At 40.5% G+C, this 144179-nt stretch overlaps 1 protein-coding gene and 1 non-coding gene across 2 annotated transcripts; one reads left to right on the top strand and one right to left on the bottom strand.

The window, feature by feature from the left end:
* Positions 1-90963: 90963 nt before the first annotated feature.
* On the top strand, positions 90964-140258 carry HAAO (3-hydroxyanthranilate 3,4-dioxygenase; the record flags this gene model as incomplete). Its single annotated transcript, XM_068405625.1, has 10 exons — positions 90964-91166; positions 103968-104046; positions 112561-112644; positions 114282-114388; positions 117279-117368; positions 118075-118118; positions 135106-135251; positions 136410-136478; positions 137666-137748; positions 139133-140258. Coding segments are annotated over 10 exons (984 nt in total), but the record flags the coding sequence as incomplete, so codon positions are not given.
* TRNAI-UAU (transfer RNA isoleucine (anticodon UAU)) lies at positions 91159-91252 on the bottom strand. Its single transcript has 2 exons — positions 91215-91252; positions 91159-91194 (listed from the first exon to the last, which is right to left on the bottom strand). It is a non-coding gene; the product is annotated as a tRNA-Ile (tRNA).
* Positions 140259-144179: the final 3921 nt, after the last annotated feature.

Below are 144179 nucleotides of genomic sequence, written 5' to 3'. Positions count from 1 at the left end.
CAGTTCCCTAGTTTTGAACACAGTGCAAACTTCATGGGCTTTTAATGAAGTAAGCATTTGTATGTATGCTTACATTCAAAAGTACAAATAAAAGAAGTCAAAGTTTTATAGAAATAGGAGTCACAAAGATAAGATGTAGGGGGAAGAAAAAGGGGGAGAAAAATTAATAACTTCAAGGCAACTTCTAACATACAGTTATAAAAATTCTTTGTAGTTTTATTAATTCCACTACTTAAAGATCCTCAGCCTGTTTTCTGTAAAAGCTGTATGGCATTTAACAATATATCAGGCAGCAATTAAGTCAGCAAATGTGCCTACAGCATTTTGCTTTGGAAACACGTTATGAGAACTGTAACATGCCAGGTGAACACATAGCAGTAGACAAACCAGTCTCATCTAACATGCTTGGTCTCACCTATTATGCTTGAAATGCTTTTTCAGAGTAAACAATACCTTTAGGAGGAGGATTCTTAAAGCCTAAACAAAAACCTTATGAACACGTAAGACTTGGTCACATACCAAATAAACGGCAATACTCAAACAGCACTGAGATCAAGACAAGTCTTCTCTTTAGCCACTATGGCACACAATGAATGTTATCCTCTAAATTAAGAGCTCTCTGTTTTAATACAGAAATTACTGCACTTAACACGGTTTTAAACCGGAGTTCAGGTTGCAAGGCAGAGGTGCAGAAAGAAAGAGGAGAACTACCTCCTGCCATTAGAAACAATGGACACATATGGACGTTTCTTTCGCAGCCATTAATATAGCAGCTATTTACGAAGAGAGAGCAAACACACCACCTAGGCAGGAAAATGTTTGTTTTCACTACATGACAGATGTGGAAAGTTTCATTTGTCCATTTTTACATGAATGTGCTTGCAAATACAGCTTTAATACCAATTTGAGAAACCAGGCCAAAAAAATAAGGATGACCAGCATCATGACAAAAATTAACAAGCACTGTGTATAGATCTATTATATAAATGGAAATAAACTGGCTGATTTCCAGAGAATCAAGAGGTGATTGTAAAGCAAAAAAGACTTTCAAGAGGACAAATGCAAGACAAATGTGTAGAAAATTCAGAAGCAAAATTTGTCAGAAAAAAATTGCCAAAGTGAACTTTTTAGAAGAAAGGTGACATTGAACACTATCAGAGTTAGAACTTACAATTAACACCCTAAGAAAATACCACCTTTTACATTTTTTTCATAGCCCACTTTTATAATGAGACTCCTAAAGTAGCATGTATGCTGTAAGTATTTAGTTTATAACCAACCATAATACTATTATTACACGCAAAGGATTTTGAAACACCTGAAACTCCTCCAAATAACACTTATTGTTAAAACCACATGTAGCTGTTTCTGTTAAATTACTGCACCTTAATTGCTTCCAGTTCTAGTAAAGTAAACTCAGTAGAAGAAAGCCTACACGCTTCAACTTAAAGAGGGCTTTGAAGTGATCAAGGAATTTCCTCACGTTCCTGCAGGGTATTTCAAACAAAACAACAAAAATCCCCATATGTTTCAATTCCAATCTCTTTAGCAGTCACACAAGTATGTGCAAACTGTAGTGGGCAAGACATGAAATTATTTCGATGACAAAACCCCAAACATTCTCTAAACAAAAGTTACGATTACAAAGAGAAAAAGAGTTTAGTAACTATATTCAGTCTTACGCAAAGTGATAATTTACATGCAAGCCTGTATGCTTCAGAAATCAGTATATAACAGCAATGATTTTGATTTATGAAACAGTTCTCTGCCAGTATACATGGCACAGATTGATTATGGCTATCTTGCAAGAACACCCAACGATCATATCTAGAGCTTTAGCACATAGGTGCAACAGGTGAATTCTCAGGGTTCCACACATGGGGTTTTTAATATCCATCCGACTGGAGGACATCAAATCTTCCCCATCAACAAATCAAAAGCTTTCTTAAAATTCCACTTAGTGAACCTGTTTAATAAACAGGTAAAAAAAACCTGTATGTCAAAGCACATCCAACATCTGCAGGTTCAGAAACGCAAAGTGAAAACCTAATCCGATTGTGTATCGTGCATTAAGGATACAATGGCAAAAAAAACAAAATGGTAGAGGCACAAATAACAGACATTTAGGCTACACAAATAACACATTTTATTAACTAATCACATAGATGTTATATGCTTAGGCATATCTAAATACTCATTTTATGCATTAGAAGGAAGCCTGAATCATTGAAAGTATTAGCCAGACATCAAAAATGATCGAGGAACTCTGTTTTTAAAGATCAAAAGATTAAATTAGACTGGAGAATTAGTGCTGGAACAAAACAGCCAGATTTTAAGAAGCACCTAGATATCAGCTGTCACAAATTAAGATCTTCTCTCACATGCTTGGGCAGCCTAACAAGGGCACACTGCTGAAGCTACATGTAACAACAGTTTCTTAGGGCTACTCCTCAAACACTATCACTTCAGGCATTTAAATGTTCTGATCGCTGCTTTTCAACACTGTTAGCACAGAATTCAATTGCTCCGACCACTATCACTTCAGGCATTTAAATGTTCTGATCGCTGCTTTTCAACACTGTTAGCACAGAATTCAATTGCTCCTACCACAAATACGGAGTCAAAAAACCCAGAAGTGCAGTACTGTTCTCGAGCACAGAGGAGCTGAGTCCCATTCCTTAGACATGTTCTGGACATGTGTGTCAGCTCTTGCAAGGAAGGGCCAGAGGCAGACCACCTATATTGAGAGGGACCACACAAAGACATCAAGAGTTGTGTGGCATAAGCACAGACATCTCCATTAGGGTGTTTTAAGTTCTCAGGATCTGGAAGATTGAAAACAAAGCTGCAAAACAGTAACTACTTTACAGATTTTTGCTTCCAATGAAGGAAATGCATTAACCTTTCTACTGCCTAAGAGGTTCTTGGACCCTCAGCCAGAGGGCAACCAAGAAGAGCTGAGATGGTGGAAGCCTATAACAAGTAGAGTAAAACAGTCTAGATCTGTCTAAGGAAGGTGGCACAAGCAGCTCCCATTCAGCAGGCTGGCTTCTTGGATGCCAGATTCTCCCCATGCTTTGCATGGGGAACACTGGTACCTAATTAGAGATGAGCATCCACAGCCTCCACTAGCCAGCAGCAGGAATCTCCCAACATCACCCTCTTCATTGAGCTGGGTTTGAGAGCTCCAAAAGTTTCTGACAACTTCTATCTACTTTTTCCAGTCTTTGAAATGCAGTAACATTTGCTTTTTGATTTCCAAGTTACCCATCAGAAGCACAAAAGAAACTTTCCTCCTCTCCTCCTGAAGTTCTTACGTTTGAGTCTGGCAGACCACAACATATTTGATGAGATGTTTTTTATAGCCAGTAATGCAATAGGATATCCATTTTCGAAGACATCACGTTACAGCAGATTCTGACAAAGATGCCATCTCTAGATATTATCACTGATGTAAAATAGGATCCGATGGCAAAAATCATTATCTTTGGTCTCACCATAGCTGGCATTATTAAAATATTCCTCAAAAATTAGGCATTTCTGAGCAACTTGGGAGTTAATTCTGAAGGCTAGTTAATGACGGACACTTCACATCAAAAATCTGTGATCCTAGAATTAAACGGACAAGGCAGAAATAAACAAGACCTCCTTTATAACTGAGATTTTGTATTCCTTAGAAGTTCTTCCATATTCTTAACCATAATTAAGAAAAACAACTCTTTGGATACGTAAACAACAAGCTGTGTAAATGCAGTCATGGAAATTGGACAGTATAGATTTTAAAAATGTGAAAATCTCTTAAAATGTCAACATTTGGGCTAGGTTTGTTAGGAAATTTCTGCATAGATTGGGAGTTGTTTATGCTTTAAATACTCCATCTTTTAACAATGTTTTTAAAAAAAAAAAACAACACTTTCAGAGATGTCTTTACACTACAGAAGGGTAAATAATCATCTTAACTACCAGTCACATGATTTACATAAACAGATGCCTCAGATGTAGTTTTAAAAGTCCAGGATTCATAATTTTGCAAGAAGTAGTGGGAAAGGGATGTAAGACTTGCAGCTGAATTCTAAAGAGTGTGGATTAGAAAGGGAGCTTTTGAGTGTTTTGGGGTTTCTTTTTTTTGTCTACAAAAGATTTATTCTGAGATCTTCCATTTCTGTATGCATGTTCCCTTGAAGAACTTAATGCACTGGTATTTGAATGCATAATGAATGAGTATAAAAACTCATAGTCACTTGTCTGGGAACTTCATCACAGAGGATGACAATCAGGAAAAATAATTCTCTAAATACAGAGGTGCTACAGTACTGAATTAAATTTAAACCAAAAGTAAATTAAATTAAAAAAACATTTCCGGGATCCTTATGTGAATTTGCTCTGCATGTGCAAATTACTGTTACTTTAGTAAGGAAAAAAATTTAAATTTACTCAAACCACTTAGCTTCCATTTCCTGATAAAATTTCAGGGGAAAAAAAAAAGTCTTTAAGAGGGCTATTATTTGAAATGCAGTACAAATTTTTTTCTTTCTCTATAATTTAATGATCACCATTAAATATCAAATAATAATCAAATTTCATCACCTCTCCTAAATTTTTGCTGCAAGAGAACGACTATAAGAATCTGTATACTGGATTTCAGGTTCTTCCTGTTGTCCATTTACCACATCTTCAGTCATTCATCTAACACATTTCACACACTTTTTTCTGTTACTACAACTGTTTTCCACAATGCTTGGCAAACAGATGAATTCTCACGCAGCTCTCAACCACACACACCTTGGGAACTAGAGCTACACTTCTGCTGCAGCTCACTGATGTGGTATTTATTCTAAGAGCTAAACCCCAGCAAAATTACATTCCAGGAACATTTCAGGAAATCCCTACCCCAGTGTACAAAAATAGTCCATCCTTGTCTTAGAATACGAATGTTACTAATACTTCCACATACTTCTGTTTAGTAGTTTTAAAATATTTCTGCATTTTACACAATTTCTGCACTATTTTTACACATTCTCAGTGTATCAATAAAAGCAGTAAGTTCCTTAAACAGGAAAGTCAAAAGAAGACTTCTTATGTATGGTCCAAAAGAACAGTAGGAGTCTATCCCCAGCCAAGGAAAAAACAAATTAAAAAAGAAAAAACCCTCATTCTCAATTTTGCATATTTCAATTAATTCTATTTCTATTCTAAATACAATAATGTGCAACAGTGCTGGATTTAGAAGTCTCTTTTTTCTTTTTAAAGCTTTTTTTTTAATTTCAAATTGTATCAGGAACAATTACAGAAATCTCTTTGATAGAAACCTCTGCACCTGGACAAACTTCATTCTTCCCTTTTTGCTGTTATCAAAAAAGCCTATATGTTACCTCAAAAGACAAGGAACAAAATATTCTCCCAAGACTTTGCTTCACATTTTTATTCCAACAGTAGGAATTCACACACTTGAACAGACTGCTTGCATGGCACCATCTAGAATTACATCCTGTACGTGGGGCATTCCAAAATTGCTGCGGGCAGAACCAAGCGGGTGGTGGAGGAAACCAACACTAGCAGCCAGTTTTTCAGGGGGTTCCTGCACAGTGTGGTTGTGTTTTCAAGTTGCCATTTTTTGTAACAACTACAATATCTAATAGACACAGCATTACCATTGGTTTGGAGACTCTTTCAGTAGCTGAGAAGAAAAATGAGTTTCATATTCACTTCTTATTCAAGGTCATGTAGCAAAATCAGTGGTGATTACTTTGCCTTTACTTCTCCTCTCTCTTTTTGCATAGTCACTCATTCTGTTCAAGTAGCTACTGCCATAAGGGTATGGCTATTGCTGAATCCAAAACCACCGCTATTGGAATGCTAGACTAAAAAGAACCTCAAGAAACCATCTGCCTCTGCTCTTCCTCTTTAGCAGAATGCTAATCCATCCCTGACAATTTGTTTAGTCTTGATCTTTTCTAAGTTTCAGTCTTTCCTCATAGCTCATGTTTTCCAATGTGTTCATTACTGAAGTTCCTCTCTGGACTCCTGCCAATTGGTCTACATTTCTTAAAATACGATTTTCAGCTGAGGCTTCATAGTCACCATGAGAAGAGGGAGGATAATCAGTTCCTCATCTCACATATGGCAGCCTTTTAATTCTTCTGTCATGTGTATTTGTCATGTCTTAACATCTAGCATAAGCCCCAGATCCTTTTTGCAATATTGTTGTTTCATATTACTATTATTACTGGAAGAACTAATTATTCTGCATCTTCTATTTCTTTTCTACTTCCCCTCATTGTAAGTGGAAATCTTTCTGTCTGTATTTCAGCTTCGTATTCTGATTTCAGATCACCACTCTGATTTGTCTAGACCATTCTCATTCTGTCTTCCCAAGAGCTGCAGCTCCTCCCAAATAAAGCTATCAAGTCTGATAGCATCTTCTCTGTTCAAGCAGAGAGTTCAGAATGCAGCCAGATACAACCTCACCTAACATCCTCTATTGGGCTGATGTCTTAATCACTAAAGCTATTTTGAGGACCAATTTTTTCCAGTCAAAAGTACACCACCATCCACATTTCCTTAATTTGGTTAGGAGAACGCTGTCTTGTAGGAAAGTATTAAAAGCCTTGTCAAATTCACAATGGTGTTTCACAATGGCTTTACTTTGTCCATTAGACAGGCTATTCTGGCAAAAAAAAAAAAAAAAGATGCTATCAGATTTGTTAAAAACTTATTAGGTCAAACCAGTGTCAGCTATTTTTTAATGTTGTTATTCTCCAAATACAAATAATTTGTTCCTGTATGCATTTGTAAATCACAATTGCATTGATCTGCCTTACTTTCTTCTTTCTTTCCCCATATTCAATGCTACTACAGCTGCTTCTTTGAGAAAAAAAAAACTTTAAAAAAATTGACCTTTGACTTCATCCAGTTCTTTGGACTGTCCACGCTCCGTGTGTCCCCACTACCACCCACCACCATTCAGAGATTGCTTCACATACTGAGCACTTAGCTACTTGTAAGCAGCTCATTCTTCTGGCCCTAATGAAATTAAGTGATAGAAGTTAAGTGTCATCTCTCATTTAGCCTTTTATAAGGCCACAATGAAAACAAAAATCAAATGCTTTGGCAGTCTTCTCTTCATATGCTTACACTCTCTTGCCTTCCTTCCAGAAAAGCTTCAAGTTGTGAAACCTACTGTGAATTTTTTTTTTTTTTTTTTTTTAACTCTACAAGTTTGGACTACTATAGTCATATGCCAATCTTGACGATTTTTTTGTATAACTGCTATTGCAATGTCACTACACTTCAAAACAGATTTTCACATAATCAGGTTGAATATTTTTTTCTGTCTTTTACGTTAGTTGGTGCAATTCGAACAGTTCTAACAGACTTCCAGTACTGAAAGTATCCAGAATTACCAGTGTATCCTTTTTTCCTGCTGTCATATATTACTTTAATTAAGTGGAAAATATTCACCTCCTTGCTTCTGTGGATGGAACAAAACAGTAATCTAATTTCTGAAGAAGTACGATCTGTGCACTTGCACAAGGAACAGCTTCAATTACTAGATGCAACTCCCAGTCTAGCTATTGGTAAAGCACGTCGCTTTATCTCATCAGCCGAAGTTACAGTGAAATAATGTTTACAGCCTTCCCAAAGTTTACATGTTGGTGCAAGTGCTACTTTGCCTTGCTACAGAATGGACTTTGAAAACAGGAAAATAAACACAGTGAAAGAGAACACTTTATGGGGAAAAAAACACGAGAACTCTACAAAAAGCAAGTTTTCTTTTGTAGAGGAGATTCAGAACTGCTTTCATGTATTTGTAATCTTTGACTGCTTCTCTAAAAGCTGTTTATATGTTAGTCCTCACAGGATATCTAAAGTTTAAATTATCAGTACTTCACACAACTGTGCCAAACATTTGTATTTAGTAATGAACTATTACGTTAGCTTAAAATCTTCTGGTGCTGAAGACAATAAGAGAAAAGATTGAGACATTTGCATTTCTGCACATGATATGAGTACTTTCTACATCAGGATGATAAAGAATTTTACATTCTGAACTTCAGGAAAACATCATGCCTTCGGAGAGTCATTTTTGTCATTTTCTCATCTGACAAAAATATGAACCTATGGATACCTCCATTTCTTAAACCCCACCCACCTCAATCCCTGACTGGCATGTGAACATAAATGTGACTTTAAAAAAAGATTTGTGATGAAAGTGGCAACTACAGGCCTGTAAGCCTCCCATTAGGCAAAGAGATAATATTTAGGCACATTATTATTAGATAGAGAGTATACAGAGAGAAATTACAAAGGATAGCATTGATTCCAGTGTCTGCTAATTCTCTCTATTCAGAGAAAAGCTGCCATAGTTTCTATGAAGATAATGTCTGCCTTGCAAACGTACTGAAGGCCTTGCAAACCTACTGAAGTTGACTGCAAGGGTTATCACAGAGCTGATAAAATTAAGAATTCAATAAATTTTCATTTAAGGGTAACTCAGTCAACTTAAAAGTTTCCAAAAGACATTTAACAAGATCTCTCCCAAAGTCTTTTAAAGAAACTAAACACACAAGGTGTAGGAGTATGAACATTGACTAAAGACAAAAAACAGCACAGAAGAAACAGTCAGAGGTCTGTGTTGTAGGAACTGTGCTGTTCAACAGATTCATGTCACCTGGAAAATGGAGTAAGCAATGAGGTGACCAAATTTGCTGACAAAACAAAGGTATTTAAATAAGGTAAAGGGGAATAGCAAACTGAATAACTGCAGAAAGACGTTAAAATACTAGGTGTCTGGGCAATAAAATGGCATCAGAAGTTTAAAAAAAAAGCTTTTTGCATGGAATAAAACAATCCACAGATTCACTCATCAGACAGCCTCCAGAACACTAGGGTTATGGTAGATATTTTGATATAAACATCCACTCAAAACTCACACCATCAGTACAAACAGAAAATGAAACATTTTAGGAAATTCAGAAAAATTTAGGAAGGAATAGAGGAAAACACCTTAAAACCTCATTATCATGGTATGCTATACATCTATAGTTTGCCTACACTGGCATGATGTGAGCAGTTCTGGCTGGCTCTCAAAATGTATTGCAACTGGAAAAAGTTCAGAGAATGGCAACAAGATTGAAATTGGCTCCACAGAGGAGAAGCAAATGAGCAGGCCGGGCTTCTACAGCCTGGAACAGATGTAACTAACAGGAAGATGTTATAGAGGTCCACAAAATCATGAGTGTTATGAAAAGGGTAAAAAAAGAATTGAGAGTTTGCTTCTGTTACAATATGTAAATCAGGGTGTCAAATGAAGCCAAACAGGCGTCAGATTGAAAAACACAAATGGTTGTGTCGGCAACAAGTGACAGACCTCAGGAATTCCTTGCCAAAGGCTACTGTGTTCACAAAAAGTTTACGTAGGTTAAAGAACAGGCTGCAGAGTTTCACGACAGAGATGACCATGGATTTACTAAACAGCTAAACCAGATCAAGTTCAGAAAAAAAATTAGTTGGAGGCTGAAAGAGTAGTTTAAAAAGAAATGTTATACACTTGCCTTGTTCTTACTTTCCATTGGGCATCCATTTCTAGCAAATGTGGGATACAAGGAACTGGGACAGGTGGCTCTAGTCTGAATCATTATGATTTAAGATACAGGAAAAACTTAAGAATTATTTGTGCTAGAGCTGAACCTTGTCTTCACATATGTCCTGACAAATACTGAGTGGAGGCACCAGATGAGGACTAATTAGTCTAACAAGTATCAGATAACTTTGTTATTATATCTAAGCTAGTTCATCATTTTTGATAAGATGAATACCTGTTATTTTGGCAGAAGAACAGACATGGCATGTACTTCTACTAATTCAACACGCAAAGTAACCTCAGTGCAGGTAATACAAGGAACATGTGAGAAAGGGACCTCAGAAGTATAACAGCACATATTTTTGCCCTCTCCATACAGTATAGACCATTTTCATAACCCTCTTTCTCTTCAGATGTATTTTGTGTGACACTCAGAAGAGTTTACAGCATTTTAAGCTTGGGGGCAGGGGGAGGAGGGTGGACAGGAAAAGGAGAAATACATGAACAGAAATCAAGGAAAATCTCATTTGATGTGATGTGTTTTGGTCCTCTCTCCCACCATTTACAAAGAGATGGTATATTGCTGAGAAATTCTTTCAAAGGCACTGGTAGATTTTTTGCTTTTTTCCTGTAGGTATGGCTACTCCATGCTCTCTCCATTCTTTGGTGGATCTGTTCTGTTCAGATCTGTAAAACGATGTATACAGGCCCATAGCTGCCTGTGTTCAGATGCATATTTAATTTCTGATAATCAGGATGTTGGAGTGACTTTCTGATGTCACACATGTTCCCACACTTCTGAACAAAGCAAAGCTCAGCTTCTCTTAATATAGGTTTTATTTTTTTGGGGGCGGGGGGGGGGGGTAGTAAAGCTGAAAAAAGGACAGATCTGTGCACATACACCTTTTCAAAAACAAAAGCCAGTTTTCCATTTCCAGAGTACACTTACACAGTACCTAGATATAAAGCTACTCCTGATGCAAGGAAAAAAAAAAAACAAAACAAAAATCAAACCCCACTGAACTATTCTACAACTTTACTAAAACACTTATTCCATCTGTCAGCCATGCAGAACAAATGTTCCAGAAACCACATCCTCACACTACAGCCTCACTCAGATCTCTGCCTATTCATAAAGAATCAGCTCATGTGCAAAGAATTTAAGTCAATGTGGCCCCTGTACTACATGCTTCTCCAGCTGGAGCAGGAAAACAGCATTTCTCTCTTCTTCACACTTGAAATGCACATCTGTGTGTAAGTTACACATCAGGTTATATGCTTTTTCTTTCCAGACTGTCCTAACCTTCCTCTTCCATGTCTCCTCTTTATATACTCTAGGTAATTTTAAATTTCCAGTAAGTTGCCGAGAGCTGCACAGTACAAAAATCTGATCTTCCAAAATCATACTCTCACTCTCACATTTCTGTGAAAGCTAAACATACAGAGGAACTTCTGGTTTATATGACATTTGCAAGTAGTAAATGAGGTCAAGGCTCTGTGAAACAAGAAAAAGTTAAATAATTTGGGAATTACAGGAGCTATTAAATAGCTCCTTTCACAGATGAAAACTGTGCATAAAAATCAGAACCTAAAGATGTGGCAAGTGAAAAAGCATCTGTAGAAATCTTTAAAAGCTTCACCCAGGTACCGCATAGGGAGGCAGAGCTGGTGGGCAAATTATCTGATTAGCTTAAACCTCAGACATTGATTCAGTACAGTTCATCTATAAGGCACAGAAAAGAACTGCAATGAGGTATCATAATAGATGTTCACGGTTGAAACGGGACCAAAAGCAAATGATCAAGCTTATTTAGATTCTGCATTTCTGTAGCAGATTCAAAATTGTATCTGGATGGGCATTCCCAAATTTTGCATCCTCAATGCACATGCAAATCTGTGTTTACAGATTTGTGGCACTGGGATTTGGGAGATAACATTCCAGCTAGAACCCTGAAGTAAGATCCTTAACTACCTAAGGATGCCAAGTGGGTAGGAGGTCATCAAAATTCCCGTGAGCCAACCATACTTTGATGATATTTTTCTGCACTGTACAAATCCAGTTCAAGAGAAGAACATTTCTCTGTGTCAGGGAAGTGCTGGTGGGATAACTACCATGTAGATGTATAAAGGCACTGAAAATTGGAGATTCCGTCTCCTAAGAGTCCCAAAGCTTAAGACTATAATTTAAAAAAAAATTCCCAAGGCCCATGATAAGACTAGAGCAAATTCAGCAGGAAAATCTGAAATACTAGAAGTACATCTTTTTTCCATTGTTTCCCTCCTCTTCCTTCATGCTTTTCCCCTTTCTCCTTATTCCCTGACTCAGATTTCTGCTTTCTTTCTGTGCTGTGTTCTCTGAGACTCAGTTCTAGTTTAATAGAAATTTTCCCAAAAAAAACACAACAAATTAAATAATTTATTACACTCTGTAAAGCATTCTCCATCTTCTGAACCAAATGCTCAGGGACACTGCTAAATTGTAGGTGGTAGAATCGAACTTTTCAGGGTTGCTTTAGATCTTTTGCAGGCTGAACTAGATCCTACAAGTTGCTAGACTTTCTTTAGTCCTTGTGGTCATTATCCATCTAGATTCTGTACTTGCTGAATGCATATACATATACATCATGGAAGTCAGTCACAAACACCGCATCTACTCATAGGCCAACTGTTTATTATTCCTGAAAAAAGCTTTCCTGTAAAAAAAATTACAGGAATCCTTTAATGAGAAAATATGACAAAGAAAATCTGTCCTTGAGTTGACTTTTCTTAGGACAAGTTTCAACCAGGAGGAGAATTTAAAAGCAGAGTTATAAAATACATGGCGGGTGGGGCAGGTTACAATAGAGGTGTTGGCACAAAGCTATCCAAGGCATTATAAACACAATACTAAAATAACAGGGTCTCTTAAATGGGAAACCACAACCTCTGAATTTGAAAGACTTCATTTTACTTTCATGTGAAGACTTGTTGATAGCACTGTTAAATGCAAACATCAGAGCCCTTTGCAGTGCATTTTGAGATACAGAATCTTGAATATAGAGAAAAATATAAACAGCATTAAACATACTCAAAACTCTGAGAATAATTGTTTAAAAAGGTGGCAGACTAGGCAATCCTATTCCTGCCCAAATGACTGACCATGACATGCTCTGAGGCCGCACTAAAATGACTTAAAAAATACTATTTTCTTTTCATCCATGCTGCCATGCTTGAATTCGTGTGTTTTTGTAAATTGCTCTTGAGAGTATTTTTATTCCAATAAAACTAAAAGTCACACTAGCAACTGATTATGCTGCAATAATGTGTTAGAGCTTCAGAAGGAGAGAAATATGATGACTGGAAAACACACATATATTTATAATATGCTGCCATGGTATAGTTCCAGAAACATCCTCTGCCTTTTGAAAAAACTAACTCTGTTGTCTTTGGGAGTTGAGGTAGGAAAGAAAGGAGGGTCGGCTGGTTGGGCTTGTTTTTCCATATTCACTTTGAAGATTTTGAGATTTGTAGCTTTAACAATTTATTTTGACAAGCTAGAAAAAAAACCTATATGATGAAATAACAGGGAAGTTTTAGAAGATTCTAAAAATTTATTATTGTTTAAATGCTGGATTTTTTAAAATTTGGTTTATATAGACGTGTCAGAAAGCAAATCCTCTAACAGCAAATGCTGATACAACTTTAAGTTTCATATTTGTATTGTTGCACAGCTCTTTTTAATATTACAACCTCTCAGTACTGCATTTAAGTATGTTCTGTTGGTTTTTTTCCTCTGTAAAACATATGCTGGTTGGCATGAAGTTTTACAGTACTCACTAAGTGAGGAATAACTCCACTAAAGCCATTAGAAGTATAATATAAAACTGATTCAGTTTAGGCTGCATACACACTCTCCCTGGCACAGCTCTCAATCTTCGAAAAATAAAAGCTAACATGGGTTTCAAAGTTCCTTGTTCATATGACACGGGGAATAGTAACCAGAGACCAGAGTGCACAACTTAGATGACTATACTGATGTTCATGATGCTGATGCATCCTGGAGTTCTTAGTTTTTTCAGTGAGACCTGCTAAAACTAGATAGAATTGAACAGGAAACCTGTTACCTTCTCCCAGTGCAAGATTTTCCAGTTCACCTCATTACACTTCAAATTAGGCCATGCAGATCTTTGAATGGGAATCCAGACAGCTTCGATGCTTTCTGCTGACAAGACAACATGTGCAGACAACTGTAGAGGAAGGCAAAGTGATAACAAGATGCACACGTGCTGACGGCAGAACCGACTGCAGATAGCTAGAAGTCTAGTTACCGATGTCTGATCCTTCAAAGAGACCGGAACAGCCAGAAAAGGAGGAAAGAAACATGTCAAGAAAACACACTTTTCAAGAAAAAAAGATTCATTTACATTTCAGCACTGAGAGCAGTTCTTTCAGACTTTCTTCTTTTAAGACAACCTTGTAATATCTATCTGCATCAAAAATGCCTCTAGAAGCAGGTAAGAAAGGATTAATAGAAGAAAAAAAATACAAGAAATTCTTGTCAAATCCCATGCAGACACAAGCTGCTAGAGAACACTACACATCCAACCCAGAATTAATTCCCTGCTCTGTTACCAAACCAGTGTAAAAACCAGAAGGTGCATCAGTTACTGTTTTGCCACACAAAATACTCATCATGAAGAAAGAACAAAGTAGTTATTCCAGATTTTAAGATACTTCTAGCATCCATGCATGACAGCTTAAGCCATTTTGCTCCTAGAAGCTGGCTAGTACAGGAAATTATGAACCGTGTTTCGCAGATACTCATTAAGCAAACAAAGTGTGCACTCCATTTAAAATCTGCATGATCCAAGCAACTTTTCCAGCAGCATACAATACTACCCTTTTTCCTCAGAAAAATAAAGGTCCCAGACAATCCAGAGTCATTGCCACTGAACATAAGCCGGAGCTTCTGCACTTATTTTACCTTGCTGATGAAATATTTGACCTTCTACAAAGCAATTTTTCCACCAGTATATGTTCCTGGAGAAAAATCATCTTCAGGCTTTCCTACTAAAGCACATCTGCAAATCAGCTTGTTACCATTTCTACTGCAGCCTCAGAAAACCTAATGAGCTTTCTGCTAAAAAGCTGGAATAGGCGATTCCTTACTTTCCAGATCTCTTTTACCATAATATGGTGGCCTGCAAGAGGTGCAGGAAGACCCTACCCTGGCTTCTCACTAAATAACCCTCCTATCTGGGTTGTACCTCATGGATTTTCCTGCAGTGAATCTCAACGTAGAACAGAAAGCTACTATTCAAATAGTATTTCAATATGAATTTGAATATTCTGTGCTCTCCCACAGAGGCTTTACTTTGTTATTTTGTTTTCCACTTGCTGAAGACATTTGGGAATACAAGGTTATTCGCTTGCAAGACCTATTATTCACTAAGTCCATCCTTCCTAACAGAAACAGCATCAAAACCGAGATGAGGCATTTGGGTGATGTGTTATGAAGGTGTGATGGCCAAGAGGATTGTAATGTCAGAATATCTCTGACAATACAATTTTTAACATAATCTGCCTTTGAATAAGAGTAGTTCATAACTGCTGTGAGAAACAATATAGGCTTACTAGGGAGACTGTAAAAAGTGATCCGGAGTTGTGTTCCTTAGTCGGTACTCATGTTATAAAATGCCAGAAGTTTAGCAACCTTACGTTCCCAGATGTAGAAAACAAAGAAAATGTAGGTATTGGAGAAAAGGGCCTCAGACAGAAGAAGAGTTCAAGGACAGAGCAATTGCTTGTGTCAAGCTTCACTTACATACTGTCACTGCACGCAACTGGGACTACTCCACATTTCTGTATCGGACTACATGTACACCCAGGATGTTGAGCTCATAGGAAGCAACTCTCACAAGTTTTTCAAGTTCCTTTTCCTCTTTCTTTTTCTTCTCCTTCCCCCTCCCATTTTCCAAATACCACAGAAAGTGTCCACCAGAAGACAGAGTGTTCCCTAAATTTCTGACAAAGTTATAAAGCACTAGAAAGAATGCCTGTGGTAGCAGAGCATTTTAATCCATCACTAGCCCCCCATGTTTACTTACTCTTTTAAATATTTAACATATTTCTTTTCCAGTAACAATTGCTTACTAGAACAACTTTTCTAATGGTTTTCTCTATTTATTGTCTTAATTTACATCTGGATGCTCTTGTGTATCAGAGGATGTTGTAAAAATGCTTCCATTGACAAGTCAGCATTGCCTTTAAAGAGGAACAGCCCAATGCCTGAATCCTGGTCAGCCAACAGAAACAGAGAGGAAGTCACTCCATCCACAGCAACACAGTTAAAGTAATTTAGAAGATTGTGAAAATAGGAAATTCTGTAATTTATCTACTTTTGAAAACAATCCTGTGATTTTAGTTGTGCAGAGCAACTAGAGCACACCTCTTTATAGTTTGCTGGTAAGTGACTGATGTTTAAAACTTCACCTGCATTGTTTTATATGCTTGTGTAACTATTATATTAAACAAGAATTCTTAATTTTGCCTGTAAGTCAGAGCAAAAGACTGGAGTATACCAAGCTACCCCATCAAGTCAAATTCCTTCCATTAGTGATGCTTCCTTCAACACAGAGCAATCTAAAAAAAAAAAAACCCCAAAAAAACCAACCAAACCAAAAACAACACACAAAAAAAAGGACAAAGCCTTCCTTTTTTTTTTTCTTTGTGTTCAGTTTCTTCTTTTTCAGAAAATTACCACAATCCCTCTTTTAGTGTACAAAACCATATGGAAAAGTTTCTCCATCTTGATTATTAATAGACAAGGTGAAAATGTGAATTCTAGCAAAAATAGGAGGATGACACAAGTGTTGCTCAGCAAATACTCATGTATTACTTCACGTATTTTATGATTTTTGTGTGTGTGTGTGTGTCAGGTGTATTGATACAGCCATGGTAACAGGCACCTACAGCGGCTGCCCCAGACCTTACTCTCCCTAGATAACTGTTTCCAACAGAAAGACACAGGATCTACATTATCAAGACTTCACCTACAGCTGAAAGGAATTACTTAGGCCCTCATGCCCCTTGCTTCAGCCACTTAGGATTTGCTGAAGGCCCTGAATTTTAACACAGCTTGTTCGCTTCTTGTACCCAGAGGCCTTCTGAAAGCTCTCATATTCCAGACAGTACCAGAAGCCGGCTACCGTGAATCCCTGCGCCTTCTCGGGTTGTACCTCTCGGGAGCCATGGCTTATCATAACCCTGGCTACAGTCAGTACAGCTATACTAGTGCCAGACTGTGTCAGGCAGAAACATTATGTCACATTTCATTACCAGCTGTCTGAAGATGGTGTCACATCAAGCGAGGCGGCAGGAACAGCACACTATATATGAGAGCGGGCTTAAGTTTATATCAGAGATCATTTTTTAATCGATCAGTTAGCATCAACTTGGACAGCATGATTTGATCCACTGGTTCACACTAGATGTAAAAAACTATTATGATTTGTGGATTATTTCTCTCTTAGCTATCGGGCGTAGCAAACACAAAAAAAAAATAAATAGAAACTCCAAAATGTGAAGAGTTATCAGGGTTCACAGTGAAAATAATTACTTCAAAACAGCAAAAGCACTAGGTTTTTACTCCGTCATTTTCACACTAAGGGTCCAGTTTTTACACACAAAAGTCTGAGACATTACGAGAACAGCTCCCTAGATGCTCATGTAAATCTACCTGGAACAATCATAAAAAAATGTGCATGTTCACAGAATGTAACAAGTAACCTACTTTAAAACACTGAGAGTAGCAAAAGTTTTGGAAAGAAACAGGCCTTAAATGCAATCAACGGTTGGGACTTCTTAAAAATAAATGTGGATGGACAATATAACAGCTTTTTGTGTTAACTTTTGCTCTTTCCTCCCTCCCTTCCCCTTTTTCTCAGTTTAAAAGCTGTCAATTTAATGAGCCAAAATGAAGTAAATGGTAGTAGACATGGAAATCTGAGCTGCAATGGCATGCTCAACACAGGCTTGATTGCTGGCAAATACAGATCTGTCCACTCAACATCTGGCTCGTTTTGATCCTTCAAGTTTAGCTGCCAAATGACTATGTCATTTGGATTTAAGAGACAGAGGCATGAGGGAGACCTGATATCATCATCCCAAATGGTCTGGGTCTCGCCCTGTGCTTGCTTAAAGCAGTCTTTTTAAGACCAGCGAGAGTGAAAAAAAAGCTGTGCTGCTCCTGGGAAAATCTGACTTCATAAAAAGTTTCACAAGCCAAAAGTTGGAACAATTAGTGGTATACTGGGAGGTGGAAGAAAATGCGTATGCATGGTACACTCACAAGCGTGTTATAAATTTCTATAAATTCACTTATCAACAGTGCTGACCACTTTTAGCCCTGTACCTTCAGGCATGCAACTTCCAGCTTTAAGCCTATAACAATAAATCTGTCTACTTGCAAAGTCATTTTAAAGTCCTTTTGATTAAGCACTCTCAAAAAAGTTTAGGTTTAGAAAACTTATTCTCCCCCTCCCCCATATATTTTTCTTTATTAATCTTCAGATGAAGCAAAATGCCTGAAAAAGTCCATAGCTGTTACTGAACATGCATATTTATATGATTTGAAGAATGTCATGGAGTAGACTTAGACTTTTACTGAAAAGTGGGTCCCCTATTTTATGCTGTGTATTACACCAGGCAAATATTGGATTCCTTCTGAAAGACATTCCAAAGATGGTAGGAGGCTGCCACGACACTGGTGGACGTGTCCCCAGCAAAGGTAAAGAATTTCAGAAAACCAGTTGCACTCATTCAGATTTAAACCCACTTATCAAGCATACATTAGGGATCCATAAACATCTTTAACAGATCAAATGCTTTACACTCCAAACTCCTGCTCTTGTTGACGGGGGTAGATTTCACAGCGGTTAAGCTGTTGTCCAACTTCCTTCACATAGCCTACTTACCTGTGTCCTAAGCACAAGGGGGAATTTGGCCACAAGGAAATCATAGCGTACAGAGAAACTGCAACAACAAATCTCTGGTTTTTGGAGGAGGATAAATTAAGTAGCACGCACAAATCAAGTCTATCATTCTAGTAGGAAAGTATCACAGTGAGTGTTCGCTGCACCAGACATCTAACCCAAGTGACTAGAAAACAGCTGGATACTTTTGGTCAATTTAAAAGGGCTCTTCAGCAGCTCCAAACAGCAACAAGAAGCACGGGAGCTACCAGCCTGCTATGGCATAGCCACACATCAGTCCCCAAGTGATGACACAGAGCCTGCAAGCATCGACACTGAAGATCTGTCTCCCATACTGTTCGGCTCCTACATAGGTGGGTACCAAAGCTGCTGGGAATGCCTGCAAGCACAAGGCCATAAGAGTGGCTGTGGAGCTGCATGGTGGAAACCCCTCTCCCAGCTGTGGCAGCTCTGGCACGGCTGGCTGCTGCTTCAGGCTGCACACTTGCAGCTGGTCCAGCTATCTGGGAGCCTCGGCTCTGACACTGGACTGAAAAATCTCTCCTGATGATACAGCTCTTTTCTTGCCTGTGCCTGGCTCACTTGTTTGCCCTGTCTTCTCAAGAGCAGATTGCTGTGCCGGATGGATCAGTTAGGTTGTGGAATCCTACATTATAAGGCTGGGAATAGAACCACTTGCTTCCTATAATGACTTTGCAAAATCACGCTTTCCATTATGTTTTCTGAATTACCCATAACTTCAGCTGTATGCTTGCTGGACAACTCAAACGCTCTATTTCAAAAGAACTCAACATTTTTCTAAGAGGGTCATTAGGCATTAAAAAAAAAAACAACACATTAGTTGATTTTACAGACTCCAAAATCATTATAAGAACTTCTTAAAAACCCAATTAAAAAAGGTCTGAATAGAAAACATAACTGATACTGACATCTTCAGACTTCAGTATAATTCAGTCCTATTTAAATTTCTTAAATTCCTTATCGGGCAATGAGTGATTTTTAGAGAAGCCAATTTCAAACATGAAGTCACCCATTTATACAAAAAAAAAAGCAATAAGCATGGAGATACAGTTATTTCTCAAGAATTACTGAATTAGACTTGTTTTAAAGGTCTAGGCTTAACTATGCTTACTTATTATTTCTCCCTCTGAAAGTCTTCTAGAAAATCTGGCAGCAACAGAAATCTTCATTTTCCCAATAAACAACTTAATTACAGCAATAACTATAAAAATAGTCAGGCTATTTAATATTTTACATTGCCCACAGGAATTATAGACAAAATAAAACATGGTCTCTCTATGGTCCAATGATACAAGAACAGCAACAAATAACAAATGACTGAGTCTTGCAAAAGACAAAATGAACAGCTAATTTGATGAAAATTCTTATTAACTTCTGACTTGTAAGGGATAAATTTGGGGAGATAGTTGTTTATGCCAGAGAAGGGGAAAAAAACACACAATTTATTTCAATTTTAATTAAATTAGTATCTTGAGATCCATTGTCTTGTGGTAGTGAAATTAAACTCGGGTATGTATTCAAATTATCATTCACTAATAAGTAATTCTCAGTTTATCTCACTGACAATTTTCAGTGTTTCATATGGAGGAGAACAATTTTATGAGAACTAGAGACATATCTCACTAGCTCAATGGTCAGGACACTGCAAAATGAGGGTGTCCATTTCTGGTTCACTTCAGCCTGACAGATCAGAGATTTAGAACTAAAAAGAACTCAGAAGTGTCAGGTCCAGCCCAACATCTGTGGAACACGTATCCATGAGGCTTATTCCAACAGAGCCCTCAGAAATCACCCCAAAACCACCACAGACTCCTTTAATCTCTGATTAAAGAAAAAAAGAAAGAAAAAAAAAGAAAAAAAGAAAAACCAACAAAAAAACTTATGACCTTCTGCATGAAAACAAAAGTCTTAAAACAGTGACCTCAAGCAGAATGACAAATCAAAGACATTGCTATTTCTAGGACCCTGGAAACTGGCACAAAAGCTACTGAGAGGACAGACGCAGGTAGTCTGAGGAAGGGGTTACCTCACGAAGGTCCAAAAAGGGGGAGGGAAATACAGGATGCAGAACTTCAGCCTGAGTTCAAAGGCAATCCCGATTGTAACTTTGACTGCTTATCACTTGCTTCCTCAGTCTCAGCCAGGCACCTCGGAAGCTGCTCACTACAATGCTCTGCCAAAATTCCAAATCCAGTCCACGCTTAGGGGAAGATCAAAAAAAGCTCACCAAGCTACAGAATGGGAGTAAAAGTCAAACCAAGCACTAAAGGCGAACAGGGAAAGTTTCTTCCTTGTCCCCTTGGGTGATCAGCAAAACACCTGAAGCACAGAATCAAGTCAACACAGCTCAGAAAACTACAACAGGAAGAGAACTTCCTTCAAGATCAATTTGGTGGCTCACTGGGGATATTCCTATTGCACTCCCACATTTTTAAGGCTAAGATGACCCAAATTCTGTTCTATAATCCTTTCTACTAAAACATCCCATATTTCAATTAGTCTGGGTTCTTCACTTCCACTGCAATATTGGGAATTGTATCTTAGAATTTAATCCCCTGGATAACGAGCAGCCACTTTCTAGTTTCTGGTTTAAACTTATCCCTTTCAACCAATATCCTCTAAATAAATGTTAGCCACTCCTGCAAGCATCTTCCTACATAAAGCAATCCTATATCCTCTCAAGGAACATTTTGTTCTCTGCTAAACAGTAGATTACTCTAGCCCCTCTCAGAAAATAATCCAAATTCTCAGTCTGTCCTAATCGGCCTTCCCTTATACCACTTTTAATTCATTTCTGGTGAAGACAACTGATTATACCAAATGAGGCAATATAGAAGGCAATGATAAGACTGGTAGATGAAAGTGCCTTAAGCATCATTCTTTCCTATATTTTATCCTAGTGAAGCCAACACCCAGCCAATCGATACGGCCAGCGCTCTATCCCACCATGAGCTCTAACTCCTGTGCCCTTGATTTGAAACATCTCATACCACACAAAAAAATTTATTTCAAACAAGATATTTTTATGGGATGTCTTTTTCAATGAGGAAAAAAAAATCCTTTGATCTGAACGACAGTGTTGTTTTTTTTTTTTTAATTCAACATCAACTTTTACTATCCAACTGTTAAACTGTACCCAGAGCCTTGATATGAAATTATTTTCTCAGTCACTACTTACTCATCATCGTGATGAATTTATTTCTAATTTACTGATTTTCTATTTACTGTTTGAACAGAGAAGATAAACTCTGTCCCTAAACTCTTGCCTCCAGATTACAGATTTTTTTTTTTAAAAAACAATACCCGATTTAACCATCTGCAGTATTTGGGAAAAAAAAGAAAAGTTATGGTTATATCACCATGCATTGACTTTTCACCTGAGAGATGCAAACTAACAATATATGAATATGCCTGTATTTCCTCCTACATGCAAATACATGGAAGCACTCAGCTTCAGAAAAACACTCTTTAGGCACAGTAACGGATACACTGATGCCTGGTTTTGCAGTCAAGTGGATTTACATCTCTGCTACACTCTGATCCCACTAGAGATAAAACACAGCTTTTTAAAGAAAGATTATATTTCTTCCCCAGCATACTTTAGACAAGTTTTGAGCAAAAGCATTATCTCCAAATACCTCAGCTTGCACATTCATATTTAAGTCACAAGGATACACACACAAGCTGTATATATTCTTAAGATAAATTCTTTTGACAACTTAAGTCAACAAAAGCTCCACCTTACAACTTTACATGTATGGACTATTACAGTTCATGCTTCTGACGCCTTCAAAATTAGCTTTTCAGTTTTGCTATTGGAAAAGTGGAGTTTAGGTACCCAAGTGAGAATGCAAGCTATGTAAATAATTTGACCTCCAAATTACTTATATTTCCTACTCATTATTGCTAACTGTTATAAATACTCTTCAGATATTAAAATCCATCTTAAACAAAGAGGAAATCTACAAAATAATTCAATTAAATTTGGGGTACAATTTTTTCATCCCTAGTTCTCCAACTTCCAAGATGTAATATGAAGGTGAATTTGGCTATCCAGCAATATACCTATAAAATTAATAAAGACATACACAAGTACTTTTTTCCTGGGGAAAGGAGGGTGAGAGAAAAAGGAAAGAAGGGGAATGGAACAAGCAGGGAAAAAAATATCCAAAACATACAATTTATGATCAAGGTAGCAAGTGACAGCACCAAAGGCCAAAAACTAGTTTCAAACCAGATTTCAGGGTGTTATTTACATGCTGCCAAAACTGCACTTGGCACCCATATTTTAATATTTGGGCATTTTGAAACCTTTCCATTTCAACTTCATAAATGAGCTGCTTTTTCCTTGGCAATAAAACCATATTTTTTTCAAGCTAGGTCACTTGGCAAAGCACCTGAACCACTGTCAGAGTCCCTGATTTTTTATTCTTAGTTAAGTCATTCCATTTCCTCCTCATTTAGAAAGTTCTAGATTTCTAAGTAGTGAAAATGAAGTTGTTATTGCTTTATCAAGACACTGACTACATCTAAGTCAAACCTCAACCCTCAGAAGAACTTGGAGTAAAAAAAAACAAAAAAAAACCAACTTGCTTTTTGGGGAAAAAAAAAAAAAGGGGCAAACAGTGGCTTTATGAAATCACACTTTATACCCAAACAACTTTTCAGTTAAGGGCTTCTTCTAGAGCCAACTTTTAGAAGACCAAAATGGTAACTTGCCGATCATGGCTAGATAGGTGATGAACTGGGCCTGTCCTTTGAATATAATTGTTTACTTTGAGCCAGACAGAAGAGTAACATGAGTTTGACTTCCCCCACCAACACTATTCTTCATTTCTAAGAAGTACCTCCTCCAGATGAGACAATTTCAAGATTAGCAGAATGATTTGCTGATGGTTTACAGCTTAACTCAGCACTCCCTATTCAACCTTCTGCCATGTTTATGGATTCAGAGACCTCAGCCTCTCAGCTCTGGCCCAGCTCACAAACACATCATGATCTCTGAAGTACTGTTAAAAAAGCCTCCAGATTTGGTACCTGCAAACTAGATTCTCTTAGGTCAGAACTGAAGTTGAATGCACTCACAAAATAAAAAGGCACAACTTTGAAAGCCAATATGGATGACTGTGGGCCTAGAACAGTCCCTTGTGAATCCAAATGAGGCCAACAGCAAGTGATAAATAATTGCAGCACAGAAATAGTTTTATAGAATTATGAGATTTTAAAATAATGATATTATATTTAAAAAAACCCAAACCACTCACTGCCAGACTGATCTGCTGTCACAAACATAATTTCACTCAATCTCTTGAACAATCTAGAAAGCAAGTTACATCAACATCAGGATAGTCCAAGACACAGCCAACAGAGCTTATCCATACTCCTCCTTTGCTCTCTACTGAACCTTTTGTAAAGCACGTCACTAGTGTGTCATCCACACTTCCATTGGCAATTCTTTAAGAGACAGGAAAACCAGCCCCTGTTCCCTTGGACATAATTGATTGTTTTGGGGGACTTAACCACAATGGGGAGAAAACTGAGAACACTGTCATCCTGTGCACTGTGTCCAAATGTCCTAGACATTTCTAACACGTACAGCTGCAAAACCTGAAATCTTTAGCTGAGTTCATGATTGAAAAATACTCCCATAGTATGGAGCACTCCTACAGATGTTTTAGTCTAGGTTGAAATAAGGCAAATGAACCAAATGAAAATCTGAACATGCCATATCTGGTCCTAAATCTGTACCCATATCCCACCTCTTATTGCTCATTCCTGTTCCTTTTGGAATAAAGTAGACTCCAGAAACTTAAAAACTCCCAGCCACCACAACAGACAGATTAGCCTAGTAGTCATGGATGTAGGCTGGTCCAGCATTAGGAGTCCCATTTCTCACATATCTGCCCTAAAGAGACACAGTTATCTTTGAAGTGCAAACCTGCGTGCATTCCCCCAACTACATCTCCATAGGAAGGCCTTGTTCCGGCCCCTTAGAAATTGCTCCTGCTGTTTGTAACAGTACATATTTCATCCGCCTGTCCATTTACCATTTCCTTTGGTGGCATGGTGCAGAACTAAAGTCCACTTCCAAGACTTGATTCTGCAACTAACTGGTGGACACAACTTTTTTGGAAAAAATTAGGCCTAAGGCACCTACTTGTATTATAAGAAGCTCTGCAGAAATAAAACAAACCAAAGCAACAGTAAAACAATGGCTAAAAATTTTTCATTGTAATACAGAAGTCTACCAGAGACTTAGTAATCTTAGTATAAGCCATACAGAGCATATACTGGGGACAAGTATAGAATTGCACTTTCCAGAGTATGAAGTCCAGCAGAGACTGCCTTATGTGACAGCCCAGTTTTCTCCTGATGTACTTGACCTGGCCACCACTGACGTTGCTCATGGAGAAAATGGTGAAAGGGAGGGGAAGCAAATTTTTTGCATAATAGATCATGAAATGAAATCAAGCTTGTCCTCTCTGTGCACTGCAATAATTCCTTGGCACCCTTGGGAAAAAAAAAATAAATAAAAATCACTACTAAAATGCCTCTTTGAGAAGAAACATACTTCTTCCCAGATCTGACAACAAAAAGTGTCAGCCTATGCAAGATTCTTGTTATGTTCTGCAGAGTGCTCACCCTTCTCCAAGTTCTTGATCTCAAATACAGTATCCTATGTTTTGTTTTCTGCCCACCTCTTCCCTTTTTGTCAATACAGCGACACGTATAAGCACATAGGTGAAAGGGCTTAACAGAAAAGCTGGGCTTGGGAGAGCCAAGTTACTGTCTCAGTTTTACTTCTTAATTGCTTAACCTCAGGCAAATTTTTGTCCTTGATCAAAATTTTTCACCTGTAAAACACAGATAGCAAATTTCTTGCAGATCATGAAAGTTATCTGTCTTTATAAGTAAAATTAATTAAACCCGGCTTTGTAGAAATCTTCAAGATAGGGTCTGCACTGAGTGATAGGTGAAATTTCATGTAGGGGTAAATTATAGCAGACGTAAAATTACATAACAAGTTTCACCCATGGATCAACTGCAAACAGTTTTTTGTGAACAACATGATCACATTGATTTCATACATACAAATTTAAATCAACAGTGACAAAGAAAAAATTAAACATAATATTAACTCAGATATTACTAAGTAGCAAATTAGTGGGAAGAAATTCAAATTAATGTGAAGAAAGATCGCAGACATCTGAACCATTCCCAGCATGGGTTATAGCTTGTTTGTTTTGCTTCTTTTCTGCTAATGAGCACATGAGATGCTTTGTTTAACATTTTCCTAAGAACTAAAATTATTCTCCCGACTCCCACGAATTTCCTAAGGGAGACTCAGCAACGAATCAAACAGTGAAAAGCACTACTATGGCACAATAAATTACCATCTGAGGCTACCTTTATATTAGTCTCAGTACAACCATTTACCACTTGATTTTCAGCTATATAAACTGCCTCTAGGCATTTTCTCATATAGAAAAATCCATGCTTCCTTTAACACTACAGTTTTTGTCCTTCTATAAAATTTGTCCTCATTTTTTTTTTCTTCACTGCTTATCTTTAGTAGCTGCCAGTATCAGTTTTGCAACACACCAGTCTCTCTCCGTTTGGTTTGTCTCATGTAATAAGTTTCTTAACTTACATATTTAAGTCTTATAGCTGAGAAGCATATTCATGTTTCACTTGATTCCTAAAGCACCATGAATGTGCTACAAGACTACATTTCCAAACAAAAAAAGGCAAAATCCTTTTTTGCTTAAGATGGGCGGCCACAACTGCAACCCAATGGCACCCAGATGCAAAACCAGATGTTTCAATATTACCACACAGTAGAAGCATGTTGGAATGAGCCCGTGGCTCTCCTCGGTGAAGGGAAGTACCGCTCTCCGTACTAGTATAAAAACACAGGAAGCTTAAAGCAAGGTTCAACATCCAGCAGTAGCAATAATGAAGATGCCTCTGCCTCTGCCTCTCTGGCGAAGTTGCTTGCTCAGCCTTCCTCGCGTTCTCCTGCAAAAGTGTGAGGGCATGCTACGAGGTAGCTCAGGACAGTGAGCTGCCTGAAAAAAATTAAAAAACAAGCAAGCCTTTTCACATCCAAATCAGTTCCCTGATTTTCTCTCACTGTATTGTACCAGCATTGCTGAGGAGAAAGACAACAGCCAGGAATTAATATTTAAGAATTAATTTTCTGCTTGCTAATGATATTACAGATCTCATAAATGAAAGAACATTAACATGTTTAACACATTTCTATTCAGGGCACTATTTACTATTGACATTCATTCCTGAAGTCAACATTTGAGAACAGCTTGGTTTGTTTACGTTCTCGTTTTCTTCACAACTCAGCTTCCTAATTGCTATTGAACTGCAACATTCACAGTCATGATATTGAAAAACAAAAACAAAAGAAAAAACAAGGAGTAATGAATTGATTTTCATCAGGGAATTAAATCCACTTTTTTTCCTGTAACAGGCCACAACATTAGTCATCCTTTTCCACTGAAAAAAAGTCATGTCTTCTATTGCTGTGTCTTACTGTGTCAGTCATAAGGGTTTTGGACACTTGCTTGATGAGATCAGCCTTGGGACCTTCTTTAATGCAAAAGAAAAATAGAACTTGACATGTGTGTTGACCAACAAGCTACGGAGTTTTTCCAAAGCCTAGGCTGTACTCCTCCTGGTGAAGTATTTCTTCCTTGGCTAACAAGTCAGTCTTCACTTAGCCAGCAGCAAGCTGAGAACAAATGTCAGGGAATATGTCTGATAGCACTTAGAAAAAAAAAGCTGTCTGAATGTTTGATCTCAAGCATAAATCAAGCAAAGAGCAGAGTTTTAGATCCATAGTTGTTCTCGGGTATTGTTTCAATTTTTAAACTAACAACTGTTCAGTGTGCCACTACTCTAATGAATACTTTTTATGGGAATTTGAGTATTTTCTGTTGTAAGGAATCTTCATAGAGAACTGACATGGGATAAACAATGACCAAATGTAGATACACAGAGTGACCAAAGAAAGGACTGATCTAGGCATCCTGTTTGACAGGAGTACCTGCAGCTTCGTTACTTGCCCAAGAGCTGGAACTGAAAACAAGAAAAAAAAAATCATATGCAATTACTGATTTTTTTTTTTTTTTTTTTTAATTGACACAAAAGAGTGTTTGTTCTGTATTTTCTAGGTTCACTCACTATAGTAAGGCAGAGCTAAAAATTACAGGAGTGGCACTTCCAACTAGCAATTATAAACAACTAGACAGAAAATTGCCACTTTCATACCTTCCATGATTCTCACTTCATGCTTGCTATAGTACCCCATTTATTAATACACACAAATGTAAGCTACAACTTAATTTTCACAGGGTAGTGTTCTTTCTTCCCTTCTATTTATCTGAAAAATACTGAGGGCCTCCAGACACATTTGTTCATACCTATGAGACATCTACCAATACAGCCTATTGGGTATTCAGAAACAACAATAATTAACCGTACTGTATTTGGAATTAGTGTCTGCCTCATGGGCCGGAAGGAAGACAGACAATGGTGATAATTTTGAATAAATAATGAGACCAATACAAATACATGCAAAATAAAAGAAAAAAATAATCTGCTCCTTTGAATATGACCTTTGAAGGTTCAATACCACCAACTCTATATAAAATTCCCTCACTTATTTGGTTGAGATAATTGACTGAGTTGATCCAAACATTCTGTTTGCGAAACTGTTCGATACAGGCTTCACTTCCCAGTGGAAGGACATGCTTATTTATTCATAGGTACGGGTTTTCAGTATACAGGTCCTGTTAAGGTTACTTTGTACATTTCCTCATCTTGGAAGAACAAAATAACACTGCACATGACATAAACCAATAACCTATACTATTTATGGATTTGAGTCTCAAATTTTGAAGATTTTGCTTTACTCAACTAATCTATCCTCTCCTCAGCCAAGCTCCTCCTGAAGGCTGCCAGATCGCTGTGCTCTGATCCCACAGTGTTTTCCCTATGCTCTAAAGCTTCTGCATACAGGGGAGAGGGAAGAGGAGAGGGGTTTTCATTCCCTAGATGAAGTGGGACAAAGCAATTGCTGCTGATTTAGGACTCACAATTATCTTAAGACTTCCCTAAGCACTCCACCAATAGAAAATCAAAACTGAAGACTACCTCTCCAGACACACGGTGGCTAAAAGGAATTTTTAGTGTGACTAGTTTCAAGACGTGGAATTTTTTTAACCCGGTCTATACAATTTTTTGCTTTACTTTCCTTAATGGTAGAGTGTTCTCTGGATCAGAAAATCAAATTGGCCAAATATCAAAGTACTGTATTGCACAGAAAAACTTTACTATATCTAATTTTCTTTACAGACTCTCCTTATATATGGCTTCCAGGGATTTTTTTTTTTTTTAAACACAACCTTCATTCTCTATCATCAAATGATCCCACAGTCAGCTTTGTTAGATTGTGATCAGTCTTCCACCCACTGATCTACTACGTAGCTAGCCCCTAGGCTAATGAAATCAGCTCTTGTGGCTCACATTATTGTAACACACAGACAGACTTAAGCAATTGTCACAGCATGTTGATGAACAGCTCCTTAAACCCAGATTGATAGTATCACAAGACTGCTTCCTTGCCACAAGTTATATGAAGCAAGAAAACACAAGAAAACCATGGTTTAATGAGAAAGTTGGACTGTAGGGATTCCAGTAAGAGGTATTACAATAAAAGGCATGCCAACTACACCATGTTCACCATGAACTCATTGCAGTAATGAAGAGAGAAACTAAAGCTTATTGATGTCAAAAAGTTAGTGAGATTAGATATCCTATTTCGTTCCCATAACTGACAAAAACGCAATAAGGCTTATATAAACTTCATTTTGTTTGCTGTGGCTAATTTCACAAGTATTAATTGCATGCTCAAGCCCAGTCAGACCAAATCTGTACTGCTAGGTGGTCCATTACTACTTGAGCTGAAGAAATACAGATAGTACCAGAATACGGCTTCCATAAAAAAAAAAAAAGGTAGGATTTTTTTTCGCTGTTGCTTTCCATTGCGTTTCAAGTTCCTTTTCACATATATTCTGAATCATATAATTTTAAGTTTAGTACAGCACTGTTGCTGCTATCTTCCTGCCAGCGCTCACCTTGGTTTAAGGATGAGCCTTCACATTTATCCTAGGCAATTAGACAAACTCCTTCTGCACCGAATAACAGCCCCAAGACAAGGGGCAAAAGCAGCTTTGGTCACATGTGACTTCCAGTTGCGCACCTTTGCAATGCAGTTTGAAGTACCAGCTTCAAAAGGCTGCTGCCTTTGAACAGATCTAGCTGTAGGCACTTCAAGATTAATAGACTGGTTTAATTATCTGCTCCTTAGCAACTCTGGTGTTGTTTCTACAAAGTCAACACTTGTAATGTGCTGCTCCCAGGCTCTGGCAGGCTGGCTCGCTCCAACACCACGTGACCGCTGCAGTCATACAAGTTTCAGCTTGGCGAGGAGGTTCCCTTTCCAAGAGGGCTCTGTTTTGGTTTTTGACACGGGCAGGATCTCATGTGAGGCGTGATCACAATTTACTGACCAACCAAACTGCCTTGGATTACGGCACAAGTGTTAACTTGCAAAAGGTACGGGCTTAAGAAAGGTGAAGAAAGGTTTTCTTGGTACTCTTCTGTGCACAAGATGAAGCAGAGTTTTTCAATGAGAAAATCCACTGGGGCTTGAAATGAAACACTTTAATGCCTTTTTTATTTTTTCTTCTTTTGGGTTTGCATTTCAGATAGTCAAATGCAGTTTCCTTGACCAGTTTGCCTTCAATAGCATAGAATAATCCCTTCAGTAACTGTTCTAGTCATATGCTCCCTTAGAAAAAGTTGATTACTTACATTCAAGTAGTAAAACCCCACAACTAATATCTATAGTAAAGTAAGAAGAGATGTCCTTCAAACAGAGAAAAGGAAGAACAGAAACATAAGGTAAACCATTCTGTATAATCACCAGAAAGGGTTTTGGTTTCTTAAGAGCAAGCACACACTTCCTCTGCTTCCACCTTTGTGGCTCCACACTTTAAATGTGAAAGCTGACCCATTCACAACAGCCCATTAATTACCGCTGTTCAAGGAGTCCCACTCCCGCAGCCCTAGTAAAGAGAGGCTCCTGGAGGTCTATTATCTCACATTCTCGGTTCCCAAAATGTTTGAACTGGCATCAGAGCTGACACAGGAAGACCTAGCCCTGTTGGCTCATTGCTTTTTCTTTCTTTTTAACCCAAACAAGTTTTATAGCACAGCCACAGAAACAGCTGGACTGAGAGTGGCAGGGGCTGAAGCAAATCATCTGGAGGAGGACAGACAGAAGACAGAAATGTCGGTGCTGTCAGGGATTCAACTTGCTGGTACTGAGCCTATTTTGGAAATCACAAATTTTCAGCAAAAGAAATCATGCCACCTCCCAGATGAAGTAATTTTGAAAATACATACAAACTAATAAACTATTTGTATAGTACAGTATTTGTATTATGAGTTAAGCCAACGACCTAGGAAGGAAATGCTTACACTAAAAAAGTCAAACAAACAAAAAAGCTTTTAATCATAAGCACATTCATCGTGCAGATTGCTTAAATCTACATCCGCAGGCAGCGCAGGAATTTGAGAATACAGGAGACGACATTTTGTGTTATCTTCATATCAATTGTACCTGAACTCTAATTGCATACTTAGGGCAGTGTTTTTCCTCCATACCTCTAACACAGACTTTCAGTTGTTTTCATTAACGCAAGAAAGAATCAACCCAGCAGCAGACACATCATTGTAGCAAACTACCTGATGATTTTACAAGTGAAAAATACTGAACTGGCTACAAGAATAGTTACCTGCCCTTAGAGGAGGGGGAAAAAAATAATAATTAAGAAGTCTGTCTGCACTTCCAATTTTCTGGATAGATCTAATCAGGATTAGATAAATTCATCAAAAAAAAAGTAAAATGCCACAGTAGAATTAGCAATATTTTTTTAGTGTGTTACCAGCTAGCTAGCACATCCTAGGCAACCACTTAAGCAGGAAATTCTTCTCTAAATGCAGTATAAACACTATTCTTGTTCTCCACATAGGATTTTCTATGGCAGGGAAAATAACTAAGCAAAGAGCCTTGCGACACCTATAAATACTTATGAAAATAAATGAAGAACTGGATTTACTAGCACTAAAATATACATAAAGGCCTTTTGGTTAGCTGTACTCAGAAAATGTTTAGTGTTAATCCACCTGGCACTGACTACCCCAAAAAATGGCAATTTGCGAAGACAAGATTTTATGGGGAAGCACCAGCATCCCATTACAATAAACTACAAAGCACTGTATTTGCTAACAGCTTTTTAAATATGTAGTCCTACTCCTTTAGATTACCAGAGGCAATGTGAAAGCTAGTATGTCAGGCATCTTGAACCATGTCAGACAAGGCTGGCAAGATGAATAGAGGCTTTAATTTAATTAGTGTACCAGCACCTGACCAAACAAAGGTGTGTCCAGGCTGAACTAACTTCATATACTAAACCAAATGCTTTTCCTAATTTTAAAATGTGTAAAGCTGGCATTTAAATATACCAAACCACAAATAAAAAGGTCTGTGCAAGCAACCTGAAAGATTTCCATCAAACCTTCAAAGAGGATGAAGGTTAGACCTTATCTAGTTCTGCTCGTTATGTGGCAATCATTGGGAAGATTTAGGGTTCTTTCCATAGGAATGTGACTTTTTTTTTTACTCCACTGCTGAATGTGATTCAAGAAAATAACAAGAAATGGCTCTTCACACAGTATCAGCAGCTCAGAGACACGCTGGTGCCATTAGAAATTCATTACCTATCTGCGCAACCAGGAGCAGATTCTAACCATTGGAAGGAAACAATTCTCAACATGTTAACACAAAACTACAATTTAATTCTGTGTTGTTTCTTGAAGGAAGGTAAGGAGGTTGAAATTAGTGAAGGCGGATATAACAAAATGGGTCAAGAAAAATTTCTGTACAAGAACAAAGCGAAGAATGGGCAATTCTTCCTGCACTCCAAAAGCTTGAGGCTTATGGGCTGCTTGAGGATAAAAATCTTTTTCAACAACACTAGCATTTGTGTGGAATTGCTATACACAATTCAGATTTAAAAGATATGTGTATACTTTAATATTTAATTAATCTAATGCAACATCATTGCATAAAAGAATGCACATTATGAAACTATAAAGCAAAAAAAATACTTCCTCAGTTGCCAATCCTAACAGATTCTTATTAAGAGTCCAAACAAAATCCTTGGTCCTTTGCTTGACAATAATAATACAAACACTATATATTATTAAAAAACACCCAAGAGTAGAGCCCTAGAAAGAACTATAATATTTGTTATGGCTGGATAAAGTTATGTTAAAGTTACTTCTAGAGTTTTTTCTTTGTCAGGTGATGTTGGACCTTACATGTAAAGGACAGTAAGAAGAATAGGGGGAGAAAGATGTGTGCACTTACAGGAGGATTAAAGGACTTTAAAAAAAATTATAGCTTGAATTGTCTTCACTTGACCTGAAGTATTTAGCACATTTTACTTCTTGCTAATTTATGTAGAAGTAATTACTGGAACAATATTGGAAACATCAGAGACACAATCAAAATGGACATTCACATCTACTTCTCTGTAACCATAGCTCTTTCCTTGATGTGCTTCCTCAAAATGAAAACTGTGGACAAGTTAAAACTTCTCAACACTATCTGAAATGCATAGTAATTTCTATCTCACTATAGAAAGGTGTATTTTAAAATATGTCCCTTCCCTCTGCAAAACAAATATATTTCAAAGGAAGAAAAGGAAAGAAATAAAACCTAATTCTTTGCCTTATCATAAAGAATCAAGCAGAATCACCACCACCCCCCCCCAAAAAAACCCCACACACCTTCACTTTTCAAAGAAACACAAGTCTAAACAGTAGACCAGAGTTCTTAAAAAAAAAAAAAAAAAAAAAAAGAACACAACAAAATTGAAAACACAACACATTTTAAAGTGCCTTCCATAGCGAGACCAAATCAGGCTTTGGTTTGGGCACATTACTTATAATAGCAGCAGGATGACATTTGGAAATACATGTTGATTTTTAAACTAAATATACATTGGAAATCTGTATCAAAGCCAATCAGAACAAACTCAATCCTAATTTAATAAAACATCTCACACTATGGAACAGAAGGAAGCTTCCTGTCTTCCATTTCAATACCATTCTGTCTGGCCATACAGATTGGAGCTTATATTTTCTGGATTTCCAGCGGCTTTTTTTTTTTTAATTATTTTTAATATAATCATTTATGGAAGTAGAAAGTTTGTGCAAAAAACTACAAATCAGCCTCTGCATTCTTTTAAAACAGGTGCACATTAAATTGTGATTCAACAAAATATTAGTCCATAAATCTCCTCTTAACCAAATGAAATCTAAGGCATCTGTTTAGTCTAATTTATTCTTCCACTTAAATGGGAGTTGGAAGAGAAATAGGTTCATCTTTTTATGTAATTATTCTGTTGACCTGAAAGTTCGAAGCTAATTGTGCAAAGTGTTGCAGTAATTACTTAGGATTAACAGAGGTTTCAATCCGTCTGAGATACATTATGAAATAAATACTTAAACTGGCTTTAAAAATCACTGTAATTGTATTGCCTTACAGCAGGCTACCAGTTTAAAGCTCTTAAGTAACCTGCAGAGATGGTCCCATTTCTTCAAACAGAAATTTAAATTTTAAAATGCTATTTAAAAAGACAGTTTCACATCAAACAGAACTTAAGCAAATGAGCTTCAAAAGGATGAAGTGTGCAGAGGAGTTCTGCCACATTAGACAGCTTGGAACCACAGCATGCATTTGCAATTCATGCTTTTTTTCTTATATTCTAGCCTGTTCCTCAGAAAGGCAGCAGTACAGCAGGGGAAGAGCAGAAACAAAAACCTGGCAGAACCTCCAGCGTGAAACTGGCAACCAAAACAGGATGCAAAAAATGCAAGAGCAGCCCTGAAACCATGGCAGCTTCTAAAGCACCACCAGTTGCCTGGTTGGCATGTGTCTTCTGAATGGAAAGATTGTCTCTTATTCCTATGCTATTTTTCTTATATCTATAAAATGAAAATGTTGCACACACGGCATAATCCAGTGTACTCACTGAGGGATTCCAGATGAGTTAAAGATAATGGCTTACAGTTCGTAAGCGGTTTGTCTTGGCAATTTGGTTTGGTATCTTGGTTAAAGCTCACCGCTTCAAGCACATAGTAGGCAGTAAAGGCAGCAAAAGACCTGGCAGAAACTTAATATAAATAGTAACAGACTTGAATTTTAAAAGCTCAGTGAAGCAGTGTCAGTAGTTCACAGAATCACAGAATCAACCAGGTTGGAAGAGACCTCAGGGATCATCGAGTCCAACCGCTGCCTCTACACCACCCTGTCAACTAGACCATGGCACTAAGTACCATGTCCAGTCTTTTCTTAAACACATCCAGAGATGGTGGCTCCACCACCTCCATGGGCAGCCCATTCCAATGTCTAATAACCCCTTCTGTAAAGAAATTCTTCCTAATGTCCAACCTGAACCTCCCCTGGCGAAGCTTGAGGCTGTGTCCTCTTGTCCTATCGCTAGTTGCCCGGGAGAAGAGGCCAACTCCCACTTCACTACAACCTCCCTTCAGGTAGTTGTAGACTGCAATAAGGTCACCTCGGAGCCTCCTCTTCTCCAGGCTAAACAACCCCAGCTCCCTCAGCTCTTCCTCGTAGGTCAGACCCTCCAGACCCTTCACCAGCTTGGTTGCCCTCCTCTGGACTCACTCCAACACCTCAATATCTTTCTTGAAGTGCGGGGCCCAGAACTTGACACAGTACTCAAGATGCGGCCTCACCAGTGCCAAGTAGAGAGGGACGATCACTTCCCTAGACCAGCTGGCTACACTATTCCTAATAGAGGCCAGGATGCCATTGGCCTTCTTGGCCACCTGGGCACACTGCTGGCTCATGTTTAGCCGGCTGTCGATCAGCACCCCCAGGTCTCTTTCCACTGGGCCGCTTTCTAACCGCTCTTCCCCCAGCCTGTAGAGCTGCATGGGGTTGTTGTGGCCGAAGTGTAAGACCCGGCACTTGTTCTTGTTGAACCTCATGCCATTGCCATCGGCCCATCTATCTAACCTGTCCAAATCCTTCTGAAGGGCCTTCTGTCCTGGTTTGGCCTAAACCAGGCCGATTTTCCTTTCAGTGATTTTTGCTTTCAGCTAAGTCTCCTCTAAGTAACTGCATGTTTGCAGACAGTGTCTGCCTCCAAGACTGATAACGCCCAAAGTTTGTAGTTATCGCTGAGGCACCGGTAGGGATGTTGTGCAGTAAGGCTCTTGCTGTACTTATTCTTAGAGAAACCAAGGTCACTGCTGAATTCCTCACTGCTTACAAGTGAAGAGCCGAAGGGGGGTTGCAGCTGCAGTGGGGAGCAGACAGGGCAGGTGACCCAAAATTGACCAACGAGGGTATTCCATCCCACACACGTCATTCTCGGTATAAAGGGGGGGGATCACGAGGGTCGCGCCCCTTTCTGCTATGGCCGGTGTCCAAGGAGGACTCCGTCTGTTTTCCTGCTGCCCCCGATCCCGATCCGTGCATCCCTGAATACAGCTCTCGACCGTTGCTAGGCCCAGCCTGGGCCTTCCCGGAGCCTGCCCTGCAGTGCCGGTGGTGACGTGGCTGACTTCAGGGGAGCTCAATCTTGGTTTTGTATATATATTTGTATATATTTGATTATTTCTATTATTATTATTTTTTTTTTTTTTCATTATTATAGTTTATTAAAACTGTTTTAACTTTCCAACCCGGAAGCCTCTCTCCCTTTTCCCTTTCCCTTTCCCTTTGGGGGGAGGGGGGGGGATAACAGAGGGCATCTGCCACAGGTTTAATAACTGGCCCAGCTTTAAACCGTGACAGATTTATTGGCGCCCAACGTGGGGCACGAAAGAAGCTCCGACAGGTTGCTCTGATAAGTCGAATCCCAGCTCCAGTGGGAGGAGACCTGGAGAGCTCAGCTGAGAGAGTATCGGAGTTCTTCCTTTGAGATTTACGAGGGGTTGGAAATTAAAACAGATAGCGAAGATGGTAATGTCATTTTTGATCACTGTGCTATCTCGTCTCTTTATTAAGCCTTTTACAGAGTTAAGTGTAATAATACCTTACTTGCCGTTGTTTGTTAGTGTTTATGTGCAGTTTATCATTGCTGGGTACTGGTCAACATGCATTGTTTTGTTATGGCGTTTCGCACGGATTTATGTCGTGATAAACTGGGTTGTTACTGCTCTGACCTCGGTAGCAGAGATTTTATCTGCGCACTCTGGGAGTCCTTTAGCTGATTCTGTTAATGATTATACTTCCAATTTTACTTTGGGAAATAGTACCTTCTCCTTTTCTGCCAAGGTGATTCCACTAGATTTTGCGAAATTAGGATGGTGCTGTCTAGGTGGCATGGTTTTATTTTCGTTTGTCCTGAATGTGTTTCTGGTGTGGTATGTGATTAGATGTCAGTGCAGCAACAGCGGTAGGTATCAGGCTGCCCCTGTAACCAGGAGAAAACACAGAAAGAAATCAGCTAGTAAAGTGAAGGATGATGACTCAGAGCCTTCTAAGGCAGAGCCAGCACAGGACCCAGGTGAGGGCCCTTCTCAGGCAGAGTCAGGGCCTGACACAGAGGGGGGTTTCCTTGATCGTCTTTTTAAAGCAGACCCATTACACAAGAAGGACAAGAAAGGTCCTTCTAAAGCAGAACAATCACAGGAGGACTCGGACTCGGAAGTAGAAATAACCTACCACTCCTTATCCCTGAAAGAACTGCGAAATATAAGAAAAGATTTTAGTCGTTATGACGGTGAGCCAATTATTACCTGGTTGCTCCGATGCTGGGATAATGGGGCAGATAGCATAGAATTGGATGGTAGAGAAGCCAGACAGTTGGGATCCCTGTCCAGAGATGGTGGTATTGATAAGATGCTTCCAAGAAGGTCGAACACTATCAGCCTCTGGAGGCGACTCTTGTCAGCTGTAAAGAGCAGGTATCCCTATAAAGATGATGTTATGAGCCACCTAAGCAAATGGACCACTATAGAAAAAGGTATTAACTACCTTAGAGAACTGGCTGTGCAAGAGATCATTTATAAACACCCTCAGGACATTGTAGATCCTGTAAATCCTGATGAAGTGGAATGCAACCGATCCATGTTCCGGAAGGTTGTGAAGAGTGCTCCACCAACACATACCCATACATTGTCAATATTAGTCTGGGGAGAAGATCCTATGGCACGACCTAATGTGGGCGAAATGGCTAACTATATGCGACAGTATGAAGATAGTATTTCTTCCCCACTGCAGGCCCGTGTCTCGGCTGTGGAAAAACTGACTAAGGAGAACAAGGACTCATTTAAACAACTGTCAGACAAACTGTCCAGGATCGAGAATAAACTTGACTCTCTACCTACACAGGCCCGTGTTGCAGCCTTTAGGAGGAAACGCCCTCCTACAGGACCAGCTCAAAGGAAACGGGACACGTCACGAGGTATCCTGTGGTTTATCCTGCGTGATTATGGGGAGGACATGAACAGATGGCATGGACAACCTACCAGTACCCTACAGGCGCGACTACGTGAGTTGCAAGCTAACAGAAATACCAGTGAGAATTTTCCTAGGAGGATGGCTGCTCCAGTTACCAGTGAGCAGGACCCCAGTCAGGGGAGATGGGCCTCAAATCCTTTTTTTCCAAGAGTGAATAGGGGAAATGAAGGTCCAGTCCCCGTGAGCTGCACGAATCCAGTCTTTAATTAGAGGGGCCCTGCCTCCAGCCAGGAGGAGGAGAGGGACAACCGAGTTTATTGGACTGTGTGGATTCGATGGCCTGGCACATTAGAACCACAAAAGTATCGAGCCCTGGTAGACACTGGTGCACAGTGCACCCTCATGCCATCGAATCATAAAGGGACAGAATCTGTCAGTATCTCGGGAATAACAGGGGGATCTCAAGAGTTATCTGTATTGGAGGCCGAAGTGAGCCTAACTAAAAATGAATGGAAAAAGCACCCCATTGTGACTGGTCCAGATGCTCCGTGCATCCTTGGCATAGACTACCTTAAGAAAGGGTATTTTAAGGACCCAAAAGGATATAGATGGGCCTTTGGTGTAGCAGCTGTAGAGACCGAGGACATTAAACAGCTGTCTACCTTGCCTGGCCTCTCAGAGGATCCTTCTGTTGTGGGGTTGCTGAAGGTTGAAGAACAACAGGTGCCAATTGCTACTGCCACGGTGCACCGACGACAATATCGCACCAATCGAGACTCCCTGATCCCCATTCATAAACTGATTAGACAATTAGAAAATCAAGGAGTGATTAGCAAGACTCGCTCACCCTTTAATAGTCCTATATGGCCAGTGCAAAAGTCTAATGGAGAATGGAGATTAACTGTGGACTATCGTGGCCTAAATGAAGTTACACCACCTCTGAGTGCTGCTGTGCCAGACATGCTAGAACTTCAATACGAACTGGAGTCAAAGGCAGCCAAGTGGTACGCCACTATAGACATTGCTAATGCATTTTTCTCTATTCCCTTGGCACTAAAGTGCAGGCCACAGTTTGCTTTTACCTGGAGAGGTATCCAGTACACCTGGAATCGACTGCCCCAGGGGTGGAAACACAGTCCTACTATTTGCCATGGACTGATCCAGACTGCACTAGAAAAGGGTGGAGCTCCAGAACATTTGCAATATATTGATGACATCATTGTGTGGGGTGATACAGCAGCAGAAGTTTTTGACAAAGGGGTGAAAATCATCCAAATTCTCCTGCAAGCTGGTTTTGCCATAAAAAGAGGCAAGGTCAAGGGGCCTGCCCGGGAGATCCAGTTTTTAGGGATTAAATGGCAAGATGGGCGTCGCCAGATCCCGATAGAGGTGATCAACAAAATAACAGCTATGTCCCCACCAACTAACAAAAAGGAAACACAAGCCTTCTTAGGCGTTGTGGGTTTCTGGAGAATGCATATTCCAGATTACAGCCAGATTGTACGCCCTCTTTATCAGGTGACCAGAAAGAAAAATGATTTTCAGTGGGGTCCTGAACAACAACAGGCTTTTGAACAGATTAAACAAGAAATTGTGCATGCAGTAGCCCTTGGGCCAGTCCGTACAGGACAAGATGTTAAAAATGTGCTCTACACCGCAGCTGGGGACAATGGTCCTACCTGGAGCCTCTGGCAGAAAGTGCCAGGGGAGACTCGAGGTCGATCCCTAGGATTTTGGAGTCGAGGATACAAGGGCTCTGAGGCCAATTACACCCCAACTGAAAAAGAGATACTGGCAGCATATGAAGGAGTTAGAGCTGCCTCAGAGGTAATTGGTACTGAAGCACAGCTTCTCCTGGCACCCCGATTACCAGTACTAGGCTGGATGTTCAAGGGTAAGGTTCCTACTACTCATCATGCAACTGATGCTACATGGAGTAAATGGATTGCATTAATTACACAGAGGGCTCGAATAGGAAACCCTAATCGCCCAGGAATCTTAGAAGTGATTATGGACTGGCCAGAAGGCAAAGACTTCGGAATGCCACCAGAAAAGGAGGTGACACGTGCTGAAGAAGCCCCACCGTATAATGAACTACCAGAGGATGACAAGCAGTATGTCCTGTTCACCGATGGATCCTGCCGTCTTGTAGGAAAGCATCGGAAGTGGAAAGCTGCTGTATGGAGTCCCATACGACGAGTCACAGAAGCCACAGAAGGACAAGGTGAATCAAGTCAATTCGCAGAGGTAAAAGCCATCCAGCTGGCTTTAGACATTGCTGAACGAGAAAAGTGGCCAAGGCTGTATCTTTATACTGACTCATGGATGGTGGCAAATGCCTTGTGGGGGTGGTTAAAACAGTGGAAGCAAAGCAACTGGCAGCGTAAAGGTAAACCTATTTGGGCTGTTGAACTGTGGCAAGATATTGCTGCTCGGCTAGAGAAACTAGTCGTGAAGGTACGTCATGTAGATGCTCACGTACCTAAAAGTCGGGCAACTGAGGAACATCAAAACAACCAACAAGCAGATCAGGCTGCTAAAGTGTTCCAAATAGATTTGGACTGGGAACATAAAGGTGAACTATTTTTAGCTCGGTGGGCTCATGACACTTCAGGTCATCAAGGGAGAGACGCAACATACAGATGGGCTCGTGACCGAGGGGTGGACTTAACTATGGACTCTATTGCACAGGTTATCCATGATTGTGAAACATGCGCCGCAATTAAGCAAGCCAAACGGTTAAAACCTTTGTGGTATGGGGGACGGTGGTTGAAATATAAATATGGGGAGGCCTGGCAAATTGACTACATCACAATCCCTCAAACCCGCCAGGGTAAACGTTATGTGCTTACCATGGTGGAGGCGACCACCGGATGGCTGGAAACATACTCTGTGCCCCTTGCCACTGCCCGGAACACTGTTCTGGGCCTTGAAAAGCAAATTTTGTGGCGACATGGCACACCAGAGAGAATTGAGTCGGACAATGGTACTCATTTCAAAAACAGTCTCATAGATAACTGGGCCAAAGAGCATGGCATCGAATGGGTATATCACATCCCCTATCATGCACCAGCATCTGGGAAAGTTGAACGGTATAATGGGCTGTTAAAAACTACCCTAAAAGCAATGGGAGGTGGAACCTTTAAAAACTGGGATAAGCATTTGGCACAAGCTACCTGGCTAGTCAACACCAGAGGATCTATCAACCGAGCTGGCCCTGCTCAGTCAGACCTTTTACATACAGTAGAAGGGGATAAAGTCCCTGTGGTGCATGAAAGGAATCTGTTGGGAAAAACTGTCTGGGTTCTTCCTGCTACGGGCAAAGGTAAACCCGTTCATGGGATTGCTTTTGCTCAAGGACCTGATGTACTTGGTGGGTGATGCTGCAGGATGGTGGAGTCCGATGTGTCCCTGAAGGTGATCTGATCTTGGGTGAGAATACTTAATTCTGAACTGCATGATGTTAATTGCTGCATAATACTAACAGTGTTCATAAGTGTCTTTCAGGTTGAAGCAGTGGTGATGAGACCGGAGCTAGCTGCAAGTGGCGTCCAGTAACCTCCTCGAGACTGACATCTTTAACCTGCAACCCGTGGGCACGAACTGTGACAAAGCTCATACCATCTTTTCTACCCTGGGAGACTCCTAGCCAGATGGAAACCCACAATCCTGAACTAAATGAACTTGATGAACTTTTTTTTTCTGTATAGAGATGAATCATAAACTAATGTTATCTGTATATATTTTAAAATGAAAAGTTAGTGGTGATCTGAGTATGACGTGAATGGTATGGAATAAGGGGTGGAATGTCCTGGTTTGGCCTAAACCAGGCCGATTTTCCTTTCAGTGATTTTTGCTTTCAGCTAAGTCTCCTCTAAGTAACTGCATGTTTGCAGACAGTGTCTGCCTCCAAGACTGATAACGCCCAAAGTTTGTAGTTATCGCTGAGGCACCGGTAGGGATGTTGTGCAGTAAGGCTCTTGCTGTACTTATTCTTAGAGAAACCAAGGTCACTGCTGAATTCCTCACTGCTTACAAGTGAAGAGCCGAAGGGGGGTTGCAGCTGCAGTGGGGAGCAGACAGGGCTAGGTGACCCAAAATTGACCAACGAGGGTATTCCATCCCACACACGTCATTCTCGGTATAAAGGGGGGGGATCACGAGGGTCGCGCCCCTTTCTGCTATGGCCGGTGTCCAAGGAGGACTCCGTCTGTTTTCCTGCTGCCCCCGATCCCGATCCGTGCATCCCTGAATACAGCTCTCGACCGTTGCTAGGCCCAGCCTGGGCCTTCCCGGAGCCTGCCCTGCAGTGCCGGTGGTGACGTGGCTGACTTCAGGGGAGCTCAATCTTGGTTTTGTATATATATTTGTATATATTTGATTATTTCTATTATTTTTTTTTTTTTTTTTTCATTATTATAGTTTATTAAAACTGTTTTAACTTTCCAACCCGGAAGCCTCTCTCCCTTTTCCCTTTCCCTTTCCCTTTGGGGGGAGAGGGGGGGGATAACAGAGGGCATCTGCCACAGGTTTAATAACTGGCCCAGCTTTAAACCGTGACACCTTCCTACCCTCCAGCAGATCGACACTGCCACCCAGCTTGGTGTCATCTGCAAATTTACTGAGGGTGCACTCAATCCCTACGTCTAGATCATCTATAAAGATATTGAACAGCACCGGCCCCAGAACTGAGCCCTGGGGAACACCGCTAGTGACCGGCCGCCAGCTGGACTTTGCCCCATTCACCACCACTCTCTGGGCTCGGCCATCCAGCCAGTTTTTAACCCATTTAAGAGTCCACCCATCCAAGCCCCGGGCAGTAAAAAGCCAACCAACCAACCAACCAAACAAAAAAATGTGTCAACCTGTAAACAAGCTCTTTGAGACAAAGACAAACTTGTAGTGATTTTAAGAGAAATGCTTTAGAGAATTAGGAAAGAGGAGATAATGCAACAGTCACCCTGTATCCCTTTGCAGTTACAGGAGAACGTGTGAGCATTCTGCAGTCTCAAGATGAGCCTAAGCACAAATGCCAGGTTTTTCTTTCACATATCCAGTGCAGCATGTAGAATTGATCCTGATGTCAAAGTAAATGTATAGTGTTTACATGAGCCAACAAAGCAGCAAACTTTCTAACACACATTAAAGTAGAAGCTTATCATCTAATATGAAGAGGATTTATATAACTGGACACTGTTTACAGGCTGATTTTTCAGTTGTAAGGCCTAAGATACACACATAGTTGCATTACAAGTTTGCAATTATTTGGAAACCCTCCTGGCACCTAAAAGGAAGCAACAAGGGGACTCCTGGACATCCCCAGTCATTGCTGCTCACAGAGCACATATGTTTGTGGCACAGAAGTGACATGGTTGCATGAGCATCTTCCAACTCACTGGTTGCACTCGGTTATTGAAACATCCAGCAAGACACGGAGACAGAAGGACTTAAATGTCAGTTGTCTCCCAGAGCTGTTTACAACCACCACCCTGAAAATAAAAGGCTTTGGTGATGCAACCTACAGCACATAACAGCTGTGTCAGCACAACTGATGGGACAAGAAATCAGGATATTGTGGGAGGGACTCCCCAATCAGCAAAGGAAATCATCTACCCCTGATATAGCCATGTTCAGTTGTGGCAAATAAATTTTTATATGATCATTAATGATTTCAAAGAGATTAATTTCAGAGCATGACATACAACTTCTTCCTTAGCTCCACTGTTCACCTAAAGGGGATACAAATTGGTTTGGCCCTCAGAAGAGTAACTTCCACACTTCTGCAAAGCTTAAGCTTTCATGAAATACACCACGTTTTGCTAAGCTTGTCAAGCTCAAGGTGACATGATACCCTTACTAGACCTGCCTTACCAAAGTTATGAACAGGTCTATCTATTAGCTCAGTACACTATTAATTCAGAAGTGTACCCTCGAGTGTCAAACACTGCTCTCCATCTCAAAACTATGCGATACATTAAGAGGCACAGTACTGTAGGTAGGCTATGGTCAAGTACAGCGTTTCCCTTATTTTGAGTCCTCTTCTCGATAAAAAGGAACAATTTTACCATAAGCAAACCTAGAGATACCCATTAGAGCCTCGAGAATCTGTTAGAACATATTTGCAATCATCTTCAGGCATCACATACAAAACCAAATCCTTAAGACTGGAAAAACTCTGAACTTCAGCCTTAGTCATTGCCTATCTGTCTGTATGCTGGACAGAATGAGGGAAATGGAGAACTGTCTGTTTTGCAATTCATTGTATGTTTTTCCTTTCTCAGTTTGGATGTTGGGACAAAAAAAAAAAATGCCCCTTTTCAGCTTTTACTTAGAACAGGTTGGACTGCATAGAATTAACATGAGAACAGGAGTCTGAGAAATGTGTAAGATTTCTACAAGTGCCCAAAGCTCATAAGAGCTCAAAGGACATCAGTTGTAATTCATCCTAACACAAAGGAGGCAACAATGTGAAAATGCAAAGACATAATGGGAACATCCAAAACTTTAACTCAATCTCCCCCACCCCAATTTTCAACAAAGAAGGAAAAAAGAAATCATCAGGTGCTTACCACATATCTCAAATTATCAACTCACAAAATTTAGTTTGAAAACATTAAGTCTTGGCATGCTGGGAACTGCGCCCTCCCAAAAAGATAGCTAATATGAGTTCATATTGTTTCTGAGAAAGGGAGAGCAAACTTCAAGAAGTCTGTCTGGTTTTATGACAGATAGACGGGACATTTTTGTCAAAGGATTCCTGTATTATCCACATACACAAATGCCAATGCCATTATTGAGAAGCGAGAAAGAAACCTGTAGCATGAGGCTCAAGCAGTCAGGAGCAACTTGGGACAAAATTCTCGGGGAAGTTATCCAACACACAGCTTTCCGCTGCCATGGCTGCTGCTGCCGCTGCATCCAATTTAGGTGCCTGTCAGTGCAGTAGAATCCACCAGAATTATTAACAGCTCACCTCCTATTTTGATAGGAATTAAAATTATATGATAGGCGAGTTACTGAAAGAGCTCAACACACAGGGTATTAACACTATTTGCAACAACCCAAGCTTTTATTGTTTAACAAAAGGGAGTGCGAGAAGAGGGCAAGAACAGCCAGTAATCCTACCTCCAGCTGGAAGGGATGGTCATTTCAAGGCTACACACATGCACACAAATCACTTGCAACCCATATTCTGTAGTTCAAAACTGTCATATCACAGATGATGATATGCAAATAAGATCCCCGTCTCTACTACACCCACAGCAAACTCAGCTGTCCCCTGGTGCTTCGGTTGTTTCAAGAAGGCAGATTACAGGGCTGTGTTACAATTAACATAGCTGAATCTGAATATGAGAAACCAGTTGCAAATATAAAAAATATTTGGCCGTTCTTGCATACTCTCATACTGATAAGATTTGAGACCGAGTTATTCCGTCATTAATTTTTGCACATTTAGAAGGTCACAAGCACTTTAATAGGACTCAGTTTTCTTTCACTGGGCATTCAGACACGTCGCTGCTACTCATTTCCAGATCTGACCTTTTGCAGCCGGAGGTGACAACGATGCAGTTCTGCTGCAGAGACCAGACAGACAGTGCAACTGTACCAAAGGTTCAGTGAATAGCGATGATAACAGCAGAATCGGAAATGGCTAGCTTAGATGAAATTGGAGAAAGCTTACCAAGTTCCTACACTGGCAAAATGAAACCATCCAGGCTTCAGCCTGTAAGGGCATGGGGAAGTCCAGTTCAAGGGTGTCAGACAGACCCCTCTGCTCTTGCTCTGGCTTCAGGCTAGAAAGGGTCTGTTCGGTACTTGGGTTTTGTGAGGTCGTGTAAGTATTATCAAAGCTAGTGTTCGAATCATGGAAAGTCTAACCATTTCTAACAGCTTGAGCATAGACACTAGGTGCAAGTCAGATAGATGGATAAATAGTCTTATTTGAACAGAAAAACATAAAAGAAGTGAAAAACAGCGTTTTTTTCTGAGGTTCCCATTCTATGAGGACTACCAATCCAGTTTCTCCCATAGCACAGAAACACCAAGGCACATGGTCAAGAGAGGGGAAGAGCATCTTAGGCAATTCTGTGGCATTCCAGTACGTGATGTCTGCCAAGCATCAATTGCCTTTTGCTCTCATTAAAAGTGAAACCACTTATGAGGTAGATATGTGGGTATATTCATTTATTTTACAACTGCCACTGGTATTAAGAGGAAGGGACACCAAAATCCCGATTCCAGTTCCTTTTCTGTCAGATATAGTGCATGGTTAACTTCCAAGCCCATGATGTGGGTATTTGTATGGACACTTCGTTATTGATTCCAATGTTTTCAGTTAAAATAAGGCGCATGCAAGAATTTATCTCTTTTTAACTAAGATTTCTCAGGCACCTTCCCGTTGAATACTCCTGATCACCGAATGAGCAAATATTAGCTTAAGGAAACATGTTTGACCAACAGTCTTTTGCTCTGACACACATATGGTAGTCTCTTCAACTATATTAAAAAAAATGGAAATGAAATATATAGCTAAGAAAAAGGAAGAAGGTGGTAGGAACCAATATCCCTATAAAAGGCTAGAAGAAAATTTCAACCAGACAAGTCACAAGACTCTGCGCCAACATATATGAAAGCATACACTATAGAAAAATATCATGACTATATGCTTAGTAAGGCTATGTGGTCATGCAATATGCAAATTATAGGTGCAATTGTTAGAAGATTAATGGTATACATTTCTTATGTGTTTCACATTGGGGAAGCTTAAAGATAAAATTTGCTTCAGGAAATACCACCTCTTCCTAGACTTTGTATGCCAACACAGGAGGGGAAAAGAAACATACTCATTTGAGCAATAAAGCTTACTTCTGGTGTTTTTGATGACTGTTGAGGGGCTGGGCAGACAGAAATCATGGAACAGCAGAAAAATATGGTGAGATTAAAAATATACATATATTGCAGCAGTGCTGAGACACCACTGTTGGGATTACAGTCTCATTGTGATCAGCAGTTAATTAGCTCTCTCAAAGATAAAACAGTCTTGCTGTTGGAGCTGGTATGCATAAAAGCATCCTATTCTCTTCTGTCCTTGCCCTGGGAGAATTCCTTTTAAGTGAGAGCATAATACACTTTTAGCACAGAAAACAGACATGGGAATACTATCTTCTATGATGTTACATTCACAGTTGAGGCAGCTCCTGTCACAAAAGACTTCAGTCCTCCATTTGCAAACTTTTTCCTTAAAAATTCTAAAGAACAGATATGGCAGAATTTATTAGAAATCTTGTAATCATTGCTGAAACTGCCATTGCCACAGTGACCTGTAACTGCTTTACAGTACCTAGCACCAGAGCAAGACAGAAGATATCTACTGAAGATTTCCATTTCATAGGTGCTCCCCTGTTCCAGTGCTGATCAGCCCAACATGCACAGGATGCAAAAATATTAATATTTCACTTCTGTGATTTACCTTCTATTTCTATTTTCAAGATTGTACGGCAAACAACTTCCTTACAAAGATTTTGTTTTCATTACTGCTACAAATCCATGTTTCGTTGAACATACACTAGGAATCATCCCAATGTAAGCATAAAATACTGAAGTGGGCTGCCTCTGTCAAAGATATCGTTATCATTCCAAAAAGGCCAGAGTTTGCACAACACAGGCTTTCAAGTTTTAGACAAAATACTAGACCTAAAAGTAAGGGGGGTGGGGGGCACGCAGCAGATTTTTCGTATTGGCAAGTTTGAATTTACCCAGGTATTTGTCCAGAGTGATGGAGACAAAGCATTCCTGCCCAGCCTTGTTCAAGAGCACCACACCTCCAGCAATCCCAGCCTTCCCGCAATTTCCCAGCACCTGCAATGAGTGCGCATGACACAGTCATGTATATCCATCCACATTCAAGATGTAAAATGGGGGTGACAAGAGGTTGCTTCTATTTCATTCCTCCCACCAGGTACTTATCTAAGTAAAAACTTGTTCCCCCTCAGATATTTGCTAGGATCAAAGCAAGCTCCTCAGTTCAAGAGGCTTAAATTTGGGGGGCATTTGGAATTTGAACTCCCATGAAATGTTTAAGATGCTAAAAGGGGTTACCAAGAGCTTGGAAAGAATATGATACCCTTCTTTTATAAACAAATAACCCTGGAGCTGGGGGAGAGAAATGGAGGGGACAATAAGTTCAATGAGAAATAAGAGGAGTTGGAATAAGGAAGCTACGAGAAATTTTTTTCAGTGACAAACACCATTGATAAATGCAAACCTTGGAAGAAAATGAACTAAGGAATCATTTGGAATGCTCAGCTTGGGAAGGAAAACTGATGTTGGTTTGTTCAACTGAACTATGCGTCTTTCTCTTCTCAAATTACACCACAAGCATCTTGTAAATAGTAAATCAACATGATAGGAATTATAATTATCCTGGAAGATTACTACTCTGTTCTTGGCTCTGTAGTTCACAGGAGGCAATTTTATACTCATTGTATTTACACTGCACTTTTGACTGGACATATGACACCCTGCATTTTTTTTTTTTTATTCTCACTTGAATGAATTATAAAGCATACTGTGTTGTGTGGGTTAGTAGCACTATCACAGAAGTTACCTTACAGAATATTACTGGAAGATTTTGAGCAACTCTGGCAGAGTCTGAGATGTCTCTGAGCAGCTACTGGCTGAGCTGTGACTACATATCCCAGTCCATGCTCCTGGGTACCCTACAGAAACAGGGCAGCGAGTCACCAGCTAGAGGCATTTCTGTTAAACAGAGAAAATACAGAAGCATCTGAGGGCTCTACTTTTGTTATATTAAATATGGATAAGCTTACACTGTATAATGCTTTACCTCACAATTACAGAATCACAGAATCAGCCAGGTTGGAAGAGACCTCAGGGATCATCGAGTCCCAACCGTTGCCCTGACACCACCCTGTCAACTAGACCATGGCACTAAGTGCCATGTCCAGTCTTTTCTTAAACACATCCAGAGATGGTGACTCCACCACCTCCATGGGCAGCCCATTCCAACGTCTAATAACCCCTTCTGTAAAGAAATTCTTCCTAATGTCCAACTTGAACCTCCCCTGGCGAAGCTTGAGGCTGTGTCCTCTTGTCCTATCGCTAGTTGCCCGGGAGAAGAGGCCAACTCCCACTCTGCTACAACCTCCCTTCAGGTAGTTGTAGACTGCATTAAGGTCACCTCTGAGCCTCCTCTTCTCCAGGCTAAACAACCCCAGCTCCCTCAGCCGTTCCTCGTAGGTCAGACCCTCCAGACCCTTCACCAGCTTGGTTGCCCTCCTCTGGACTCACTCCAACACCTCAATATCTTTCTTGAAGTGCGGGGCCCAGAACTGAACACAGTACTCAAGATGCGGCTTCACCAGTGCCAAGTAGAGAGGGACGATCACTTCCCTAGACCGGCTGGCTACACTATTCCTAATAGAGGCCAGGATGCCATTGGCCTTCTTGGCCACCTGGGCACACTGCTGGCTCATGTTTAGCCGGTAATGAATTAGCTACATTCATTTTGATGCAGCAAATGTAAGAGAAGTTACTCCTTACAAACCAGAGTATCCAGGTCTCATTCACTGAGTCTACCTTCTGTAGAGACCCCCATGAAGCCAGAAAACAAAGGACTACCCAGCAAAAATGTATAAAACTCTGGCCCAGATAAGCATACAGATTTAACTGATGCCTCTAAGTACTGTTTTATGACTAGCCTGCTATTCACAATGCTTTTTAAAAGTTTAATCGTAGCCTCTTGCCTTAGACTCCATATCTCCTCCCCTCCAGCTCCTAGGTAAACGAGCAGCCGAAGAACCAGGGCTACGGAAGAGGGCAATGCTCAGAGAAATGCTCTCTTGAACTTGCAGGAGCAAACCTGCTGGATGAACTGCTCTGACCCACTATGTAAATATTTAAAGAAGAAAGAGAGCTACATTTTCAAAACTAAAGAATAGTGTCATGCAAACTATAAAATTAAACAACTGTAAAATATGATAGAAAAGTAAACAGCTGTGGATGCTTAAGACACCAGTTAACTAACAGTGCTCCATCGGAACTTGACCCCATGAAGAAGAAAATCTTCTTCCCATTAGACACAACTGCAGTGAGCTTCCTCTGTTATTTGAGTCTTCTGCACCTGTTTTAATTGTGGCAGGCACAATCAGGTCAAAATTAGGTAAGATTAAGAGCAGAAGATAGAAATCACTGAGTTCCTGATAGAGAAGGAGGGAGTTGAAAAACAAAACTACTGTCACTTTTCGACACACAGAGAAAAACCAAGGTATAAAAGTAATGTAAAGTCAACACTAGCATTATCCAGGCTCAGTCACAAGAAGGGGAGTAAGCCCAGTTGCAGAATGCTAATTTCAAAGAGCTTCACATCTGCTACCTTCTGAGCACATTTATTATGGAGAAAAAAATGCTTTTTTCTTTTCCTGTTGCAGCTACACATTGCAAAATTACAATCCAATTTGGATTGTAACAAGCAATAATAAAATGAAGTAGTTTGTTTTACATTTAACTACAGCCTGTGCGGAGTCAGTAAGTGTTACTTAAATGGATTTGGTGTTTTAGGTATTTATGGATTTTTTTAAAAATATACAAACTAAAGCTTTTGAAATATGAATAAAGTCTCCACATCAGTTAGGTTTTACAAGAGGCAAAAACAATACTGGACAGAGACACATATATAAACAAAGAAACCCTTCAAGAAAGTTTAATAAAGAAAGAAAGTAACTCACTTTGTAGTTCTACTATATCTGGTAAAGTTACAGCTAAAGTAAATTTAGTTTGAGGCCTACAATTATGTTAACTAGTGGTATGGCTAAATTTTTTTTTAAGATATGACCTTAGTGGGGCACCCTTAGCTTGATCAGTTTGAGATCAGTTGTGCTGAATAACTACATAGTTCCCTTAAGTGGAATAATAGTGATATTTTAACAGCAATGTACTATTGAACAACAAAGTAGGGAATAGGGATAATTTCTTCAACCATCCTTTCTTAGAAGTCACAATCAACTCGATCTGTCCGGCCAGCAGTTAACCCAGAGCTCGTGGCACTCAGTAGGTAACTAGTGCGGACACAAGCAATTCACCAGCCACTTGAATAATAGGAGCTAACAGCAGCATTAACGATGTGGATTCAGAGGCCAGTTCATGCAAAACTGTTTAGCATTTCTGAGTTCTCTAATTGAAAATTTAGCCATTTATGCTGAAAGCCAATTCTGACAGTGCAAAAAAATCGCTAGGGAAGGCCTTACTGTCTGTATAGGATAGGATGTTTCTATATAGTTAAAATATTGGCTATTTTTCCCTATTTGTCTTATAGCATTCCTCCCTTCTGCATATCCATGCAGCAGTTTAGGAAAATCCCATGAGCAGCCCTAGGAATTTTAGGCACTTTAAGGAATCAACTTTTTGACTCCCAGAACAAGGAAGTCACAATGCCTTGTAGTTGTTAACATAATGCATGTGTTCAAACTATGAAATGTGCCTTGCATGGGTATTCATGATGTACACGCAAATATTCCCTGAGGCTTTATTGCATATGCAACACCATGCTTTAAAAACCTTTTCAATGTCACATTGGGCCTCGCAACAGCAGGTTACATTTTTAGTCTTTCTTGACAAAATACACAGGAATCCATAAGATTCACTTTTACTCTTTGCAGCACTCCTGTGATCATGTAGCAGCCTATAGACAGTATGAACATACTGCTATTCAAATACATACTCCCAAGGGTTAACTATTAGCCTCTGAGCCGAAGTGTCTGATGTTCTTGGCAATGCCCTTCATCTAGTTTGTCCACCCTCTTTCACAGAGGAACAGAAAGACATATTCTTTAAAAAAAAAAAAAAAAAAAAAAAAAAAAAAAAGGAATTCCACTATAAATGTAGTTTTAAAACTTCATCATGAATAGAAGTTAATCTTTATGCTGAACTAGACAGATTCTACTGCTGAAGTTTCTCTTGATCATTGCATTTTATGGTCTCTTCTCATTGAAATTTGATTAAGTGGTAAATGTTAACGCAAAAGTACAAGTTTCCTAGTATTCTTAGAAGACCTTGAAGACAAGTGGAAAGTTCTCAAGTTTTCCTCTTGATATTTTACAACAGAAAATTTTAATGTAGGAAATACATCTTCTTTTACGCCACATCAACTTCTTGAAGTCAGAATAATTATTGAGTCTGTCATTTCATAATGTGTACTTAACGTCCCATCTGGAGGTGGCTTTAGAAAATGTTACATATAAGTTCAAACAAATCGGAGTAAAACCTAACATCTGAAAGAAGGATGTCAACATATACAAGGGCCTCATATCAAAAGTATAAGGTACTGAGAGCATACAGATGATTTTTTCAGGCTAGAATGACAACAGTAAGCAGCTCTACCTCTCCACTGGGCCATCCAAATAAAGTTAGAAGTCAAACGGACTTTTTTAGAATAGATTTTAATTAAAAATTATTTTTTAAAAAGTGTAAGAAAGGCATACCTCCACAAGCACTTTTTTAAGGTGAAGACTCACAATACAACTGAGAGTGAAAAATCATCTTAAAAGAATGATCACAATCACATCTTCCCAAGAACTTTTTGTGAAAACATCCAACACTTCCCAGATGATCTTCAGTGTCTTAAGAATAGGGCTCTTTCTATTAGGATTGCTTTTTATTAAAGTTGAAGGAAGAGATTAAATGTAAATATGGTATTAAATGATTTACACAAAGAAAGGCCCAGCAAAGCCCACAGATTCTGCTAGAATAATACACTATTCAGAGAATGTGAGAGCACAACAGACATTGAACTCCTATAGGCTTACAATCACTTTCTTGATAAATCAAGTGTCTTTGATAAGACACATGGATAGAGATTTTAAAAAAGAACTTGAAAACTGTGATTGGTCAGGCTGACAAAAAAAGAAAAAAGCAAAGCCCCCACCACTCACAGAAGTGTTTCAGCATGAACTTACATGTGAGAAGTTTTCCTGCATCAAATCACACTATCATTAAACTGTAGCCAGAGTCACATTGCATTTAATTATAGTTCCTCACACTTGTCTTCCAATTTAGCTTTCTATATTGGTATCTGCAATATATCTCTCTTTATATATCTCCAATATAACTTTTTATATTGGAATCTCCAGTATATTGGAAAGTGCTTAGATTACTCTAACAGTTTTCTGTTCAGTTTGACTTTGCAACAATTTTCAATAGATGCCTAAAATCTTCTCAGGTAAGTATTTGACTGCCAAAAAGCAAATCCCTTTGGACAAGCATCCTCAAAACAGTTTATACAGAATCTCTCGTTACTGTTCAGGAAGCAGACCGCGAGAGACATAATTGTACTTTTCCTATTACTCACAAGCATTGTTATGATAGCCACACAAACTGCTTGTAGGAACAGTGAAATTAGGAAGATTATTAAGCCTTTTAAGCAGTTTCATGAAACATTCCTGCAGAACACTACGGCAGAGCCAACATCCTCTAGTCTCCCTGCTCTTTAAGCCAGCTGGCTCACCTCATCCTTCCCAATAACCCAGTCTTGGGAATTTCTGATTTAGGACAAAGCCCAGTTAGCCACATAGGTATTACCACAGAAATATTAAGACTATTCTCATGCTTAAAATAACTTTTCCTTGGCTCTAACCCTGCAGAGTAGCTCAATTTCTTCAAGATCGGCTGTCCGTGTTGCTATTCATCTCATTCTGCTGCGCACCAATGAGTCTGTGAGGCTGCCACCAGAGTCCTGCTCCAGAGATGGCAGCAGGCATTTTCCTCTGCTCCTGGACTACACAGAATAAAGGCAGAATGACCAAACAGCACAGCACACTTCAAATGGCTGCTATCTAAAGGGAAGAAGGGGAGGTGGTGGTGGGGGGGGGGTGCAAAGAGTACTAGGTGTTAACAAAAACCAAAGCAAGTCTCCCCTTTTTCAGGGCCTATTATACTAACAAATACAGAAGGAAAAGAGGCCAGCTCTGTGCCTGCTTTGGCATTTAAATACAGATGGTGGGAACTGCATCTTGAGCATCCTTCCCGTCTTTCATCACCCTATCTACTCTGTAGAAATGTCACTGCATGCGAAAAATACCTTAATGCTTAGGAAAATACTTTAATCGTAGAGCTTGAAATCAGTGCAAGTAAGGTTTTGCCAAGGAATGATCTCAGATGTTCCAGATATAAAAACAATTCAAAGGACAGAAGAAATTCCCTATAAATTGAAGGAAATCCCCTAGTTCAGTTGTAGATATTGGAAAAGTAAAGCTTAACTTTGCAGGTCCTCTGTCTTACAGTTTACAAAAGTGACTGCCTAGATGTGAGGAAGAAAATCTGTTTTAGAAGTAGTAAACCTTTTCCCAGTAGAGTATTTCTGTGTTTAAAAAACACTTTTTTTTAAAAAAAAAATCAAGTTTTGGAGCAGATATTTCCAAAACTCTCATAGCTGTCTGTATACATGAACACATACATACATATATATAAAAAATAAATAAGCATTTTATGTATTATTCAAAACATCAACAACAGATGTTAAGATACTTTATGCACTAGAGCATGCTATATGGAAGCCAAAATATTTCAATAAGTGTTTTTTTTTTCTGAACACCATCCTAGTAAATTAAGTGGAAACAAAATAACTGTGACTTCATTAAAACTCCTAATTTTCCTAAACAAGCCAACCAAAATGATTTCCCTACCCCTATAGGAAACATTTATTATTCTTCAACTGGCCGGCAGAGGGAACCTACACAACTGGCATTTTCTGCAAGACTTTGAGAGGAAGCCAGTATGGCATTCTTGCAAAATACAAGCATTTCAGGTAGGTATGCTAACAGGTTCAGCAAAAACAAACAAAAAACTCCCCCCTAAATCAGCTATAGGTCTGAACCACACAAAAGACACCAGGTCATAAACCTTGCATAAATTCAGTGTAAACTACCAGCTCGTGTTTCTTTATCCAAGAGATTTATTTGTGTTCCTGGGTTAAAAAGCCACCAAAATTTCGTGCACTGAGATCCCGAATTTTTGTTAAAACAAAAACACAGTAAGTAGCTTATATATACCATTTTAGCATTACATCTCTAGTAACATTTACAGTTTTTAAAAAGGGACAGTGACATAAAATTCTGATTAGCACATCTTTTTAGTTCTAAACTGAAAAAAACTCAATTTAAGCTAATTTTCTTTTAAAAAACTCTCCAGAATTACCCTCTCCCAGCTCTTTCAGCTAGAACTTACAGTTAGAATTAAGCCCATTATCCACTTTTGACTGCATAATTATGGCCAACCTTGCAATTTGATTATGAAGCCATCTAATGAGTCTGCACATAGACAACAAATTAAGTTAAATGGAGAAATAACAATAGCCTGAGAAAGCGTACAGTGGAGTCATTTTACAAGCCTATTTGAGTGAAAAACTACTTTGTGAATGCAATTCTCCCTATACAAAATTAGAACGTTAACCCAGTGTCACTTTTTAGAGTTTAGATTCAATGACTGGTGAGCTCACAACACTGCATGATTTACGGCAAACTGTCTGCCACCTGCCTGATATTAATCATTTTAGTCTGCAAATTTGGAATAAGGCAATGCTGTTGTAAACTACAGTTGACTCCCTTACATTTTTGCTGAGTAACACAGCAAGGCACTCTTATTTAGGAGAATGAGATTGATATTTTAAAAAAAGCTAAAAAAGCCAAGGGAAGAAGACTGAGTCTGAGTGGTTTTCTAGTCCAGATAGTGCAGATGATTTTTCTGTGTCGTTATAAATATGTTGCTCACCTGGCCAGCTGTTTAATCAGTCCATCCATACCTGTATGGACAACTATAGGTACTACAGATATCTAACTATAGGACAATTATAGCTAGCTATGAATAACCATCAGATTTACAAACACATGGAATAAGCAAGAGTTATTACACAGCAAGTATAAAGGATTCTACCTGCAAGTTCATGATATCATGTATTTATGTTTCTAGAGACATGAGATCTTATAAGAATCTCACTTATTTAAAAAGTTTTTAAGGCTCAGCTCAGGCAGTGAGCTTGCAAACATTGAGAAGAGTTCATATTCATAAAACAGAAAGTAAATAAAATCCTATTAAAAAATAATTCAGTTGTCCTAGGAACGAGCTTGTGATTTTTGAGTACCAAGATAAACAATAGCGACCCTGGCAGATTCTGCAGGACTGGGATTAAATGAAAAAACTAGTGCCTCTGCTACAGAAGTCAACTCAAGTCACTAGAAAAATAAAAACGTGTCTTCATGCAAGACTACAGCCCTGGTTCACACTCCTCAAAATGCCAAGCTTTAGATTATAAAATACAATGATAGCAGAAAACAGGATGAAGCAAAGGATGCAGGGAAATTTTCACGCTCTAAGCAAAAAGCTATTTCAGCTGTTGCGGCACAACTGACCCCTCCCAACAGTGGATACACCAGTTCCTTGCTTCCTCAGGACACAATGGCCTTCCCCAGCTATGATCTTGTCCAACAGATTTCTGGGCTACTCTGCGAATGAGGTGGGAGGTCGCTATGTGCCAGGATCTACATTTCAACATCCCCATCTTTGGGGCCAACACAAACTAGTACCATACAGACAGAGCAGCCTGATCTTCGAATCCAGCCAAGGCCCCAAGAAAGTCCAGCAATGAGGAGATGACCTTTCCAAGAAGTCATTTCTGGAGACTCTCACTGCCACACAATGTACGATATGGGGCAGAGATGCTACTCACGACACTGAGATAGCTTGTACTCTACAACACTTTGTAGTAAAATGCATGGGGCACAAATTGGAAGCACATGATCTTAGAAAGACAACATCAACAAGCTGGGACACAGGCTTCGCAGACACATCCCCCACCCAAGATCAGCTTTAAAAGTATTGGTTTTCATTTCTACATTACACACAAATGCTATTAGGAGTCAGATCGCTAGAGATTTAAACACGGCTGCCAACCTGTATAAAGGTTTTCTGGTTATCCAAGAATACAAGGCTTTTTACTAACATAGTTGAGAAATGTTGAAGCTATGTATCTCAGATACAATTGTGATAGTTGTGTAATCAAAGGCCACTTAAAATTAGATAATAAGTTTGCTTTTCTATCTTGCTTCATCCAATCTATTTCATGATCATTTATTTTCCCCGCTGACAACTGAGGTCAGTGCAAGAGCAGTAAGTCATATGTCACACGTGAGGAGTTTATGCAATAGCTGGCAACCAGACAATATTTCTGACATCTGGGAACTAATTTGCAAGAAAAGCTGGTGAAATGAGGCCATCCTGAGTTATAAACACAAGTCTAATGATATCTTCCAGCTTTGCAGATCACTTTTTATAGAGTAGAAACTATGCAATTATGTGTATAGTTTCAATTGTCATTACAAAGTCTTTCCTACACACAACTCTTAATCAATGAAACAAGCCATCAGTTTACAAGGTTCTCCTAAACACTTGAACAAGTTATAATACTGGAGAGACATTTAAAGAAAATGAATAATGAAACCTTGTATCTCATGCACATAAAGACAGACAAGTCATGACGACATTCAGCCCTAAAGATTCAGCTCTGCATATTTTGGAATGTCTAGAAACCAGCAGCTGTGCTGAATATTTTTCTGTTATAACAGCAGACATTTATGTGCAACCATTTGGTAACTGTAAATTTATCTATTGTCTGTTCAGACATTTGCCCAATTTTCCACTAGCCAGTCACCATACTGTGAAGTGTTATGAGCTACCTATACATCACAAGGTAACCTATAAATGTAGTCTTGGCTAGGCCCATATGAGCCCAGTTTTCCTTCCACATAAAACCACTTCAAATATAACCACTTTGCTAGAATGTCAGGTCTTTTCCCTGCCCATCCATCACAGTTGAGGTCCTTCCCTCAGGTTCCCATATGCCTTTTGTCATTGATTGTGAAGTTAATTACTAGAATATAAAACACACAAAAAGTTTATTATTGTGAAAAAACAATAGCTTTACTTGCCAAAAAAAAAAAAAATCTATTGAAGCCAATGAGAAGCCTCAAGTGACAGATGATCCCTCATACACAGCTCAAGCACAAACTCAGCATGCTCATTTTCAGGGAGGAACGGCAATCTTGGCCTGATACCACCCTGCAGCAGATCAGCAGCTTGGAGCAGCTGGTTCTGCAGGCTATATTATACCATACACTCTTCTTGGATTTCTAGTTCAGTTTATTTTGATTCCTCGAACCAAATGTTCTGACTGTGTTTGCAGTTTGAAGCTGTCTGAAAGAAAGCTATCCAACAAGCCTTTGTTGCCTGCTTTGCAGCAAGCTCAGCAGACCACTCTAGAAAGGGTCATGCTATCTTGGCAGCTGTCGCACGCAAAGGACAGCAGCTCATTACCACTTTCCCACATAGAAGCAAGCCATATTTCTGCTCCTGTTCACTCAGGAGTGACACCATCTCATGTGTCATCACATCAAGCAGTGACACCACACTGAACCTCACTGCAATGCTGAGCTCAGTTATCAGCCATGCAAGAGAAAAACATAAGGGAAGGAGTACCCATAATGTGCTTAACTCACCACTTCACTCTTTCAGATCGAATATAGGCATCCTTGGGTGACAGTGTGCCCTTTCATGTAATTTTTTCAGGAACAGGGCCCCTGGAACAGAACTGAGCCTGCACTCTCCTCCCGGCTCTTACACACTACAGCTCTGGAGCCCTACGTATGGATGTCCAAGGATTCGTTCAGGATCTTTACACTGAGGGCATGGCAATTGAGTGTTCCCCAGTTTCAAGGGGATTCAGTATTCCTCAGTGTTCAAGGAGATATTGTTCATCATCTTGAACATCATGCATGCTGATTGCTGCTCTCCTCATACCCCCCAGTAGCAATGAGGTTAGCAGCCTCGTGATCCTGCTGCTGCATTACTCTGCTGGCAGAGCAGCTCCAGACGCTCTCGTGGCACAAGCTGATGAGCAGCACTGCAATTTCCTCAGTGCCCTAGGTGGATTCTCTGGGAAACCCAGGTGTTGAAGACCTGAGTGGACAATTAGAAAGGGGAACAATAAAAAACGGTCTATTGTGGATACAAAAGGTTCAGAAAAGGACTTGGCAAGGGGCAACAGCAATGGAAGGTGGGCATAAAAAAGAAACAAAATGGAACTACAGACATGAAGCAACAGCAGAGCTGCTGCTAGAAGACTGGCATTTGATAGCAAGTATAAAGGTACCCATGTTATTTGGCCCCTTTAACAGTGTAAGAAGCCTTCTCAGACTCTTGTCAGATCAGTAAAGCAAGAGCTTTGCATCTGTACACACATTCAGGATAAGCTGCAGGACTTCATTTATTTGGATCCCATGCATTGATTTGGACCCCTATACGCCCAATGTGTGCAGCCAGAAAAGATCTTCTGTCTTGGTTTCACCCCAGAAGAATATATTTTATGCATACTTGCAACACTCTGCAATCCAAACTCTATTCCCACTCACATCCTTTACTCCTGTACAAGGAGCAAACACATATAAAGACACAGATACATAAATATATTTAGAAGGGAATGTCGTTATCTTTATAACTCTCTCAATTCTTTAACATGCTTATTAAAAGACCAGCACAGATGAGACAGGCTGAGAGAGTTGGGGCTGTTCAGCCTGGAGAAGAGAAGGCTCCAGGGAGACCTTCTAGCAGCATTCCAGTTCCTGAAGGGGGCCTACAGGAAAGCTGGAGAGGGACTTTCATGGAAGGAGGGGCTGGACACTTGGGAGGAATATAAGTCTGCTGTCAGAGGATGTAGGGAGGCAACTAGGAAAGCTAAGGCCTCCTTGGAACTAAACCTTGCAAGAGAGGTCAAGGACAACAGAAAGGGCTTCTTCAAATACATTGCAGGTAAAACCAACACTAGAGGCAATGTAGGCCCACTGATGAACGAGGTGGGGGCCCTGGAGACAGAGGATAAAAAGAAGGCGGAGTTACTGAATGCCGCCTTTGCCTCTGTCTATACTGCTGGAGGCTGTCCTGAGGAGCCCCGGACCCCTGAGGCCCCAGAGGAAGTCAGGATAGAGGAGGAGTCTGTCTTGGCTGATGCGGGCTGGGTCGGGGACCAGTTGAGCAATCTGGACATCCATAAATCCATGGGCCCTGATGGGATGCACCCGCGGGTGCTGAGGGAGCTGGCGGAAGTCATTGCTGGGCCACTCTCCATCATCTTTTCTAAGTCGTGGGGAATAGGAGAGGTGCCTGAGGGCAAATGTCTGAACAGACAATAGATAAATTTACAGTTACCAAATGGTTGCACACAAATGTCTGCTGTTATAACAGAAAAATATTCAGCACAGCTGCTGGTTTCCACCCGGGTCCTCCTTCTTGCCCTTCTTGAAGACTGGAGTGACATTTGCTTTCTTCCAGTCCTCAGGCTTTTTCCACACTTTTTTTTCCAACTGAAACTTCTTATATCAATTCCCCACTCTACTCTACTATTTTTGTACTACATTTCCCTTGTTACAAGAGTTGAAAAAGTGAGCAACACCTACCATGACTCATTTCAGCAAAGGGGGGAAAAAAGTGGGAGTGGGTATCTCAAACATTTCCAACAGAAGAGGTATAAAGGTAGAAGGGTCTGTTTCCATTTTAGGTTTTCTTATGTTTAGATTTCAAGGTTTGTTATATTAGAAACACAAAATCCAAACTGAAACACAACTATGAAAGGAATCCTTAAAATACTTCTGCTCTCAAAAACAGAGAGATATGAGACAAACAGTTGCAAGCAATTTATTACCAAAGAAGTAGAACTTCGATACAGTGGTCTGCATCAGTGGAAGGTTTATAACAGTTCCTGGTGCATAAGGAGATCCTGGTGCATCACACATGAAGTACTGCATCTCTGTAGAAGCTGATCAAGAAAGGTGGTGGGTATTTTTTTTTCTTTTTAAAAGTCCTCAGTGTAACCCAAATATTCTACAAATGTTACACAACTCAGACTGTTATGCTAAGTAAGCTTTTTTGTTTTTAAGCTGTCATGAGTTTTCAGCATAAGAATGTGTGTCTTGTAAACATTTCCAGTAGAAGAGGTATAAAGCTAGAGGTCTGTTCCCACTCTCACCATGCCCAGGGATTTAGATTGCACACAATGGGATTTAGATTGCACACAATTCAGTTAGAATTCAAACCCTGAAATTTATCCTTCTCCACCAGTTCAAAAATGTGGCGACTTGCTGGACATTTCACAAAAGACACCTTCTTTCCATTTCTCCTCTAAGATGATGATGGATGTCTTCAAGCATAACAAGATATAGTGCTACCAAAGATTAACTAAAAGAATTAACTTCATCCTAAGATGCTTATAAGACAACTTTAAGGAGCCTAAATATAAAGGCTGCTAATTCTAAAGTTCTAAGTACCTTTACAAATCCTGTTGAACCTTGGTTTAAATACACAGCAGTAAGTCGATCCCCCCCACCCTAAATCTAGCATACATTTATGTATTTGCACCGCTTTAAGTTCAATCTTAAACCTACATGGTATGCCTTATACACTTCACATCCACCTCTTTTCATTGTTAGGTTGGAGATACAGATAGTGTTTGACCATTTGTGTACTTGGTTTGTTCTCTATGAAAAAATTCTAGTGTGATAAGTATGCTCTTATGAACACAAAAGTACTCTTAAGTAAATAGAGGTTTTTGTCATGCTTAAGCACATGCCCATTACAATCCAGGTGCTGTTTGTTTCCAAACCCAGATTAACTCCCACTTAACCATACAGAGAATAGAAAACAAAGTAAGTCCTTCTTGCATTTAAAAAGACAGTTACATTATAATTGTCCCAAATCTATTCCTCAGCTGAATAAAACTTCTCAGAGTAGGACTGAAGTATCAAACAAGCTGTGAAAGCAATGCCTATTCAGAGCTCCGCTGAAAGATCTAGAAGATGGAAATCGCTAATCCAACCATACTTGAGAGCAAAATATTCTTTATGCTCTCATTTGAAATCTTCTTCTACAGAACTGAAAAAAGCTTAAGATTGGAGAAGGGAGCGGGGGTGGGGAGGGAAGTCTATGCTATGAGCATTAGAAGCCTTCAGGTTTCCTGATCTGTCAGATTAGTTTACTATAGGTGAATTGTGCTTATTGTCAATTGAAGATGCTAAAGACCGCCTCTGGGATTTCTCTATCACACCAAATTTTTTTCTGGCAGTGGCATAACATTTTTCCACGGTTTTTCTCACCTACCTATTCTCCAACATCTGTAAATACAGCACAGCCTTCAGCAACCAAACACTCTCATTGAAAGTCTCCCATTGTAGAATGACTTCTTGGTCAAGTCCTAATCTTATACGCACTCTGGCAAAAAAGGAGTCTGAAAAGCTCAGCTGGATTCAACTCAAAAGAAATCTTCAGGTGATCATTGTGTGCCTTACAGTTTTAGCTGTGTTTTGTTTTCAGGAGGTGGAGTGAGCAAGGGGACTTACTAATAGGTTTATATGAAACAAAAATTCATCCAACAAAATTCTAATTGGAGTGAGCAAGGGGACTTACTAATAGGTTTATATGAAACAAAAATTCATCCAACAAAATTCTAATGACTTCAGCATGAATAGGAAACTTGGAGGAATATGTCTGTTGTCAGAGGATGTAGGGAGGCAACTAGGAAAGCTAAGGCCTCCTTGGAATTAAACCTTGCAAGAGAGGTCAAGGACAACAGAAAGGGCTTCTTCAAATACATTGCAGGTAAAGCCAACACTAGAGGCAATGTAGGCCCACTGATGAACGAGGTGGGGGCCCTGGAGACAGAGGATGAAAAGAAGGCGGAGTTACTGAATGCCTTCTTTGCCTCTGTCTATACTGTTGGAGGCTGTCCTGAGGAGCCCCGGACCCCTGAGGCCCCAGAGGAAGTCAGGATAGAGGAGGAGTCTGTCTTGGTTGATGAGGGCTGGGTCAGGGACCCATTAAGCAATCTGGACATCCATAAATCCATGGGCCCTGATGGGATGCACCCGCGGGTGCTGAGGGAGCTGGCGGAAGTCATTGCTAGGCCACTCTCCATCATCTTTACTAAGTCGTGGGCAACAGGAGAGGTGCCTGAGGACTGGAGGAAAGCGAATGTCACTCCAGTCTTCAAAAAGGGCAAGAAGGAGGACCCGGGTTACTATAGACCGGTCAGCCTCACCTCCATCCCCGGAAAGGTGATGGAGCAACTTGTCCTTGGTGCTGTCTCTAGGCACATCAAGGACAGGGGGATCATTAGGGGCACTCAGCATGGCTTCACCAAGGGGAAGTCTTGCTCAACCAACTTGATAGCCTTTTATGAGGACATAACCCGGTGGATAGATGATGGTAAAGCTGTGGATGTGGTCTATCTCGATTTCAGTAAAGCGTTTGACACGGTCTCCCACAGCATCCTCGCAGCTAAACAGGGGAAGTGTGGTCTGGATGATCGGGTAGTGAGGTGGATTGTGAACTGGCTGAAGGAAAGAAGCCAGAGAGTGGTGGTCAATGGGACAGAGTCCAGTTGGAGGCCTGTGTCTAGCAGAGTCCCTCAAGGGTCTCTCAAGTGTCTGTACTGGGACCAGTACTATTCAATATATTCATTAATGACTTGGATGAGGGAATAGAGTGCACTGTCAGCAAGTTCGTTGATGACACAAAACTGGGAGGAATGGCTGACACACCGGAAGGCTGCGCAGCCATTCAGAGAGACCTGGACAGGCTGGAGAGTTGGGCGGGGAGAAATTTAATGAACTATAACAAGGGCAAGTGTAGAGTCCTGCATCTGGGCAAGAACAACCCCATGTACCAGTACAAGTTGGGGGCAGACCTGTTGGAGAGCAGCATAGGGGAAAGGGACCTGGGGGTCCTAGTGGACAACAGGATGACCATGAGCCAGCAGTGTGCCCTTGTGGCCAAGAAGGCCAATGGCATCCTGGGGTGTATTAGAAGGGGTGTGGTTAGCAGGTCAAGAGAGGTTCTCCTCCCCCTCTACTCTGCCCTGGTGAAGCTGCATCTGGAATATTGTGTCCAGTTCTGGGCCCCTCAGTTCAAGAAGGACAGGGAACTGCTAGAGAGAGTCCAGCGCAGAGCCACAAAGATGATTAAGGGAGTGGAACATCTCCCTTATGAGGAGAGGCTGAGGGAGCTGGGTCTCTTTAGCTTGGAGAAGAGGAGACTGAGGGGTGACCTCATTAATGTTTATAAATATGTAAAGGGCAAGTGTCATGAGGATGGAGCCAGGCTCTTCTCAGTGACATCCCTTGACAGGACAAGGGGCAATGGGTGCAAGCTGGAACACAGGAGGTTCCACAGAAATATGAGGAAAAACTTCTTTACGGTGAGGGTGACCGAACACTGGAACAGGCTGCCCAGAGAGGTTGTGGAGTCTCCTTCTCTGGAGACATTCAAAACCCGCCTGGACACGTTCCTGTGTGATATGGTCTAGGCAATCCTGCTCTGGCAGGGGGATTGGACTAGATGATCTTTCGAGGTCCCTTCCAATCCCTAAGATTCTGTGATTCTGTAACTTAAAGAAGCTGACCTGAAGTCAGCGAAATTATATTAAAAAACGTAATTCTTCCCTTCATTGACTATATTTAATTTAGATTTTAACTCATTTTAAAATTTGAAGCAGTTCCTGAAGCCCCAGCATTGTTCACAGACACAAAACAGAAGCCTCATCATTACTGTGCATAGAAGTATGGTCATGCTGCACATAGAAAAGATATTTTCAAGTGAAAATAATGATTTTGAGCATGTTTTGTGTGGGGCCCTAATCTTATTCTACATTGCTACAGTGGAAGCCATATTAAATCATACTCTTGACCTGAAGCCTAGTGAGCAAGAACACTGAAACAGCCAACTCTCCCACACCCCCTTCAATAAACATGGAGAAGCCTGTAAATAATTTGTAGAACTGTGATCTTAAACTGAAAATACTGCAACTAATGTATTTATGTTAATGTACTGAGTGAGTGCCAACATGCAAGCAACAGCAAATCTTGCACAACCCAAATTCAGTTTTCATTTGTAGACACAAATGCATATTATAGTATCTGGGTAACTTTGATGGTTCATTTTATCAAGATCTCCACAGTATTTGCAGCATGCTGATATATGAGACCCAGTCTAGACCCAGGGACATGGTTTAGTGGTGGACTTGGCAGTGCTGGGTTAATGGTTGAACTTGATAATATTAAAGGTCCCTTCCAACCAAAATGATTCTATGATTCTGTATAGCATTAAAACCAAACTAATTTCACACTGAGGTTAACAGTTAGAGCCACAGACAGCCTGTAAACACTTAAATAATGATACAATTTATGCGGATTTAGTTACAAATCTTGTATGTGTGCCAAAGGACTTAAAAATACATTGGCTACATTCTGAAGATGTTTCAGTGTGATTGTGTGCTTAATTTTTAACCTATTTGAATGTTTTGCAGAAGTTGTTTCACAGCCCTTACACTTCACTTGGTTCTACTAACCCTCTTCTTCCTGTTTTAATTGAATACACTGAACATCCACATTGTAAGTTGCAGAACTGTACGTTAAAACGCAATTACTACTTATAGACTTAACTGCTCTATTCACTAACAACCCTTTCCAAAATTTTATATCAAGCTTGGGCAACATACCGAACACCCTCCTTTTAATTATGTTTGCTTTTACAAAGTTGATGGGTAGATTTTCCATGTGCTATCTCTTGCAGCCCTGAGGCACATGTTAATTCAGTCATTGACTACTGTCTCCCTCATCTTCTCCAGAATTCATTTCTTAATTCTTGTCTCCAAAGGTTGACATTTACACAGCACAGGGAGGACAGGGGCTGAACTTTCACAGACAGAATAAAGGGAAGTCTCTCTCCATGGGTACATTCAGTTCTGGTGTTTTTATTCCACATTAATGGCACTTGGTGAGCTCTTACAGCCTTAGCAGCACTGCTGGTCTGGATACAGAGCAAATTCACAGACACTACCGCTCTTTCTGAGATATGGAGCAGCTTAAAGCAGCACATTTATGTTAGGCAATTGCCTAAATATAGTTAACATATATTTCATCACAAATCCCAATTTTCCCAAATGTGAGTACCTCTGCACCTGGACTGTCACGTATCACTAACGTATTTCACTAAGCAAGGCAGACGTTCACCGTGTGTGCCCGAAACCCCTGAATCACAACGCACATGAGCAATCTGCCATTACATGACTCACTACCAGTTCGCAAGAGGCTTGCTTTCACAAGTTTCTTCTCTGACAACCCATAAGGCACAACTACTTTTAGCAAAAGGCAGACTCCCTCCCCCTGAGGGAGTCTGCCACATCCCCTCAGGAAGCATGCCAGACCAGAAGCTCATACTGTTAGCATGTTGCAAAGTCAGGAGCTCCAATACTGCTCTAAATGGGAAAGCTATGGGTAGGCACACTGTGCGCTGCTATGGGACTGTGGTTGTCTCCATACCACCCTCTTCCTCTTTCATTTGGGTAACTAGTGAATGACGCAAGAGAGATAGTGGAACGCTGCCATTACTGTATAATTTGCTTGGAAAGTTATTTTTAGCATTTCAGGAGCTTTGAACTGCAGGAAAATAATCTTCAAGGCTACCTCTGTGGCTGAAAACCTTTGGCATCGGCACTGAAATTGGTTGACATGGTGTGCAATGACTATTGCTAAAATCCAACATTCAAGTAAAGAAACTAAAGGGATCTATTCTTTCTTAGCTATGCCATGGAATTACTAGACCCCACCTAACATCTATTAACATTAACAGAAATTCTATGAAAAATTTCCACATATACCAATGAGAGAATATATCCCTAAATTTAGAACAAAAGTATGTTGGAGAGGAAACACACACTTATTGCTTATGCAAAGACAGAGTTGACTGAAAATCTGTTTGATGTACCATGGTGCTCTGCGATTCTTTTGAGGTAATTTATGATTCTTGGCTATTTCATAGCTTGTTCATTACTTCATGAAAGAGTCTTCCCAGAAAAACTGAAATTAAGGAAGGACACAAAAATTTACCATTAAGTTACACACCTTGCAAGCAAAAACTTCCCTTCACGCACTATGAAGAACAGCAAAGATTTTAACACTAATCAACAAGGTGTGATCTCTACACAAAGAGTAGGCTCACTATCCAAAACCTTGTGATTATATCTTCAAAGGAATCAATGCCTAAAGGAAAGTATGCTAGACACACGTGCAGCCTAAAGCAACTTTATTCTGGAGGAAAAGATGAAACATGAATAGTAGCTGTGACACAAAGTACCTTGTATGTCTCTGTGGACTTGAACAAACTTGAAGTTCAATGTCTTCCTTGTAAATGTGTTTGTCCAGGAGGAGCAAGATAAAATATTTTAGACTTTACCTTCATGTAGAGTACATTTAAAGACTGCCCAACAACAAAAAACAGAGAAAAATCATAGGAACAGAGATTAGATGTCAGAGAGTGGAAGCACGGATGTCACGTTACTGTACATAGTGGTAAAATCCACAAAGAGGAATTTTGTGCCAAGCTCTCAACAAAATGTACACAGCTTGGAGTTTCTTCCTTATACAGAACATTTAGGTTAACAGGAGTGAAATCTGGATGTACTTCAAATAACTGGGCTGCTCAAAGTCTGTAACTTCCCTTACTCTGCCATGGCGACTGGCTTGTATTTCCAAGGAATACTCCCTCCACCCTCAAAACAGCCTAGTTTCTTGCTGCTATGTGTTACTAAGGCGAAGGGACAGGGCCCAGGGGGGCGAGGGGAAGATATATTTGTTCTGTTCTAGTGAGAAGTACAACTTCTTCAGAAAACCTTGCAACCTCCATTAAGTCAGTGTTTGAGACTACAAGAAGGGGTGGGCCACAGCTGCACAGATCACGAAGGAACCTTGACAGCTTTCTGACACAGCCAGGCACCTTCGCTCATGCAGGGGTCTGTCTTCAGCAAACGTGAAAGATAGATACACTAAAAGCATGCCAGTAGAGGCTGGTACAAAGGAATAAGACAGCAGCATATTGCTCAGAGTGAAACATGATAGCCCAGGATTTACCATGTTAGCCAAATCATAAATTTATTATGTAGAATGACTGCTTTTTCCACCTACCTAGTATCTTTAAAATGGAGCTTCAGCTCTGTAGTGTCTTTGGTCCAGACACATAATAAGGTCTAAGTAGAAGGTGAATGCAGATTGCTTTCTGGACAGACCTACTCCAGCAGACATGAGAACTAATAAAATGGACACCACAACCCCCCCCTGCCCCCCTAAAAAAACCCCAAACAAAACAAAACAATCCACCACTGATCAGTCTGCTCTGAGACTTTCTCCTGGCTACCTCCCTTTCAAGGTTACTGTCACGGTTTAAAGCTGGGCCGGCTATTAACCAGGTGGCAGATGCTCTCTGTTAACCCACTCCCCCCCCCCCCCCGCCCAAGGGAAAGGGAAAAGGGAGAGAGACTTATGGGTTGGAAAGTTAAAACAGTTTTAATAAACTATAATAATGAAAAAGAGTATAATAACAATAATAATAAAAATAATCAAATATATACAAATATATACAAAGCCAAGACTGAGAGCTTGGAAATCCTCCTCAGGCAGAGTTGCTCCCCCCAGCACAGGCAGAGGGGAAAATGCAGTAGCTCCACCCAGCACACCTGCAGGCTTTTAACTGGAAAATTGGCAAAGCTGGTACCAATCAGTGGGAGACAGGAGGGCCCCTCCCTCCTGGGCCCCACCTCCAGGAGGCAGTGGGTTAGTGATAAATAGGAAAGTGAGAATGACATGTATGGGATGGAATACCTCGTTGGTCAATCTTGGGTCACCTGCCCTGTCTGCTCCTCCCTGCAGGTGCGAGCCCCCTTCGGCTCTTCACTCATAAGCAGTGAGGAAGTTAGCAGTGACCTTGATTTCTCTAAGACTAATTGGCCTGGTTTGGGCCAAACCAGGACAGTGACCCACTATGTCTTGCTCTACAGCCAGCAAACTGGAAAGTGCACCCTCCCAGGCTGAGGAAATACAAACCAACCACCCCAATCAAATAAGGAAAATTACAGGCTTAGAGTTGCCTAGCTATCTGAGGAGTATCCAGAGAGTCACTGGCAGTTATTCCCAAAAGAAAGACAAATGAGATTTATGTTTCATAATCCATAGACTACTGGTGTTTAAAGTATTAATTCGAGATGCTCATTATATTAAAAGTACTGGAGAACATAGTAAATACATGGAGACAAATGCATATTTACCACGTTTTAAAAACCACCGGTTCAAGCCTCCTGCTCATCAGCTTTGACTTTGTACTTGTATTAAACTAGAAATAACTTTGGCTTAAGCAGTTGCTATGGGTGGTGTCCACCCTCACTCCCTAGCCTGGAAGCTGAGGAATACATAAATTAACATGAAGCTTCCTTCCCCTGAAGGTTTTGTTTAATTTTAGAAGTATCAGGGAAATGTTAATGTTACATTTTGTTGCATATTTTCCAGCAGCATGTGGCATATGCCGAGAAGGGAAATAACACTGTTTGTCATTATGACTTTACAGCCAAGGAGGAAGAAAGAAAAAAAGGAACCAAATTAAACCTGTAATTCATAGATCTCTTAAATACTGTTCTCTGCTATCCAAACTAGATTTAATAGTTTAAGGTGAATACAAGGTTCTTTCTCCTCTTTCCCAAACTGCCGAGTTATTGCAAACGAGGATAAAATAGTTTTCATCAAGAGAGTCTGCACGTGAAAAGTCTGACTTATCAAACTGGGGAAAAGAGTTGAGACAATTGGTTCATCATTTTCAAACAAATTCTTATTTACACAATTTCTAAGTTTAAACATTGTAGTAAGTGATAAGAATAAAAATCACTAACCAAAACAGATGGACTTGGGAATAACTGAAGTAGACCAAGACACATAAATATTTACAGAGTCAAAGTTTCATGAAATAGGAAAATTGTTTCCTATCCAGCTCAAGTGCCACTCATGACTCTCCTGCATAACAGAAATAAATTTAAGGAGACGTTTAAGTGTGTACACACAGAAAATGAAGAATCCAATAACACATTGTTTTTTCTCTCTTTGCCTAAGATATTGAGAAGTACCTGTATAATTTTATATCCCTTAGGTTGCATTAGAACAGACACTAGAGTTTATAAAAGCATCAAGTTTTGACTAGACATCACTTTATTTCTTTTAATTCCTCCAGCTACCTTAAGCCAGTATCCTCCTTGCATCAATCCTATATTTAAGTTGATAAAATATCTGGTCCTCATTTTGCTTCGTTGTTTTGCAATCTGCATCCAATGTAGAGAAATATTACAAAAGAAACTAGCATAGTGCTTGTGGCATAAGTTAATGCAAAGCTGTATTTTCATCACTTAAGTAACTGAGAGATATAACTGCAACTTTGTCTGACTCTCATGGCAAAGCTGATCACTCCAACGAAGAGCTTTTATGTTAAAATGTGTAAGAAAAGGAGTATTACAGGCTAAGAAAGGGCTTATTGTCTGTCCCTCTGTTTTCCATCAAGATTAGCAGCAAGTCTGACAGAGTTAAAGAGTCTGCATTGTCCATAATTTCTCTAGGATAACTGCATTACAGTCAATGCGGTTGTGCCAGAGAAAGAAAAGAACTAGTTTTCCACAAATATAGAGTGTAGTTCAGAACATGATGCTCTGAAAGAAGATAAGGAAAGAAAATTTGAATCTAAACCAGCTTGCTCTGCTTTGGTTAGACCAAGTTGTCTGTAAAGAGTATCACTTTCATTTCTTCCCAGCCCTAACAAGATACAGTGCAGCAGTACTGGAAATGTAACCCAACACACAGCTGACATGGCAAGAAATACTTCAAGACAGAAAGTTCTTTCTTGCCCATATCATTACAGGCTTTATTTTTATACACACACATATATATCTATTTAATAAATACAGAGATGTTACTCGCTACCTTATTGCATCAAAACACAGTATCAAACCATTCTCCAAAAGACAGTTTCACATTTTTTCTTCAGTCGTGTTTTCTTTCTTAAGCCTACCTATATCCAGAAACGTTAGAGCAGATGGGTGTTAACAACTACAATACAAGTACCAGAGATTCCAATTGGTACAAAAAAAAACTTCAAATGTTGACGCTGTCGACTGCTTAGAGCACCCTCAACTTCTACAAACTTTGAGACTTCAGAGATCTTGTATTCGAGACGTGCATTCACTTGCAATTACAAGAACTATCCTATGTCTGTGGAGGACGCTTGCACTGGTGCCACTGCTCTTTGACTGTGGCACACACATGGGTGCCCAGGGAGGACACAGACTGAAGGAGCAGCATTTGCAGCCAGCTGATGCCAGGAACGTTAGCCATATACATACTTTCACCTGTGCTGCTGCATCTCTTTTAAGGATTTCTGACTGGTAGCTCACTGACCCACAAGCACAGCATCAGTATATTGTGCTTTGCTGTTGAGACATGCTGTACTAAGGAAACCAGTGTTGTAGGAAGCCTGGGGATTGAGGCCCAAAGCCAGTGTGAATAGCCACGTGGCAGTTCCTTGCCAACCCTTAGGCCTTCAACACAGGACCATTAACTAGCTTGCAGAGTTTATAACATAAAACCAAATTAATAGCTTAGGGAAATAAAGAAAACAGTGTTACTAGGGAGGCCAACATCCTATTACCTCTATTTCATCTCAGCAAAGCAGCTGGGTAGATGCTCTGCTGAGCTTTCCGCAGAATACCTCCAGTGGATGTAGAAACCAGAAACATGACCTTTCTCAGGCTTTCCAGCAGAATTTTCCATGAATTTGGGTTTTAGACATCACTAGGCTCATTACTGAAAAAATACTAAGCCCGAAAGACTGTACAGTATTGGTATTACCATAAAACAGAAATGTGAAAATAAGTTTTGTTTGGAGTCATATGAGGAAAGGGGGGAAAAACCCAAAAGACTAAAAACCAGAATATTCTGTAATTGTAAGTGGAGGATTTTGGAAAGAAAACAATTCGGAAAAGAAACTCTAATCCCATCATGATCATTCTTTCATAGAAGCTGGAGAAATTGCTTTCTGTAAAAATAAACAGAAATGAACATTTCTGTATAGGCCATAAATGCCAGAACATAGAAGAAACTTTTAATTTTATAAGGACTGAAAGGATAAGTAATAAGCTGGAAGGGCTGCTTAGACATTTGTGAACTCTCATAAATATTACCTACCACAAGCCTAAATCACTGCCAGCTCTGGCTTATGTTAGCCTATTTTAATATCCTACCAACTCCTCTTGCCAGAGGATAACTGACCTTTTAAAGATTTTCTTCTAGTGCGTACAAGATAGTGTCAAGTAAATAATTATCAGTTCTCGGAGAGACTAGAAATCTACAAATTTCATTTCTAATCTTTTGGACGGACCATTACCTCAAATCATGATTTATTAACTTTGTAAGAGCTTTTTACATTGATGAAATCCTAACATAAAACTAAATGTTTGAGAGTAATAAGTCTTGCAGTGAGTACCACTGTCCACAGAGTAGATGAGTGAGCATTAGGTTTATCAAAGCTGTATTATGGATTACCTAGAATAATAATCTTGTATAATAGTGGGCTCCACTTTTCAGCTGGATTCTTCAGTTTGCTAAGGTGACTGACACACACACACACAAATCTATATGGGTTCAAATATATATTGCACCCCCACTGATTTAGACTAAAATTAAGCAGTACAATAAAATTTGAATCATCAGCTCTGTTTTCTTTTCTGAATTTTCAAACTATATCTCAGTATACCTGAAATGGCTGACAAAAAAACCCAAAACAAACACACAGAAAAGACATAGCTGAAGACCACCATGCACCAGGTTGCAGAGCACATGCATTGAGAAATCCAGTAGCATGCACTGAAAGCATAAAACGGGCTGCGTGTTGTTTAGGTTTCTTTACAAGAAGAAGGGAAAATGTGACCTGGAAACAAGAGAATGACTGGATCTTGGGAAGTTGCTTTAATTCTATTGGAAAAAAAAGTGTAACAATAACGCCAGTCAAATAAGAAGATCTAATTTTCCTCTTAAAGCTATATGGTAAAGCAAAAAACAAAAAAGTAGGTTAGCCCCCATATATGTTTCCCTATCTTCAGCAGAGGCCTGTGGCAAATGCAGCAATCACTGTTGCATCCATTTTGATTTCTAACTGCAGGGAGAGAAGAGTGAAACTCAGAACAAAAAGAACTCCACAGCTTCTCCAAAGGCCAGCTGGATCAGCCTGCTTCACTAAGCAGAAGAGAGTCCCTACTCCTATTTCTGAGAAACCCTTGGCTCTGTAGATGTGTGCAGCCACAAGATTTGTTGGGGCTTCAGATCTACATATCTTTCCATAGTAGTACTTCCCCTTGTTCATTTCCGAATTAAATGTCAGAACTAAACATCAGAACTGCTCTGGGGGTGGCATAATGCTCTTTTGTTTGTCAGGAAACATACTCCTTAAGGTTTATGGAGGGGTTTTGTTGTTTTCAGTTAAAGGGAAGGATGAAATGTGTGCTATCCCAAGCAGCTATCAGATGGCAATGGCTTAAAAATTGATGAACATGAAAACAGAATACAAGTATTAATTGCAATGAGGGTTGAAAGTAGTACAGTTATTACAAGGTTCTCTATACAACAATTTACTCTGGTGCAACTCCAGGATAGGGGGGAGGGATAAAAAAAAAAAAATCATCCACAGAGTAGTATCTAATATTACAAATTCACCATCTCAATTCACATTTTCACTGTTAAGATAAGTTTTAAGTTCCCATATCCTGCAAGGATAACAGCGTAGGCATAGCCTCATATTTCTACAGAGTCCTAAGGATAAGAGTTTCAGATTGCCTGAATTTAGATATGAGACACGTGGCTTTATTATGACTTTAAAACAAACAGTCTAGATATTAAAAATACCACATTAAAATACAGGGCTAAACAAATTCCAGAGCAATTCACTTTAAATGCTTGCTCCTTGCTTTCATGCTGCACAACTAAGAGAGCAGAGCGCTCCATTTTTCTCATTTAGAAGCCAAGTCTTTGCCATAAATACGCTTTCCTGCTGGTAACTGGGATGTTTCAGAAGATACAAGCAGTCATCCAAGTAGAACTTCAAAAACTTATGTTTCTAGAGTGGTAAATATCACTTTTGGTATTCTTATTCCCACTGCAACTTTTATGTACAACTGCAGGCTGCAGCGTAACAAAACTGAAAGTTTTTAAAATTGTAATAAGAAAAAAATTCTGCATTGAAGTAAATACCATATTTTATAATGCTTGTTCTGCTAAATATCTGACTCCAAAGAGGCAAAGATCCCTTTGGTTTTTTTCCGCCTATCAGCAAGAAGGGAACATTATGTCTTTATTTTGAAAGGATGCTATAAGATAAATCTGTTAAATATTTGTGGCATGTTACAGCATTGAGCCAACAGAGCCAATGCATACAAAAATGTCTGCAGATAAGACAAGAGGACCACAGAAACAAGCCTGACCTACTGCTTTAGCTGAAAGCTAACACTTAAAAGTTGATCCTCTCCATGTGGTTATCCCTTTTCCCATTTGAAAAATGAAACACTCCTATACTTCATTTTTCACTGAGAGTGAAAGAGACACCATTTCTGTACACAGTGCCAGAGTCCCAACCAGACCCTTCCATCAGTGATGATTATTATAGTTTTCTTGCTGCAGATGAAACGCGATAAGTCATTTCCTTGATTCCACCAAACTTAAGAGTAGAATATAGATGTTTTAAATCCTTTAGATTTCCTCCTTCTTTAATATATAAATAACATAGATTCATATATATTATATTACATCATGACTTCATGCTCTTACACTGAACAGTAATCCTGGAAATTAAAAGTCACAGCTGTACTGGACACATCCCACTCAATAAAGGTGTGACATATCTCCTTGGCTTTCCTGCATACAGCCTCTCCCCCATCCCCAAGCAGAAAATGTACACCTTTTCATGTGTCAGAACCCTTTCCCACACCGGAACAGCTACCTCCTCATTACCACACCTGTCTCAAGTGTCATCTCTGCTCCAGATGTACGAGATGGCCCTTCTTACAGAGATGATCTCATCAGTCATGTTCTCCCTTGTATTTAGCTTTGAAGCCTAACACTTCCTGCACACACACGGGCACGCGGCCTTGGGTACCTGAAAGCTTGGCTGCTTTTACCAGCTGTACCAGTCCAACTACTGAGACGTAACCTCTTTCTACAAATCTTGTCTTTCCTCCTTATGTCCTTAAACGGTTTTTGCCAAACGCACAACACACCACACAATAACAAAAAATCCAAGAACGCTATGATCTCTCTGGAAAGATAAAACAGATTGAGTTTTGTGAATATATTTGTCCAATTTCAGCATGTTAAACATATGTAAAATTACCAGCCCAGTTCATGGTTTTAGCAGCTATAAGGAACTCTCCTTTCTCCAAATGCTAGAGAGTCTTCCTAGCAGGCTTTTAAAAGTCTTATTCTGAAGAACCCTTGGCTATATCAGTCAGGAAATAATTTCTTTAGGCAAGTTCCAAAGTACACCAGGACTGAGATGCTTTGAAAGTCCGTCTGCCAGCCAACTTTGTCCCACTTTGAAAACAAAAGCAACTCTTTAGAAAGCACTTTCTTAAAGCTGTTAATCCTTTAAAAAGAAACAATTCTGAAATTATCTGCCCTATAAAAGCAAACAACAGAGCCCCAGGGAGTCTTTCTGAATGGTTTACATAGCTATTTGAATAGGTTCCTTCTAAAATGATACAATATGCAAATAACTATTAGAGAGCTGTAACACATGAAAAAACATCTCTTATTCTGTTTTCTTGAACATGTAAATGAAGAACACTTACTTTGCATTCAGGAAATGTAAGCAACACTGACTATAATCGACTAAGATATTTAGCAAACACAGATCAAACTCATTGCCTTCAAAATTGCAGGGTTATTCCTATGAAAAAAACTTTACAAATTAATTCATTAGGAGTATTAAAGAGGAAACTGATGGCATCTCCTGTCATACTGAGAGTACATAATCCCTAAACAGTCAGCTACTGATGTTCCACATTCGGTTACACACCCAGAACTCCCCCCACGGTATGATATCATCTAAAGTCATTCAGATCAGTCCTTAATTACTACATCAACCATGTCAACTGCAACAGGGACTTGAGGAACTGCTAGATATCCACATATTCCACTCATTTTCACAGTAAATGTTGCTCAGTATCTCAAAGATATACCAGATTATTTAAGCAGTTCATAATATCCTCTGGAAGACCAGAGTCACAAAATCCAGTATTTCATTAAAATATGAAAACCTGGTCATTCAAGCAGACCAGAAGCAAGTGTGCCATTCAATCCTGAAAAAGGTCAGATAAGTGCATATTACAGATGAGGAAGATTAAAAAAATCTTTAAGATTTTACCTCAAATTCAGGATACACTCTATAGTGTTACTGAAGTGACACCAGGAATTAATGCACCATTAAGCCTATTCATAGAATTATAGAATGTTAGGGGTTGGAAGGGACCTCTGGAGATCGAGTCCAACCCCCCTGCCAGAGCAGGACCAGTCTAGGGCAGGCTACACAGGAACGCATCCAGAAGGGTCTTGAAAGTCTCCAGAGAAGGAGACTCCACAACCTCTCTGGGGAGCTTGTTCCAGTGCTCTGTAAACCTTACAGTAAGGAAGTTCTTCCTCATGTTGAGGTTGAACTTCCTGTGCTCTACCTTGCATCCATTGCCTCTTGTCCTATCGCAGGGCACAAGTGAAAAGAGGTTGCACCTTTCCTCTTGACATCCAGCCCTCATATATTTATACACATTAATCAGATCCCCTCTCAGTCTTCTCTTCTCCAGACTAAAAAGCCCCAGGTCTCTCAACCTTTCCTCATAAGGCAGGTGTTCCAGTCCCTTAATCATCCTCATAGCCCTCCATTGGACTCTCTCCAGTAGATCTCTGTCCCTCTTGAACTGGGGAGCCCAGAACTGAACACAATACTCCAGGTGAGGTCTCACTCAGGGTAGAGTAGAGGGGGAGGAGGACCTCCCTCGATCTGTTGGACACACTCTTCTTAATGCACCCCAGGATACCACTGGCCTTCTTGGGGTGCAACTTTTCTTGATATAAAATGCTGTTGCAAAACCAGAGCAATATACAGGGGAAGACATTCTTCCAGACAAAATTGCAGCAGCAGAAGCCACCCACAGTAGCTGCCCTCCCCAGAACTGCTCATCCCAACACAGCAAAGGAAAAAGTGTTCATATAGCCGGAAGGACAGGCCTCTCAAAGTGAGACTTGACTTCTGCAGTTGGTTGGTTGGTTTGGTGGGGGTTTTTTGGTTGGTTGGTTTTTGGTTTTGGGGTTTTTAAGAGTGTTTATGTCTTATTTTTTAAAAAATATTTTGTGCAACACTCTGAAATGATCTGTGAATGCTCTTTTAGAAAGAGTGACTTATCTCACAAACTTAATACCCAAAGAGACATGGGAGATGGATTGTCTGATTTAATTCCAAGACCAAAAAAACCCTCCTGACATTCATTTGGCTTTCTACAAGATCTTTGGAAGAGCAGATATAGTTAAGAGCTTCTCCCCATCCTTCACTTTGGGGGAGAGGGATGTTACTACACAAGAGGAACAATACTGACTGCTTTTTACAAAGCACACATTGCTGCTTTGCATGAGAATACAATAATACTATGTCTTTAACTGTAGACAGCAGAAAGTAAAGGATGACTCAAAGTATCCAAAATCTTCATGCCAAAACTTTAAAATGTGACCAAGATGAAAGATAATTAATACCCTTTCACAGTATTGCACACAGGGCAGTGAATCCCAATCTCTCAATGTACCTTTAAAGGATAAAATATTAAGTCTGCTAATCTTTTCAAAGTACTTCCTCCTGCAACATTAACTAAGCTTTTTACTGAGATTTTTTTTTCTTTTTGTTTTGAACAGGCTTATGCAAGCTCCATTTAACTGTTGATGAAGACAGGAAATTAATTCCAATTCTTATTACTCTGCTCAAGTTGCAATGTAAGTCCAGGTAGGCCAAAAAGTCCCTTGCCACAGTTTTCTACTACATAACACAGCTTTTGTGCACTAATGCCTTATGCGGTTTGAGAGAAAAAAAAAAAGCAGCGTGCATTAGACTGCTCTGACCACTAGACCATGTTCTGAGCATGTGACTAGTGAGGAGCCCTCTCAATTCAGAATACCAATTCCCATGATGCTGATATTCCTGAAATTCTCCCATTCAAGTGAAATTTGCATACGCTTAATTTGTTCCAGAATACTGAGATGGTGACATCCTGACAGCATATAGCTGAAGAACTATTCGTTCATCTCGGCAGAAGAGTCTGGCACCTGCAGTATTCTCCTTTGCAAAAACCAGAATGATTCAAAATTTTCATTGTGGTTCACTTGTGTGACAAAAGGCAGAATTGTACCAGAGCGTGACCCAAATGATTCAGCCTGAACTTTGTTTTTACTTACACTATTATTTTGTCCTACAGGAAAAAAAAAGCAGAGGGAAAGGATGAAAGTTTCTATATTCGCTCTGAAGCCAAACTCTGAAGCAGGTGCATAAATCTTCCCAAAGAGACCATTAATTTAATGGGTATCAATATACTTGTTTCTACCCAACAGTTGCAGGGGCAGAATCTGCAAGAGAAGTATGTTTTTCAAAATCTTCCTGAATGGCTGCAATGGTTGACCTAGTTTCCATTTATTATTGCCTTGTGTTTTGCGTTGCCACTTACATCAGCGCTAGCTGGTTGTAATGCAATACTCTCAAAGTGCATCTTGTGCCAAACCTAAGAGTAGCTTTATATTCTCCCTAAGAGAATACATGAAAAATGAAATCTCTTATGCCATTTAGGATTATGTATATAGCAGTACATCACAGACAGATGCCTATCTGGAACTAAAAGGGGTTTTTTCTGAATAGGTCTCTAAAGTCAGCCCTTTCCTTTAGCAGCAGGAACAGCTTTCATTTCCTCCACAATCTTCCAAGGGGGAAGAACCTCTCCAATTTTGCCATAATTGCTATAAGTTGACCAACTTGAATGTACAACCAAGCATGTGCTTTGTATACAATGCAGTATTCTTAACTGAGTTCTCACAGGCAAAAATTAACTATTGCATCTGAACTTTTGAACACTGTCAAACACTTGCTAACTTTTAACGAGGGTATGTCCACTTGTACATCTGCCTAGTTATGGACTCTGATGATCAGGTTGCATGTTGTTTAAAAGGTATAGTACAAAGAGGACTAGGAAAGTCGGCATGTTGTTTTCTAAAGAAGGAATGGGGGAGTATTGCAGACTTGAAGACATGATATGCAGGAAGTCACAGCTCTACACACATGGTTCCAGTTTGAATTCTTGCATCTTTAAGTGATTTGCTAATATTTTTACAAATAAGAACCCTTTTAAACAGCCTTCCTCTATCTCAAAGCAATTACCTAAAGAGTTAACATAAAAGATTTAGGTGCGCTCACATTGCTTTTTAGTATAACATTTTCTTACGCAGGCAGTGGTATTTTCCATATGAAAGCCCCGAGCCTGAAACAATACCCAATTACCATAATCTACCAAGACCTGCATTTCAAAACATTTCAGAGGTGGTTTCGCGTTACTGCTCAGCCGGCGGCCTCCCGCCAGCCCGCGCGCCCGCCGGCACGCGCCCGTTACAGGGTGCAACGCTGCCCCCTGCCGGCCCGACGGCCCCGCCGCTCTGCCCAAAGATGCAGCTACCGGCGTCTGAACATGCAAAGCTATTTAGGCCTATTTCATCTCATCAGTTTGAGGAAGAGTAACAAATATTTTTGGATCAAGCATTTGTACTTAGAGATACAAGGTCAGCTGTAGTCAGGTACAGTAGCTCTACTTCCCTCTAAGGGGATGGCCACCCAACACATCTCCACGTGCTGTGTACAGTGCAGCACCGCAGCTCTGCGGAAGGTTCCCCCTGTCAGCAGCAGGCCCCAAAAGGAATGTTTCATGCATAACGACAACTCTGGAGTAGGCCATTCTCTTCATTTAGCTCACACCGAGGGCTAAACAATAACAGGTTTTCTATCACCCAATGTCCCTTCCCCAACCGAGGAAGGAAATGGGGAAAAAAGAAGGAGACGCATGAGTTAAAATTAAACAGATTTAATAAAATAAAGAAACCAGTATAAATGCTAACACAAAACACACAAAAGTATACTTAGCTACAGGGTTGCAGCAGGTTGTTCCAGGAATACCAATTGTCAACAATATTTAAAGAAAAAAAAAAAGGCCAGAAGAGAGAAGAGCAAAACCAACCCCCCGCTCTGCCCAGCAAGCCCTCCCTTTTATAGTGAACCTGATGTTAATGATACAGAATACACCTGTGGGCCAGCCTGGGTCAGCTGCCCTGCATTTAGCTGCTAATGGCCCTGATCACCATGGTTGGCCACAAACTGAAACAAAATCCCAGTGAAACCAGGACAGACATCCAAGCCTGCAGGTTCCTCTGCCTTGGCACAAAGGAGAGCTGCACATCAGGGTGGACACCACTACCTCCAGCAGCTTAGGCTGGTGTTGCAGTTACCAGGGCTGCAACCCAAGGGTGGTAGACTTGTTAGAAAACTTAGGATTCCATATTTTTAATTGATTTTTTATTTCCCCACATCTAGTCACAGAATAATGAGTTGTCCTCTCTTCTAAGTCATGGACATGGCCTGCTGTAATTGCCAAAATTCATAGCCAATTTGCCAAGAAACAACATTTTTCATCTGTGGGCCAAACCCAAGTCATTCACCTAGCAAAAGTCACTAAAGGAAAAAAAAAGAACTCATGTGAAAGTACCACAGCGTCATTTTCACTGCAACCTAGATTAGCTGCGGTAACTAAATTTAGGTATGCATAAAGAGCTCTCACATAGTATGGTCTTGCACAACCATTACCCATGAAGCAGTCTGACATTCAGGCCCTGTCGTCTACTGTTTGATTGGCACTTCTCAGATAAATGAGACTAAAGAGTTTATCCAAGTACAACACTTAAAGCACACGCCAGATATTTTTGTTCCCATTTCACCAGCATAAATCTGAAATAACTCAGCTTAGCTGAGTGAACATGGACCTCAGTTTCTATCAGTGTAAACAAATCAAGGATGTGAGCCACTGCACCAAGTTTAGTCACGCATGGCTTTACCAGATACAGATGCTTAACAGTACAGGCCTGATTTGTCTATGCCTTGCACTGAAGTAAACAAGAACAGAATTATAATATACCACTACTGTATTAGAATAGTAGCTGATAATCACTTTGAAGAGATTGTAAGCAATCTAATGGGGAACACTGAACAGAAGAAATACGTCTCTTCTATATACAGGAGTTCTAGCAGTAGCGCAAAGAAAAGGCTTAAAAAAGCCTTTGCTCAGAGATTAAAACATTCATCCATAGTTTCATTTTCTTACAGGATGAAGAAAGCCAAATTTTAGGAAAAAAAATAAATGTCAGACAAAAAATATCAGATGTAGTAAGCTGACATTTTACACTTAAATTGATAATTTGTGAACATTACGTTGTTTAACACAGACACAAGATGAAAAGAGTTTATCAGTAAAACAAGTCACAAACAGAACACATGGGAAATGCAGTCACAGCAACACTACACTACAGCAAAGACTCATTTACTCAGAGTTGCTCATAAGTACCCACTCAGTAAAGAACGAGCAAGAAGCATTTTTGCCAGATCAGTCATGTTTACAATTGCAAGCCAAGGAAACAGTAAAGACAGTAGATTTGATTACGCAAGAGACAGAAACAGCTTTCTTTTTTTTGTCCACAGTGCAATGGGGAACACAAGCTTGAAGTTGCAGCCACCAGTGCTACAGGACAAGGGTTCATAGGTCTGAAGTCACCTCAAGGTTTCTTGCACGCCACCAGCATGGTTAGACTGATGCATGGTAACTTGAACTGACCACTAACTAGGCCTTCATGAACCATTGGTGGTCCATGAACATCAAGCAAACATCTGCCCTATAAATCAAATGATCACATGAGATCCAAATGCAGGATGCACAGCACACAAGAAACTGAAACATTAAAAGGCAGGACCAAGTTCTCCTATGATTTCAATGGATGCAGTTCCACTAACAGTGGGGGTTTTATGGTTTTGGGTTTGGGGGGGGGGGGGGGGGGGGGGGGGGAGGGGCGGGGGGGGGTTGTGGGTTTTTTTGTTGTTGTTTTTTGGGTTTTTTTTTTAAACCTGCCAGAGAAGCCAAGCCAGATGGCTAAATGCTGCTATTACTAATGCTGCTAATACCCCTTCAGGATTATTTATTGAGTGGGACAGCTAAGACTAGCACTTTCATAGCTTGTAATCACTACCAGTTTTTTCCCCAGTTTGTCTGTATCAGTTATAATTTTCTTTCAGGATATGGCTTGTTAGTCTCCAACGCGTATTGTTCACATCTACTCTAAGATTATTACTTAGCCAATGCAAGTACAATTGAATTTAGATGTGTTGTTCTTATTTCAACTGTATCCAAACCACAATTGTTACTGGAAACTTCTGGTCTAAGTTACTTTCCAAATTGACCCTTAAACCCCACTTCTTATATTGTCCAGCATTTATTTAATGGAGTAAGCTACAGGAATTTTCACCCCATTATCCCATGGATTAGCTTCCAGAGAAAACAAGCAACTTAATAAGTAGAAATATTCCATACAAAAATTAAATACAGTTCAATTTGTATTTCAAACCAGCATTCACTGGAGACATCGGGAATTGTAGTTTTCCAATTATCACACTGCACAAGGAATCAATCTTGAAGCAACAGCTCACCATGGGTCACACCTGATCAACCCTGCTAGCCATCCTCCTCAACTCCTGGCTCTACAGATGTCACACACCAGTAAGACCCCTCCCCATTGTGAAAAGCCTGGTACACATTAAGCCAAGGCAATCTAAGCTCCAAGAGCAACTAAAAGATGTCCAAGCTAGAGAATTTACTGTGCTAATGCTTCATTCTGCTATTTGCCTTAATTTGCACCTCACTTGTGGAAGGGACCTGCTGATTTCTGAAGGTCCTCCTCATTCCAAATGAAGCAAATGGAAGCCAGATCACTCAGCCACAGTGCCAGCCAAACACACCTGTCGGGACTACCTTGGCTTTGTTTTTTGCCAGAAGGTAAGAACGTTATCATATCAAATGACATGCAAGAACATTGCTTAAGTGGCTCTCTATGTATAGAGTAGGAGACAAGCACTGCCTTATGTCAGCAACCAAAGCTCTCTCTTTAAATACTAAATAAAATGCAAAGTGAAAGAAGAGAAAAACAATTTAGTATAAAGAAGTTCTCCCAGTGCATGATGCATTCAGCCCAATGACAACAAAAAACAAAACAAAACAAAAATTTTAAAAAAAGGTTTTAAAAGTCAAGTCACAGACATTTATTAGATCATCTACCAAAGGAGCATTATGCTGATTATATCCTCCAACCCAGCGGCTGCAGAACAGAAAGTCCCCTCCAAAATGATGCCTGACAAGCGCAGCAGTCTTCAAACGATTTACTGGTCAGTGCACACAAACACATACAAAGGAGAAGATTATGCCCTTCTGATTTCAGGTGTCATCCAGGAGGATTGTTTCCACAGTTTTAGCAGTGAATGTTCCGAACTGCTGCTGTTCTTCCCGGCAATTGTATTTTGTGGTTCTACTTCCATTTCCTTTGCTATGTATGTATAAGCAGGAGGCCTCTCTTTGGCCTGAATTATTTACCCTATAATTTGTGCTTCTGTTTTCAACTAGTATTTACTGCTGAATCATGCCAAAAATCACACATACTGAATATTTCAGTGGGTCATTCTTTAAAGCTTCATGAATTTCCTCGTTTCCCTGCAGCCAGACATAAGCTTCCCATTACTTTGGGCCAACCTTTATCCTCTTATGGAACATGAAGCAAATTCACTGACATCAGTAAAAATGCACCCATTTGTATTATACATTAATACTACATTTAAAAACAGTCACCTCAATCTTGATTCCTTGACAGTTTGGTTTTTACTTTCAGACGTATTTAGATGACAGAGGCTACTCCTGCAAGAATACTCCAAACATATTACATTTGCAATAAAAGGCCTGTTTGATAGATATCCTTTCCAACATCCAGATGCTCAGAAGCCGGCAGAAAAACATCAACATCAGGCAGGCATCCCTAAACAGCTCTGAAAATTTGTCCAAGTGCTGTAAGAATCCTGTCAAAGGGCTACGATTATTAGGAACTTAAAGACAATAGGGCAAGTACCCTAATTCTCTATTAACAAATTTGCCGTCAAACACACCATAGTACTCCTAGCACTCCCAATGAAACACAAGTCTCCAACTCTAGAAAAAAATTGGATTTTCAAAGAGACTGTATGTTAAGAACTTAAGAAATAATGACACAGCCACACTAAACGTTTCCTTTATCATAATAAATAGCTGTAAGTATTTTTTTGGCTAGGTTACACTGCAGGCCCAGAATAGCTAAAAGAGAATGACAGACACAATCAGATACACCCATCAGTCACAGCAGTATTTTAAACAGATGTAGGCTACTATAGGCCTCACAAACAGTTCAGTATTAGCAGTCAAATTTTCAAAGCTATTAAGGTCTTCAATATATATGCAAACACCTATAAATCTCAATAGATCTGAATTGTAGGCATTTTTTACCCACATTGATTTCAATGGGACACAGCCATCAAGCTTAATTGACTTTGCAAGTTTCAAGAACGAACAAGTACTCCTGAGGTGTTAGAACTGGACCTAACAAAGGACTTGGCCACTGAGTTGGCCCAAGCTGCTACCACCCTCCAGCCACTCGTGTCCATGCAGCCCCTCCTGAGCTGCCCCAAGAAGGCCATAACCTCCCGCCACTCCCCAGGGATTTACAAGAACGCATTTGCAGCTGTGTTGAGACAAGGCAACTGGCGTGGACGTCACATTGCAGTGTGAAACCCTTAGAGCACTTGACCAAGGCAGGAGATAGGTTGACCCGCTCAGGAGGCAGTTGGGAGTATGGGGAAATGCATGTGGGGAGGGAAGCATCTGAATGGGTGCTTCCTGCCTTCCCCAAAACGGTGCCAGCTTCAAGGCAACCTTCTATCTATTGAGATTGAGCCCCTCCACGAGGGGGAAGGTGGGGCAGAAGCAAGGTCAGCGGAGAGAGGCAGAGCAGCCCAGAGCATGCAAAAGAGTTAACTCCTCAACCCTATATCCGGGCACTTAATACAGACACCCCCCACTCACCTTGGCTGAAAACACCCTCAAATCCAGCATCAGTTTCCTACAAAACTCCCCTGAACCCTAAGTGAGGTGGGCATATTTTCACTTTTAAGGCATTTTCAGCTTGCTGCAACAATTTATGAGTTTTTGCAAAAGTGACAGAGCCATTTTCCAGGATGCAGCTCACTGACAAAGCTACATAAATTTGCATTATTAACAGCTTTTTAATATTAAATTGCCTTCATACATGCTGGCACAATTCTGATGTCACTTTCCTTAAAGACAGATGTATATCCTTCTTTAAACTCTTCCTTTAATCAGCATGTAAATGTAAATAGTGCTTAATTTTAAGATGTGTAGTTAACCAACTCTCATCCCCATTTCAATGGGTAGGAAATACGGAAAATGCAAGCAGTGAAGTCCACCGACTCTGAGACCTTGCAAATAATTTTGGATGTTCATGTTTATGATTAATTTGACAGCCTCTCTTCACAAAACCATCTAAGTCTCTAAGTTACACCCTATAGCCACATGACCTGCAGCATCATTGCCTCTTAAGAATTTTATATAGTCTTTTCAGAAGAAAAATGTTTAAAAATTGTTGTTTTATCCTCCCCCACAATCTTCATATGTATAACTTCATAGTGAAGTTTCTAGAAGTATTTCTTAGCACTACCACAAATCTGCTATCCCATGTATAAAGATCTCTCAACTAAAGCAGGCAGTACAGGCTCAATTGCCTCCTTCAAGGGAGCATTCCCCCCTCCAGAATTTTTAATTACAGACTTTGTTTTGCTGTATTTTGAGACTCTTCCAAGGTTTCAAATATTTAGGCTGCACCAAAATTATTTGAAGAAACCAAGAGTCTTTTTCCACGTTAAAAGCAGAGCCTAACACAGCAAACTCAGCGTAAGCAAGAAAGTTAAATGGGCACAAAATCCAGTCCTGATTGTCCATTTCCTTCCTTTTCCAAACCAGAAAGCTGAGCTCTCTAGCCCTCCCAACACTAGCTTCAATCCCTAGAGAGACCAAGCGGTCTCTTATATTGCCACACTAAAGTAACCACTCAAAACACACAGTTAAGAAAAACCCGCCTCTTGAGGTCACTCTTTGCTCAAGGAAAACATACAGGCCAATTTGCTTTCTACAGCAACTCCATCTTAGGTTGGCTTAACTGGCAAACACTTACTCATTTGTTTTTCACTGCCCTAGGCAGCACATTCATACAGCTATAGCCAGACAACCCTATTTATTTTTTTTCATCTTTTTATTTTTAAAGCTTCCTTACCTATGTTCTTCTACCTGCTCCCTCATTTCCCTCCTCCTTTTCTTTCTTTGTCTCCCTCCCCTTTCTCTTTTATTCTTGTTCTCTCCTTGTAACATCCACTTTCTGGTTTCAGAGAGCAATGCACAAATTCCTTCTCTTTCTGAGCCTGCTTTTCTGCCCATCTTACAAGTTCTTCTCACGTCTCCTCCTTCTGTAAGACTGTATGAGCACAACTATCCCCATCATCTTTCTGCCCTTCTCTTCACCAAGGAAACTTCCATGTAGCCATTTGATGCCCCCTCCGCCAAGCAGCATATTTTTATTTTGTTTAAGAGTCCTTCCCCACAGTTTGCAAGCACCTACATTTTGTTCCTCTCCTCTCAGCTGCTGCTTCCAAGCCTAATACCTCCATAGCATGGGCACCCTCAGCCTGGACTCTAGGCAGCACTGCACAAAAGCCTCTAACACCAGCCAGTCTTTGAAAAATTTGTTCAAGAGAATCTAAGCCAGGCCTGCTATGCTGGCACTTTGACACAGCACTGAATTCATACAGACTTGAAAAACATGATATACCCCAATCACCTCTGTTACTCCAAACACAACTGATCAATAGATTCTGATTTCAGAAAGGTCTTCAATGTTACATACCAAGGGAGAGGGACACCCAAAACAAAAAGCAAACACATCTATACCTCCAGTGGACTTTGTTTTCTAAGCAGCCCTTGGAATTCTTGCCTATTGTTTTCTGCTGCGCACAATGAAGCATTCAGCAAGTGATTTCTATTTTTAGGATGTCTGGGAATGCTTTGCTTTGTTTTTTCTTTTTCACTCTGTGGGACCACAGTGCCATCTATTGGAAAACTTATGAAGAGCAGACTCTCCTTGGCTAGGTACTATTTGTAAAGACTAAAAATATCTATTACTTCAGTTTCAAAACAATCAGGTGGGCCAAGTCTTTACCATAGGCTTTTATAGGCATTTGTTAGGACATGCAAGCCCCAATATTATCGAAAGTTCCTGACCAATACATTCAAAGAAACTTAAGTTAAGCGAACACTTAAGAGCCTTGCAAACACCAAAACTGTACTAAAATACCAGAAACAAAAGTTGCCACTTTTAGAAATAAACACCAGGAAGGGCTGTCCTGCGTGAGCCTGCCTTTCCTTCTCCTAGATCCTGCATCTCCCGTTCCAGCAGGACTCCCTGTTTGGGCAAGATCATATTGGGATAAGCACGAAGCCTGCTGTCTAACCTCATTACTATTAATTCTCCAGAATCAGGCAATAGGTAGATCTTTGTACATTCTCCCTCCAGCAATAAGCAACAGGCATATAGTTTATCCACATCTGTAAGCAAGCCCTCTTTCTTTGCATGGTCAGTGGGAACTCAGAGCAGCTGGAACAAGCCTGTAGAGTACACATGGTCCATACTCAACATTAAACAAAGAGCAACACAAATTTTAAGAAGGGGGACTTTTTTTAAAAGGGACCCTGGAAGGATTTCAGAGGAGCTGTGGAGATACAGGCCTGCAGGCACGCCATCAACACCAGAAAAATTAACAGAGAAATAAAGAACATGGCATAGGCCAGAAGAGGCAGGCCCCTAGATAAACTGGGCAGTGTGGAAGACTCACCATGGAGAAACCTTTCCTCCTAAGGGCACTTCCAGGAGCACCTATGGCCTCTCCAAGCCCCTCAGGAGCTGACAGCAGCCTCCAGGCTGAGGCCAGGGCTCCCCTGGCCACCACCTACTAGTACAGTGATGAACACCAGGCAGTGGCTCATGGGGGAGAATGAGAACTGGCAGTTGGTTTTTAAAAGGAAAATGAGGCATAGGTGAACCACATTATTATTTGGGGAAGAGGTGGGAGGGGAAAGGAGGGATTACCTGTCTCTAGAGCAACGTTAGTGCAGCTGGCACTTTGCATCACTCACGCACAGGTGTCTTCTAAATACATCATCTACATACATAAAGATTTAGAAAATAAGAAAGCTCCCGTAATGGTGTAAAGGTATCTTTACACATACATATATTGATATACATATATACACGTTTTTATATATATATAAGCCAGTACCAACTAGCATTAAAGCATTAACCAACAACTCAGGATCAAGAAGTCCAACAAAAAAACACCTTATTGTAAACAAAACCATATACTTTCTTTTCATACGTCTGTAAGACACATAATTTTCAGGAAGAAGTTGTAAATACAAGCGACAGCCGAGGGCACTCCACACTTCACCCTGCCAGAGCTGGAAAGGCCACGTTGGCAGCGCCATGGCTGCCTCAGCTGAGCACCACACACAGACAGGCTCCTTGTGCACCCTGGAGAAACCACCCCAAGGCCCAAACCTCATCCCTCTCCCTGGGCACAGCTGCTCCCACCAGGGACACCTAGGCTCACCTCCTCCCCACAGCAGCTTCCCAGGGAAGGAAATAAAACAGACTCACTAACCTCCGCTCCAAGATGGCACCCTGCCTCCCCAGGCTCTGCAGGGCCTCCCCAGTGCCAGCCCCGCAGCAGACCCTCCACGGGGCTGGGGCAGGAGGAGGCCCCAGCACTGCCCCTGCCCAGGTGCCCACAGCCAGGCCACAGTGGGCTGCACTGCTCCACGAATTCATTTCATCCTATTTCACAGCCCTGCCTCTGTCAGGAAGCCCTCATGCTTTCACAGCAGTTCACTTTATTTTGTAAATACCCATTAGATAAACAACATTCTTTCATCATACAGGCATTTCTAGTAAATCCTCATAAATTGTCCTGATTTAGCACGATTTTCAGTGTGAAATCCCCATCGCAGAACATGCCTCCCTCAGGTGTCAGGCATAGGAGTCAATCAGGAGGTAAGGTCTCTGCTGCAGGAATGCAAATAAGTGTCACTTCACATGGTGATTTTGGTCCTTTTTTTTCCCCCAGAGGCAAGACAAAAATCATCTTGGTGTGAGAGTAAAAGCCAAGGTGAGACCAAGGGGGTGAAGGAGGTCTTGTGGAGAAGGCCACAGCACCATGCAGCTCTCACTGCTTGTCCCAGTTGTCCTCTGTCACTGCAGAGGCAAGTCGCAAAAAAGCTGCAAATGCACTGAACATCATCTGCTTCGTGCACCTTGTATTTGGCAAAAATTGCACAAACACCCCCCAGCACACCAAAGCAAGATCCCAAACGCAAACCAGTTGGTCCTTCTTGGCAAGGGAACACAGCAGCACACAGGGGAAGGGGGAGAGGGAGCAGCACAATCCCCACTCAGTTTCTGAAAAAAAGTGGTCAGTGTCCAGGGAATGGAGTCCCTCTCCCTCTGCTACATTTTTTTTCAGTTACACCAAAGCAGCATTTTCATTTTTTAGTATCTCCAGTGTCGGCAAATATTCCTCTGTACTGCCTGTACTCCTCAGCACTGGGACATGGCACTCCTGCATGAAGGAGAAAATGCGAAACGCTGCAAGAGAAGAATGAATTTTATTTACCCCTCAATGTATTACAGATCTGTCTTGTTGATTTAGACTTCCTTATACCGATACAACACATACTTCCTTATACCGATAAGCACCGTCACTGAAATCAATGGCGAAGTTAATGCAAAACTCAGAGGGGACAAAGTGGTAACTAGAATAGAGAAGAAGTGGTGATTAAAAACCTTAAAAGTGGCACTTCAGGGAGTTAAGACCTGCAGTACAGACACTAATGGGCTAATCTGGGCAATAAAGGTGCCTCTGGCTGCATGATCTTGAGGGTGTCACTGAACTTTCTGATATAAATTGCACTGTGAAAGCAGGAGACTAGCTGTTAACACAGAGGTGGGTTCACAAGATCTGGGCCTAAACATTCAGGCGTCCCCCAGCTTTCTCTTTCAGGAAGCTGCCCTTTCCCCATGGCCCTGCTGCCTCTCAAGCTGTGAAAAAAAACCCTGAAATTGTTTTAATTATTTTCCTTCCTGCTACAGCCCACACGTTTGTAACGCACTACCAAGATAACAAACAGTTACAAAGACTGTCACTGATGAAGGAGGCAAAGTGAGGGGGGAGATTTTGTTACCCTTCAGTTGCAGTGACCGCAGGAGTCAATATTTACTTGCACTCTGTATAAAACAACACAGTATAAAATAACCTTTATTTCTTGCAGGTTCACACAAGCAACTCTTACCAGGAAAGCGTTTGTTATTCCGCACCGACGAGCTGCTCTGAACACACCAAAGCGAGCTCAATATGTGAGCACATAGCCCTGTCACCAAGCACATGCGCGCAAGCTTTTAACAAAAAAAAAAAAAAAAAGCCCCACGTGAGCACTCGCCTTGTGCACCGGCGCGACCGCCACCCGCCCCCTCTCACGGGGAGGTGTCTCCCCCTCCCCTGCACACACCAGAGCCGCTGACCGGCAGGCGGAGGCCCGTGGGAGCGGCGGGGCCCACGCGAGCGTGCCCAGGCTGCCGCCAGCGCCGCGTAACTTTTCCGTGAACTTTTTTCTCTTTCTTCCTGCGACAAGCGGCCAAGGCCCAAAAAAGCCCGTTTTCCCTCCCAAAAAACGGTTGTGCTCCAGGTGAGGCTCGAACTCACAACCTCGGCATTGCTCGGCTTTGTACTGCTGTATAAGTACCGCGCGCTAACCGATTGCGCCACTGGAGCCCTGACACTAACTCCTCCCGAACGGCTTATCAAGGCCTGCCCCGGCCCCGGCGAGGGAAGAGCTGCGGGACACCCGCCTGCGCCCCGCGCTGGGCAGCCGCCCTGAGCCGCCCCGGTCTCTGCCTGGGCCGTGCTCCCGTCGTTATCGGCCGTTAACAGCGCCGCGGGCAGGGGAAAAGGGAGTTGGTGGACGCTGCACCCGGCGAAGAGGGCGGCGCCCCCAAGCACGGGAGGGAGGAGAGCAGCTGCGGTGCCCAGGCCAGAGCCCTCCCAGCCCCCTCCGCCGCCCCGCTGGACGGGCAGGCGGTGCGACAGGCCGCTGCGGCGGAGAGAGCCCGGCCCCCTCCGCCGCGCGGGCGGGGCCTGCCGTGCGGGGCGGGGCAGGGAGCGCGGCCCGCGGGTGGCTTGGCGCCGTCCTCTGAGGAGCGTCCGCCAGCCGCGGCGGGGGGGTCGAGTGGGAGCGGCCCGGCCCCGCTCCCAGCCCCAGGTGTTAGTGCCGGCTGAAGCGGCCTCCGCAGTTGCGCACCTCAGCGGCGAGGCCCTGGGTCGTGCGGGACCAAACCTCCTGACGGCCTCCGGTAAGAGGCATTAGCCTCTAGGTCACCGAAGTTCATCCTCACGCTAATTCCCATCGGTGGGGAAATAATGCACCCGTCTGTCGTGCTCCGGTCCAAGGCAGAGATAAAAGCAACTACGTACTGCCAGGAAATTAAATTATTATCCCTGTAGTATCGCTGGCTGCGCACCCTTGGGCTTTGTAGTCCGCTTGCTACTTCACCGCTGTTGTGCATGATACAAGGGATGCCCTGGCACTTTCAAATAAGTAGTACAGGTTAAAAGGACTATCATATAAAATTATTTTTGAATGATGCTTAATAGAAATAACCAAAAATACTGGGGTTTATCCCATACGGATAATTCATTGAGGCCTTTGGGTCTGGACTGACTTCATTTTACTTTACTGTAGTAGAAGTACTAAAGTACAGAGCATCCGTCATATAAAAACATCACATATACAGGGTCTAAACTGCACGTTTCAATACATGAAGGTTTTGGCTTGCTGTTTCCTAAAATTCAAGGATTGAATCAGGTGCTCTCATATGAAAATGCTTAATAGATCAAAAAGACTAACATAACTTACATATAGAAACCACACAGTGTACACATGAAGTACTACATGCTTAGAAACAGTTATAGAAGAAAACACACAGCCTTATGCACATGTTTATTGTTAAAGTATACTGCAAACATAGATTTATTCTTCAGTCAGGTCTGTCTTACCTTTATGTGGCAGGAAGATGGTAAACGTAACTTGCATCAGCAGACATTTAAACCCAGGCAATGTTCGGACACTGTTACACAGCTGAGACAGAGAGATACTCTTTCTTTTTTTCCACCCATGGTTAGGCATTGTCACTGTATTTACTTTCCTGGATGGCTCTGTTGGGTCTGATGTACGTACTAGAAAGCATTCTCCTTTCTGCAGCTGCTTTACCATGGGCAAAACAACAAGCTCTGGGCATTTCATTAAAGAGTAGGTGGTTGTAGGAAGTGCTACACAGTGCCCGGGTTTCCATGGCCTCTAAAAATGAGCTGTTGGTGGCCCAGCAGCAGGTGACAGGCACTCAGCCAGTTCTAAGTAACTGGCACTGATCTCCCAACTGCTTTTGGCAGACCAAGTGGCAGTTATGTGTGACTTTATCACCTCCTCCCCCCAACTCTGATCCATAAATGAGCTGAAACCTTTTGAGATTGTTTTGAGTGGAGACAAGGTGCTTCTCACTTGTCAAGAAAGTTGTTCTGCTGTTGGTACTATTACTGTGGGCATTACTTAGAATATGTTTCTGCGGTATACACCATCGACAGGTGAAGTAATGTGCAGTTGCTGTATCTGACCATTGATGAAGATGGGGAAAAAGAGCAAACTGACAGTTCATAGAGAAATTTTCCATTATCACATAGGTTTAGTTGGTATCCAGAAAACAGCAGCTGCCTTCATTACCCTTAGCAGTGCATCATTACACTAGACAATAACATCTTCTATACCACGCAAAGATTGCTGTGAACATAATTGTATCCAAACAAATGCTTTTTTGGCAAATACAAGAATGTCAGGAAGAATCAAAGTAGAAGCTGTGAATGTACAGACAAGCTCTTTATTGCAGATTTAACCTTAGACTTGGGCAAGAGGGAGGACTCAGTCTAATTTCGGTGTTTATATAGATGATAATCACTGCTTGTTGTATTTTAATCAGCCTTCCCATAAAAGTAACAGTGATAACAGTGAAGATTCTAGTAGGTTGTGGGATCTTTAACTCTTCTATTGTGCTATGCGATTCACTTGCTGCTTATGTTTGTCCCCACAGAGACTGAGGCCCTTGATAGTATGTTTATGAATATAGCAGTGAAATTTGGCCACATGAATTAGTTTGTGGGAACATAACTGTACTTGGGTTCAAATAGTAGGTCTGTTACTGATGTGAATTATTGTTTTCAGCAACTATATAGGGTTTTTTAATATAAATAATTTTCATTTTTTTAAAAAAAGTACTTCATTTGTATTTGTTCTCAAAGAACAAACAGAAGGAGCACAGAATTGACCAAAAATAGGAAGTGTGTTTAACTGGGTGAAATGGATTATTTAGTCATATCTATGTCTTCCTTTTTTCCATTTCTTCACAATATTAAAAAAAAAAGAAAAAGATCCAAAGCAGAATTTAAAGCTGTCCTAATGCCACAGAAGGTTACTTGCTTCCTGCTGCTTGCAGAATCTCCAGATTGTCACCTCCGTGTAGCTCCGTTATTTTAACACCAATGTAGATAAATCCATCTCTGTATTGCACAGGGACAGAAAGGCAAAGTTGAAATGATACTAAAAGGATTTTGTCCTCAAATTGCTGGTGAATGCAAAGCTCCCCTGGTGAAGATTTTTCAGAATACTTCTCAGCACTAAGTGTGAAAAAAACAAGGCTTAAGAGCCAATTTTCACAATGCTGTTGGCTTTCGAGAGTAGAATGGGCAGAGCGGAGCAGGCAGCATCCATTGCTTGCTGGCTTTGTGGTCTATTTCCCTTTGCCCTTCCCATGGGCTCTAACCCATTCTAGGTCTTTATCATCAGTTCTTTAGGTGAAAAGAAATTGATATAGAGAGTAATGGAAAAATGATGAAATATAACTTTAATACAGATAAAAATCCTGGCCAACGAACCTAAATACCTCTTCGAACTAGAAACACAATGTTTAGTTTATGTGATATTTGTTAACATATGCTCCTTGCTGGACACCAGCTAGTAAATTCAAGTCTCTAATAGGTCTGGTGGTTGACGAAAGTTAAAAAAAGGAATAGGTGCTGTCCTAAACTCGTTTTTTTCCACTTTTTTCCTGCACCCTCAATGTAAAAGATGGATTATTGTTGTGTAGCAGTTTTGTGCTTCAGTAGTCTTGCACTTCTCTGGCATCAAAACTAACAAATCGAGTCCTTACCTTTGCATAAAGGGAAGGATCTGAGCTGAAAGTGAAAGCAGAAACCCCAGCTGCTGGAACAGGCTTTGATGGATGTGAAGAGTCATTGTGAAGTACACTAGCAAGAAAAACCCAGGCCCCAGTCAGGTCACGAGGTGTATGCATTTCCTTGAGTCTCACAGAGACTGCAAAGCTGTCTCTTTTGTTTGCCTCTCCAGTACACTTCACAGAAATAGGGTTTTATGGCCCAGTACTTCCAGGCTATGCAGACCATTTCTTAGCTCTCCTCAAAACAAAACAAAACAAAACAAGCAATGCCCCCTTATACCTGTTATAGGCATGGAGAGGCCATTAACTGCATTTTTCAGAACCTCTTTATTTCAGAAGGTTGCAGAAAATGCTACCCTGTGAAAATAACCTCAGCTTCATACTAATGGTGAATTTTATAAGCGAACTTCATTTGTTTCCTCCCTGAGTAGGTCTAGCTATCAGGTTTTCATACCTCACTCTAGCCGCAAAATGGATTTATCACCCTGTGACTGAGATAATTTTCTCTGCAGGTAATAGTACCTTGTATCTGGCTGGTGGAAAAAAGTGGAGACTAGGGATTAGAGTAGGGGTTGTGGACAATGGCCCTGCAGTTAAAACTGGCACATTAATATTGTGGTGAACAAGGCTTGGCTCTTATCAATTACAGAATCTGTGTTTTTTCCTACTGTGTCTTTGTAAAATCTCTTGGTTTTCATGCCCGACAAAGGGAGTCCTGCTCTGCAATACATGTTACTGATGATGAGGCAGAGCTTTACAAAGCCATGGTCATTAAAATAGAGTGTCTTCAGCACTCCTGGTACCCCCAGGCTGGGTCACAATCCCCGGAGTGAATGTGCATTTTAAATAGAAGATCTCTTTCCTTTGCAGCTAAATAGCGTGCCAGCAGCCTGCAGTACAAAAAGCACTTGAAATATTCCTGTCTGTAGGTCCAAAACCGGGCCTAATGACTTTGCTGTGCACATGGTGTCTCACCACCATTCTGATGGTAGAAATTTCATGTGCTAAATAAATAATGTGGGGTTTTTTATATAATTGAGTGAAACAATAATTAGTTTGGGCTTACTGCAGGGGAAATTATTGCCAGTCCCATTGTGATTGTACTAATATAGCGAAACTAATTCATGTGTGGATCTTTTTATCACAAAATAAATGGATTTTTTTTGATCAGTTATGTAATTAGTTTAAACTAAACTGAAAAGAAGTAATAGAGATGAAGGTAAAACAAGAGTCGCCCTTAAACATACAGGAATAAGAGCATGGTATTAGTTTGGCCGTCTTGGGAGTAGCGACCATGAAATGTTAGAGTTTTCGATAGTGGGGGAAGTAAGGAGGGGCAAGAGTAGAACTTCTGCCTTAGATTTCCGGCAGGCTGACTTTAGCCTGTTTAAGAGGCTGGTGGACCGAGTCCCTTGGGAATCGGTCCTGGAGGGCAGAGGAGTCCAGGACGGCTGGACATGCTTCAAAAGGGAATTATTAAATATTCAGGAGCAGGCTGTCCCAGTCTGTAGGAAGGCAAGCCGTCGGGGAAAAAGACCAGCCTGGTTAAACAGGGAACTTAGACTAGAACTTAAGGAAAAAAAGAGAGCCTACTTGCTCTGGAAGAAGGGTCGGGTAACTTGGGAGGTCTATAGGGACGTGGCCAGGTCGTGTAGGGAGAAGATTAGAAGGGCCAAAGCTCAATTAGAGCTCGATTTGGCTGCTACAGTCAAAGACAACAAAAAAAGCTTTTACAAATACATCAACAGCAAAAGGAGGGTCAAGGAGAGCCTCCACCACTTGCTGAATGAGGAGGGTAGTGTAGTGTCAGGGGATGAGGAAAAGGCAGAGGTGCTCAATGCCTTCTTTGCCTCGGTCTTTAATGTCAAGATCGGTTGTCCTCAGGAGACTCGGCCCCCAGAGCCTGAAGTTAGGGACGGGGGGCTGTGTGAACCTCCCGTAATCCAGGAGGAGACGGTTAGTGACCTGCTGTGCCAGTTGGACACACACAAGGCTATGGGCCCGGATGGGATTCACCCTAGAGTAATGAAGGAAATGGCAGATGAACTTGCCAAACCACTCTCTATTATCTACCTGCAGTCCTGGCTAACTGGAGAAGTTCCAGCTGACTGGAAATTAGCAAACGTAACGCCCATCTACAAGAAGGGTCGGAAGGACGATCCAGGGAACTATAGGCCTGTCAGCCTGACCTTGGTGCCAGGCAAGGTGATGGAACAGATCATCCTGAGTGCCATTACATGGCACATGCAGGGCAATCGGGGCATCGGGGCCAGCCAACATGGATTCATGAAAGGCAGGTCCTGCTCGACCAACCTGGTCTCCTTCTATGACCAAGTGACCCGCTTAGTAGATGAGGGCAGGGCGGTGGATGTAGTCTATCTAGACTTCAGTAAGGCATTCGACACTGTCTCCCACAGCATCCTCCTGGACAAACTGGCTGCCCAGGGCTTGGATGGGTGGACTCTTAAATGGGTTAAAAACTGGCTGGATGGCCGAGCCCAGAGAGTGGTGGTGAATGGGGCAAAGTCCAGCTGGCGGCCGGTCACTAGCGGTGTTCCCCAGGGCTCAGTTCTGGGGCCGGTGCTGTTCAATATCTTTATAGATGATCTAGACGTAGGGATTGAGTGCACCCTCAGTAAATTTGCAGATGACTCCAAGCTGGGTAGGAGTGTCGATCTGCTGGAGGGTAGGAAGGCCCTTCAGAGGGATTTGGACAGGTTAGATAGATGGGCCGAGACCAACGGCATGACGTTCAACAAGAACAAGTGCCAGGTCTTACACTTCGGCCACAACAACCCCATGCAGCTCTACAGGCTGGGGGAAGAGTGGTTAGAGAGCGGCCCAGTGGAAAGAGACCTGGGGGTGCTGATTGACAGCCAGCTAAACATGAGCCAGCAGTGTGCCCAGGTGGCCAAGAAGGCCAATGGCATCCTGGCCTCTATTAGGAATAGTGTAGCCAGCCGGTCTAGGGAAGTGATCGTCCCTCTGTACTTGGCACTGGTGAGGCCGCATCTTGAGTACTGTGTTCAGTTCTGGGCCCCACGCTTCAAGAAAGATGTTGAGGTGTTGGAGCGAGTCCAGAGGAGGGTGACCAAGCTGGTGAAGGGTCTGGAGGGTCTGACCTATGTGGAACGGCTGAGGGAGCTGGGGTTGTTTAGCCTGGAGAAGAGGAGGCTCCGAGGTGACCTTATTGCAGTCTACACCTACCTGAAGGGAGGTTGTAGTGAAGTGGGAGTTGGCCTCTTCTCCCGGGCAACTAGCGATAGGACAAGAGGACACAGCCTCAAGCTTCGCCAGGGGAGGTTCAGGTTGGACATCAGGAAGAATTTCTTTACAGAAAGGGTTATTAGACATTGGAATGGGCTGCCCAGGGAGGTGGTGGAGTCACCATCTCTGGATGTGTTTAAGAAAAGACTGGACATGGCACTTAGTGCCATGGTCTAGTTGAGAGGGTGGTGTCAGGGCAATGGTTGGACTCGATGATCCCTGAGGTCTCTTCCAACCTGGTTGATTCTGTGATTCTGTTCAAACTCACAGTCCATTGCTTTTTTCTTTTGGAAAATTAATGTGGTATAAGCTAAAGAACTCCCAGATTTGTACTGCTCCAGCATACTGACTCTTCAGTCCAGCAGCTGCACTGTTGATAAGCACAAGCCATGGAGGATGTACTGCTCAATTTGAGCAAATCATATACCTTATACCTGTTCACTCACCAAGCACAGTGTAGATAGAAGACTAAGCTATGTCAAGATGAACTGAAAAGTGCTAAAATTTTGTAATGTCTTGGGGATTTTTGTTTACCACCCATTTCATGTATTTCAAGTCTGAAAATAAATGTTTATACATTTATGTGTTACAAAATGGGAGTGGCGGAGAACATAGTGAGCAATCCTGTAGGAACTATGTAGACATTGAACAGAAACTAGTGAGGGAACAAAGACTAATACAGATCTGGAATGCCTGGTAGTTCTCAGTTTCTTGTTTGCCTGATAATTTGATGACGATATGCTGCACTTTCCCAAAGGGCATCACAGAACCACATTCAGCTACAACATTGTCAAGGAGTGGATCAAATTAAAATGAGCATTTATGGACGGCTGCTTTTGGTCTTACAAACACAAGAGACATCTTTATTTCTGTTATCTGGCAGAAGAAAATCCAAATATTCAAACACACACCCCCAAACATTCAGGTTGAGAGGAGGTGGGAAAAGGAAATGGGGCTCTTACGAAGCCTGAAACACCTATATATAGTTATGCATGTATAAAAATACTTCTTATACATATAATATATAACTAAACTTTGAGCAACTGTTCTCAACTTGCATTTAGCTTTGAAACCTGTTTCTATATTAGACTTGAAGGGTGTGCATGCCCACCCTAAGTCTTGCCTGTTTTCCTATTAGTTTGTCTATGTAACAAGGCAATTTTTGTAGAGAGGTAACATACAGACTCCAGTTCATGCAGAGTTAAGAAAGCTCCTGTGGGCAGAATAAGTCTCCGACGAAAATATACATTTTAAAAACACTAGTCAATTATTACCTAAGCTGATGGAGCATTAGTACTCTTTATGAAGTAACCTTTGGCTGATGGACCTGTACCCTTTGACACTCAAGCCTGAAGACACCTCTTCTACCAGCCAATCCCCTGAGCTCTGGAGATAGAGTCACATGCAGTTTGCTCACAGAAAGAGCACTCTGCAAACTCTAACATCTCCATCAAAAATTTCATAGCTGGCGGACCATGGAGCTTCTTGTAAATGTAAGAAAATGGATAAAAGAAAACAAAACTGCCTTTTTGCCACCTGTGTGCAATAAGCTTATGTAAGTAGATTAAGACTATTTTCTTTTTTACAGTTCTTAGATATAAAAATATTCTTAGCTATAAGAGGAAGCTGCTAAAACGCATACATGGTAAAGATTAGTAAGGAACTCTAGTTCCTCTCAGACTGCAGTCAGAGTGCTGTTTTGAAGAACAGAAAGTGACTGAAATCTGTTTTGCAGTAACTCTGCAGAAGCTGTAATTATCAACTTGAATATAAGATATTTGCCTCAACTCAAAGTCTCTTGTAGGCAGTTAGACTGAGTTAAGGGAATTTGTGTCAGGCCCTGTGACAATAAACTCATAGAAATCAAGAGGAGATGGCATCACATCCACAAGTGTGATAAGATTTAGCTAACGGATTAGTGCTACCAAATTACAACCTGAAAGAGCTGCTAGAGCTGCTGAGAGTCATTTCAACATTGCAGAGGAGCCAAATCTGCAGGAGCAGTCAAAACCAACGGGACATATCACTGAAAGATAAGGAGAAATGAAGGGCAGGGGCACTGGAGAAGCAGGTTTCCAAGGGCATTTCCAGAGCTGTGAAGGCAGGGTAGGACCCTCTATTCAGCAGGAGGCTGAAGGTGCAGTGTTTCAGAGCACTGACTGACACCTTAGAACTACAAACCATGTTCTGAGTGAGACAGCTAATACAAGAAAACAGTGTGGGCGTTATGCAGTTGTACAGCATGCGTATTCTCAGTGTCAAAGCTCATGAACAAATTCCAGTGTAAACAATCCAATGAGTAGCACCTTCTAGACACAAGGTTAGCAAGGATTTCTTTTGTCAGTGAAGTTGAGGACAATATATTTTGTCCAAAACTCCATATACAGAAGGATTTCATAAGAAAGGATTCTCTGTAAAGAGTGATATAAACCTAGGTTTTAAAAAAAATAAGAAGCATTTTTCTTGCTTTTATTTTTTTTTAAAAATCTTGCTTTGCAACTTTAATCATTAAAAAGCACCAAAGAATATGCCTCTTGCCCTACCCTGAAGTTCTACCTCTAATCAAAAGCTGAGTGGGCAGTATGGTAGCAGTGATATTCATTTCCATTCATAGGTTCAAGGGTTACTTTTCAAAGTAATGGTTGCAAGACAAAAATAAGGTAAAGGGCACATCCTTACAGAGATGACTGCATTGAAATTACAGTTGTATGTTTAACTGAGAAATTATGAAACTTGAATCACTACAATAGTTTCACGGTGGGAGAGAATGACTCATAATGTCTTATGAGTGTTTTCATTTCTTTCGTTTTCAAAGTGGATTTAGGAAGCATTTTGTAAAGCACAGCCATTTCTAAACCTTACCAAAGATAGTGGTAAAATTTTAGTATTTTACAGTATGTGGAATGTTCATGGTTTTCTTTATCAGTAAGATGAACATTTTTGTCATTACTGCACTGTTCGTCATTACTGCACTGTTCTGCACCCCCTACCAGCAGTTCTGTGTAATCCTGCTGTAATGCTGGAACGTGACATCTATCAGAAGTCAGACAGTCACACAGATCTCTGAATACTCACTGTTGACAATTCTTCCCCATAAACATTGCAAGAAGCCACAGTGAAATAATGAACATTTTTTGTGATAAAAATTGCATAGATTTAAAAAAAAAAAAAAATCATTTTTTCCAATGTAGCTTCAGCCTGGGAAGAAGGAGAGGAAAGCTATCTGCTCTATGGATTCTGTGTCTCTCACCACCTGCTCATGGTGCTATCTAAATGTTTTCTGGGTTTTCCAAAAAGGTTTTAGGCAATTTTCCAAGTGACTAATAGATTTCCAGCATTTTTCCAGAGGCTTTGATCTTTTACATGCTGAGTACAGATGTATAAGGCAGTCTTCTCACTGCCTTCTACATCACTGGAAGGTAACCACCTCAAAACATTTCAGTAACTTATGATCCTGTGTTTCAAGAGAGAATTAATGGTTGAAATTTAGGTCTTATAGCAAATCAGTAGGACTTTTGATATCTAAACTTATTATGGCTTTCAAGCTTTTATTCAGTTGTGTTCCATATGCTTGAGAGGATCAAAAATTTTAAATACCTATTTGAGATTTCAAAACAAAACCTCAATTCCTGAATCGCCACCTGTTTAGAGTTTTACCAGAGTAAAGAAAAGGATCACAGAATCATTTAGGTTGGAAAAGACTTTTAAGATCATCCAGTCCAACTGTTAACCCAGCACGGCCAAGTCCACCACTAAACCATGTCCCTAAGCACCACACCTACACGTCTTTTAAATCCCTACAGGGATGGTGACTCCACCACTTCCCTGGGCAGCCTGTTCCAATGCTTGACAAACCTTTCAGTGAAGAGATTTTTCCTAACACCCAATCTAAACCTCCCCTGGTGCAACTTGAGGCTGTTTCCTCTCATCCTATCACTTGTTACTTGGGAGAAGAGACCAACACCCACCTCGCTACAACCTCCTTTCAGATAGTTGTAGAGAGCGATAAGGTCTCCCCTCAGCCTCCTGTTCTCCAGACTAAACAACCCCAGTTCCCTCAGCCGCTCCTCATAAGACTTGTGCTCTAGACCCTTCACCAGCTTCGTTGCCCTTCTTTGGACTCACTCCAGCACCTCAATGTCTTCCCTGTAGTCAGGGGCCCAAAACTGAATACAGTACTTGAGGTGCAGCCTCACCAGTGCTGAGTACAGGGGGACTGATCACTTCCCTAGTCCTGCTGGCCACACCATTTCTGATACAAGCCAGGATGCTGTTGGCCTGCTTGGCCACCTGGGCACAGTGCTGGCTCATTCAGCCGGCTATTGACCAACACTCCCAGGTCCTTTTCTGCCAGGCAGCTTTCCAGCCAAGGCTGTAGCATTGCATGGGGTTGTTGTGCCCCAAGTGCAGGACCTGACAGTTGGCCTTGTTGAATCTCATACAGTTTGCCTCGGCCCATCGATCCAGCCTGTCCAGATCCCTCTGCAGAGCATTCCTACCCTCAAGCGGATCAACACTCCTGCCCACCTTGGTGTCATCTGCAAGCTTACTGAGGGTGCACTCGATCCCTTTGTCCAGAGGGTTGATAAAGATATTAAAGAGAACTGGCCCCAATACTGAGCCCTGGGGAACACCACTTGTGACCAGACGCCAACTGGATTTAACTCCGTTCACCACAGCTCTTTGGGCCTGGCCATCCAGCCAGTTTTTTAACCAGCAAAGAGTACAGCAAAGGATACAATATAAGAGCTGAAGTTTAATTAGATGTATTTTAATGACAGTATCTTGCAATTTTAAATGCTTTTTAACCTCAACAATGAGCAATTAGTGCAAAATCAGAACTCTTGACACAGTGATTTTCACAGGGTAGCTATAGCACTTCTAACGCTCTTATTTGCGTTCAGAATATCATACTTACAATAAGGAGACCTAACTGTGGTCATGGACAAATTCTTCATGGTTTTGAGACGTTTTTAAACGGCTGCCTGCTGGTACTATTTTCTTTATGTGATTAAGAAGAGAAATATAATAGTATGTAAAACTTAATAGGCCATTGATTAGCACCTCCTTCTAAAAATAGTGCGATCAAGTAATTTTCACACCCCTGTGTTACTAGGATCTTCTGTTAGCCCAGGCATTGCCTGGAATCTCCTCACTGAAAAGTAGAGGTCAACACTTCCTATTTCACATGTCAAAAAGAGCTTAAGGACAGATTTTTAATGACAGCTAACAGGCCTGATTTACAGTTTTTTTCAGCAAATTAAAACTTTCTACCTTACCTCTTCATTAGTGTAAGTGCACAGACAGATCATTGGGATGATAGCTATTCTTTGTGCCAGCTGAGAGAAGTGCTCATTGGGGCTCTTAAAAGGGGCAGAGTTAAGCTATAGGGCCTGAATCTCCTTTTCTAAATCAACCACAACAAAACCGTTGTAATGTTCCACCTTAGCAAAACCAGTATAAATAGAAATCAGCTGATAATTCCTACCATCAGTATCTCTAGTAATTCTACCAATGGGGAACAAAGTATGGTTTTACCTTTATTAACCTTAGAAAGTGTTTTACCTTTACAGAATCCTGATCTAATCAGCTCATGTTTAAAAGACATTTTCCTGTCGTTCCTGTCTCTTACCTAGCGATCTTTATCTTTACAGTTCAAAGCTCCTTCCACAGTTGGTAACTACCGTTGTCCCCTTTTCATAGCTGGAGGCACTGAAAAACCAGGAGGGAGGTAGCTGACCTCAGGTCACACGGCAGGACACTGAAAGAGCGGAGAGATGCATCCAAGATCTTTCGAGTTCTCATTCTGGATGTTGCTTGTCACTCAGTATTGTTTCATTGACTCACTGTTCTTAAAGAATTGAAAAAAAACCCAACCTTATATGAATGAAAGAACATCATAAGTAAAGGTAGCTTTAAAATGTCATTTTCTTTTCTAGGCATCGCTATCAATTGAATGTGATGTTTGTTGGAGGGCCAAATGAAAGGAAGGATTATCATATTGAAGAAGGAGAAGAGGTAACCTGTAGGTTGTTTATATTTTGCTGTTTTAATTGATCTGTAATGATTAAAATGCAGCTACTTCTGAAGCTACAGCTACAGATTAGCAATGCCAGGCTCAGTGATGTTGTATTTATTAGATCTATTAAAAGACTTAAACAGAATCATTCACCAGCACCAGACACCATCTGTGCATTTCCTTTGAAACAAGCACATGAGATCAGATCTATTTTGCTACAATTCATTTCCAACAGGAAACTAGAGAAAGTGTTCTGACGCATCAAAATATCTCATTGCAACATTTTGGAACAAAACTTTGGAAAGGTAATGATATTTTTAAAGTTATGTTTTGTTGCAGAAGATTGATCTATATTTCAAAAGTACCTTGAAATTCAAAAATCAAAATTAAATATTTTGATTGGCTTGAAATTCTATTTTTCTGGACTTTGTGAAAAATATCAGAATTTTCAGCTATCATTCACATTTGGAAGGTTAAATAATAGAGTCTCTAAATATTTTTCAAATCAATCTCCTTCTCTGCACATCTTCTGTATCAAAAGAAAGCCATCCCACTGCTTTGAGTTGTGGGTAGCCATTGTACCAAATGCAGAATATAGGCAGAAAGAGTAGAAACCTATCAAAATTGTAACAATTTACATCTACTTTGTTTACTGCCTTTTTTTTCACAAAATTGTCTGCTTGGCCCGAGGACTTCTCCCAGTCAGAGATATCACAACTTGCTCTGAAGGAACCCTAAGGGAAGGGGGACACTAGAGGCCTGGCAGTAAGGATTTCAGGATGGGAGACAATTTGCCTTGCTTCCCAGTAAAGTAATTTAATTTCATGTAATTCCAATAAAATTTGGCCATCTAATTTTAAGTACCTTTGGAAAACCAAGCTTAAGCATCGACATAGTTCAAGGCAGAAGTGAGTCAAGTTCAATAAATCCCTTTAAAAAGAAACAAAAAATTTGTGTTTCCTTATCATTGAATCGTTTCTCACAAAGCCAACCCAACCATTTCACAACAGCCTTCATTAATTTTCTGTTATAATTGTGCCATGCAGGTGTTTATAGTCATTATAACCCTACTGGTTTTATAAAATTAATTTATTTTCTTGCTCTGAATAATACATTAGAGCTATACACTGAGAGAGGAACACATGAAAACAAGCTGAAGTTTAACTGGTACAATAGCCTGCACGACGATATTGAATATATTGTTGTTGTGTTTTGTTTTTTTTTTCTTTTCTTTACGATCTTGTTTCTCACTGCATCTCCCAGTTCATACTGGATTATCCTTGGTCCCTGACTCATTCCTATGCTGCTTCATTTTTAAAAAATTTATCTCCTCCTCCCCTTCCCTTAAAATGAAAGTTAGATTAGTATAATTTACCTTATTTTTTTTTTATTTTGCACAATGTTCCTGTGTTTGAAAAGAATTTGGCCTACCTTTAATAAGCCTGAACCCATTATATGACTTTCCAACCATATAAAAAGTTAGCCATATCTATAAAGGCATAATTTATATCAGTCTGCAACAGTACAGTAAATTCTAATTCAACTGGATACAAGATTTTTTAGGTATCAATACATCCCCATTTACATTTCCCACAATTACTCAGCAACCAAAAATGGAAACATAAAATTCCTACCGGATAGGAAAACTGGCAATATACACATCAGAAGCGTTATCAGTTACATATTGGTTTACCATATGGGTCAATTTTGGCTGCTTTTATGGAGGTACAATATAGTTATACGTTGCATTTTACCATAGCTTTTCATAGGACACATTTGCACCTTCCTGTCATCTCATTAAGCCTTTAGAGCCATGTTTTTCATTAGAGAAGAACTGTGAGACAGAGAGTATCCTAGCAAAAGGGCATATTCCTAAATTAGACTAGGTATTAAAAAAAAAAACCATTAAAAACCATGTTCAGCTCATTATTTTGGCAGGTAAAAGGTAATTTATAGTTTTAAGTGATAGTTTGAAAGACAAAATATATAGGCATACTGTTAACAGGCCAAATCATGAATGTGAAAACCTGCAAATCCTTTATGCAAATTTAGCTGATGCTAGTCTACTAGTATTATTCTGATAGCAAAGAAGTGTTGGTTTAGAAAAGAAAGTTAAATTTAGGATTGCTTATATCTGCTCACTCATTATTTTATGCCTGTTATCACACAGCTTATAGCATGTCCTCTGGCACAACTTGAGCTTGTCAGCCTGCAGCTCACAGCAGCAAGGGGTTCATGTGCAGAGATGAGGGCCTAGGAGCATCCTCCTGCTGCTGAGCTGTTCTCTGCTGGCACTGTTAATTTGCAGGTGTATTGAGAAGATCAGTTGTGACTGGCTAATTATGAAAAAAAACTGGAGGCTTGATTTGGACTCTCTTCAAAGCCTTTTAGGATTGTCTCCTGAACATTTGTTTAGGCTAAAATGGCAGCTAGTCTTGCACAATTTTTTCCTCTTCTCAACAAGCAGGAGTTTCCTAAATATGTACCTTGACAATTTCTTCCTTTTAGTTTTCTCTGTACTACTTCACTTCCTTCTTCGTTTTCTGTGCACTACTTATTTGCCATCCTTCTGCACAGAAGTACTGCCTTATACCTGAGACACTGTTTTCCATTGGACAGGTTTTATAAGGAGTCAAATCAAGCTGCACCTTACAAGAGCTAAACCATTCACATTCTTTGGCTTGACTTTACCACTATGTCATATTCATTCTTTTTCCTATTTGTAAATGTCAAGTTCCCTGTTGCTCCCTTCTCCATCAGAACAGAGACAGAGTCAACAAAGATCTAGTCGGATGTTCTCTGCCTCTAAATCAGACTCATCCTCAAAATGAAACTGAATTGCTTCTGTTGAACCATTGCAAAAAACCTGCTGTGAGAATGCACCTATATAGCTATATAGACAAAACTTTCTTAATACGCACTAAAAAGTGTTTGTGCTATGTAACTAGTTTTGAGAGTTTTCATGGGAATCATTATTCTGATGTACCTCACTTGTCAAGAGAGCTTTGGATTACATGGACTAGTGACTACAATTCTTGTGTAGTCAACTTGACGAGACCACTGAAAGCTGCTGTGGTGGCCCTGACATCACGCTCAACTCCTCATGGCTACGGGGTAGCAGGTGCATTCCAGGTACCAGGGAACAGTTCTGGACATACCTTTGTCTCTTGAACTTTTCATCATACATTAGCATTTGTGAGTTCCGGCACTGTAAAGCCTGAGATGGGGCAGAGGAAAACATCTAGTCTTATCTTATAAATTCACTATATAGCTTTCAAGAAATAAGGTAAGTGAAAACTGAAGGGGATGGTATGTTTTGGAGGAAGTTAATGACAGATAAAAACCATGATCATAACAAAGCTTAGCTATAGTAAAACCAATTTCAGATTTTATTTACTGCATCCCGTGGGCTGCTTTGGGGGAAAGTGAGATATGCTGACAGCTAAATCTAGGATCACAAAAGTAGTTAGGCTCCTGTCTCTTTACCCACTTCAGTCCACCACTTAAACACAATGAATCTCAACTAGCTGACTTCGATTTCTTAAAAATTTATATTCTGATGTTAAGTCTACATAAAACAGTGCAGTTCCATGCAGAGAAATTCAAATCAGCCTTTCATCTACCACCTGCAGCACATTTGCATTGGCACAATATTCTGTTTGGTTTTAAAAGCCCTGCTTCTCATTGCACTGTGTGTATTTTACCCTAAGTTTCTGCACTCAACATCTAGGTTGTTTCCTATGGATACAGACACCCAAGAACTGATGCAGCCCCACAGATCAAAGCCCTTACACTGCAGTCCTAAAGAGGCCTCTCAGAAGAGAAATTCCCTCTCCTTTGATCATCTTGGCCAATCTCTTCAGCTTCTTCTAGCATATTTACATGGTCTGATTGAGATATAGTAACGTCTTGCTCTGAAACATGATACAGGTTTGAGGTCACATCTGCCACAGCTCACCTGAGTTTTCTAACCTGAGTTTCAATTTCTCTTTTTCTCTCCCTCACACAGCCCCACAAGTAAGACTTGGCTCCAGTTACTGACAAATTACCTGTTTAAATGAAGCCTGACCCCTTCTTCTAGTATGTGCTGCTGTCTACACAGCAGGCTTTTGAGAAACTCTTCCCTAGCAGCTCAGTTTTGCCTTTGCATTGTATGGGGGTACTGGATGCCTAAGAAGGAGGGAAGAAAGGGGCTAGGTGAGTGTCCCCGTAGGTGGTATTGTGGTGCTTAACTCCCAAATAAAACTGAGAACATGAGTTGCAGCCAAGCAAGAGAAACCTTTTTTTGCTTCTTTACGTTTAAAAAACCCCATATTTATCTGGTGAAAACTCTTTGAATATTTTAATAAGAAACAAAGCTCCTATTACAAAGTAATAAGAGTGATGATCCTTTTGCATCAGGAAGAGTTTGTGTCTGCAGAAATAAGTTTGCTGCATAAAATCGTTGGGGTGAGTCTTGGCTAGTATTCAGGTTTCACAGATGAAAAGTAAATGAGCAGAGAAAAAAAAAAAACCAACACACACAATATACAGTTTTCTCTGTCTTCCTCATCTGTTTGCCTCCTGGACTTGTGATGGCTGAAAAACCTTGAGATGAGAGAGGGAGAAAATTGTTTTTTTTTCTGTGCTCAAATAGATCAACCACTACTGAAGTCTGGAGAACACCCAGGCTCTACTCCCACGTCAGAATTTGATTTGCTCTGCAAATTAATTTAGTACTTAACAATCTGACAAGCAATACAAGCCAGGATATGCCAAGTCAGAGCCTAATCCCAGAAGTGGTTGAGCAATCCCAAATTCCACTCTCAGAAGCAGTACTCAAATTGCACTGTGAATTGCAGGTATTTTAGAGGTCTGTGAATAAGCTCTCAGCTACAAAAGCCCTCACAGAGCTCTGGGCTCCTACGTCTAGGGAGAGTTTGATATCAAATGTGGATCTAAATTAAATTATATACATTGCTGTACATAAAATAAAACAGACTTGCTTTTTTAATTGGCCTATGCAAACCAATTAGAAAGGCTGTGTTCTTCCCCTGCCACATGCTTCCTTCTTTACTCTACTACGATACACATACCTGGATGAAGCAGCAATACAATTCTCACCATGTTAATATGGTCGGGATGATAGTGCTCTTTTAAGGTAGCATCCACACTTTCTACTACCATGTTGAAATTAATTCCTACCAAGACAAGTAGCTTCAGTGATGCTTCCACTGAAGGGAACAGTGAACTCCCACCTCTCTGCATCTCCACCTATTTTCTCCAGAAATGCCTGCATAATTTATTTTATGAGTCTGCATAATTGAGTGAAATACCCCTTTACAGACTTGACAATGATTCAGCACTGGTCATGCTGCCTTACACTGCATCTTAATACAATACTATCAGGTTTGAAGCACAATCAAGAAGGATGAAGTAGACTAAGGAAGGAGGATGTAATTCTCCTACAGGAAAGAGAATTTAAGAAAAATTAAATGAGTCAAAAAATAAGCTCTCAATCTTAAGGGGCTGTCAGTTTAGTTTTCATAGGTATAACTGCGGTTTTAATGATGATATTGAGCAGTGGTATGAAAAAATGTTATGCTTAGGGTAAAGAATGACTTCTAGGGGGCTCAACTTCTAGAGGTAAGGTGAGAATTAGTAAGAGGAGGTGTTTTTAGTGTAATCGAGAAGATGCCACATAGTAAGCAGGAAAGCTAAATGAAAGGCAAAGGAAAAATGGAAGGAAGAAAAGAAGGAGGTATAAAAATAATAAAATAATAAACCCCAAATAAGCACATTTAGTAGTAAAAGGGATAAAAAACGGTGAACAACCTTTGTTTCTTCCTCAAGCCACATTCTTTACCCAGAAAGACAAAGCCATGTCCGTTTTTGACCCCTTATGGAGTACCACTATATAAATCTAGGCTTTCTTGCAGGAAGAGATATATATATATGTGTGCATATATATATGTATGTATATATGTGTGTGTGTGTGTAAATATATGTGTGTGTATATATATATTACATGTAACAAGAGACCTTGTCATTAATAAGATGCTAATAGAGTGAAAATGTTACACATTTCCTCAGTTTTCAGTACTACTGTGGAGAATGGATATCAGATTATCCCATGAAAAACAGACCAACTAGGAAAGCTCATATTTTCAGGTGGCATGAACTCTACTGACTTACTCTCTATCTATATATGCATACATATTTATGTATATACATAAGCGTGTGTGCGTACCCACACATGCCCCAGTACTTCCTTACTCAGGCCTTGATTTTTCCAGGAGATACTTTGGAAGAAGTTAGATTTGCCCAGAATGCAGAGCTCAGTCAGCATTTAGAAAAAATAACATTCCAGCAAAAAGACAGTACAATACTGTATTGCCAAACTGTCCTGTGAAATGGGCATGGACTGTAACTCACTGAGAAAACAGTTGGCAGTTTTCTTGATAAAAGTTCAGGGTATAATATAAGCACAGCAGTAGAATCAATAATTACTGCCACTTGTATTAATCACACTTACATCAGATGATTTATGGATTACTGAAGCACTCAGACATTTTTCAAAAAAGAGTTTTGAAGAATAGACCATAATTTATAGTGAAAGGTGCAATTTAAATTCAGTCAGAAAAACACTTTTATTGACAACGTGTAACCCACCTCATTCCTCCATTCCCATTGCAAAACAGTTCTTTTAATTCAAAATTCATCATTCAGAATCTTTCCTTATGACTGTGATGCTCGGCTATTGAACTGGTTGGCCCCTTTCCCTTCCCCAGCCTCTCATTACCAGAGAATTGCTTAGCCATGTGATTCATGGTCACAAGCAGAATAAGCCTCTGCCTCTGTTGTCCTGTCCCTCTTCTACATGTCCTGGACATGTGTTCAGTAATAGCTCTCTTGGTAGTTTTTGGGAAGATAACACTCCAAAGCTCACCATTTCAAAAAGGATCTTTCAATTTCAGTATTACTAGTGCCGTATTACCAATGGCCTGTGTGATAATCCACCAGGATCTTAAGGTCTTAGATGAGGCTTTTTTGACATGAAGGAGAGATCATTTCCCCTCTCAAATCACTTTGCGTTGTACAGTGTACGGTTAGCCTTGCCTGATGTGCTCTGTAATGAGGGCTACTATAGCATTTTATACGGTCATTCAGTAACACCAAAGAAAATGACAGGAAAAGAACATGGGGAAATGGAGTGCAAGAAGGATAAGTAGCCTGGTACTGTGGCCATCTAGACAAGAGTTACAATTTATCCATGGTGATATCCCTTGCACAAATCGAACTTTTCACTCTTGTAAGAGCTCTCAGCATGAGCTCTTTTCCAGTACATCTTCAGTTCTCTCTACTGTTTCATTCTCTTGGCAGCATATTTATTCTTTCTTATGTTCATAAAGGTGTTTCTTCAATTCTCAGGGGCATGTATTAATATTTCAAAACTGTTTTGGAAGTAATCCTAATTCAAAAAATTAATTAAGCTTTTCTAATGTTGGAAAAGGTTTAGTTTGGGGGTTTAAAATACTTTGGTGGTTTCTTCTTTCCCCTATTTTTTTTCCATTTTGCTAAAATTGTAGTGAATTACTATAAATAAAATTATTTTCATTGTAGTTCTAACTTTTAATCAGGTTTCAGACAATTTCAGCTGCACTAGCAATTACATGAATTAATCTGTCTGGTTTCTAGATATGGCAAACAGAATATGGAAAGCATATAGAAGCTTGGCAGAGAGTGGCAGAAATTTAAAGCTGACTTTCTGAAGTATTATTGCTCTGAATTATATAAAACATGGAAAAATGTGCCATTTTTCCAAGTCAAAGAGAGACCTGCTTACAAATCATAGCACATTTCTGCCATGAAACATGAGGCTAGGTCTGAGCACCTCAGATCGCCCACAAAGCTACTCTGAAAACAGAGCTGTGGAAAGGTCCCTGAAGACAGAATTATGCGTTCAGTGGTTCTGCCCTTATACATGCTTCGAATGTAATCCTTTTACATACATAGTAGGAAGAAGAGCAGCTGTTGCTGGGCTTCAAGAGTATCCACAGAAATAAAGCAGAACAGCTTCCAAATGGGCAATTATTCCCCTATGAGAAACCTCCATTAAAAAAATGAAACAACACACCCAAAAAACCTGTGCATGCATATTTGGAGCTTATTTGGAAAAGTGACATTTAATTTGACTGAATTTAATAGTGAAGACCCTGCTACATCTGAAATGAAGCTTTATATACAGTGTAATTAACAGATGTCTGAACCGTAACGTCCCAGCCCTACAAAGAGTAATTCCCAGGAGTAAAGACAACACCATGGAATTCCACTGGGTTCACAGAATAGCTCTATAAGCAGTTACAGACCTCTTAGATTGTCAAATGTATGCAAGATAAGGGAAATAATACATATTTAGTAACATTTTCAAAAGCAACAAAGGTTAGAAGTCTGTTATTTATTGTTATATACAGAATATGAACTACAGAATGTTTTGGAGTAGTTGCCTTAATGTTATTTTCCTATTCCTTCAGCTTTTTTACCAGGTTAAAGGAGATATGTGTTTGAAGATAATTGAAAATGGGAAGCAAAAAGACATTGTTATCCGAGAAGGGGAGGTAAAACAGGGTTGTTTTTCTGTTATTGTTGTACATAGGTATGTTAAATGAATATTTTATGAAGTATTTAAAAATCAATTTATCCCTGCTGTGCAAGAGATGTCATCTTGAATGCAGTATAGCAAATTCCATGTAATTAACAGCAAACTACAATACACTGTGTTCAACATTTCATTATTTCAGTAACAGATAGATAAAAATATCTCTGGGCATTTGGGATATCCATTCAGATAGTCAGGAATATACCAAGAGGAGTTCTTATTCCCCTGCATGGCATGGAATCTGCCATGTGAATTCAAGTGGATCAGTCTTGTATTTACACATTGTCAGGTACATACTGCTCACCCACCCAAACACGCCATTAAGCGAACTGCCTAAAATTTAGAAAGGTAAGAGATTCAGCTGTTTTCAGACTTTAGTCCTCACAGCTAGCCTTCACAACCATCACAATACCAGAACAGTTTTAAAAGAGCAATTTAACGGATAAACTGTATCCAGCTGCACTTAGTTGTTTTTCCTTATAGTAGTGGACTTGCTAAAGCATAGATTGCAGTGCTCTTAATGAGAGTGTGACTCGATATTTTACCTGGTGTTACTACAAGTTATTAGATGTGCTACAACTGCCACTCATTATTATTGTCACAAGCTTGAACTGCACTCAGTCTTTGAAAGGATTATTAGGTCTAGTGGGGCCAGCCTTTAAAGTGGAAGACACATATTAGACCCAGTAGCTTGATGTCATTAGAAGTATTATGACATTTTCAATGATGAAACAGTTCTACGTTTTCAAACCTATAGACAGTGAGATTCTGGTAATATACTTCACACTGGAGAAGGACATCCAGCTGAGCTCTTGGCATGTACCAGAAGTGTTAATGAAAAGGAGCACACAATATCCTTAGTAGGAAGACTGACACTAGTCCTGGCAAGGCACAATCATTAGCTCTGCTTTGCAGACAGAGAAATTGTCATGACTTGCCCAAACTTAGCTAAGAAGTCTGTAGTGCAGAAGAACAGTACAGGCTTACCACCTTCCTACATAGATAGCTGCTAGAAAAAGGTTTATTCTCAACCTTCAGTAATAGGCTTCTCCCAACCAAATGTTGCCTATTCACTGTGTCACTTGCGTGAGTAAGTAGCCCCTCATATTTGTAATTATTCCTGGAGAGAATAATACTCCTCATCATGCAATCACAGGTGCTCACTGTGTTGGAGGGATAAATGTGGTTGATTAGTTTAGACATTTTCTTGATCTGACAACAAACTTTCTTTTTATTTCCATTTCTGCTACTCAGAAATTGCAGTAAATTTATAAATTCCAGATGAGTGACTGGTTAGATTTTAATTTCAATTGTGTCTAGCAGTGATGATCAAACCAGGAGAGCACCTGCCTGCCATAAAGGCAGTGCTGATTGCAGAGCCAATGGTCATCATTCACTGAGAAAGCAAGAAACAGTATCTGCTGGGCTGTTAGTACCAAAGTGGGTGCAGCTGCAAAGGAGCAACACAGGGTCAACAAAGAGTAGGGAAAAAGTGGGGCAAGGAGCAGAGGATTTTGCAGGTTAGGGAGGCAGGGAAAGGACAATACAAAGAACAGAGACTTCCTGACACTGATGCTTTCCCATTTCTTTGAACAGATGTTCCTCCTACCTGCTAGGATACCTCATTCTCCTCAGAGATACGCAAACACTGTGGGTCTTGTGATTGAGAGGGAAAGATTAAAGACAGAAATTGATGGGCTCAGGTGAAGTATAAACTGTTGGCTAATCTGTTAGGATTTGCAATATAAACTAATTTCGCATGTCAATATAATACTGTATTTTACTTTCCTGATAATTTATCAGATTCACCCTGGCAATTTTGTACTAATTTTATCCACACATCTATTTATCTATACACACATGAACAGAGACCTCATTTAGCATTTGATTTAGTTAAACAAGGAACATGTTGAAATGTTTTAAATGCATGTTGTGGTTTAGCTATCTACTTATATATTACCTACTACTATCATCTTAGGTTTTAAAATCTCAGAGCTCTGTAACAACACAAATCAAAAAATATTTTTTTATCAATTCTGGCAAGCAGAACATTAATTCCTTTGTAAGCACTGAAAGTAAAAAGATGAAGAAGAGCTTTCTTGTCAACTGTGTGGGAAGCTGGAAACAAAAGTCAATTTTCTTAACACTAACCCCTCTACATTGTACACACCTCTGCCTAGCTTTTATTGCCTTATGAGAACAACATCTTCAAAGAAATGAGAGGTTTACTTTGTATTCTAGTGGGAGCAGTACTAAGCCTTGTCCTGTAGCCATACAGACTTCATAAGTCTAAGGTCACAAGTCACAACAGTAACATTAGCAAAGTTAGAAAAGCTGTTTTGATTTAACCAGATACAACTGACCAAAGAGAGTTTACAGCTATTCATGTCATTTATAAAGATTTAAAACTGCGGTAATATCTGTAATGTATTGTTTCTGTCCTTTTGCCTACAGTTTTGATTGTTGCACAGGTGGTGTCACAGCAGGAAGATTGTGAATATGTAGAGCTAGAAAGATATACTTTTTCATTCAAACAAAAAAAGGCTAAAGAAAGAAATACAAAACTAAGAAAGGAACCATTCAAAAAACCCCCTGATTGGATTCAAAGCTAAAGACAAATCCAGTTCATTTAAAACATTGTTCATATATATACTTGTCCCTTTTTTCCCCTTTCGTTGCAGGTCTGTGGATCATGAGCACTTACATTATTAAAAAGATATTTTGAGCTAGAAACAATTGGCCAGTGATTCAGATAACAATGGTTATTTGTAATAAAGGAACATAAGTAGCTTTAGGTAACTTTAAGTAAAATAACCTACCTTGTACATGAAATCTATGAATAGTATGAGTTAGAGAGATGCTGAATGCCTTTTTAGGGATCCCAGGTAGATATAGATTTACACTCCAATATAGTCATGCTCTTGTGGAGAAATTAAACTAAAAGCTACCATATGGTTTGCAGATGGAAAAAGATAATTGGCTTAACAAAACACCCTCTTAATTGAAAGTATCTAATCAGGTGCCTGAAAATAAATCACTTAGAGGTTTTTAGTGCCCTTGTTTTCACACTGACATGATGAAGAAACACACCTGAAGTTTTGGAAGTGAACAATCATGTCATACTTTCGAACCCACATTGTCTCTTTGTGTGCTCCTGGGAGAGATGGGGATTTACAACCAGAACCTCTAATCTTCTCAAACTTTTTTCACTCCCAGCCATCTGCAGCAAAGACCGTACAAGAGGAAGTCATAATAAACTTTGAAGTATGTTGACTCAAGGTCTAATATTATGTTACTGGTCTATTATTTATCATGCTTACAAGCCTCAGTCATAATCAGAGCCCCCATCATGCTGATTATTGTACAAGTGAAGAATAAGTAGCCTGCCCCAGTGTGTCAGCCTAAGTAATGATTACATGCTTTGTACTGTAAGAAAAATGCACTAGCTAATCTTAATCCTATGACAAACAAGTACGGAAACAACTAAGTTTGATGGTAGTTTTGTGGCTGGATTCTTTAACACCTAGTAAGGTGCAAAGTCCTTCCCAGGTGCAAAGCCTTTTCCCAACCAAGACATTTGTAACATCTCTCTTCTCCGTAGCTTCTCTGTGTTCAAAACTTGTGCTTGTAACACAGCTTTTTCCATATTGGAGGCATTAATAATATTAATTTCTTCCAAGTACCCTGTTTTTGTAAAACTTGAGGAGCCAGGGAACTCTTAGAAAGTTTCTGGACAATATGTATATAGATACATAAGACAGATATGAATACACTAATATGCACAGTATAATCATACAAGCCTTGTTTCCCTCTTCAAACACACGTTCCAGTGACTTTAGCCCAAAGGACACATAGGACCTATATACAATCAGCTGCAATATGAGTGACTGTATTGGAGCATCACTCCCTTGCCAGTCCATGCAGTCTTTTTTAAATCTGTATGTAAATTCTATATTTACCATTCCATAGATTACAGCAACCTTGACATGTTGATCTCGGCACTATTTAAGACCTGAAATAATGCAAGTGAAACACTAAATTCCTCTTCAGAGGGGTGAGTTAAACAACACTTCCCAAATTTACGCAGCTGACAACCATCTATTTTTTGCAAACAAGTCCATAAGCTACCTTGTTTTCTTATCAGTCCATGCATGGGCAATAAGCAAGCTGACTCTCTTAAATATAAGCATTTATCTCACAGCTGCATGGAAGCAGTTACTGGAAATTGTATTTGGGGCCAGTTATTTTTGCAGTAACTACACTCAAAGTGAGAGTTATTGGTCCCAAGGGACTATGGTACCAATGATTTCCAGGACTAAATTGGGAAAGTTTGCTAAAGGAATTTGGTGACTTATCTGTGGTTGATCAGCAGAACTACAAGGCCCTTCATAGAAGTTTGAGCACCCCACCCACCAAGTCAGCTAACCAGAGAAACAGAAAGCTTCCCTAAATAACCATTCTTCAGAATGAAGTACACCAGGTTGGAGAATAACATATTCTTACACATCATCAAGTAGCTATTTTCTTGAAAAGACTGGAACTGCCTGATCAGTTAGTTAATGAAAGGATTGACTAATGTTTTTACTTTATCAGATACTATGTTGGAGAATCAACTAATGTCCTCTTTGAAAAATGGTTTCACTGTGAAGATCTTGGCACTCAACTGATACCAATAATTCAAGAGTAAGCATTTTTCTGTGTAAATTTTAGAAGAACAGTTAAAATGATCTAATAGATCTTCATCAGTCTGTGACTTACATAGTTAATTTTCTATTTAAGCTGCATTTTGCATACACTTGTTAAAAGTTAATTGCTGCTCTACATAAATTTTTAATCATATCTTGTATACCACAAACTCATTAAATCAAGTTTAAAAAAAAAATGAAAATCAAGTGTTCCTCACATCTGTCATCTGGAACATACTTTTTGAACAAGTAAAAGCACACTGCTGCTAAGTGCAAAAAGAATTTCATGAAAAATTAACACTGAATTGATGCTAGGTTAACTAGGTAAAACACTAAATTTCCTTAGGGCTTCTTTCACTCTTGCTTTAATCTAAGTAGTTTTAATCAGTATTATTCATGAATAATCAGGAATGTGGCAAATTTGGTAGAGAGCTGCTTTCTAGGAAATGTGTGAATGTCATCAATTTGTTAAACGGTTGCTAAAAGTGAACAAGGAAATTGTTTAGTGACATGGATTTTGGAGGACTTTCAGACAAACCGTCTGTCAATAAAATAGTTATAGCCCTGTTGAATACATGAGATAGTAGCTGAGGATCTGCCACATCCATTCTCAGCACAAAGCTTAATGGCCACTATTACTGCCTAGTCTTTGCTAACCTACAGAACATGACTTTTTTCTGGTGTTTAAATGTTTATTATTCCAGGTTTTTCAATTCAAGACAATATCAAACTGGAAAACCAAATCCAGGTAATGCAAATAAATTTCAGATTTAAAACAATTATTGTATCTGCTTGAACAGCAATTATTCTCTTCACATAAAATGATTAGGTTTCTGGTTTTCTTTCTGATTATGTAAATTAAAGTTACTGTGGGAAGTAATAACTTTCATTACCCCAACCACAAATAAAAATCCATATATATGATTACCAACAGCATCTTGGTTGGTTATGTGATGCCATCATAATGACCTCTCAGGTAACTGTACAGTGTGAAATCTCAGTATCTCTATCCTTGCATGCCATTCAAGTCTTATACTAACAAAATTTCGTTTCTGACTCTGCAGAATGAGATTTTTGTGAGTTGAATCTACACACTCTATACCTACTTATACTTCTTTACCTGTAACTATATACTGTGATCTACTCTTGGGAAATAAGGACAACTAGAGAAAGACAGATACTTTTAGTTCATGTAGGGTCTGATCCATTTAACATTTTATTTTCATGCTGTCTTGCCCTATTTTTTCTTTTGCCTCTCTTTGTGGATAGTGATTGCAACTTCCACACTGGAGCAGATACTGCAGTTGTAACTCCACTATTGAGTCTGTTGGACAGAGACATAGGACATAGAGAGAATGACTGTTAAAGAAAACTAATTTATTAGTATCTTTAGGAATCAGATCTCTCAAACATGATGGTTGCTTTCTGTATGGCAACCAAAGTCTCTATTGCAAGGATACTTGCAACAGCACCTTCAGTGGGAAACTTATTTTGCTGAAATCTTACAATCCTGTTGGCCCATAGCTCTACATGAACTCCAGCATGTGCATGATCCATTGCTATTGATTAACATAAACTATGTGCAAATTACCACCCATCTGTCTTAACTATGTACAAAAGACTACACTATGTGACCATTTCTGCACCCGCAGGAACAATTTCTATGGACTATTTGCAAGCGTTTTAGTTAGCTGCAACCTGGTCAGTTCTGCTGCAGGAACTACCTGGAGAGTCTCCATTACATTGCCAGGTTCATTCTTAATCGACACATGGAAAAGTAGAAATCAGCATGAGCACAGCAGAAGCTGCCTATGGGATCTCCAGGACAGCCTGAGATTCCCACCTGGAGAGTTCCTGCACCAGTTAGGCAAATGATGTTGTGAAGGCCACCAGTTCAGTCAATCTCATTGCTCAACTAAGTTTGTTGTTTCAAATCAGTCTATTGTCTCATCTGTGCAGATGACTGACTGGGGGTTGTCCTGCACCAATCAGGAAATTTATGGCTCAGGTGCACAACATGTGCACACATGCACAGCCATAATGCCCAGCTATGCTACTCTTACAACTACCTGACAAACTTGAATGTCATCCTTCAGTAAAACCCATCACTTAAATTCCACAGCTCTTGCCACAAGTTAAAGATGAATTTTAGTTCCCCTCTTTAAGAAGTTTTTGGAACCAGTTGTCCGTAATCTCCATATTCACTCCCAAATGTCTTAAGTAAGGTGATTTTTATGAGTTACTCTAATAATAAAAGTTCTAGTGAAACATTATTTCCACACCTATCCCATTTCTCAACTTGATAGTCACCATAAAAAATGTCACTGCCTGCCATCTCAATCAATAATGGAATAAAGTTCTTACATCCTAAAATCAGGGAAAGATGTTTTTTGCATGAACATCACCTTTCTTAAAAATAGTTGACTAAATCATCACCACCAAAATGAAGAGTTCACAGAAGAGTCCTGTGTGTGGGATAGCAACCTTACAAGCCCTTGCAATAAGGAAATGGGAAGCCAGTTGGAAACCCTGCCTGAAAGACTTTGCAGCTGAACAAGCTTTGGGCATTGGCCCTTTGACTAAGAAATGTACTTCTCAGAAAAAGGCTCTGTTTTTCTTACAAACAAAACGTTGTCATCTCCAAGATCTTAATTTTCTTTATATGTACCATCAAAATGTGTTTATTTTAATTTAAGCTTATTTTCATTTGAGCATGTCACTGGTGTGACATGTTTGGATGTTAGTGGTTTGGTTTTTGTTGTTTGGGGTTTTTTGCAGGGGGGTAAGGTGTGTGTTCATACAGTGTCTAGCAGAGAAAATATAATTTCAGAAGAAGCCTCTAGATGCTGCTGTAATAAAAAAAATCATCTCACACATACTATCCTTGTTCAATACAGTGATTTACAATAAGCATCCCTCACCAGTCTGAGCTAAGAGCTTATATGTCAGTAACAAATTAATTGTATCAGTGCAGAAAAAAAGAATATTAAAGATTTATTTTGTAAATATTTTTGCAGAAGATTAGGGCTAAAGAACAAAGCTGACAATCAATGAGAAGCTATGATACATCTTGACACTTTTTTTTTAAAACATCATAGAAATCTGAGAAGTTGTTATTGATAAATCCAGTACAGAAGCTCTTTCTTTCTTGTAATTTATTCAAAAGCTATAAAGAGGCCAAAAGGCATGAGAGGCTTCCATTAAAGCTGAAAAAAGTTTTTTCAAGACCAAATAAAAAAAGGCAAGTAAACGTAGTTATTTTGCTCAGAGGTCAATACATCTTTTTCCCCTGAATGAATTCTCTTGGATTAGCCGCTATATCAAGACAACAAATATTTGAAATGCGCTTGGCTTAACTCTTGCTATAAGCAAAAAGCAGTCAACAGAGTTACATGGCAGGCTTTCAGCTGGGGAACAGCTCCATTTTTCCAATTTTCAGTTCTCATGGACAATAAGAAGCTCAAAGTCTCAGTGATGTCTTATACATGAGGAAAATACCCCAGATTTTTAGTTACAGAAGTTTTATCTAGAGGCTCCTGTAACTGTCAGTGAGACTTGTGTTTAAAAAAAATAAAAAAAAAAATCAAAGTTTGACTGAGATATGAGTAAGATGGTAATATGTTCCTTCTGGAGGCATACCCAACTGATAGAGAAATAATGCTTCAGTTTTATTCCCTCAGCAGCTCTCTTTTTTTTCTTAAGTAGAATTCAACAACCAGCATGACACTTGTAACATATAACAAGCTACCACGAGTTTCTCATGATGTTTCATTCAAGATGTATTTTAACAAGATTTGAGCTGGCCTATGCAGAGGGCTGCATTTCAGCCTCTTCTTTCAGTTTCTCTTCTGAAAATCCAGAATCCCCTCAGTATAAAAAGTGCCAGCTGAAGTGCCCTCACAATCATCTCTATATAAGCCTGAACTAGTGCCTCCCCTTTTTAGAGAGAAATGGAGTAAAATTGAAGAAAAACATCTTGAAAGAAACCCTTGATTGCAGCTCACTCATAGAGGAAAGCTATAAATAGAATCAATTAAGCTCCAATTGCTTTAAAAAAACACCACAAAAAAAACCCCAAAAAACCACACACCTAAGTCCAGACTTTTTCTTGACTTATTTATGGTTTCGGGCTCAGCCAACAGTAGGGCAAGTCCCTCTGAAAGCAGGGTACTCAGAATATATGAAGAGACAGCAGTAGGTATTAAAAAGATACATTTTTAGAAGAGGGACTCAAGTACCATCAGGTGAAATACAATCAGAAACATATATTGCATGTAATCCTTACTTGAGGCATCTTCCCTGGAACTGTTTTGTACTGAATTACTAGCCTCTTCTGTTACCACGTGTAGAAGTAAGCCTGAGAAAACTCTCCCCTCCTTTTATGAATAAAGATGAATATATTTAAGATATAGTCTAAACATGGAACACTCAAGATGGGTTGGGTTGGTTTACACAGTTTTTGACATGAAGAATCACAGTTATCAAAACAACTCTTGCTACTTTCAGTTGAATCAGACTGGAAGCAAGATTCTCTCAAGGTTTCTATTTCATCCCAATTTTACAATCAAGAGGACAAGAGACAGTTCAGACAGACAAACCTCAATTCTAATAAACAGTGATGGCTGAATATTGTTAGCCAAAGTATCCAGAAGTTCAACAGTTTATCATGCCATGCTCACTGAAATAACCCAGCCTTCTTTTATGTGAAATTTGATGGGAAAATTGCAAGAAAAGACTTTTCCTAAGTTAGGCTTGTTTAAAAATTATCTTTAAGAACATTAATGGTGCAGGTAGAACGTCAGGTCTTTGTTTATCCAAATTAATTAGTCTCCTAATTATCAATGAGATTTTAATTCCCATAAAAGCTTTATTGTCAGTGGACATATAGATATATAATACACAAACCAGTCCTGTAGTGACTTCACTAGCAAAACTTTCATCGATTCTAGGTGTATCTAGGGTAATTTACAGTCTGGACTTAAAATCTGGTTAGTATTGTTAGAATACAGCACAATTCCATGCTTGTGACTCAGAGCAGACAAAAGGTAAGGATCTGAGAGTATGAAAAATTGGGTGCTTTCTTCATTTAGTTGGAATAGGAATACCATACAGCCTAGGGCATGGTCTATAAACAAATGTTTTCTGGTTTCAGTAGTGTTATTAAACAAGTTATAAGGGTGAAAATCAGCTTGTGTACCATCATCCTCTGTAGCTAATCCAGCGCAACCTCTGTAGACAGTATTTGCTGTTCAGTCTTGTTTCACTGCCGTACAAAACCAAGCAGATCAGAAGAGAAGAGTGTTAATAACTGAAAATAAGAAAAAGCTAAAGAATAAAGATAACTGGCTAGTGGGCAATATTAATTCAATTAAAACTACCTCAGAAAAATAAAAAAAAGGAGAGGAAGAAATTCTGTCTTCATTTACACTACTGCAAATATAGGGCCATTCTTTTCAACTTAAAAGAACTATGTAAATATTTGTGCTTTTCTCTTGTAGGTACATCATTGAAATAATTCTAAAGGTACTATCACTGTGGGTTTTTTTTTAAATAAGAATGATGATTTTGGAAGTAAGTTTTATTTGCTATGAAGCTGTTTAGAAAACTGAATATTTGATTTTCTTTTCTCTCATCTTTTAAGGATTTCCAACATATCGGGATAGATTGCTCCTTCTATAATATGTTACTTCTTTCTGCTTTGAGTACTTCTATTAGAAGAAACAGCATATGAACATTTAGATATTAAAGAGTGTTCCTCTAGGGAATTTATTTCACAAACAGCCACCAGGAGGTCTCCAGGACAGAACAGTATTCAAACTGATACAGAGAGTGAATGATTTTAAACTGTCTAGACACACCATAATTGTACAATTCTCTGAGACAATGTCTCTATAACTTTTGTCAACAACTTGAACCTACTCCTTTTTCATATCATCCTCATTATCTCTATTCTGGCAGAGATGTCCACATAAATACACTGTTCATCTTTATCTCGTCGTACCTAAATCCTTTAAGTAACTTCCAAGTCATGTTCATATCTCTCCTGAAGCCCACCTGAACTGTAAAGGGTACATAGGTGGAGGAAGGGAATAGAATCATTAGAATACACCTCAATCCTGTATAACCATGCAGCCTCTCACTGGCTTCATCCATTTCCCCTCCCTTCATATTTAACAACTTTCCACACCACACTGGTCCCCAATGAGTATATAGCCAGTACTGGAGATGAAGAGCTCAGATGAACCAATCTAAGTCAGCAATATTTAATACACAAATAAAGTAGAATTACAATCTCCAGACTATGGCTGCTATAATTTGCCATATGAAAACTTCTACTAAAGTTTTTAATCCCAAACTACAATGTATCATCCAAAACCCAGGACTGCAGGCTGTACATTCTCTGGAGCCAGGAACGCTCCGAGAAGTTCATTAGGCTCCCAGAGCCCAGAACTGCTAACAACAACAGTCACCAAACAAAAATGAAAAAAACTTTCCAGGAAGAAGTCTGCTTCTCCCACAGTATTCTCCACTGAGCCTCCTCAAAGAGAGGCAGAACATAAACTAATCTCCAGGAGCTCTCCTAATGCTTGGGAACTCTTTAGAGCTTGGGAACTAAGCTACTACTGACCTTTAGTACATAATATATTAGTATATAATAAACCTATCAGGGAAATTGGACAAAATGCTCTATAAAGTTGTTTTCATTTCTGTTCAGACTTTAGTGAAAAAAAATTTAATATTTTTAAGAGCTCTAAAGCTCAGAGCAGCTTCACAGCAGGTATGTCTTCTCTAATAAGGTAGCTTCTTTCTTCCTTACGCTCTTAAATGCTCCCCAGACAGCAACATCTGAAACAGAAAACTCACTAATGGAGTCAGTCTGACATTTTCACTAGTGTTTCTAAGGCTATTTAGTAGTAATAGCTCACACATGCTGTACAAAACCTTGTCTCACAAATGTAGTGAGGTCTTGACACTTGTTGTAATGAAATACCTTATTCCTCTTGCATGGAAGCAGAAGTTACACACAAAGATGATTAATGAAATGCCCACAGTCACATAAAAGGCAGATTCAGAAACAAAAATTAAGATTCCTGATTTTAGGATGGGAACAGTGGTCAGTATTTCTCAATACAATGTATCATTCTTAATTACAATGACTTAGCTATATCATGAAGAGCCTTTAAACAGAATTATGGCCTAAATCTTGTAGTTTTGTTGTTCTAATTTATTCCCTTCCTTCTGGCTACTGCTATCTCCTTTTAAGAGGCTGTATTTCTTTTTTACAAAAATATTTTTCAAAGCTTTCCTCAAACTTCTTTGTTTCAATTAGGACAAAAAATAATTGTTTTTTATTTTCCAGCATAGATTTAATGACACAAAGAAAAATGTGCCTAAAAATAATTACAGGGACAAGTCATAAATTAGCAGTCACGCCAGTTCTCAGGGCATACTACAAAAACAAATACAGTTACACAGGGAAATGTATGATTACACTGAGTGCTGTATTTTCAGCTAAATGTTTCTGCATCTATACTCAACAACAGTGAAATGAACCAACAACCCGCAAAGCAATCAGTCACCATCGGTGCTTTCACTCTGAATTTTTATGTGGAATGAGTTAACTACTTGTTTTTTCAAACCCAGATGACTGAAATTACGTCCCTCAGTTGACAGGTTTTATTTGCAGAGGTATTAAACTCCTACTAGTCTCATTGACATTTCTGTTAACATTGAGAATAAAGCAGACTTTTCATAGGAATTAGGAAGGCACACATTGGAAAAACATCCCAGGGTATATATTATTGCTGGCATTTGTAATTAAACGTGAAATGCTGCAAAACTGCCACATCAGAACTATTCATTATGGTATAGTATTCTTTAAGAGATGGAAGGGATGATTAGAAACTGGACATAAATAAATGAATACATAATTGTAAAATAACTTGTGAGCTCCTTATCCCTAGTCTGGACCATTTTATGCTCAGTTAAAGGATAACAAAATGAAGAGGACCTAACTGCTCCACTTTAGTTAAGGATGTCTTCTGCTTTTACAGAGGGAGACACCATTTGTAAGGGACTTTCTCACGTCCTTGCATGGTGATGGCACCACAGCATGCAGGAACGGACTGTTTCTGAGGCAGCACAGTGACTTAGGGTGGAGGGGCTTTCATAATTAGTAAGAACATATAAGGCGATTTAAAGATTTGAAGATTGTTCCATGTAGAATGTGCTGCCTAGAAGTGAAGGGAAGGATGGCATGTCACTATTTCAATATATTGTATTTCATGTGCTTTATTGCTCTTTTCCTTTGCAACAAATCTTGAAGAAACAAGGTTTGCAAAAGAGCTATGAGAAGAGATTGGGGGTAGTAGGGCTCAAGAAACACTCTGGGAGAATGAGATGGTCCGATTTCTTGACAAGAAATCTTAGGCACGTCACTGGGGTAGGGAAGGGAGAGCTTCCATGTAACATGCAAGTTTGGGGTAAGCAAATACACTCACATATACGTGGTAGGCCAGTGGCAGTCCTTTTTTACCTGTCCTCTTTATTGCTATGAGAAGTACGGGACTCCCAGCAAGTTCAAACTCTTCCTTAGATGGTCTCTGTTGAGGCTGCAACTACCTGTACATTCACTGGCTGTTTTCTTGCAAGCTGTTCTCCCCATTTTTGCACAGCTTCATATTCTCAGTCTCAGTACAGTCTCCATTGTTTAACTGAAATCAACTTCCTTGAAAACCTGTAATTTCCTTTAAATATTTACAAACTCATTCACTAAATGTGATGTATTTTTCAGCTTAACATGATATCATCACATTCTAATTTAAAGCTGAAGATAGCTATAAAACCCATAAAGAAAACATTGCTGTGAGATGAATATTTAATAGTAATGATCTACAAAAATGGACTTTACTATTGAACTATTTAAATGGATCTCCTGAACATGTAAGAAAATATTATTAGATTTGATGTTCCACTTAGTGATAGATTACTTGGAGAGACATACGCAAGACTTTTAGCCAACTAGCTTAGAATAACCATCTTCTTGCATTTTGCTGGCATGTTTTTACATCATTAAATGTTGTCTCCTTGTCTCACAGTATTACTGGAACATAAGAACTCCAGAGACACACCAACTCACACTTCCTGAGATATTGTTGAAAGCTAATGTACAGGCTAAGCAAAAATATATGCAACAATATCTAAATATAAGCTATTAGCCTGATAAGAAACACTCAGTTCCTTTGGAAGCACCAGGCTTCAACTCCGATATGTGTGGGATTGCAAAATATTGGATCCTCCTCATCGTAGCTCGTTAGCTCACGTTCACAAGCGCTAGGGCATCTACAGCTTTCAGCATCATGCAAGGGATAAGTATCAGTGTTAAATGAGGACTCAGTCAAGTAGGCTATTAATGTCAGACATATGTCATGTACTTCATCATCACAGTGCTCTCTTATTTGTTCTGCAGTAACAGGTACTCACATCATCATACTGGATCACACTAAAGGTTTATTTCATGAAGACTCAGTTTTCTAACACCATTTTGCTATCACTGGGCAAGTGTCATTAACATCAAAATTAGTAATAAGCTAAAACCCCATCACAGTCCAGGGCCCGCTGACAAGTATCAAAAGACAGCTCTTGTCCAGAAGAACTTAGAGTCTAAATAAAAAAAAAAAAAGCCCACCTTTACTTGGAAGTAAATGAAACTGTTAGAATCACAGAATCACAGAATCACAGAATGTTAGGGATTGGAAGGGACCTCGAAAGATCATCTAGTCCAATCCCCCTGCCGGGGCAGGATTGCCTAGACCATATCACACAGGAATGCGTCCAGGCGGGTTTTGAATGTCTCCAGAGAAGGAGACTCCACAACCTCTCTGGGCAGCCTGTTCCAGTGTTCGGTCACCCTCACCGTAAAGTAGTTTTTCCTCATATTTAAGTGGAAACCTGTACATCACAAGCAAGAAAGGACAGCGCTCCATAGTAAGTGTAGGATGTATTACACTTTACATTGGCCCTAAGTATGCATAGGTCACTGTTTACTGTTGCCCTGTGCGTGTTGTCCCTGTTGATCAGGACAGAGTCAGAGATCACTAGAAAGAGGAAAACTAGCAAAATTATGTTTACAGGGAATAAGTGTCAGAAGTTAAGCTGCAAACTTAGAAGTTTATAGTTACTTTCCATTGTTAGATTTGTGTTGCTGCTTGGTCAGAACACGAAGAAGTACTTTGGCTTTTTTGTACCCTGAATTCCTTGCAATTCATGGGGAGCGTTCATAGTTCCGCTTGCCTAAAACATCACAGTGCCCACCCTAGAGACTCAGCTTTTTGCTATCCATTCTCCAGCATATGAAGTCTGAACTTACTTGTTAGCTTGATGCTGGAATTCTTAACCTGTAGAGAAGACACATCCCCTTGAACTGAGCAGGATACACATGACTTCTCGGTATGCGTCTCTTACCCTACCAGGTGTCATATACCAGTTTTTTGGGGGAGTTTGTTTGTTTTGTTGTTTGTGTTTTGTTTTTTTTTAAAAAAACTATCTCAACTAAGACATGCATTTTAGTTGAAAGCCCTACCAATGGGTAAGTTACTTGTATTCCAAAAGGCTTTTCTAAATCCAAGAGTGACCTGTTTTATTCTGATAACAGAAAAAAAACCTCTATCACCTTCATATTACTTTAGAAGGTAAAGATTGCTACTATTAATGAAACATATTTAAAAATCTGTTGGAATACTAATTGCCCTGAGTACCTTCTGATAAAATGCCTTCCTTGTCCTCTGCTGTGTGTGAATGTATATCATAATGTTTTAGACCTTTATTTCGTATCTTGCCCTAGCCAAAAAACAACTTTGCAATACAGCTATAGTTGAGTGTATGCATAATTTACAGAATCACAGAATCAATCAGGTTGGAAGAGACCTCTGGGATCATTGAGTCCAACCATTGCCCTGACACCACCATGTCAACTAGACCATGGCACTAAGTGCCATGTCTCTTTTCTTAAACACATCCAGAGATGGTGACTCCACCACCTCCCTGGGCAGCCCATTCCAATGTCTAATGACCCTTTCTGAAAAGAAATTCTTCCTAATGTCCAACCTGAACCTCCCCTGGCGAAGCTTGAGGCTATGTCCTCTTGTCCTATCGCTAGTTGCCTGGGAGAAGAGGCCGACTCCCACTCTGCTACAACCTCCCTTCAGGTAGTTGTAGACTGCAATAAGGTCACCTCTGAGCCTTCTCTTCTCCAGGCTAAACAACCCCAGCTCCCTCAGCCATTCCTCGTAGGTCAGACCCTCCAGACCCTTCACCAGCTTGGTTGCCTGTTGGGGCCCGCGCGAGGAAGGAACTACAGCACGCCAATATGGTGCTCTAGTAGCTTCTTTATTTTGGTTAACACACACTTTTATAACCTACATACTCTCTTATGTAACGGTTACACACTAAGCTATTGGCTACAAGTATTGTCCATAATCTGGCTGCGTGCCACCTCTACTGTTCTAATTGGATACTTACTATAAACTTAAGCAAGCCACATCCCTATGCTTTCTTGCTATCTCATGCTGTTACATAACAGTGTACTGGTATGTTCTCTCTATAACTTTCCCACGGTCCAGGCCCCTACATCTCCCCCTTTCTTTCTTAATATAAATGGCAATGGTTCTTGATATCATTCCCTGCAAAACCTTTTATAGTACAGAATACCAATACAAAATGAATAGCAATACTTGCGCCAAGCCTTTCACTAGGCTGGCTATCCACCCTCCAATTCCCAGACCACCCAACCAGTTCGTCCAAAAAACCCATGATGTTCCCGCATCTTCTGTTCTGGATTCAGATTCTGGAGTCACGGCCAGATGATACATGCAAGGCAGTGATCACACCTCCTCAAGGCCTCTGGTGTTAGAGTTGTCTGGTCCTGTAGCATCAGCTGGTTCATCTAGCCACAGCTTCACCCATTTGGCTGGAACCCATTGGCAGTTATTTCCTGTGGAGACACAAGCATACCCTCTGCCCCAGGTTATTAATTGCTTTGGCCCTTCCCAAGTGCCTGATTCTGGGATAAATACCCTTACTGGTACGTTTGTATTACTGAAGTCTTTTTGATTTCCCTGCCCGTGACCTACGGCAGGTGGTGTTTGCGAGTTCTGCTTAGGGTTTAGCCAATTTAATACAAACAATGTTTTATGTAGTGCATCCTGTGGTCCCATCTCCCCCTGTTTTCGAATAATTTCTAAATGCTCTTTTAATGTGTGATGCGCACGTTCCACAATTGCCTGCCCTGTAAAATTATATAGAATACCGCATACATGTGTAATACCCCATTTCTGCATAAATTCTACAAGCAACTCAGATCGATAGGCAGGGCCATTATCAGTCTTAATTTGTTCTGGCTGGCCCATTACTGCAATAGCTTGCAACAGATGTTTTTTAACAGCCTTAGCTGTCATGGAGGTCAGGGCTGTAGCCCACATGTGACCGGAGCAGGTGTCAATGGATACATGGATATATTTGAGTCAGCCAAAGGCAGCATATTCGGTGATGTCTGTTTGCCAAATCTGTCTGGGTTGGAGTCCCCTGGGATTTGCTCCCACAATCTGTAACACAGGTATTCTAGCACAATCGGGGCAAGAAGGTATAATTGCCCTTGCATCAGTCTTTGTCAATTGGAATTGCGATCGCAATGCTGCTGCAGATTGGTGAAAAAATTGATGAGATTGTCGAGCCTCTGTTAATTTTGCCTGTGGGGATTCTGAAGGAAGGTGTCTTTGTTATCAAAGCATCCACCAGAGTGATTTAGCAGGGGCTCTGAATTCTTTGTCCAAGCCCCGTGCATCATTTTCTTCTCCCAGGTCTTGTGGATACTGAAGTAGGAGGTATTCACAATCCGGCAGGTGTCCACTTCCGGATTGTTTCCTCTTTGTGCTTTAGCTCTGCCAGAGTAAGTTCCGGTTCTGCTGGAGGAGCTTCCTGCTTCTCGATAGCCTGTCCGAGAGCCTCTAACCCGCCAGATATCGCCTGCGAGGATTCATTGTAAGCGAGTTGCTGTGAAGTTTCACTAGCTCCTCCATCTAGCCTCTCCATTCTTTTCAATAGTTCCTGCATTTGCTGTTCTTGTCGCTGCAGCAACTCTCGCAAAGGCGCGTTACTGTCCGCTTCAGGAGCGGCGTCTGACTCATTTGTTTCTACTTCCATGGGGAGGGGTACAGTTTCAGGATTCACCGGTGGCTGTTTGCCTCCATCAGCCTCCGGAGGGGGTACCGAGACCCCAGATGTCACCTCCGGCCCCACTGCATAAGGCATTAACGGGGCTAATGGGGCTGTTGATTCTCCACCCCAAAACTCTTCCTCAATCGCAGGGTAAACAGCTGGCACCGAGCCAGCGGAGGGGGAAGGGGGGGGGCGGTGGAGGGCGCCGAACCGGCGGGGAGAGGGGGGGGGCGTATCGGAAAGTTCTCGTAGGGAGGGGCTGCCTCTACAGGGTATGCCGGTAACTGCTCTTTTTCTTCTGGTATTAGTGCTTTTTTGAGAGCGGATCGCACTTTTGCCTCAGAGGACATAGCCTCCAGCATATTCCTCACTTTCTTCCAAGATTTAATTAGCTTTCTAGCCTTTTTATCTCCCACCGTGACTAATTTCAAAAGTTCTTGTCCTAGATCGTCCCAGCAAGCTGCAGAAAACAACTGATCGGTGGTTTTTAGAAAACCTCTTTGCTGGCCCCATTCCAGCAAAGTTTCTACTTCTTTTCTTTTTATCTTAATCTCACTTTGCGCAGCTATCTGCAGAATACATTCCACCTCCGCCTTTTCCAGTGCAGATACTGCACCCTCCATCCTGCCGTTAATCACGTAGACCTACAATTCCCCGTCTCTCTCGAACGGATTCCCGTCTCTCTCGGACGGCTTCCCGCCTCTCTCGGACGGTGTCCCCGTCTCTCTCGGACGGCTTCCCGCCTCTCTCGGACGGCTTCCCCGTCTCTCTCGGACGGCCTCCTGCCTCTCTCGGACGGCTTCCCCACCTCCCTCAGACAGCTTCCCTGTCTCTCTCGAACGGATTCCCGTCTCTCTCGGACGACTTCCCGTCTCTCTCGGACGGCTTCCCCGTCTCTCTCGGACGGCTTCCCGCCTCTCTCGGACGGCTTCCCCGTCTCTCTCGGACGGCCTCCTGCCTCTCTCGGACAGCTTCCCCATCTCTCTCGGACAGCTTCCCCGTCTCTCTCGGACGGCTTCCCCGCCTCTCTCGGACGGCCCGGCTTACCTCCGCCGGCACAGCAGTCACCCTCGCGTCTTTCGTCTGGTCCCCCTTCTCTGATGCAACGATCACGTCGGGGTCACCATAATGTTGGGGCCCGCGCGAGGAAGGAGCTACAGCACGCCAATACGGTGCTCTAGTAGCTTCTTTATTTTGTTTAACACACACTTTTATAACCTACATACTCTCTTATGTAACAGTTACACACTAAGCTATTGGCTACAAGTATTGTCCATAATCTGGCTGCGTGCCACCTCTACTGTTCTAATTGGATACTTACTATAAACTTAAGCAAGCCACATCCCTATGCTTTCTTGCTATCTCATGCTGTTACATAACAGTGTACTGGTATGTTCTCTCTATAACTTTCCCACGGTCCAGGCCCCTACAGTTGCCCTCTGCTGGACTCGCTCCAACATCTCAACATCTTTCTTGAAGCGTGGGGCTCAGAACTGGACACAGTATTCAAGGTGAGGCCAAGTACAGAGGGACGGTCACTTCCCTAGACCAGCTGGCTACACTATTCCTAATAGAGGCCAGGATGCCATTGGCCTTCTTGGCCACCTGGGCACACTGCTGGCTCATGTTTAGCCAGCTGTCGATCAGCACTCCCAGGTCTCTTTCCGCTGGGCCGCTCTCTAACCACTCTTCCCCCAGCCTGTAGCGCTGCATGGGGTTGTTGTGGCTGAAGTGTAAGACCTGGCACTTGTTCTTGTTGAACCTCATGCTGTTGGTCTCAGCCCATCTATCTAACCTGTCCAGATCCCTCTAAAGGGCCTTCCTACCCTCCAGCAGATCGACACTCCTACCCAGCTTGGTGTCATCTGCAAATTTACTGAGGGTGCACTCAATCCCTACGTCTAGATCATCTGTAAAGATATTGAACAGCATCGGCCCCAGAACTGAGCCCTGGGGAACACCGCTAGTGACCGGCCGCCAGTTGGACTTTGCCCCATTCACCATCACTCTCTGGGCTCGGCCATCCAGCCAGTTTTTAACCCATTGAAGAGTCTACCCATCCAAGCCCCGGGCAGCCAGTTTGTCTAGGAGGATGCTGTGGGAGACAGTGTCGAGTACCATACTGAAGTCTAGATAGACTACATCCACAGCCCCGCCCTCATCTACTAAGCGGGTCACTTGGTCATAGAAGGAGACCAGGTTGGTCAAGCAGGACCTGCCTTTCATGAATCCGTGTTGGCTCGCCCCGATGCCCCGATTGCCCTGCATGTGCTGTGTAATGGCACTCAGGATGATCTGTTCCATCACTTTGCCTGGCACCAAGGTCAGGCTGACAGGCCTATAGTTCCCTGGATCATCCTTCTGACCCTTCTTGTAGATGGGCGTTACATTTGCTAATTTCCAGTCAGCTGGAACTTCTCCAGTTAACCCGGACTGCCGGTAGATAATAGAGAGTGGTTTGGCAAGTTCATTTGCCAGTTCCTTCATTACTCTGCAGTGAATCCCATCCGGGCCCATAGCCTTGTGGGTGTCCAATTGGCACAGCAGGTCACTAACCATCTCCTCCTGGGTTACGGGGGCTTCACACAGCCCCTCATCCCTAACTTCCGTCTCTGGGGGCTGAGTCTCCTGAGAACAACCAGTCTTCACATTAAAGACTGAGGCAAAGAAGGCACTGTGCAGCTCTGCCTTTTCCTCATCCCCTGACACTACACTACCCTCCTCATTCAGCAAGTGGTGGAGGCTCTCCTTGACCCTCCTTTTACTGTTAATGTATTCGTAGAAACTTTTTTTGTTATCTTTGACCATAGCAGCCAAATCAAGCTCTATTTGACAAAATGTATAAGTATTCCTAACTACCTCCAAAGCAAGTTTGATAAACCTGTGAAAATAAAGAAAAAAATATCAGGCATGTTGCAGCGTGAAAATAAATCATCCATGACCTTAACACTACATTTTAGTGTTATCAGACAATAAAATATAGACTGTTCAGACTAGATCTTGTTAATGTTTCCAGGCCCAGATTAGAATAGTTCTAATGTAAAGATTTTCTTTTTCCTTCTGGTGCTTCTTAATTTATCTGGAGGAGTTTGCTTTTCAACAAAAGCATGTTAAGTATTTAAGTTAAATAATGTAAAAGTAGGATTTTTTTTTTAAAAAAAGCTTGAAGGCAAAAAGCTTTCAAACAAAAAATTCCTTCTTTTCCTGCAGATTTCTTCAGACTGTTTTCAGTATTTTCTGAAAGAGGCATTGCTGAGACAATCATTTGCAGAAACATGTTGACTTCTTCCATTTAATTTAATATAATGGAGAATAAATTTGAATGGCAAAACCTGTTTCTACAATAAAAGGGTTAGCATCCCATCCAGATTGTCTGGAGATGGATGTAAGATATTCAGTGCTTATTATGATCTGTTAAACAGCAGTAGCTGATTCAGTACACTGCAATCCCTTGGATGCACTGACCTTCTCACATATTGTTCAAAGACTGCATACAAAATGGCCTTCCATGAAAAACTGAAATCATACATTCAAAACACTGCAGAGCAGCAAAATACAGATTTAGAAAAGAACAAGAAGAACATTGCATAATGAATATACTAATACTTTAAAAAGACTTACTCTATTACTAGTACTGAGACTAAGATTTGGCTGCGCATTTATGACCTCAATGCATTTGGGAGACAGTCATCTAGCGAGTTTTTCCTGCATCTAGTTGGCATTATTACTTGAAATTACTTTATGGGTGTTTCCCCTTGGCATCTCAGAACAAACTACTTAGGTTCACCAAGGCAATTGTTCTGTCTCTGCACTTCACTGTGAGCTGGTAAATAACTAAAGGTAATTTCATCTACCAGCAACACAGCACAAATCTTGGATTTCACCAGTTACACTGAAACTACGTTCAGTCCTCCAGCTATTTTAAATCAAATCAGTTATAAAGGAGAATTACGGGAAATTAAATCCAGCCACAACTCCAGGAACACCACAAAAAAGGCATTTTATTAGATTTAGGTTTGTGATAACTGGTTTGCTCCACAACACATAGGGGAGGAGCATAAAAGCCAGTACTAACTACGTGAAAGATGTAGAGTAAGCTGGTTCTATGGGCCTAATTCCACTTATATGGGAATACTTAAGAGGTGACTCAGCAGAGGCTCAGAGACGATACATCAGATTTTAAGAGTGCAAAAGCTGGTCTGGAATAGAACGAAGAATATGCAGGCAAGAACTAGGTAGTCTATTGCATGCCGTTTGAATGCATTTTTAACAGCGAGGATGCACAACAGTTCTGACAAGAGCTTCAAAGAAACATCTCTGTAAAAATACACAAATAATACGTGCATCTTACAACCTCAGGTAAGAAGTCCTGATAATGACCGTAGCACTGTCTGCTGTTACAACTGACTTTTGACTAGATAATACCTGTAAACTGAAGTCTTTGAGCTGTAAACAACAGTAAAATGTTTGAAAGATCAAGGGAAGCAAGTGTCACTGACAGCCCTCTGCCTTGATTACAGATGAACTCCTGAAAGAAACACCTTTCCCACTAAATTCCACTTCTGTTATGGAGCCGTTTTCCTTCCAAGGCTGGTTAAATGATCATCGTGGTGAAATAAAACAGAAGAAATCCTTGAGTATGTTTGGAGATAACTTTGAAACAGAGGTAGGGAGGTCTAATTTCTCTGAAAGAGAGGGATATTTTCAAAGGTATACATAGTAGGTGCCTACTGTTCAGACTGAGTGAGTCCAGGCCTGGGAATAATATGTAGTCAGCAGAGGAAGTTACACACTCCTACAGAACAACTCAGCCTTAGCCTGCCCTGCCCTTTGGAAGTGCCTGCCTTCATCCATTGATTTGACTAGCTCAGGGCAGGGGCTTCCTAGCTCAGATACTTCCAGTCACAGAATCAACCTGAACCTTATTTCCATTCATTTCCTTTGGGATTAAAACAGCTTGCTGCCTCCACACCCAGCCCCCGCCCCGTATTTCCCAAATCAGAAACACCAGCGTGATGCAAATACTACTCACAAGTGTGTTCGTCTTCCCTATATGTTTGAACAGCATTCTTGGTGACAAGTCTAATCTGGGTGTGTAAATACACTTTTTTTCCTCCCCCTCAATCTACATGAAGTGGAAACAAGGAAAACTGGACTGCACCAGAGAGCCTGGGCTGTGCTAAAGCATTGCACTTCTCAGTTTAGTCAAACACAGTCTAGTTTGAGTGTAAATGAAGCTGTCACCATTTGATATCTGTGCTGTATGCATGATAGTTTACAAAACATTCTTTCCTTGGGTTACTTGGAGTCACACTCTGAAGAATCCAACACATTTGACAACAAAGTTACAGAGTGTGGGGGACTGTCAGGAAGAACACAGAAAGGGCGGATAATGAGAAAAAAATAAGGTCCAGTCTGCAGCTTTTTCTAATGTTAATGGAATAATCTTTTCTACTTCAGCAGGCTCTTGACAGGGCCCAGAGTTCATGAGGAGGAAGTGTCTGTTCCAAGAACAGAAGCAAAAAGGATGTAGATGCAAAGCTGAGAGTGGGAGGAGGCATAAGGATTAGATAAGTGAGGATACAGAGGAGCATAAGGAGTGGCAGGTGTGATCAGCTCCCTTTTTATCAGTAGGAATCAATATGAGAATACCAAATGTAACGTGAATTCTAATGTCTGTAAAAATAACATCATCTTCTATGAATATTTTTTCTGTAAAAATAGAATGTTTTAAATGCTGTAGGAAGATGAATATGTACACTTTGGTCACTGGGATGAATCCGTTACTTTTCTTCCCTGATATTTTTTTTTTTTTTTTTTAAAGGCTGTAGTTTATGGACCAGGAACATCTGAGAAAAGTAAAAAGAATTCAGATATCTGGATATGGCAGCTGGTACGTGACAATTCACATTTGTTAACTGATGAGTTCATGTTTCAGTTCAGACTGAACAGTAGTAAAGCCTTCTAGCACCAGCAACAGAAATTAAAAATATTACCTTCCTTCTCATAGAAAAGGTCATCAACAGGCACCACCCTTCAGCTTTAAACTATCAAGAAAAACAAACGTAACCTACTGCCACCATAAAAATAGTCTTCTTTTTCCTCATCTTGTATGTTCAGGACAGAGATACTGGCATCCTCCATTAGGTCTTGGTGGGGATTTTAGTATACCCTACTTAGGGTATACCCTGTAAATAGATCAGGATGCCTCCAAGTGATAAAAAAGCATCACTTCTGCCTTGAAGCATTTATCCTCATACTGAAGTCAAACTGGAATCAGGTAGAATAAGCTACTATAGTCTAACTGAGAACTTGTTTATACTAAAGCACTGTGGTAGGTGATCCAGATGCCCTTCATTCAACTGGCTTCTAGGAAACATTTGCAGCCCAAGGGAAAAACAGAGAAAAGCTAGTTTTCATTTACACAAGCCAGGATAGCTTGGGAGGCAGGTATTTCTATCAGTTCCTCTTCTGTTGAAATTCACAGGGACTATCAAATACTTATTAAAGACATAATAATCTTGAAAGACATTTGTTTACACTGCAGTTTACAGCAGCATATGTAATCAAGACCTTGTTGCTGGCAAGAACCTGGCTCCTCTGCTTGACAAGATAATGATGAGTCCATTCCAGTGTAGATGGACTCTTATTAGCAATTTCTGTAAGCTCCCTGATGACTTGTGAACTGCTTTTCAAGACTTAAAAAGATATTAGGAATCAGAAAAGTAGAAGAGGAGAGAAGAGGAACTTGAAGTACTCCAGGAGGTTATCTCTGTAATTTCCGGAGCTGTACCAACTTGCAGGCTGCTAGGTTATATTGGTAGCAGTGTACCCCCAAGAGTCAGGCAATGGGTTTCTGCTTTATGATGGGGAGCAGTGAACCACGAAGCATGTTTTTATTGATGCTAATAGTGTCGGACAGGGAAGATCAGCTGAATATTTAGCTAGGCCTCATGAAACACAGCAGGTTTGAAGTGCTCTTTCAGTGGGAAGAATTCCCATACTTACCTGCAGCATTTTCCTTCTGCTAGTGATAGGACCTGGAAAATAAAAAACTGGTCATCTGTTCTTTCCCTTCAGGAGGGCACATCTACTGTTACTATGGATGGTAAAACCCTGGCTCTATCTGCTTGTGACAGCCTGCTTGTCCATGCCCAGTCTACGTGAGTAGAGAACAGTGTTCAATGCATGGTTTCCCAGCTTCCAACAACATAAATTCTGCGTATTGGGTCCACACCAGGCTGGGCACCAGCTGGTGCAGAAACACAGTGTCTTTGAACACAGGATTTGCAATAGCCTCCATTATTCCTCAGGGCCTTCAGGAGGAAACAAAGACAGACATTCATTCTAGTTCACCTCTTATGATTAAAGCTGTGGAGAATAAAAAAGATAAGCACTACCAAGAAGAAGCAGCGTGCAAAAGACCATGCATAACGGTAGATGGCACAAATACACCAATCAGCAATCAGCAGATCCTCTAAGCTTCAGACCAGGCTTAATCAACATCAATGGAGCAAGATTTGGGGTTCAGACTAAGAACACAGCTCTCTTACTGGAGTAGGATGCATATGGGTGTTTCATAATCATGACACATGTGATATATGTAAAGGAAAAAAACAGTGAAAATAGTTTCCAGAGAGAATGGAAAGTAATTGCCAACTCTTGTGAAGAGTGGCATAAGCTGATAAAGTACCCACCACGAAGAGGATGAAGGATGATATATACTCACTGGTAATACAATGCAGCAGATTATAGGCCGATGAGAAAAATAGCCTTCTTTCCTACACGAAAAATCTAATAAGTAGTAGTGCTGACATTTGCACCTTTTTTACAGCACTGAAAATGTTTGCTGAAAGAGCTGAAGCCATCCCGCTGTGCACAGAACTGTTCTCTGCACCTATGATTCCAACACGTAGCTACCTCCTCCTCCCTTCACCATTATTTCCATCACTTCTGTGAAATCACTTAATTTAATTCCCAGTCCTGCAATCCAATCAATGAGTGTGTGTTTTCAAAACCATGGCATGATGCACGTTCAGAGATCTGCCAGCACAGTTCATATTGCATTAAGACATTTATCAGATCTCTACAGCAGTCACCTTTTATCGTATGCATCACTGTTGCACGCTGATTGATCTCTGGCCATCTCTGCAACTGGCTTGGAAACAGCTAATACAAAAGTGATGACCACAAGAAAAATACTATTGAATTTGTAGATACTTATTTCATTAAAATAGTATCTGTACTGAGGTAATTATGTTCCAATCCTCATGTCACCGAGATCAGAATAGATGCCTTCCCCCTTGGTTCATCCATAAGTAGATATACATTCTTCCCCACCATGTCACAATGTTTGGCCTGTATTAGTGATGGTGAAGAGCAATTCCCTGAAATATCACAAGATATACCAATAAGGAAAAAAAAAGGTGTAATCAGAACAGAACCTGTTTGTTTTCCCCTACTTTTCAGTAGCATCAATGTTTTAGTTGTTGGTTTGAGCATGTGGCTGCCCCCCATACACATTGGATTATCTCTCTATTTTTCCAGGTACTGCTGGAAGAGGACAGAAGAATGTGTTGCACTCTGCATTGCTCAGGATCCAAAACGCAAGCAGCCTTATATCTAGCTCCTGCGCCAGATGACTTTGATGATAACTAAGTTTTAACCTGCTTGTCTTATCTTAATGATCTTTTAGTCAGAATGCCTGGAAATTTGAGTAGTCTAACAAAATGATTACACTGAATTTAAGTGGAGTCAAGTGCTGTGACCAGTTAAAAACTTTTTCCTCAAGTAGTTAAAGTTTCAGCAAAATCAACAATCAGTACTGTTTTTAAAAAAAAGACAGAACAATAGTTCTTATCTGAAAGGAAATGAAAACAGATCCAAGTAGCGGGATTACATATATAATAATATACATGATACTATCTAGAATAAGTTAAAGGCTTTTCAAATGCAAGTCTCTGCCACAAGATGTAGAAAAGGAGATAGAACAGATACTGTTATGCCTACTTAGGTAACATTCTTAATTTCTTTGTCTCAGTTTTGTCATGGGTAATAAATTGGGTATAACATTAGTTACCCAGCCCACAGTAGGGGAGCTTTAATTGGCAGTAGCTCACAGATCTTCTGAGATCTTTGGCTAAAAGGCCCTTTGAAAAACAAAACAAACTATCTGCTGCACTGCTAGAGGATCTCAGTGCTTTGTGAAGGAGAGGAAAGTGCATTAGGAAAGGGGGAAGCAGTACCTGCAATAACATCAAGCATTACTTAGATCACCACTGTACTTGCTTCAGGTAACTTATTATCAGTTTATCAAATCCAGCAATGCAGTATCAATCACAGTTATCAGTAATATGCCACACATACCATGCTGGACGCTGTCTATACACTATGCTGTCAAGAACATAGCACTGCAATATGCCTAACACAGGAGCATCTGGGTCATGGGTGTTCCTGTGCAGCAGAAATCTCAAGTCAAAGTAGCCTAAGAAGAGTGTTGGGGGACAAGGAAGTAGAAAAATTATTATAATCAGTTTCTACTAGGTGCTGCTTCTTTTTGAACAAAGAGGTTTCTTGAAGAAATAACAAGTGTCAAATTAACTTTTCCCACTTTTATTCCAGGAACTCTCCAGAGGGGGTTTTGTTTTGTTTGTTTTGGGGGTTTTGTTGTGTGGTTTTGGGGGGGTTTTTATTGCCTTTCACATTATGAACATCAGAAAACAGGTTGCTTAAATGTCTTCAGTTATTATCAATTACATGTTTGAGAAAGCAAAAAGTTATCTTTTCTTGATTTTTTTGCAATTCTAATTAAGTTCACAAAAATATTTCTTCAATATACCTATCACCTACAAAGCTCATTAAACTGAGATGTCATATGTGTTTTATTCAAGCGTTCATTCTTCTAATGAGAAAGACTCAGATGGCTTGGCTTTATTCTATAACTTATATTACATTCACTAGCTTTTCTAGTAAAGCATAGAGCAGAATTTTGCTACATCCTCCTCATAACAGGTGACCTAATTTGAGAAATTGAGCCTAGTCGTTAGGGCTATTATGGGTGTGAGCTATCACACATGAAAAGGAGCTATAACACTCCCTTTCAACAGGGAGTCATTTATCTAATTACCATTGGTATTGGTGTATCTGTGTGTCTGCAGAATTGCCTACTCCTTGAGTGAACATCTGTGGTTGAGGGATCTATGGTACCAAAGTGTTGTATTTTTAGTCCACCAGTTAGAGGGTAACCACAGAAATATTTCTATATTTCACACTGAATGATAAGTGAATAAAACACAACAACATGTAGAACAATGTCCAGAATGATCACCCATCCAGAGGCACTGAGCGCCATAGAAATTTCAGAATAAAAATAAGGCTCCTTTGGATTATGTACCTCCCAGGATTTAATATTAAGGCTCCACTCAAACTATATTTGTGGTGAAATCCTTTTATGACAACTTGTGCTTCAGCACCCAAATTCTACCCAAGTCCCATGCTAGGTGCCTCGAATTAGAGCGAGAACTAGACCAGAAGCAGTAAGCCAGAGCTCCATCACCTGCAGTTCTGCCACTGCCTGTGCTCAGAAACCAGGACTGAGCAGGTCATCAATTAACTTCTTTTGAGGAGCTGCTGTAATTTAAAAACTAGGTAAGAGGTGTCCAGTCCCATAAGTATGCCTAAGAAACAGGATCAAACCAGCATGAGAAGATTTATAAAAAAGGCTTAGATACCAAGTACTGGGAGAAGAGAATTTTGTATTCTAGTGTCACTTTTAATAATTATTTCAGTTGTTTTGTTTCTCCTTGCCCCCCTCCCCCCGCAATTCAATAATTATTTAGTAGCCAGAGTACAAATGAGAGCACAGAGAGAACTTGTCATTTACTCCTTCCAAGGTGCTTAACCACTGTGATTTATAAACCCGAAACTTCTCTTTTTCCAAGTCTTCAAATAGTTCCAGGGGGCTCCTGATCAGTCAGTGAATCTTTTTCAGGCGCTTTATTCTTCCTCCGTATCATATATATTGTAAACTGCCCAACAATGGTACTAATTAGATGCACCCATGCTCCTCTGCTTATGAGGAAGTTGGCCAGGTGCAAGTTTGATTCCTGTAGTCCTTTCAGCTGTTAGGCACTGTTTCTGTGTATGCGTGGTCAGCTCAGTGGATATTTTGGAATCAGGATTGTTGGGATCACATTTTGGGGACTCCAGTGCTAATCTTGCCTCATAAAGAAGGATTTCAGGCTTAAGTCAGTGGCAAAGGCTTAATTAGGCATGTCGTCTGCAAAGTGCCCTAATGCACTCCTGTTGACAATGTGCTTGCTCATGCATGTCCCTGACAACACACCAACACAAAACCATGTCCTATGCATATACGTGACTGTTTTTCTTTACAGCTCTTTCCATACAAGGGCACTCACTTGCTATCTGAATCGTACAGATATTGTGTCACCTCATACTGAATAAACTTACTACATTTTGGCAGGATTGTGCTAACCTCATTAGTACAGTATTGTATAGACAGTCCATCTGTTGCTCACTGTTTCTCCAAGACTCAAAAGCAAAGCCTTTATACAAATATATATTCTAAGCAGTATTACAATAAAGCCTACACAGACTAGAAGCCATACCTGCACCATGCTTCATAAATTAATTATTATCTTAAAACATGTGCAGGATTGTCCAGAATCACAAGCTGGATCTGACTTGAAAGCTTAGAAACACACACAAAGGAGTTTGAGTCTACGTACCAGCAGCCACAGAGAGTTATTTCAAGCTGAGTCTCACCTATCCTGGAAGTCAGCAGGAGCTTTCCCTTTCACTTCAAATGGGAAAAGGTGTTGAGTCCCAATCCTGCCAGTTGTTGAGTGAAGTATCAAGAAAGAGTGTGGATGTTCAGTGCCTTTAACATGTTTAATCTCAATGAGAAAACTGGTAAGTTTTGTAAAGAGAAAGATAAAACACTTCACTTTAGCTATCGATATATTTTGATTTCTATTATTATAGCATTTAAATGGTATAATGAGTGATATAACCATTATTATAGTACTTCAAATTGAGCAAGTAACTTACATCTTACAGTCAGTCTTTCAGTTCACAGAATCACAGAATTAACTAGGTTGGAAGAGACCTCTGGGATCATTGAGTCCAATCTTTGACTTAACACCACTGTGTCAACTAGACCATGACACTAAGTGCCACATCCAGTCTTTTCTTAAACACCTCCAGGGATGGTGACTCCACCACCTCCCTAGGCAGCCCATTCCAATGCCTAATAACCCTTTCTGTGAACAAATTTTTCCTAATGTCTAAGATGAACCTTCCCTGGCACAGCTTGAGGCTATGCCCTCTAGTCCTGTTGCTAGTTGCCTGGGAAAAGAGGCCAACCCCCACCTCACTACGACCTCCTTTCAGGTAGTTGTAGAGAGCGATAAGGTCTCCCCTCAGCCTCCTTTTCTCCAGGCTAAACAATCCCAGTTCCCCCAGCCATTCCTCATAGGACGTACCCTCCAGACCCTTCACCAGCTTTGTTGCCCTCTTCTGGACTCACTCCAGCACCTCAATATCTTTCTTGAAGTGAGGGGCCCAGAACTGGACACAGTACTTGAGGTGTGGCCTCACCAGTGCCGAGTACAGGGGGACACTTACTTCCCTAGTCCTGCTGGCCACACTATTCCTGATACAAGCCAGGATGCTGTTGGCCTTCTTGCCACCTGGGGACACTGCTGGCTCATGTTCAACTGGCTGTCCACCAATACCCCCAGGTCCTTTTTCACCAGGCCGCTTTCCAACCGCTCTTCCCCCAGCCTGTAGCACTGTATGGGGGTGTTGTAGCCAGCACAGTACTTGGCCTTGTTGAACTTCATGCCATTGGTCTCAGCTCATCTATCTAACCGGTCCAGATCCCTCTGCAGAGCCTTCCTACCCTCAGGCAGATCAACAGTCCCACACAACTTAGTGTCGTCCGCGAATTTACTGAGGGTGCACTCGATACCCTCATCCAGATCATCAATAAAGATATTAAACAGGATTGGGCCCAGTACTGAGCCCTGGGGAACACCACTAGTGACCGGACGCCAACTGGATGCAGTACCGTTCACCACCACTCTCTGGGCCCAGCCATCCAGCCAGTTCTTAACCCAGCAAAGTGTACACCTGTCCAAGCCATGGGCTGCCAGCTTATCCAGGAGAATGCCGTGGGAGACAGTATCAAAGGCTTTGCTGAAGTCCAAGTATACTGCATCCACAGCCTTTCCCTCATCCACTAGGTGGGTCACCTGGTCATAAAAAGAGATCAGGTTGGTCAGGCAGGACCTGCCTTTCCTAAACTCATGCTGACTAGGCCTGATCCCCTGGTTGTCCTCTATGTGCTGTTTAATCGCACTCAAGATGATCTGTTCCATGACCTTACCGGGCACTGAAGTCAGGCTGACAGGCCTGTAGTTCTCAGGATCCTCCTTCCAGCCCTTCTTGTGGATGGGCGTCACATTGGCCAGCGTTCAGTCATCTGGGACCTCCCTGGTTAGCCAGGACTGATAATAAATAATGGAGAGCAGCTTAGCAAGCTCTTCTGCCAGCTCCCTCAGTACCCTTGGGT

The sequence above is a fragment of the Nyctibius grandis genome, chromosome 1 (assembly GCF_013368605.1).
Source record: "Nyctibius grandis isolate bNycGra1 chromosome 1, bNycGra1.pri, whole genome shotgun sequence".
Classification (NCBI taxonomy): Eukaryota; Metazoa; Chordata; class Aves; order Nyctibiiformes; family Nyctibiidae; genus Nyctibius; species Nyctibius grandis.
Note: the sequence above shows the minus strand (reverse complement) of the source record. Positions and strands in the feature narration are given on the sequence as shown.